The sequence below is a fragment of the Ciconia boyciana genome, chromosome 1, assembly GCF_034638445.1.
Source record: "Ciconia boyciana chromosome 1, ASM3463844v1, whole genome shotgun sequence".
Taxonomy (NCBI): domain Eukaryota; kingdom Metazoa; phylum Chordata; class Aves; order Ciconiiformes; family Ciconiidae; genus Ciconia; species Ciconia boyciana.
Window position 1 is genome coordinate 146,953,023 of NC_132934.1, and position 144,179 is coordinate 147,097,201.

The following is a 144,179-nucleotide window of genomic DNA, read 5'->3' on the forward strand; positions in this document are numbered from 1 at the left end:
AAGAGATTTCAAATGAAATATTTGGAGCCAGTGCAAAAAACCCAAATGTGCTCCTCTTACATTCAAGCAGGTGGAAGGAAAACATTTTCATTTTCTTTTTCTGGAGGAAAAAACAAAAGCCTCACACTTCCAGACTGACACAGTCACACTTCTCGGAGGGCTTTCCGGGTAAAAGCAAAATCTGTCAATGGACAATTTAATTTTCTTGAAATGGCATTTTTCCCTCAATAAATGAATAAACTTACTTCATTTTTTTACCTCAAACTTTCTATTGTTACTCTGTAAAGTGCAGTAATGCTACCTATTCATTTTTTGAGATGTTATGAAAATAAAGCCATGTGAAGCCCTCAGTTGCTATAGTAATTAGCATCACAGGAAAAGTCCAATGAGGTAACAAAGGACGTTGTCTCCAGAACAGGGTTTAAATCATGCATGAACTGTATGTTAACCTTAAGACCCACATAAAACGATGAAGAGGAAAAAAACATACTGAGGCAAAAATCCTGCAAGAATAAATATGCTGTGTGCTGATATAATTAAAGGCTCCACGGCTCACACAGGCACCTTCTCTCTGACATTTCCTGGGAGATTTTTAGGCAACTTGGCAACCAGAAGAATGTTTTTATTAGTTAATGGTTTTTGTGTCAAACTTTATTTGATTTGCCTTGTATGCCTAATTTAGTCTCTCTCCTGGATACTTCAGGAAATTATGAATTTGTCAGTTCTTTTTTCCATGAGACTAGGTACCTCATAAATATATCTAAACCATACCATATATATTTTAAAATACTTAGGATAAAACACTTCAATTTCTGTTCTAACCTTTGTCCACAATCTATTTTTTTGCTCTGGAAGACTTTCTTTTCATCAGCTTTTTCTTCCAGTCCATCTTCAATAAAAAAGAAATGCTTCCTAATCACAAGACATGATGGGTTTGCTTCGTTTTGAAACGGCAGTATGCTTGGGTGCTTAAGAGCATTTGGCTTTGTGCTTTGCATCTAACCAACAACGCACCCAGGTGAGCTGCTATTGGACAGGGACTTAATCCCTGTCATGTTTAATCACTACATTAAAAGATTTAAAGAGTAATGTTAAAGGCCATTCAGTTTGGGCACCATAGACTTAAATGACAGAGTTGGGAAAGCCCCTTGGTTTATCCAGGCAAAACCTGTTCTAAGTCTTTGAGAACAAAAGCCAGGAGAGCTGAGAAGGAAACTCCTTCTTTGCGATTCCCCCTCCCCATGGCTCAGACATCCACCCCCATGCCCTCGGACTTCCTGCGAGTTTCACTTACAAGATGTTACTTGCACCATTTACTTAAATAGCTGCAATAAATGGCTAGCTCTGGCCCACTTCTGTTCTGCTTGACACCAATAAGAAAGCTATTAGGTCAGAGCTGAATTCACTGAAAAATCCCATCCGTTCTCGGTGCGTAACTCTGCAGCGAGGATGACTCATCCATCCCCCAGTGCAGAAGACGTGAGGCAGCCATTTTACATTCCCTCAAGAATTTGACCCCCAAGTGTAAAATCTCCTGCTTGAATCCCACATTATTTCAGGATGTGATTGCTAGCAGCAGTAGCCAGGGCTGTTTCTGCCTGTCCAGTTGGCTAAGGAGTTAGAAGCCTCTCTTAGAGGTGTGGACTTTGCAACTATTCCCCAAGTGCTGTCGCTCTGTGCTTAACTCAGATCTCGGGCAGCTGAGAAATGAGAGCGCGTGGAAGGCAGCTGCACATCCAGGTTTGTCCCCTGGGGCCACACTACTCCCGTGTTGCATAAACTCCGTTGGCTTCCAAATTCAGTTCTCTGGTCCAAATCCAGTACCTTGCTTTGATTTGTCAAATTGCTTATAACTGTAGTCCTCTATGTCTGAAAAAACACTTCTTTGCATTTTCAGCCTAGTAATTCATCAGCCAGAGGACTCTGGTGCTACACACGAACTATGGGGCAAATGCAATGCCTTCTGTACTGTGTCCCAAAGTCTCAGTCCCTCAATATCCAGATGAGGGGACTGATGGAGGCCACCACTCAAGGATTCTTCCTTGAGTTTCTTACAGGTTTTCTTCCAGTGGAAACCAGGGTAGGCAGTGGGGGAGGAGTGATGCGTGCTGTCTCTCTCTCTGACGTGCTGTCAGGGTGCAGGTACCACAGCTCAGAGGCATCCTCATGGTTGCCCAGATAGATGCCTCATGTCTCAGAGGATATACCATTCAAAGTCCCTTTCCCCGGCAAAGACCAAGTTTAATCAACTTCAGAGGACGTTTTGAGGATAATTAGTTGTTTAACCAGACCATTTCCAGAGTGTTATTGAGAAGACCAGACAGCTTGAGGGGTATTTTAGACCTTTAGTTCGTACTTGCTTACATGTTGTGCTAGTTAACTTTGCTGCTCAGTTTCTATCTGTGTTAAGTGTAAGTGTATCTGGAGGTGGTATATAGATGCATCAAATAAAAGAACAAAGTAATAAAATTAATCAGCATATTGATTTTAACCATATTACTACAATATAAATGGAAGCTGAAATTCCAGCTGACATGGACACCTGAGATGTCTTCCATCGAGCAGGGAGAAAATACAACGTTGTAAGACCATCGTAAGGAGATCTACTGAAGATACAAGATCTTTTTAGTTGTATTCATGAATTCATATATGAAAAATCAGGTTTCAGAACTCAAATCACAAGACACTTGAAAGAGAATTTGGGTCTACAGCAAGGTTTCCCCACATCACAATCCCTCTTCTTGCAAAGAACGGTACAAAGGTCTGAACCTGCAAAACCTGCCTCGTATGACTTTCCCTGTGAACAACAGGGGCTGTCCAAAGCCTCTCACATTACTTTCCCAAGTGGGTAAGAAATTAGTATTGTGATAGCAGTGCATATGGTACCTTTATAATTGCTTTATCTACAGATGAAATTTAGTTTTTCACAGACAACCCTACAGTAATCATCACTTTCCAGCTACCAGAACCTGGCACAAACTTCCAGGGAGCAACTCTGTTTCAATAATCAGCTTCTGCCAGCACCCATGGAGCAAAGACATCCCTTCCTGATGCTTTCCCTGCAGCCCTTTTATCTATGCTGCCTTGACTGAAAACATTTTTCACAGCCACAAAGCTAACAATATCACACATCTTTTCAAACATCAACTCTTTCTCATATGGTAAAAAAAAATTGTAAAACAGCAGACTACACAGCAATAACCACTGATGTAGAATCTACATCATATACAGGTCTTATCAGTAAGGTCATTCCTTATGAATGTTCATTTAGATTTAGAATGCCTCTACATAAAAAATTAGCAATTTATTCCATTCATCCCCATTTTATGTTAACAATATGTGGAGTCATTCAAACCATGCAACTTTTTTTCAATTAAAAATAAGCCGCTGTTGTTTTCCTGCCAATTCCTTATCAGGGTAATAAAAATCGTCTTTGTCGTAGTAGGTGTATGATATCCCAATACAGATAGGTTTCAATATCCAAAACAACCTTTTCAAATGTTAGCCTTTATCGTACATTTGCCTTGTCTTCTCATGCATCAGTGTGCACACGCACACACTCACACAGATAAATACAAACAGAAAAGCTAAGGAAAACAAAATACTTTCTAGCCCAACCACTGATAGCAACAGACATTTGAAAATGAGGCAAATCATGATCTCTGTACTCAGGAGAATTATTTGCTCAATTAGGTCAGGGAAGACATGGCCTAGGATGTTGTTTAATGTAAATGTAATGTAAAAAACTTTGCAGTTCGAATATTCCATCATTCACATGACTTGCATATAGTCTGTGGCTTAAACAGCATGGAAAGTAGGCTTCTCTTGTGCTAAGTATATATATATATTTTTTTTTTTTTTTTTAATTTAAGAGAGTGGAAACTGAAATATGAGCAGAAAGGAGTTGTCAATGGGTGTCACTCTCCAGTGGGTGAGGTGGCCTCTCCACTTCTCCCTCACCACAAACACGTGTGTCTGTGGAAGGAAGATAAAGGTTGCATGCCCTCTGTGTCTGTGTTGGGACAGCATGAGAGGTGTTTTCTTCTTCTAAGGAAAGTTCAACATGAAGTATAGAGCTGTTGTTCTTTATGTATTCCTTACACAAATATTTGCATATTTCCACAGTAAGACTGAGGATCAGGACTTCACTTGGTGTTAAACTTCAAAGCTCATATCTAGTCCTGAGTGTTTTGACACGAATTTTGATATTATTTTCAACTACTTTCAGTTCATGATTGTACAGATTTGGCATCACTTTATTCTGGGGGGAAAAAAAAAAAGAAGATTTAGGCATGATTGCTAGTGTTTCGGCTAGTTATGTCTTAATTAGTAATTAAGCGTATGACGCACTTATAACACTGTATGAAAGTACTATTTCCAGTATTACAAGCATTATAGCATTAGAAATCACTCTACAACTCTAATTCCAGTTCATAAATGATTACAAGCACTTACTATGCTATATAACTCTTAGCTGAGGATCCTACATGCTTATAACTAAGCTTTTGAGAAGCCTGGAGCCTTGGCAGAAAAATCAAACCACAGTATTCACTCTCAGGGCAAAAATTTTCTTGTGTAAATCTTGCTTTCAGGTTCAGTAGGACTGTTTTTACGGAGAAGGAAAAAAAGAAGGGGGGGAGCTATTTGCTACATTTAGGAGCTCATTTGTTTAATTGAACAGCGGAGACCATAACGGTGTCTGTAAGCATGGAATTAACTGAAATTATAAGATGAAAACAGAAGGATGTTCCTTCTGGAGCCAGTCTTAGAAACATCAGCATGGATACTTTAAAGAAAAAAACCACCCATCTTACACAATGCATCTTACCACATTTCCCCTCATTCTGAGGGACAGATCCTTCAGTTATTTACAGCTGTTCACTCCAAGCTGGAGATGGTAATTTGTGCCTTGAAGGAAAAGTTCGCATTCCAACATGGAAGTTCGCACTGGTGATTGAGTCTCAAAGATGCAATTCTTATGACTTTGGCTCTAACAGCACACCAATTTAAAATGTACTGTACCTTTTCACCTCCTTTATGGTCATTACAGATAAGAAGTCATAAATAACAGACAAGCATCCAGTCTTGCTCATACAGTGAGAACAAGAAACCTAAACCCAGCAGACTACGCCGTGATGTCCGCTGTTACAGAATCTAGATCGTATCTGGAGTCTTACCCTTGAAGTTATGCCTTGTGAGTGCTCATCCAGCTTTACAATGCCTCTACATCTGTAATGACATCCATTTTTATCAATTTAGAAACGTGCGATGGTATTAATTTTCAATATCCTCTCTAGAACAGTGAGGATACCAGGTGAGGTACTTCTTAAATCAGATGTCACTTGTGAAAGAGCATATAGGCACTCACCCGCTGCTTCCTTTTGCAAAAGCAGTGTCAGTTCAACCTTTCAGGGTTACAGAATAATCCCTGGGCACAGAATCACATCTGCTCTGTGATTTTTTTTAATATTTCTTTCCATAATTGCAAGGCTGTCAGGGAACTTGTAGGCTTACAAAGGAAAACCTGACAAGAAGTCACAATTAAGGTTTATTATATCTGCTTGAATATGATTCTCATGTGCATGAAGAGCACTATATTTCTTCTTCAATGTCTCTAAACAGTGTGAAGTAGCTGGTTTTTATTTTTAAGTGCCTGCAATAAATGATCACTGTAGGTTAGTAAAGAAACTAGTTCAAAGGAGCTTGTCCAGTTTTTAGCAACACAATAATTTGCTTACAAGCTTGGCCTTTTCCATATAAGTAAATTAAAATCAGTATTTCACAGTTCACACAGATTAAATACCAGCCTAGAAAATCAGCACCAAAAGCAATACGCTGTTTCATACCTAAGCAGACTTTCTGAGAGACCAGAGAATGAAGATCCTGTTTTAAGAGATACTTATTTTTAGTTCAAATGAGTTCTGCATCCAGACAGCTCCAGTCGTCATATTTGAAACAGAAAAGCAATGTAAACAAGGAGCTCTAAAGCACCTTGGTAAAACTCCAAGGTCTATTTCCATCCCAAGGTCCAAACTTTTCAGTACTTATTCAGGCAAAACTCCCATGTATTTCAACTGGATTTTTCTCTGTTCTGTAGGATTTCACTTTCTCAGTAAAAATACCTGTGTTTCTTCAGCATACCAGACAGAACGTATTATTTTCTAATATTACAAAATGTAAAATTAAGAAAGCAAAACTGTGAAAGCAAAATCACAAATGCAAAGAAGACCATAGGTCTATATTTGGCCAGTGGTGGATTGATATGTATAGGATAGACATTCAATGCTTTTCCAGACAAACACTTACTGAATGCATTTGCTGGGTACATAATGACCTGGATGATCTCTTCTGCTATACGGGTATTACCAGTCCAGAGTATACTTCAGCTCTGGGGTCAAGAGGTGTGAAGCGGCCACATGCCACATGTCACATGGGGCCAAGATGGAGATTATATAGTAGTTTCCACAGAAAGGCAAGGCAGGCACACGGGTCAGATGCAGCCTGCATCATGCTCTAGCAGGACCCCAAGCATAAAATGACATCCTCCAGCAGATTTCTCTATGGTGTCTCCCATGGGGGTAGTGGCTGTCTGAGGAGACAGACAATGGGTATGGTACTTTTAACCTCGGGGTTCAAACACAATTCATTCCTACCTTGGTAATAAATTAACATTTTCATCCCCTTCTCCTCAGCTACAGTCTTTCAATGGTTGATGCCTCCAGTGTCCTTGTCCCGTTGCCCCCTCCTCTGATGCTCTGTGGAAGTAAGGCAGGGAGCAAGAGCCAAAACACAGGAATTCAATTTCCACCTAAAACCAAAATCAGGCCATTCACTGGGACAAGGCATGTGAGGCAGCTTAAACTCTCCTTCTTCTCCCCCATCCCCTCTTACTTCTGTGTTTTCCTGCAAGGGGCAGCCAGCCAAGCATCTGGTGTTTATATATTGATGAAAAAATGTTGTGACTTGTATATTCTACCTTTCGGATAAGGACATACTGCAGGCTAAGTCCCACTAGCTACAGAAGATTGAACCTGGTATAGCTGTCTCTGCAGCAGCAAGAGCTACAGTAGAATTACTACTGCTGCTGAGGAAAGGAGGGGAGCCGGGCTTCTCTTCTAACATCTTCCAGCAGCTGAGCCAAGAGAAGTTGGAGCTGTGGCTGATGCTTTTTCTTCTCAAGCTAAATTAGGTTTCATCTTCAAGCAGGCACCCCTTGGGAGTGCCCTCCTTTTCAAATTAAAACCTCCCCAGAAAAGAGTATTACTAATGCAGCTGTATAAAAATACTGGGTCTGGAAAGCTGCATATTGTATGCTAATTACTTAAGCCTTCAACTTTTCAATTATTTCATGATGACCTTTTAAAAATCATTTATTGACTGGAAAAAATATGGATAGCTGGTTGGACCTGATTTCACCAAGGTGCTGCTGCAGTGCTAATAACTAAACCACACTTTGTATTCAAGGAACGAGCTGTTTAAATAGGAAAGTAATTATGACATTAAAATGCCAAAGTAAAAAAAATGTAAATTGCATTTGTTGCCCTGTAGTATAACCCAAGGGTAAAGTGAGTTTCTGGCATGACACAAGTTTCTCTTGGAAAAATAAGAGTGTCTCATCTCAAAAGCAATATTACCAATTGGGCATTGTGCGGTCCCTTGTTTTAGGAAAACATGTGCTGTGTTTGTGCTGGGATTGCTTGTCAGATTTTTTTTTTTTTAGCCATGGCAGGTTGACAAATTCAGATGCCTGCACCCTTCCAAGCATTATTAAGCATGTCACATTAATTGCACAAAGTCATTTTGCTCTGCTCAGCAAGTCAGACTTCTATATATATCTTGGAAAAATAATGTAGGCATGTGGTCAGAAAAACAGCTGTCAGTCAGGCTCCTCTTTTACAATCGAAACAGCAGTTAACCCAAACCTGCATAGCTATGTGATGTAAGGCAGTTTCAGCTGCTCTGCGTGCTGCAGAACATACCAAGATGTCCCCGTGAAATCTCTGAGTAAACAAAAGCATTGCTCCTAAGCATCTTTCACAACTACAGCAACTGCTTGAGACTTCTTTCTGAAACCAGACACCACGTCAGGAACCAGGGCCAGGCTATGAATGTGGAAAAGTGTGTGATACAGCACAGCAGAGAGCAAAAAGGCAGAAAAAAAAGGGTTGAAAATCCCTGCAGTGCTGGCATCCTCACGGCACAGAACCAGAAAGAATGCAGAATGGCCAAAAAAAGAGCATTTCCAGTTCATCTGCAGAGGTGACCAAAGGAAATATGGTGGAGACCTGCAGCAAGGCACGAACCCTCACCCCATGGGGAAGAACAGAAATGTCTATATTCTGCTCCTTCAAGAAGACTGAAGGAGGTATGTGCAAGGCTGGCAGAAAGATGGTACACTAGACTCGGAGATGAAGGGTGCACGTGAGCTGCTTCTCCTTTCACCCTTTCTTTCCAGAGGCTGGGCAAAGCATTCAGGGAAACAAGAGTCTCCTCTGATGAGCTTGTTTCAGCAAAACGCAGTGGGAAATCTCCCTCAGCTCGCAGGGAGGAAGCTAAACAACCTCACTCGATCAAGATCAGTCTTCGGGCCAGAAATGGGAACTGCTTCAAGATAACATGAACCTCCACATCGCACCTTAACCAAGAGACCAGTGCGTCTCTTCATGTGGGGAAAGGGGAGAACAAGTATGCTTTTCAGGCCTCAGAAGCATGCACAGCCCTTCAGAAATGCCCATGGAAAAGTTCAGTCCTTCAGGTTAAAATGAAGAACCGGAGGTAAGTCGCTCAGATCCTAGAATGAAATATTGAAAACCGCTCTCGATAGTATGTTCACTGATCACTCATCACCTTTTCCTTCTCCGGTGCGAATTTAAGTTAATTGGAGGCACGCCTGACAAAAGTGAATGTCGAGTTTAGTCAAGGAATGAAATAAACTTTTCTGAGTACTGCTTGCATTTTGCTTCTGTATTTTTCAAACTAATGTTTCTGTCTTGTGAATAAAAGAGCAGTAATTTGGTAGAGTTTAAACATTCTCCTTGCTATTCCTACACACCAAACCAATAACAAAAGCTAAGACCGGTTTCAGACATTAAAAATCAACACTGGCAAAAACCCACACCTGTATAAAAACATATGGGTGGTGGTGGGAATCACATCTGGGCCATCTCCAGAGGACTTTGAAAAGTGAAGTGCCTGTTTCCCTGTTTCTACTTGCTCCACTCATATCTGACTCCACTAAGAGTTTTACCACAGCTCTCAATACAAGGAGGGTCACGTTTACCATAGGTGGCAAAGGGTGGAGTGGCCAGAAGGGGCTGGACAGGTTTTAAGACTTTGGGTGCACGTTACTAACCACTTTAAGTTAGTTAACTCCTCACCATCATGGCAGGAATGAGAGGAGAAAAGGTTAGAAGCAACGCCAACTTCAGTTGTGACCTGCCTTCTCCTACATCCAGAGCTCGAGCTCAAAGCATCTTGCTTGCCTGCCAAGGCCTGGCCATGCAGCTTCCACCACACGTCTTAGCTTCACTGCCTGCTTAAGATAAGGATTATACTGTATTAAGCCAACTGACTTGCAGTCCCCTACAGACAGCCTTAAGAGCTCAAGTCCCCCTGTCTGCATTGAAAATGAGGAGATCTGACTCAAGAGTGTTATCCCCACCTCCAAATTTCTCCCAGGGAAAAAGAGAGGAACAGAAGACAGGACAGACCACCACAGTCCATCACGATCACCCAGTCACTACAGGGATTTTTTATCTCCCCATTGCCCAGACTAAGCTCTAACTCAGAACCTCAGCATTTCATTATATTGCTGATGATCTTTTCTCCTTCCTTACCTTTTTATCTGCAAAGGGAGGCATAAAGGCTTCAGCTATCAGCAAGCCAAAGCATTTGGCTTGGCTCCCAAAGGCTCATAACACTTCAGTGTACTCCTTCTGTCTAAAGAGGATTAACTAAGGTAGATTGTTCACAAAAAGATGCCTATATCTAAGGGGTTACACTTACAGAGCTTCACGATCTAATTTTCACTCACATAATTATTTGAAATCAACACAAAAAAAAGTATTATCAGGTCATTTGTATTGGGGTTTTCACATGAAATGAGAACGGGACACATGCAGCGTCCTGTGTGTGTTTACAAAGACATCTCCAGAGGAAACTATTTTCCACAAAGCTCTGAAGTGAGACATCAACATCTACTGAAATTAATATGCAGCAGACTTGGCTCACGATGGCATTTATCCAGCATCACAAGTAAATGGTGAACGAGGCTTGGGATTCTATTTTTAATGTCCTTTTCCTCCCGCTGGAAACCGCTGCCTATTCCATACAACTTGTGTATGAGGCAAGTTGTATTTGTTCCCCTTCGGTAGTTAAAAAAAGACACTTGTTTCCAAATGTTCAGAAGCTAAGATTAGATTTTCTGCAGGGCTTCTACGTAGCAACCAGGTTATTAGCTGTAATTGTTGATTTTTACTTTTTTACTGAGCATTACTTCAGTCACGTAACTGATGCATCTCAGTGGAGCCTGCCCTGTGGAGGGGATCGCTGCAAAATACAGTCTAACCACTTGTTCTCCTCAGCTGCAGTCCACACCCAGGCACTAGAGCTGCAGTAGGGATTAGCGAGGAAGCAGGGAGGGAGTGGTGGCTTTTCCATAGGGAATTCCAATCAGATTTCTCCAAATTCGGAGTCTGCTCAGCTGGGCAGATCCAGTTGCTTTCCAGCAGCTGGCTATACCAACATAAAGTAGCTGAAAGCACTCAAGGCAGCAAAAGCATTTCTGTACCCTAATATCTGAGCACTTCAGAATATGTAACATACTTAAATGAGGCAGGAAAGTAGAGTTATCCCCTTTGTAACAGAAACAACTTGGGCACACCAACAGCCACAGTTAATCTATGGCAAGTCAAGCTACTTCAGAGTAAAAAAGTTGCAAACACATGATATAAAAACTAAAAGTGATTTAGTACTTCCCGCCAAATAGCAATTTATCCCTAGCAGAATCAAAGTGAAATCCATCACGCAGCTTGGTCATCCGTGCACCACTGCTATAAAGCAATTTGCTCTGAGTATATTCCTTAATGTATCACTCTTCGCATGTCCACAGCCAACATGATCTGTCCCACACCTCCTCAAAACAGAAGGAAGGCAGAGTCTTTTCATACCTGTGTCCTATTCAGAGAAGTCTCCTTCCCATACCTCCGCATCCAGCCAGTGCAATACATAAACCCGAGCATCCACATCAGCTGGACCCATCCTGCATGTTTCCTCTGCCTCTTCCTGCTATCCTCTGCCTCTTCCTCACAATTGCATTGGTTTCTTCAGAGGAAAACGTGTGACATGGATAAGCAATATTACCTCAGAGCAGTGATGGGCCATGAGCTGCCCGTTACTAACCAGGGACAAGATCTCAGGATTGCAATCAATAGTTCCATGGAAAAAAATGCACTTGATGCTCTGCAAGGGCGAAAAACCCCAACTCTGAGATAAGTGTCAGCTACTATTTGGAAAGAAAGAGGGCTAAAAAAACCCAAGATCGTATAAATCCACGGTGTCCCTATCTTGCATATTTTGAGCAGTCCTGGTCCTTCCTGCTATAAGGATGCAAGAAGATGACCAAATGTCCTGATACAAGTTATGGAGACAGCTTCCATGCAATGATTGACTGGGATATATTCCGGGAAGGGCTTTAGGAGCACCACCTAAGCATGCAGGGATAAAATTGTGAAGGTTAAAGCTAGACCGGAGTTGAAACTGGTGAGGGATGTGAAGGACAGTAAGAGCATCTGTAGGTACATCAGCAGCAAAAGGAGGACTAAGGAAATTGTGGCGTTACTGCTTAATGGGGCAGAGCACCTAGTGCCACAGGACATGGAAAAGACTATGTGAGTGCCATCACTACTGGCAAGGTGTAGTCTTGGGGTGCCCAGATCCCTATGGGTAATAGCAAAGCTTGGAGGAGAAAGGTGCTGCTCACAGAAGAGGAGGATGAAGTTATGGACTACTTAGATAAACTGGACGTATGTAAGATCATGGGAGCAGATGGGAAGCAACCAAGCACACTGAGAGCTGGCCAATGTCATTGTGAGGCCACCTTCTGTCATCTCTGAATGATCGTGGTGTTCGTGGGAGGTCCCCAAGGGCCAGAGGCAAGGAGGATCTGGGGAACTTATGGCTGATCAGATTCACCTGAAACTCTGGGAGGTTATTTCCAGACTCAGTAAGAGCAAGACGGTGACTGGGAACAGCCAGCACGGATTTACCAAAAGCAAATTATGCTTGACGAGCCTGAGCACCTCTGTGATGAGAAGACTGGCTCTGCAGGCAAGGGGAGAGCAGAAGATGTTGCTTCATTGGACTTCAGCCTGTGACATGCTTCCCCACAGCATCCTTATAGTCAAGGAGGAGAAAAGGACTGGACACGTGGGCTCTGCAACAGAGCAAGGGAAAAGCAAGGAGAGAGTGCACCTTCCAGATCGTTTTCTCAATATTATTATTTCTGAGGTAACAGGAAAGCTCATGGCATAATAAACTTTGAATCGAATCTGAAATTTTAATACATCAAAGTTGGCAGGTTTTACTACTGTGTGGGAGAGAGCCTCCAGTGCAGAAGTCTGTGTTCATTTCAGTGATTATTTTTAGATGAATACCGATGTCCATCTGAGCACAGCAATGTACCCTGCTTTCAGACCACACTGAAGTATAAGAGTACTTCATTCAGTCTTAATATTTCAATTATACATCTGCCCGCCATATTCTTTGTGAGTACCAGGACTCTCTGCACAATTTATAACGATGTAGTTTAAGTCCACTGGTCTTACCAGCTATTACCCTGTAACATACACGTTAGGTCTTCCAAAAATGTGCTAAAAACTGTAATGTATCCATGTCTTCTTAAAGATCTTAAACACACATTTCCTGGCCCAGGACAAATACTTGGCTTCAGTATCATGCCTTTGAGAATTTATGCTTATGGTTTTAACAGCTTATTCTAACATTTAAGAACTTCTCATGCTTCTAGATTATACTTTTAAGAAAAAAAAAAAGTATACTCTCTGCCAGGGTAGAACCACTTCTATTTAATTCCTTTATTAAGGGATAATGTAAAAAAAATTCAGATCTGTTTTCCTCTTTTCTTTCTACTTATTCCTTCCCCCCCTTCTATGCTTCCAGCTCCACATATTTAATGCCTAAAAAAAGTCAACATCCCAAAAAGTCAGATTTTGCATGCATTGCCCAATTTTGAAATTATTTGATCAACGTGCTTTCAACATTGACCTGCCACAATGCAAAGTTTATTTGTGTTTTTTAAATCCCTCAAAAAGCATACATGCCATACATGGGCCTGGGCATAGGTAGGGGAGAGAAAGAAAAGAAATTACCTGAGAGGCAACAGAAGAATTATTTGTAGGGGCAGATGAGCGAGCCAGGCAGCAGGCAGGGCTGTGCAGGACCAGGGGGTTTCTTGCCCACCCTTAGGGCCGCATGCCCGGGCCTCGCTGCTCCCCGACCCTCCCAGCCCCGCCAGCCAGTTCTGCCCTCTGTGCCCCCTAGGGCTGCGTTTTTTAAATATTTATTGAGATGCATAGACAGCTACAAGTGAAAATCAGTGATTCAAGAGTGAAAACATCGACGGCTTGAATAACATAGGGCTCCTTGGTGACGTAAACCTACAAAGTGGTGGCCCAAACCTACACCGTGGTGGCCCTCGCCATTGTGGGCTGCAATGGCGAGGCCCTCCCTGCACCTCGCTGCAAGCCAGCCGCCCAGCCCTTGCCCTCCCCGTCCTCTCCTCCCTCGCCTGCGGCCGCGGCGGGGCCCAACATGGTTGGAGCAGCCAGGCTGGGCACTGCCTGTCCCCACGTGCCTCGGCCAGCGGCAGCAGCACACAGGCTCCAGCACTGGCTCCCCTCCAAAGGTCAGCGGCCGTTCCCCTTCCTGCGCTCCCTCCCGCTGTCCAGCCCTGGCAGCCCGCCCAGATTAAACTTGATAAACCCTGGGCAGGCTGCCATGGGGCCCACCGGACAGGCCCCGTCACCGCAGCGGGGTTTGGTGGTGACGGGGCTCGGTGGGGACCTCGCCCAGGGGCTCAGAGGTGGTGGCGGCTGCTCTTCTTGCCACAGCACCGACGGCCCCTTGCGTGCCACCGCCGCGGGCCGTGCGTGTGCCTCCATGGCCGCGTGCTCACCTGCCTGCAGCCGGGCACCTGCGCGAGCAGGGGCGTGTGTGCGTGAAGGTACGTACGTACGTGCGCATACGCGTGTGCCTGCACACCCGTTGTGTATCAATGTGCATGCACATGTATGTGTATAACGTGCATACACGTGTGCACGTGCGTATGTGCACGCACGCGGACATGTATGCCCACGCGCACGTCTCCATATAGGTGTATGTGTATGTGTATGTCCCCCTGCATGCGTGTGTGTACATGTGCGTGCCCATCAGCGCACACACGTATATGAGTTGCCTCCGTGTGACACATGTGCGTGTGCGTGTGCGCGTGTGTGCATGCGGACACTGACGTATGCCGCCCCTGGCCGCGTGCCCCCGGCGGCTCCGCGCGCCCTGCCAACGGCGGCACGCCTGCCTCTCCCACCCCGCCCGGGGACCGCCCCCGCCGCCTGCGTCCGCGCATGCGCGACTCGGAGCTCCGCCCCGCCCGGCGCGTCACCACCCCGCGCGCTGGACTGACCGCCGCTCCATAGGGAGGGAGGCCCCGCCCGCACCCCGTCGCCCCTTTGCCCTCTTCCAACATGGCGGCTCCCGCCTCACGCGTGCCTGCACGCAGGCGCCGCCCCAGCTCCCTTCCGCCGGGCGCCGCGGGTGAAAAAGGCAGGAAGGAACCGGCCCGGGAACTCTATGGTTTGGCGCGGTGGGTAGCGTGGCGCAGCCGCCTCGTCCGCCCGCCCCCGCCCGCGTTGCACGCCGGGACACAGTGGGTCCTCCTTCCTGCCCCCCCACCCCCGCCCGCCGCCAGTCCTCCGAGCTTGCGCCGCGCCGATATCCGCGTTGCTCCCAAGATGGTGGCGCGGGGCTCGGGCTGAGAGCGAGCGAGTCCGCGAGAGGAGGCGCACCCGCGGGCCCGGCCCTCCCTCCAGCCCCTGCGCGCCGCGGCCTCGCCAGGCCGCTCGCTTCTGCCTTCCCCGCCCCGCCAGGCCGCGGCCCCGTCTCCTCCGCCCCGGCGCCCCGACGGCTCCACCGGCAGCAGCAGCGGCGGCGCCTCCTCCTCCTCCTCCTTCTCGCCTGCGGCCCGGCCCCGAGCGCGGCGCGGCCCCCGCATGAGCCCGGGCGGCGGCGGCGGGAGTGACCGGGAGCAGCAGGCCGCGGCGCCCAGGTCGGTAGGCGCTGCGCAGCGCCCGGCCCGGGGGAGGGCCGGGAGGGGGGATGGCGCCCGTCTCACGCCGGCCCTGAAGGGGAGGGGGCCGGGAGGCGGCCCTGCCCGCTTCCCTCCGCCGGGGAGATCCCCCACCTCGGGTGGGGAAAGCGGGCGGGAGGCGCCGGCGGCAGGGGTGCGTGGCCTCGGTGGTCCTCTCCCCACTCCCCGTGAGGCACATGGGTGCGGGGCCGCCCCGTCCCTCCCCAGAAGCGGGAAGGCCGGGCGGGCGGGTGGCTCTGGGCTTCAGCCCGCCCCCCCGGGGAGACCGGGCTTGCCGGGCGACCTTGGGTGAACCCAGCCTGCCCCTGCCTCAGTTTCCCGGCTCGGCCGAGCGGCGCAGCGGCGGTGCCAGCTCCGCGGGGCTGCTGTGGGCATGGAGTGCCTCGGTGCCTTCGGCATGGCCGGCTGTGGCAGCTGGGGAGGTACGGGTATGTGAAGTACTGCGGGGGTGCATAACTAGTGTGCAAGGCCTGCTTGACGAAGTAGGTATGTTCACTTGCTCGTGTTACCCTCTATCCAGTCTGAAGAGTTGGATCTGCTAACCTGTGAACAAGCTGCTTTGCTGATGAATGTGACCTGTTACTCCTGGCTGCAGGACTTGCTGGGTTTCAGTTTTAAGTGTACCTGCAGTATTTCTTTCAAAGGAACTCTGTGGGTTGTTATGGTTCACAGTCGATTTGTAAATCATATGCCTAAGATGATGTGACGTGGTCATTCAGAAGTTACTACTGCTTAGGAAACAAAACATGTTCCACAACTCTCCTTTAAGTGGCAAGAACCTGTAGTCTGTAGACTTGTAGTTATGCTTTTTTTCCTCCAGTTAATGGAAATGCTTGTTTATGTTTCCCTCTGTGTAAGCCATGCTCTACTTCTGAGACAAAGCCTGTGTCTTGCACATCACTTCAGGGATGGTCCCTCTGTGTCTGTATGGAAACTTCCCTACATCAGTAGGAGTCTGTGCAAACCTGAGGCTCTGTGAGAATCAACTTGTCAGATTAGTTTTACCATGCTTCTTGCATGTTTACCAAAAAGTTCCTCAGTGGGAAATTGTACCTGATTTTAGCTTTGATTTCCTAAGGAAGTAAGACCTATGTGATTGTATTGTCAGGTTTGGTTTTGGTTTTGTTTTTTTTTGACTGCTTGACTGGTTTGAAAGGGAGAGGTCTAAAAGATAAGATTAAGTTCCTAATTCATGCAAATAGCATCCAGCTAGAGAGAGATTCCCTGCTAAGGGAGAAGCTACACTCGAATAGCTACACATGTTAGATATCTATGAATGGGTGGGAGAATAGTGGAGATGGTGAGAGGTACCTCTCAATAAGAATGAAAACTGCTGGAAAATGGGCTTTACAGTTTTCACAAACTGCTTGGTTTGGGTGGTGGCACTAAATATTCTGCCCTTTCATCCTGGAAACAGTTAAAGGTACTTTTTTAAAAAATTTGAAAATACTTTGACACTCAGCTTAATGAGTGTGTTGAATTGAAAATATGTGCATTACCACATTGCTATAGATATTCGATAGTTTTCCTCACATACATTTGTCTTTTAAAACAGATGCTGTTTTGCAGTGCTTTTGACTTGTCTTCCTAACAGTAATGTTCTGTCAAGTCAATACAGACAAACCTCGGAAGAAAAGCTAGACCACTACTTAGGTTTACAGGGCTGAAAAATACCTTTAATTGAAATTATTTCCGTTCAATATTACGGATATTTCATCTCTCTTTTATGAATACCTTCCATTCCACTCTAAATGTTTGCTATTTAATGTAGCATCTTTCTTACTGGAATTAACATGTTCTTCTTCTGTTTACCAGGGTTGTTTGCTATTTCTCTTCTCTGGAGTATCCTGAGTATCTCCCAAGAACTTAGAAATAAAAGCACCAAGCTAGATGGCAAAATAAATAATTTGATTTGTTTGGGGATTTTAAGGGTATGGTTGTGTGACTGTGGGGGAAAAAACCAAACCCAAATAACAACACCTACTGAAGGAAAGGCAGGCTTGAAAAAGCAGAGGTCTTTAACTTTTTCACAGCAGTGAGTTTCAAAGCCTAGATCTCTCAGTCCAGGTCCTCTTCAGAACTCTAATGTTGTGTGGGTTTGATCTTTTTTCATAACAGCAAACAAAACTTTTAGTCTTTTTTAATTACTGCCGCTGCTTAAAGACATATGCAAATGATGATTCTTTTGTGAATGGAAGTTAAAACTGTGTGTATTTGTTAAATACATCTAGGGATGCTCTCAGATTGTTAGAGTCCCTGTTAGAGGACCTTGAGTTTGTCTCTGTTATAGTCAACTTGAGAAAATAAAACAGGTTCTCTTTATTTTCATTTAACTTCACTTTTTGTAGGAGAAAACCTGCTTTGGAAATATGAAATGATCTATGTATCCCACAGTAAAATCATGCTTACTTCATTATGAATATGTGCTGCTTTGACATGTTCTTCACTAGTTCTCTATGAAATCACAGGTTCTACTTAACCAAATACATAATTGGGGGGGGAAATATCTTTGAGTTAAGTTTTAATAGTCATAAACATGTTTAATTGTGAACATGTTTAAGCATATAACATTTTGTATAAACAATAATTAATGTAGTACATGATATGACACTTATCATGGAACGAATTTAGTGTTTACATTTTTGTAAATATGCATCATCTTAGGTTTTGCTGTGCAGGAAAGTGGGTTTTTTTGTTTTTTGGATTTTTTTTTCCTCTGCTACTTCTGGTTTCAGTTTACTTGGTGAATGTCCAGAGAGAATTCATGCTTTTTTAAACGCAGGAAATGTCTTTCTCCCTTCCCACACCAGTGTATTCATACACTGGAAGGTAAAAGCAACTAATTCTTAAAAATAGAACATGCAATTGAGGGACAAGAGGAGAGAATTCCTGAAGTATGTAGGCATATACCTCATTTTCAGTGTCAATCTTTGTTTCTGGTACTGTGGGCCAGGTCTTCGCTTCACTTCAGTTAATGAATTGATATTGATTTTTAAACAAAGGAGGTATGTTTCACACTTTTTCTGAACTACCCAGTGTATTTAAGGTAGCTATGAGTTTTATAGAGAAGCAGTGTTGAAAAGTTTTCTGTCATTAATCAAATTCTGATTTGTACATGGGAGGAAAGGGGTAATACATTTGCTATCAGGGGTCTGTAACAAATAGTTTAGAATATGATATTTACTTTTTTATAAAAATAACCTCTTCCTCCCCCCCCCCGGGAGAGTGTTGTAAGCTTTGCTAAATAGTTGGTTCCCAGAGACAACAGCAATGAGCAAATCACATGTTTGAAGTGACTTTTGTCACCTTAAATACTTTGACCTTAACATTTACTGCATTAGCTTCCTGTATTTACAGGCAGTGCCTGACAGCCTCGTAAGGCTGTATGCCCATGAATGAAAGTTTGGAAAGAAGCTAGTTCATGTGAATAATAATGTGTGTAATGTATCTGGTTGGTTAGCAGAAAGTCATCAAGTACAGGGCAAAGGTAATATTTTGGAAGGAAGCAATGCTTCAGTAGCTATACCAGCTGGTGAGGCATTTCTTCAGGAAAATAACCTCAAAGGAGAAATACAAAAAAGATAAAATCAAATAATATTGAGATCCAGGATTCATGCTTGGCAATGTAGCATGTGAACAAATAGCGCTTTAAATTGCTATTTTTGAATAGTTCCACCTTCTTGTGGCGAGGAGCGACAGAACTTATTGACAACAAAATAACTTACTGGTTGCAAAATTACATCATAAATTAAATATTACCATAGTGTTCTGTCTCACAAATACTCTTATGAATGAATCTCTTAAAGGAAGCATTAACTACTTCTTACTTTTAATAGGTTGAGCCTGCTTCCCTGTATTATGCAAACTGCTGAATGGAGGAAGGGGGCGGAAGTCAGTCTTTACCGATACTCTTTCTGTTACCATCCTGCATGGTTCTTTACCCATGTTTTACAGGGTGGTGAAGAATTAGGAGAAGCTGCAGTTGTTCAGCTGAGTGGAACTAAATGGGTGGCTTCCCTCTGGACCCTCACTTCACTGTCTTAGGTAAGAGGGGTGACCTGCTTCTTTTGAAGCAACCTGCATTGCCTTAGGACATAGGTATATGTGTTTTAAGAGAAACTTCTAGTTAGCGAAGCGGAGGTTTGGAATTTTTTTTTTTTGTAATCTGGTGGCTTGAAAAGGATATTCACAGTATGTAGCTGTTCAAGACTTTTCTTCAAAAAGCATTACTGTTTGTATCCATCCAAATAGCTTTAAAAACATGCTCTATTCTATATTCACATACTTTACCTTTGAGAATCATGCTTATCTTGTGTAGTATGTCAACATTGGGACTGCACCAGAGGTGAATTAAAGCGGTGATGTTTTCGCACAAACTTGAACTGATGTACCGGTTGGCTGCTTGATATGGAGGGTGCTACTATTTTTCGTGTTCAGTCGTTGTATGACATAATTTCAAAGCTGTGGCCTAAGTAACTAAATAACACAAAATTCAAGTGTCTCAAAAACTGTAAGTTTCTCAGTTTAAAACCCAATGGAAATTTGGTCTTGGAGGGCCTTGCATCAACCGGTGGGATCACAAACAGAAAATCATGGAACCCGTATTTGGGGTTGGTGGTTGTTGCATAATTGTCTGGCAGCAATTAGTCCGTATGGTTTGCTTTTGATTCTGGTGTCCTGTGAGCACTGTGGTAGGACTTCTGGTGTCTTGACCAAGCTAGAGTTCTAGGGTGAAGCTAGTTCTTCACCTCCTCTTCATAGAGGAGACCATGCTCTTACTCCCTTTGGTTGGACCTCTTTTTGGACTTGTTGATACTTCCTTGATAATCACTGCACCAAAGAAATTGGTGAAATGAGGAGATTAGAATGACAAATAAACACCCCCTCTCCCTTACCTTTAGGAGCTGTGTGCAGTGGAGGCACAAGAGCTATCTGTAACACGCTGCCAAGCTTGCATGGCACTGAGAGATGCCAGACTTGTCCAGGCAGCCAGGCTCTGGCACTACTTGTGTACTCCTGCTCTGGTATGCTCTGTGGGACCCAGATTGGAGCAGCTGCAGTTGAGCAGGCTTGGGGTGTTAGAGGGTGGTGGAGTGGCTCTTAAAGGAGCTGAACTTCTAAAGTGGGCTGCAGGTCAAAATACTTGAGGAAATGCTACCATAGATGTAGACGAGTTTTTCTTGTGCATTATAGTTAGTCATGTGTTTGAGCTGATTACTTTAATACTTAAAATATTTTCATTTTACAGTACAGTATTTTTCATTGTCTTAAAAGGTATCAAAAACTTTTACAAAGCTGAAGAGGTCTGTCACTACTTCAGAATTTCTATTTCCATTTTCATCTTTCTTATCTGTACAGACATATTCAGATCATTATTACTTTTTATTTCATAGTGAAATCTCATGTCCAAAGTCTTGGTGATGAATATTGTGGTTTAATATGTGTATATAACCTATTTTATTTTTAGAAGGTCCAAGGTATACTAGTGTACACTGGCTGCAGTAACAGCACCTAGATGTATTTCAGCTGTTGTAGCAAAACTTGCCTATTGTGGGCCATAGAAATATATACTTATAGTTCATACAACCTGCAAGTCCCATGAGAGTTCAAGGACATGGGAGCTCTTAAGTATCACTTCTGTGAAATACTGGTATTTCTTGGTCGCAAAGGTTGAGCCCTTTACATTGTAAGGTGGTGATAAATACTCCATTTGCATGGTTCCTATGACCTGAGTACCTTACTGAAAGAAGGATGTTTGTGAATACTTGTTTTTTATTTGCCTAATGTTGTTATATTAAGAATGTCAGTCATGGAAGAAAATTATTCTTATTTGAACTTAGATTAGAATCTATAATACTAGGTAAAATACCTACCACTTTCTTTGAGGTAGCGCGCTCAGAATTTTTTCTTCTACTCCTGTCTTATGACAGTTATTGTGTAAAAAAAAAAAAGTGGAAAATGTTGTTTAAGCACCTGATAGTGGTGTCTTTCATTAGACCAGACATGAAAGTTGCAAAGTATTTTCTGTAATTTATAATTCATTTCTTAACTATTTTGCGGTTCTGTACGCTACAGTTTGATTAATTCAGTAGCTTACCATTTTTGTTAATATCATTCAGTGTGCCTTGAAGTCTGTTTTTCTTATTGAAAATGTATGATGTAGTTGTAAAAAAGCAGCTCTTTTGGCTCTTGTCATGTGACAGATCAAGAGTTCTTTATGTTGAGTAGAAGCAATAGTGTTAGCCATGGTTTTAGTCACATTTGCCATTTGCATTTTTTTAGGCAGATGTGGCTTAATGCTAATTAATAAGTATACTAAAGGTGAATGTTGAAGCACAGCTGACTTCATGAAATTATTTTCATTCCTTTTAGACAAGCATTACAGATTCCATGTTTAATTTTGTGGTTGTTCATGTAGCCTTTGAGCAAATTTTTTTAGTAGACCGCCAAACTCCTGCTCTGTCTTGGTGGTGGCAGGTGGGGAGAGATTGAAGAAAGAGAACTGGAAGTGCAGGAGCTTCAGTTTTGTGCAACATTGGAATTACTTGCTCTTCTGCTGCTAGCTACATGTTATTAAGCAAATCCCGTCTCCATCTCCTCCACTGTGGTCTTGTTGCTTCTGTAAATTGTACTGTTTTAAACTACATAGCTTCAGTTATGTTCAGAACCTTTGTTTTCTTTTCTCCTATTGCTGGGCAATAATCATAAGATCCCTGATAGATGTATTTGTGATCCTTTTTCATGCTGTACTTTGTGCTCTGCTTGTACTCTGTGCACACTGAAAGTTGGTGCTTTTGTACCTTAGAGGAGAGTGAGTGAATTTTATATAGATGACATTGCTCTGTGTGTGTACATGAACAAATACATACATTGGAGTTTAAGCTCGAAGTCCTGTGATACAAAGTGTTAAAATATTGGTCACATTTGTCAGAATACTTTTAACTGTTTGCCTAATGGTGTCACGGTGAATGAAGAATTATTCTTTAATAGAATATAAGATAGATATTCTGGATTTCTGCTGTTGGTATGGAGTGAAAGTGCCACCTCTGAACAGGAAAATCATCAGTTACTGTCTCATAATGTTCAGATAAACTTATTCTTTTTTCTTCTAAATAGTAGTAAAATTTTTTTGACACAGTTGCATAACATTAACTCATCCTAATTGTACATAAATCCACATAATTATCATAACTGCCTGTTTCATGAAACAGGTAGGTGCCCTATAACTTTTTTCTTTAAATACAAAAGATTGTGTACAAGCTGTTAGTGCTGTAGAGCTTTACTGGCACGACTGTCAGTCCAGGATCACCCCATTTTACATCCCTGATAAAGATTTGGGCCTTTGGTACTGGATAGGTTGTCTGTGGTTTGATATCTTTTAAGACAAACCTGAATGTACTCTTAAGGTAACCAGATCAGGGTTTCCTTCATGGGAACTCTGATCTGTATTGGAGATCAGCCTAAATCAGCTGCATTGGATTTGTTTTTTCTTGATAGAGTTTTAGAACCAAGAAATTAAGTATTAAATCTTCACAGTACTGAAAATCTGATTCTCTGTGCCAAGTAAGTAACTTTTTGGAAAGTAATTACTAGATTTCGTTTGTTACATGCCTATATGCCTGTTTCTGTTGCTTTTTCCCCTGAAATTGGTTGTGCTTTTAGGTGTTTGTTGAAAATGCTTGGAGTATGTTTTAGTCATGCATCCCTTGTTAATTATGGCTTCCCTGAAAATGAACAATTTATAGAAAAGCTTATTAAACTCCAGCAGTTTTGTGCAGCCAGGACAAAGATGTGGTTCTATCTGTGACTTTTTTTGCGTGTTGTGTGTTTTTTCTTATTATAAATACCAATTCTTTAAAAAAAAAAAAGGGGGGGGGGGGCGTGGAGGAGAAACCTTGCAAGAATCTTCCAGAAGAAGGAAATGGATATTTGTAATGAACTGGATGAATGGAATTGTAAAACTCTATTGCATCACGAGAGAGGAAAGAATAGGAAACATTGTGTGTATGGACTTTTTCTGCTTTTGTAGTTTCCCTAACATACTAAGTATTCTGTTGTGGTTTTTATGGGAAGTATGATTCGGTTTGGGAAGTCATATGATTTAGTTATAGGTATTCCTGCAGGGAGTTGGACTTGATGATCCTTATGGGTCCCTTCCAACTTGAGAGATTCTATGTTTCTGTTCTATGATTCTACGTTTCCTTTAGTTGCAAACTCGTGAGTAACGGAATGGCCATTCTTGAATGTATTGTTTTGAAGTTGCATTGAGTTTCAGATTGGTACAGAACATAGTGCAAAAACTGAAATGTAATGTTTTGCATTATAGGTACAAGAACTGTAGAAGTCCACTTTAGAATTTGAAAGAACAAGTTTCTGCAGCTCTGGAAAGATATGGTATGTTTATGTTTTCACTTATGTTGTGTGTGTGCTAATAATCATAATAACAAATACTTATACTTTTGTACCTGGATTTTAAAAAAAAGTTGAAAATAAATTCAGGAAGAAATAAATTCATTTTTCCCATATTTTTTTGACTGATGTCTATTACTTAGGCATAATTCTCTAGAAAACTGAGTTACTTGGGTTTGCTTGGAGAAAATAAATACTGATGATACAATATTGATGAATTCCCTTTTAATTTGTTTTACAAGCTCAGCATCACATTGCTACCATCCATCTATTTCTCCACGGACTGGATAAGAATCAGTGCTGTTTCTGAAAGTTTTTTTCCTTGCTGCTGAGCACATGTATAGTGAGGCTTGTAGTTTTTAGGTATCACTTGCAAAGTAAGTTCAGAACTACTAGAAAACTTAAGCAAACATCAGTGTAAGTCAAATTTGCAAATTGGAATGTTAGGAAATACAGAAATGTAACCTTCAGTAGCAGTGCTAACATGAGCCCATGGCACACGGTATCTCTTTTTGTCTAGGCTCTTAAATTTCCAGCCAGCTTAAAAATTTGTACATGCATTACAGCAAGGTTGGAACCTTAACTTGTAGTTATCTTATTCTGGTGTAGTCCAGTGGAGATACCTGGTAGTACAGAATAACTGCACCACTCTGTAGTGTCTCTTAAGTTCTGTAGTTCTGCAGCTTGGTACACAGAGAATTTTAAAAAATTTTTGCATTGCTGCATTCAGAAAAACAATTATTGTTTAAGTTCATTTTTCTGCCATATTAAATAAGTCTGTTAATGCATGTATAAAATTGTATGTAGTTACTTCAACAACTACTTCTAAACTATGCGTGTACTTTCTTTTTTAACCACTTAAAATGTGGGGAAGAACTCAGTAACTGCGGATACAAGTTTTATGCCCTGCATGTTTATGTCTAGACTTTTCTTTTGAAGACACTTAAGAACACATCTAAAGTTTTGAAATCTCAACCTTGCAGAAGGGTTGTTGGGTGTCTTTTTTTAAAGTTCTATTTCGTAGGAAGCTATAGGCAGGAGCTAAAATGATTAATTCTAAGCTGAAACTTTAAGTATAGTGTGTGCTGATTAAAAAACGAAATCTCTTAAAAAGCCATAATGTTACATTATCACAATCCAGATGTTCCTGAGAGGATTGTATAAATTGGTCCTTTACTCTAGCAGGCATCTGGCAGGTAGTGTATATTCATTTTTGCACCCACAGCACCACTGGGACCACCCACCTGCTTCTTGCTCTCCAGTTTCAATACCAGTTGTGTGTATGATGGCTCTTCTTCAAACCTAAGCTATTTCTTTATTGCCATTATTTCTGCTGGCTGCTTTTTTCTGGATGTTTAACTGCTTGCCACTGTATGTATGCATAGAGTCTTTGTAATGGTATGCGCTTCATGATTTGATGAACAAGAATTCCCCTCTAATCTCCCACAACTTGAGTAATGAATACTAATGGAACATCAGAAAAGCTGAATATTATGCTACAGAATTGCATGATTGTGTGGTCTTGATATGAACTATATATAAACAAACACGCTGGTGACACTGGAGGGACTTGGTGAACAGAAAGGTACTTTACATGGAAGGCTGCGTGGAAGATGGGTGGCAAAAGAAAGCAAAGTAACAAAGCATAAGCAAAAGGACAGATGGAATAAAAGTTTAAATATGAAAGCTGAAGTGAAGCTGTAAAACTTACCTGTTTGGAAAATAACTTAATGTGATACCTAGCCAGTAAAAGGAGAGCTACTAAAGGAAATTTAAACAGGTTATTGGATTTCATCTCCTGATATAGGAGGGGCTTTCCATTCATAACTGTATATCATTTTGGAGGCAGCCTGAAGTAGCAGGCATAACTGAGCTAGAAACAAATGGTTCTGCTGCAAAAAATAAGGGGGGTGTGTGTAGTGGAAGAAAAATCAGCTATGGTCTAAGTGAAAAATGCAGAAGCGAAAGATAATTTCAGGTCTTTCCCTCTTTTACAAAGCTGAATAAATTACATGTATGATCTTGCTGAAATACCAAACCAAAAGCAAATGTTGAAGGGAAAATCTAGTGTCCAGAGTTCCGGGGGCAGTTGTAGAAAATGAGAATAATGCACAGGCCTTTAGCTTTGGGGCAGGGGGAGGGAATGGGAGGGAGCAAACACTAGACCTTTTTCTGTTACTATGTGATTTGTGGAGTATTGATGTCAAGGCAAAGTAAGTATACAGATATTACAGGATGAAGCTTTTATACAAATCTCTAGTTGATCTCTCTATATTGAGATGCACCAAATTCTACCTTTATTAAACTCAGTAAGTTGTGTTTTTACTGATGTGTAAATTCCAGAATGGCACCAGCTTTAATTTGAAGATAGTAGCAAATTCAGATCCCCACCCCAAATAACTTATTCAAGTGTTAATTGTCCTTGCTATCCTGCATGCTTGTGTTCCTACTCTAATTTGAATTTGTTAGCCTTCAGTTTCTAGTCATGTGGGGGTTTTATATGCTTTCTTTTAATTGGAGGATCTTTTTTATGTATTCTTTGAGAGGAACTTAGTTTCTGAGAGGACTTAATTTCTTCCAGTATCTGTATTGATTAGCTTGATTAACTTTAAACTCTTTCCATTATCTAATCACAAGGTGCTTTCTCCTATCTTCATGCTGTCTTTGTGGCTCTTTTCTGCTACTTCTGGAACACTTTTGAAGAATATTGAATAATTGGAGAACTGGGCTCAAGTTTTGAACATGTCTGAAGTACTTTGTGCAGATGAACAGACACCTTTCCAGGAACCCTTCATATCTGTCATTCTAGCTGTAATACTGAGAGCATGTGTGTGTTTGCTCATCAGTTGTGATTGCCTTAGTCACTTTAGGTTGGCATTTTCCAGGATAGACCCCAATTTTTTTGGTCTTCTATGTGATTTTGTGTTTGTGGTGATTAGTTGAATGGTTTGGTTTGCCAGGCAGTGGAAGAAAATTCATATAGATGCCTTATTACTGTTTTTTTGCAGCTCCATTAGGATTTAGGTAATCAGGTTTTATTAGTGGCTGTTTTATTTTACTTTAGGATCACTGATAATTTGGCCTGCTATTAGTTGCATGAAGAAAAATTCTGGCATCTTATGTCTTTTCATGTTTTCTGTGTTGGAAGCAGCATGCAGGCAACAAAAGCAATTGATGTTTCCAACCTTATCAGGAAATTAAGTCTCAAGCAGGCCTATTACTTTTTTTTTTTTTCTCCTGCAAGTGACAGTTAAGATTGAACTTAGGGATTTGGTGAATATTCTACAATTTCCTCCAGGCCACTTGATGAATCAATCTCAAGTTATAAAAGGCCAGTTTGCCTATTAGTTGGCAATTCCTTTTTTGAAGTAGTAAGCTAGCTAGGGTAGTTCTGAGGGCACCTTTTACTGTATAGATGATGACTGTCAGTTTCATCATGGTACTCAAAGTTATTCTGGAAATGTATCAAATTTGAGAAGAGCATTCATTCTTGGGGGATTCAGAGGGATTCTTCAGAAAACATACAAAAGTTGTCTTTAGTTGTATCTTGAGAGATGGTCATTTTTAATTAAGCAACTCAAATTCTGGCACTGGAAGGTGAGGAAGGTCATGGTACTTTTGTACAGGTGAATCACCCCCCATTTTCATTAGATCATCTGTCAAGAAAAGAATCCTAAAAAAATTTTGATCAAAGATTGCTTGAGTGGAAACTTAAATTCTTTTGGAAAGGAAGCTTAAATTCTTAAAAAATGCCACCTCCCAGGGCACCCATCATTCAGTAAGGTCACTAAGAAGTCATAGTTTAAATAAGAAAAGTGTTCCTTCACTTGGGTGTGAGCTGCCAGATAGCTGTGCTGTCACTGACACTGAACACCTGTACATCAAATAACATAGGGAAAGTGATAGGTATAGGAAATCCATGTAAGTCACAACTTTTAATTAAACTCTTTGTAGCTGGAAGTTTTTTGGTTTTATTTTTGATGGCTGACAAGTAGGTACTTATGTTCTCCATGGTGTGGCTTTAGGTTATGTGTTTTGAAACTGGGGGCCTCCTCTTGGCTCATGTTTGTGATTCCAGACTTTCAAGATTAAATGAAATGTGCAAAGAGAAGATCTCATCAGGCTATGTGAAGAAATTGGGTTTTAGCTCCTTTTTATGCACCTGAACTTGGTTTCTGACTTCTTGTTCTTTTTCTGATTTATTATTTATTTCCTCCTTTGTCAGTTGATAGGAACATTCTTTTCAGAAACTCTGCACTTTTGTCACCTTGGAGAAATGGGTGTAGTCTCAAACTACTGCATAAACATTATTTATCCTGTTCCCTCTTGATGAGTGCTACTCCATGCCATACAGGGTTCTTCAGATATATGGTTTGAAGGCATGGCTCTTGTGTATTGTCTTACTAATTATAACAGGGGTTGCAGCAGTCCTGGTTGAATTTACCTCTTGTAAATAGTCACTAAGCAGATGTAGATCACAGAATCGTATAGGTTGGAAAAGACCTTCGAGATCATTGAGTCCAACCATAAACCTAACGCTACCAAGACCACCGCTACACCATGTCCCTAAGCACCTCATCCAAACATCTTCTAAATACTTCCAGGGATGGTGACTCAACCACTTCCCTGGGCAGCCTGTTCCAATGCTTGATAACCCTTTCAGTGAAGTAAAATTTCCTAATATCCAGTCTAAATCTCCCCTGGTGCAACTTGAGGCTGTTTCCTCTCATCCTATCACTTGTTACCTGGGAGAAGAGACCAACCCCCACCTCTCTACAACCTACTTTCAGGTAGTTGTAGAGAGTGATAAGGTCTCCTCTCAGCCTCCTTTTCTCCAGACTAAACAACCCTAGTTCCCTCAGCTGCTCTTCATGAGACTTATGCTCTAGACCCTATGCTCTAGATGTGTCTGTACTGGAGCCTGCCCAGTCCTAAAGAGCCTCTAGCAGCCATCTTGGGTTTCTCAGACATATTCCACAGGCACAAACCGTGTTTGATACCTTCAGCTGCTCTGTGTGTCTGTGAAAGCCTAAACTATAAGCCATGCTAATCATGACAGTGAAGACCAGAGAAATCTGTTTGAGTAACTCTGCTCTTAGAATAAATATTTGTTCTGGGGCTGCTGTTGCAGGGTCCTACCTTCTATGAGGTAAGTTATATCCAGAGATATTTTGTCAAGGAATTCGTATGGCAGAAAAGCAGCTGGTTTAGGTCAGTTTCCTATTCTTCATAATCCCCTTTTCCAAGATGTTAGTCTGTTCATCAGTGAGGTTTCCCTTTCCTGATCAAGTAGTGTCCTTTGACTCTCTTACCATTGTTGTTTTTTTTTTTCTGCCTTGTTTGGATCCAGCAGTCAAAATGTCCTTTGTTCAAACTAGATTCAGAATAAGGGATCTTTGATGGCAGTCTCCTTCACCACCCACCCCATGTTTCAACATGCTGGACTCTTTGCCAGCAGACAGTACTCTGCTGATGCATGAATGAGTAAGGTTTTAGAAAAATGAATTCTTTCGTCCGTGCTAGGGAATCCTTGCCAATCATATTCTGTCCCAAAGGAGTGGCAGGGAGGATAGGTGGAGATGGTAGGACAAGAAGGAGATAGAAGGGAAAATGATTCATTAAGGTTTCTTGCATCTGGATTGTTGAAAAGTAGCATGAGATTTTTAGACCCCAGTACAGTAAATCTAGTTTTAAGGTATCTTGTACCAAATTAGAAATGCTGCAACTACCTGATTCAAAGCTCTGTTCCACAATAAACTCAATTTGTAGATACAAATTTCACTAAAAAACAGATAACTTCAGCTCGGTGAGATTCATGCCATTTTGGATACTGCCTCTCTTCACCGAGCTTCTGTAGATACTATGTTCAGTGGCATGGTAAATCTGACTAACAGAGTTGGATCTGTGTCAGGCCTGGGCACAAACTTGTCTTGGCCGTGACTGTGGAGCTGCCACCTCAGTGCATATTCTTTAACATTCCAAAATCTGATGGTTTTTGAATCCAGCACCAACACTTCATGTGTTCCTTCACTGTTGACAATCGTGTTCATGACTTCTCCCATATGAAACAGCCTCAGGAAAACCCAGTTTTACTAAGGCTGCTGTCAGCCTGTTGTTCTAACATGCTTCCATTTGAATGGAAGACTACTGTAATTAGCTTTTGCCCATGGTCTGGGTGATGCAGGACACAAGTCTAGGTAGAGAGTGATTGATTTGGCACACTCCAGAACATGAGCTGATAATTCCAGTAGTCAGAATGCGAGTTTCCCAACCAACGAGGCGTTACAGATTACACCACTGTGCTGTCCTCTTTGACCACCATGCTAGAAGTTACTTGGGCAAAGAGCTAGAAGGGGTTTTAATTTCTAAATGCATTTTTACAGAGACATTTCACATCAGTTCAGAAAGCAAGAATTTATATTTAACTTTAGAAGAAAGCACTGCCTTACAATAGGCATCTGTTTCTTTAAAGCTAAGGCTTGCCTGAAAGTGGACATTGTCAGGTCTTAAACAATCAGAATGTTATAAGCAGTGGTTTAAGGCTTCTTAGTTTTGCATCGGCATCTTGGATTTTGCTGTTTGCTTTTCTGTACGGCTGATGGTCAGCAAACATTAATTTGGAAGTCTTTACCCTGTTTGTCATTTAATGTTGACAGATGAGGAACCTTTCCAACTGACTCATTCATTGTACTGTGTTCCTGGCATTGACTCAGTTAGACTTTGACAATTTACACCTGTAAAACATAGGTGCTAGAGAACCTCTGTTTTGTTTTGGAGGTTTTTGGTAGCCTGCTTCTTTTTTACTTATGTCAACTGCACTTGTGTTTAGATGAGAAGACTCAAATATTACTGATGTTAAAATAATTAAATGGCACTTTTCCTGCCTCAGGGAATGTACCCGATAAAACTAATAAGCATCATTCCAAGACTAATACAAATTTTGTTCCATTGCAGAGTTTGTAGCAGAATGGCAAATGGTAGTAGACTGGTAAAAGTCAGCAGCTTTTCTGATAAACTTTAGAAAATCATGGGCCTTGCTTACTGATCAGTGATTTCATATCTCTTGACAAGTCAACAGATACAAATCAACATTGAGAATGCTTGATTGCTCATCAAACCTAAGACCTTACTGAAAGACTCTTGTAATAGGTTGGATGGAGGACAAAAGCTTTCTTTACTGAAATGTTTAAAGCTGTCTGATGTGCTCTCTTAGTATTTGCACCATATTGTTATGACTGCGGGTGTTGCAGAGAGCTGCGGGTGTCCCCTCAATAGCTCGCTAGCCTTTGTGCACCTTGCTTCTGTATGAGGCTTCTGCTGCATGGCAACCTACAAATGTGGGGTTTCTTCTGGGTTAGAGCCACAGGACTGAACTTCTCGGATACTGTACAGAGGTCTGTCTTCATAGCTACTGGCTGTTTAGAGAAAGTAAGATCACTTTTTACTTTTTATTTACTAAATACAGTAATAACATTTCAATTTTAATCAAAACTTTATAGTAACAGAAAGTGAATAATGCTATTTGATCTGACTCTCCATCAGAGGCCTTTTTTCTTTACAGTCTTTGTCCAGTGCACCTAGGATTTTGGGTGGGAGAGAGAATGGGGTGAAATGAGTGTTGAAGGTTATGCTTGGAAATATTTTTATCAGTTAACTTTAGTTCAGAGTAGATAATAGCAGTAGGTAAGAGACTAACTGGTTCCTTTTCAGCCATGGAAGTAATCAGCTGGGGTGGTCCCAGGGCGCTCTGGGCACGAGTATTGCTGAGTGATCACTGGCTGCCACCTGCGTGACAAAGTAAAGGACCAACCCTTCAATTTATACCGGTGGAGCCAGATCACAGGAAACAATTGACAGGTAAAATACACTTTTGAAAATCTAAGGGAGAGGAGAGAGTACATGTGGCATAAATGGAGCAAAGAACCTAAAAGACTGGCCACAGGAAGCAAAGGTTGCTCCTCTGAAACTTTTACATAGCTTTAGCTTGCTTCATTTTCGGGAGAGGCACACAGCAAAGCGCAAATTACATGTTGCTCCCTGGGAACAGAGAACCTCATTAGGAACCAATATTAATTGAATTGTAGCAGGGAAACAACTAACATAATTTTATTGTAGTTAGAAATTACAGTTCATATTTACACACGTTTCCAAATCTTTGAATGCTTGTTGTCTTGACGTCAGGTGCTTTACAGTGGTATGAGAGATGGGTTTTGGTTTTTTAGAGAGGCTAAAAATAAGTTGATGAATTTTCAAGTTCACTAGTTGAGTGTACTGTAGTGAGTTACTCCAGAAGTCTTAGAATACCATTCAAAAATGAACTAATTTTTGTGCAGTAGGTCTTAATCTCGCAGATAAAACAATGCTTAGCATCAATATTTTTCTTCTGTTCTATGGTTTTTATTTAGTGGACTGGCTGAAAATAATTTGTAAGGACTTTTAACTAAATTATTTTTACTTATTTAGAGTTGTTAAGCTTATGCTTAGCCCAGCGTGATACAGGACTGGTGTGACAACTCGTTTTTAATCAGTGACTCAGAATTGTGATCACCCTGATGTCACCGAATGGCCACAGCTTGTAAAAGGTAAGCATAAAGTGTATCATGTGTTTCTCAGGATAATTTTTAGTATAATGTTTATTTTTAAAGTATTTCATTTGTATGGCTTGAAGTTAGTTTTATAAATAGTGTTAGGGTATATTGTTTGTTTCAGATAAGTCAGCTGGCAAAGTTGGCTTACCCTCTTGCTTTGAGTGATTTCAAAGCTCGCTCAGCTTGTCCCTGCCTGCTTTTTAAAATATAAGCACTGTGGTGCTCTGTGATATCCCTCTTAAGAGCGATACTATCATTTAAAAGTCTCTGGTGGTTTTTACTGTCATACTGAAATTCTATATAAATTGTTTAGCATACTTATTTAAGCAATTTGTTCAATTTTTTTAAAGTATTTGTCCAGGAGGCTTGGTGTTAACATTTGTAGGCTTGCATACATTTATTTTTCTCTCCTAGGGAGGTACAGTGGAGGTAAAAAGAGTGGCTTGCACAATGGAGAAGTTGCTCCCTGTGTTATTGGAAATGAGCCACCATTTGAATTTGCTAGCTCATACTGCAGTATTCAGATTAGTTGGTGTCTTGTGATCAGTATCTACGATCTAATTCAAAGCCAAAATTTATAAGAGCATTTGCTCTGAGATTTTCTCTGAACAGAACCCTTGTTTCAGATTTTAAGCATGATGAAAGGATATCTTGCCATACTATATACTTCTTTTTCAGTACTGTTGCCTGCTCACAGGAATAACAAGGTATCTTGTTTGTAAACAATTGGGTATTGCAGAATAAATAGCTTCTCAACAAACAACTACAATTCCTGTAATTAGATTGATCTTCCACATTGTTTTAATGAGTACTGAACACTCATTTTATTTGGTGCTTACATTGTTATTTGAAACCTTTTAAAATCCGGTTAAGAAGTGCATTAATAGTTCTGCAAATCGTAGTTATGGTAGGTCTGCTCATGTTATAGAAAACAATAAGCTGAAGGAATTTGATCCCCGTTTTCTGTAGAACCACTTACCTTGGAGGACCAAACCTTTTTTGACTCAGCTAGGTTTTATTTTTTTCTGAACTTTCCTGAAACTTTGTCTTATATTGTTTGTCTTGTAGAAGAAACCTTTTTTTGCAGAATAGGATGTACTGAACTGCACTGTCTGTTCAAAGCTCAGATAAAGATCACACAAATGATAAGGATAGGAAACGATTTTGGATATACTATTAGCTGTGTTTACATGTCTGTACTGCAAATCACCAGGCTACCTTTTTTTACATGCTAAGTTTAGATGCCAATCCGCTCTTTTTCTGCAAGTTTTCATATTGCTGTGTATTTTAAAGGCTCAAAGTGATTAATACTCTTGATGGTTTTAACACCGTTAGTTCACTTGTATTTTCATAGCAACTTAAAGTACTGCTCTTACCCAGAGCTTCATTGTGTTGTATTTCCTATGAGTTGATAGCAACCGCCTCCAACTTCCAAGCTCTTTGCTATCAGTTTCTGAAGTCCTGGGTGTGAATAAAGGAGCCAGCCACTGCTCTCTCTCCACTGCTCCTCAGGGTGTATGGCTTCTAGCACTTACATGCTTAGGTGAATAATTAGAAAAAAATAATTGAGGTTCTTTTCTCTCTGCTAAGAATTTAATGACTTGTTTTGGTCACTGGAGTTGAAGGGAAATGAAATTTTGATTTGGTTTGCTGTTGAGCATTATTTTTGTCAGCAACTATCTCGTCAGTCCTGAACTTTAATGAGTAAGGGAAACATCACTTGGAGGGAATAAATAGAGACCAAATTTTGAGATTGGCCAGTTTTCATGTTATTTCCCAGTTAGAGGGTATTTGCATTTTAAGCATGATATAGTTAGTTGGATAGTAAGTTCAGAATTCCATCGCTAGTGTCAGTTGAATTTTATAACTTAGTGGAATATAAACAAATAACTTCCTGTGTTCTGCATCATCTGTCACTGCATAGTATCCAGCTAGCCTAGGAATTTTAAGTTGTCTGCCAGAAATGCTTTCTAGGCACTGGGTCTGTTAATATGATACAGTTTGGTAAAATCCAGAAAGTTTCTAAGATCTGCTATGTAAGTAAAGGAACTAAGATTTTAGTAGCGAATTCAGAGAACAGTCCAGGCTTTAATAGGAGGTACCATCCAGTAAGGTAGCACAATGAAACACAGGAAAAAAGGAAATGTTTCAGGCTACAGGCAGAGATTTCCACTAGCATTTAGAATAGTATAGATAGTCATATAGTAAATAGAGAAATTCAGAAATTCCATTCCTATAAACAAAGGTTTTCCCAGTAAAGCTATGGCAAAGCCTGCTTAGCTGTGCTAACTGAAGTCCCTTAGCAAACTCTGTTGAAACCTACAAAGTGAGTTCTATTTGCAGACTTTAGCCTTCCTCTGTTTTGAGAAAGCTCTGTCATGAAAGACATTTTTGTTCATGTAAGCTACAGAGTCTTACTGTAATGGTTGTGCTTTATTTCCACTCTTCATGCAATATATCCAGCGTGGCAGTTCTGGTCAACTGTACCAAAATCTATACCCAAGCAAAGATTGGATAATGTTCTTCAGGATATGATTTCAAGGCAGCTTAAGGTGCTTGAACTCAAAACTGCTGCATTTGTACTGCCTTGTCTCCTGGCTCATCTGGCTACAAACTCTCATCTGGCTACAGACTCACTGGGTAGGGAGGAAAAAAATAATCTGTCAAAAAAAACCAAATTAGATGTTAACTTCTTGAACCAGTGCTGGCATAAGGAAGATGGGAATAAGGAGGAGCTAAACAGCTATACTTTAGCCTACTTAAGTTAATATGGAACTATACCCCTTAAATTACTCTGTAAATTAAGTCAAGGGGGTTGGCAAGCTGAACACAGGTGCTGCTTGTGAGTTCAAAAATGCCAGGCAATAACACCTAATTCTGAATATTACTGGCTGACCTGTTGGCTGGAAGGAAGAAACAAAGCTGCCTGTGAGATTATAACCATAACTTCAAGTAGAGGGAGACATGAAATTTGTTTTGAGATTCTGTTGAGACCTGCTTCTGAGCTGCTGCTTTTTAGAGTCCAGCTGTGCAGAGAATCTGTTTGTAACAGTTGATCACTGATAAACTTTGAATATACGTTTTGGTTACAGAAGTGGTTGTGAAGAAGTAGCCCAGAACTGGTGCGCTATGCAACCTGAATATGGAAGTACTGCCAGCAGAACTCTCCTCTAATAGCTGCTGTTATGTAAGCTGTGGGGAAAAAGTGCTGTCCTCCTTAGAGAAATTTGGCTTCATTATATTGTCAGGTTTTATGTTATAAACTGTCTTCTAGAGTTTGATCAAACATATTAAATGTGCAAGTGCATAAAAGTTGATGCTTTTGGTGGCAATAATAATCATCACTTTCCACCTTTCCTAACTCTTTATATTGCAATGATTTAAAATAACAAACAATGCTTAAGGTTTTGTATCTGTATTTGCAGATCACCAGGAGAACCTCACTCTGAAAACATTGAAACTAGCCGAATGTAAGTAAATGAATGGATGAGTTTGGTATATCTTGTTTAAAAATGTTTTGAACATATGTAATGGTTGCTCTTGCACCTGCTTAAAAAAAAGAAGACAAAAGCTGAGTAGAAGTGTGGAATTACCTCAGAAAATTTCAAGTTAGTATTTTGCTATGGAAAAATAATTTTAAGGCTTTATAGAAACTGTGACTTTTTTTTGGGAGAGTGAGTGGGTTGAAGGGAAGGTTCAGAGGTTTAATTTAACGTGAACCAGTAGATGGTAGCATAATACAGTGTCAGAAATCTTCAGGCCTGTATTCAGACTTGACAGTAGGCATGTAATTTCTACCTGCTATTCACTAATATCTTGCATGGGTTTGAAGACACTTCAGTACTAAGGCACAATACCTGCTAATATCTGTTGTGGCAGATGGATTGCTGAACTAAGAAAAGAAAAAAGTGACTTAATTTGGTAAATTTATATACTAGTTATTTCTAGAAACAGAAAATTAGCTTTCTTTCACTGAACAGTATTCATGTAGCATCTTGCTTACAGTTCTGAACCTTGCTTTGGTCTGTCTTCATTAGCCTAGAAGCCAAGATTAACTAGAAGCAAGATTGTGATAGGCTGAAATGTCCATTTTTCAATTTCAAATTCAAAAGGATTGCGGGAATGAGAGGACCTTTTTTAAAAAAGAAAAAAGTTATTTGAGACTATTCTTCTGTGAGTTAGCAAACAAAGATTCTTTTCTAGCTATTGAAACCATCCTGTCATAGAACTCAAATAGGGAAACCACAAACTCTGCTTTTCTGGCTTACAGCACAAGTTCCAAAATAATAGAGGGAGCATAGCCCAGTGGTTAGAGTACTGTCTGAGGCTTCAGAAGATCTGAGTTCATTTCTCTTCTGCCACAAACTTCTTTGCTGACCTTAAACTGTCTCCTCCACACCCTCCCCCCCAAGTGGTCTAGCATTTTACGCACTGTGGGCTGAATGTCAGTTTCAGGATGTTTTGCAGGCTAGGGACATAGTGTGAATTGCTCAAGGACTTCTCTCCTGTAGCTGCCCAGTGTGGGGAGGAGCAAAGCTGAGGCGAGCTCCTCCTCATTGGACTGCATACTTAACGTTAAGAGTGATGAGGAGGAAACAAGGAATGCTTTTCCTGTGTGTTTTTTACCAGTTCACTGTGGTGAAGTCTTTCCTTGCACTAGGAGGAGCTTTTCTCCTGGGATGATGAATTTGCTTTTCCCTCTAATGCCATCTGTTACAGAAGAGCTGTCTAGCTGCTTTCTTAGGAGTATAGGTTGCAGGGATCCAGACCTGAGAGGTGACTGGCTGTTGCTATGTGGACATGCATTAGACACAGAGGTTGCAGGGCAAAAACCCTGCTATGGTCTCTTCTGTTCCAGTAGCAGCCCCTGCTGCATTACATTTTATGGTTGCTGCAGCAAGTTACGTTGTGTTCTTTTGTTTCCCAGGCCTAGCCAAATGGGGGGAATCAGGCTGTAGACTGGCTGTAGTCCACTCTGGATATTGTCAGTTGGACTACTGCTTTTTACACATTGTAAGGAAAGATGTGTCAGAAACAAGGATCTTGACTGGTGTGAAACAAAGACTCTATAAGGACCTGTGATAAATCAGAAGGAAAAAGCAGTACAACTGTGTTTCCTTGTAGCAGTTTGACGATTCTTTTGTGTGTGTGTGTGTGTTATCCTCCTTAAAGCTGAACCTGAGAAAATAATCTACAGTAGCAAGCTTTTTTGTGTGAAAGCTGAAATTTTTTTTTGGTATAGAATGATGATTGGAGTTGCCCTGAGTATGTAGATTGCAGGTATCTGTCCAAAATAGATGTAAGCCAGGCAAGCTGTAGGGATTCACATATTTATTTGAGTAGTAGTTATACAGTATTAATGCATGGTATACTTGTAAAACTAAATTTTTTAAAACTGTATCACAATGTGATGTGTACATCACCTATTACAGAGAATTTCTGCAATCCTGCTGCATAGTTGCTCTTGCTACGTAAGGTGGAATGGCAAGCTGGGTAATACAGTGTGACTTGCAAGCCTACTGTGTAGCTAAAATAGTTACAATGTTATTTACATGCCTATAATTCATTGGTAAATGCAGGGACTTAGGCAGAGCGTTTTGTTATTTGCACAATGAATGGTTAAGTTGTTTTTGCTCTGGTTGGCTGATATAATTGCTTTGTTTCTGTGTTTTGCATTGCAAAGCTTTATACCAAGAGGATAGTCACATATGTTTCACATGTGTGAATTAAAATAAATAAATTTTAAAAATCTACTGACTTTTTCAGACTCTTATGCAGCAAATTCTTCCATGGATAAGTCTTGCTTATCCCAAGGTTTTCAAACTCTGGCACTATACGTGATGAACATCTTGGTGCTAGCTCAGAGTTAGGAGTCTCTTTTCCTTAGCACTCATTCAAGTCTTTGAATTTTTAAGATCAGTATCTTCTTCTGTCTGCTCCTGTCACAGATCTGCATTAATTTTCAGCTTCGATTAGTATAACTTTCTTAAAACCTCTTTAGCACTAAATTACATAATTTTTAATTGTTACTTTAACTTGGCTTATCAGTTTGTATTTTCTCTGTGTATTGTGTGTTGTCACATATCAAGGCAAAGGTTTGAGTATTTTGATACGATGGCTTTCTGTGCATTCATCTTTCCTTCTTTCTGTTTTTAAGGATGGGATGCTTTGCAATTTTGAAACTTCTCCCCCTCCTTTTAAAGTCTTTAAATACCCCTCCATTTAAAGTGTTGTTACAGTTACAGTTGGTGTATAGTCATCTCACATTGGAGTAGATTTGATAGCTGGTTTGTTTCTCTTGAAAGAATAGCAAAATAAAAATTCTGCAGCAGCCTCAATGTGCCAGAGAAACAAATTACAACCATTGCAAATATACAGCAACTGTATTAGTGTTTCATGATACATATTTCAGATGCCTTCCTAGTGCTTTCTAGACATGAATGCTTTAAATTACTTTCCTCATAGCTGAAAACACAGGTGGGTTTGCATAACATAACCATGGGACATGCTGATCATGGCCTTTGTATCAAACCTTGCCACATATACATATTTTTGTGGCATTTGCTGCTTGTTTTATTGCCATTCTTGGAAGGAAAAGATGTAAGAAGTATCTTTATGTACACCTGCAGCCTTGCACTATGTTATACTGTGATCTGTCTAGGATGAATTAAAAAATTTATTCTCGGAGCCTCTTGCAATGTATCATTTAGCCAGGCAGTGATTCCCTTGAGGAAGCTTCATATAAGACTGCATTGACTCTACTCAAGAATTATTACTTTCTTAAATTTAGCAACTACTTAAGTTACAATGAAGTGTGTGTTTTACCTTTGCTTTCAAGAGCAAAAGTGTGCAGTAAGATAAGTTGACTGAATTTTATAATGATTTGAAAGAAAAGGAATTCCAGATTTTGCACTAGGAAATATAACTGAAGCAAATGTATTATAGACCTTAGTTCCCATGGAGCTTGGAGGATGCTGTGAATTTACTAGTTAAAAAATAAAAAATAAAAAAAGCTTAAAGAGGAGATATTTCTCTCTGGAGCTGTGTAATCCACAAATGCTAGAGCGTTCTTAAACTGGAAGCTCAGGTGTTTAAGTCTTATGATCCATGTTATTTGCAATTAATTTCTGTGTGATCATGGTCATCATTCTAGGACAGTGTCATGCAGAATGAAGGTGTAGTAAAAGAATGCTACCATGGAAACCTAACTTAAAAAAAAAAAGTTCTGGAGTTTTTAATAACTTGAAAACAGTTTGTGATTTGTCCCTTTCCTGTACTTGGCGTCTTTTCTTCAAGTTGTACAAGGAGAGTACAAGGTTGATCAGCATTTAGATCTCTTCTCTGCAGGTCGGTCTTACATGTTGCAATGGTCAGTACTCCTCTTATATCAGTATTTTTGTCTGAAATAGTTTGTCTCTTATATCATGCTTTCTACTGAAACACTCCAGTGGTCCAGAAGTAGACAACCAGAATCAGTGTCTCCAAGTTACTGTCTGTATCTTTTGACATCTCACTGCAGTGCTAATATTAATCTCCTTTCTTTGATTGGGCTGCTGATCAGAATACAGTGTATAAATTTTATACATGACAAATTTAAGCTTGTTCAGTAGAGTACAACGTGAAGTTTAATTGTACTTGCTTGAGTGCCAGGACTTCTTTAACCAAGGCAAAACAACATGGAAAATACTCAAGAACATGTATTTTGCTTAATACTTGATAAAACATTCATTATTTGTTTTGTCCTGAATATAAAAGACAGACTGAAGGATTCCTGCAAGTATGTGAAGTTACTGTCACTTCATTTCTTTCCAGTAAAGACAAAACTGGTCTTATTGTTGCCTCACAGCCCGTACAGAGTATTAGAGTTTAGGGCTCCTTACTTGATAATATAAAACAAAATTCGGAGAACTGTTGAAATGTTTTGTGTGGTTAGACATGATTATTCTTTGGAAGTTTAACAGCTGATAATGATTCTGTACTTTTTTCTTTAAAAATATTAAGAATAACAGATTTGTTCAAAGAGAGTAAGATATTCTAAGCTTATGGTCAGTTCTAAACTTAGTAATAAGTTTATTCCAGCAGTAATTCAAGTTACTTTTTCTTTGTAGTTAAATAAATTTATGGGCTTTTTTATGAAGGCTATATTTCTCCCTGCCTTTTCAAAAGGCACTGATTCCATAAATGTGAGCATATTTAAAACAGTCAAGTATGCCTAAAGTAATTACCATTTACATGTGTTGATTGCTTACAATAATTGCCTAAGAATTGTTTCCTCATAATCAATTATTTAATGGCTTCAGGCCTGTGATGTTGGAGGTGGGGGTGGTGATTGGGGATTTTTGTTGAAATTGCTTGGGTTGAAAAGCTAGGGTATAATTGCATTATTCATCTCTCAATTTTTTGGCTAATTGAATGTTGGAGGGATGGCATAGGTGGCAGGGCACTGCATGCCACCTTAAGAAGGACAGATAGGAACCGCAGTATGAAATCAGTTGGTCTGTGGAATGACGTTATCTCTGTAGAGTCCTGGGGCTAATAACCTGAAGAGGAAAGGGCAGTAATGAAGGGTGCTTTTCTAATAGGACTGTAGCAAGGTAATTTGTCTGTGAGACAAGATTAAGAGATATGTGCTGACTGTGTTCTTGACCCCCTCTCTCTAGCTGTCTTTCTGCATTGCTCCATAAAGCCAGGACAACTCTTCTGTTCTCAGGTTCACCCTTCCTGAGGAAGTGCCGTGCCTGACTTTGTCAGCACACAATGTTCCCAGAGACACAGTGGATCTAGAATATGTGGTGGGGAGGGAGGTCCCTTGGGTGAAGTCACTATGGTCCAAGGGAGTTCACAGCCTGCACCCCAACTATCGGGGCCCACCACACTGGAAAGAACAAGGTTTGGAACATGTGAGCTCCATGTGTGTGTGCGTTTGCAGACGTATGTTTGCTGGGGTGCCAGTGGCCAAGGCGGGCAAAAGGTGTTACAACACTGCTGGAACAGAGGGCTCGGCTCCAGCTCTGGGTGGAGCATTTGGTAGCTTGGTGTGCAGGCCACTTCAAAAGGGTCTGTGCAGGCAGTGCTTTTACTGGAAGCTTGTCTTGTCTAGCACTGCTCTTCTTACTCTAAACAGAAAACTGACATGCAAGGGTTGAAACTGAAACTCTCAGAAAGCAGTATTTAACTTCACAAAGTTGTCCATCCATAATCCACACTTGTTTTTAACAGTTTTTGGTCTGCTGGTCATCTTATTTCCACAGTGTAGTATAATTGTTGCGGGTGTGTAAGTATCTTCATGCTCCTGTCTGTTAAGGCATGTACTGAAAGCTGTTTTGCTATTAGTACTAAAAAACTGGTCCCTGTTTTTTTCCTATCCAAAAGACAAACATAAATTTTCTTCTAGTTTCCATGCACATTAATACTTCTGTTGGGTTTTTTTGCATTAAGAAAGAAAACAGCTTATGAGCGTTTTGGCACTTCTGAATTCCTAATAGTTTTGTTAAAACAGGCCATTGTAAATTTCTACTTACTAAAATTGCTCATCTTGGAGCAATGTGAGACTTCTGTGAAGAAATAATTAAAAAGCTGTTGTGTCCCAAGCAGAAACCATTCAGAAATATGTCATTTCACACTGATATTTCCACACAAGTATGAAACCTTCATATGTATTTCTAAAATTTAGGTGACCTTAAAGCAAAAATTATGCATTTATGCAGATATCTTTAACTTCAGGCAAGTTTTGAAACTTGGATGAAAATTCTTTGCTCTGAAGAATTATATGCTTCAGATTTTTCTAAAACTCCTTAAATGTTTAAACATTTGATTTTCTCTGTTGCAAAAGTTTCCTTTATGTAATGTTTCTCTGTATTTAGTTTAAGATATTTGGGAAATCCAAATTAGATGCTGTTACAAAGGAACTTTTGAACCAGTACATTCAACCCCCTGTTTTGTATGTGGTTTAGACATTCAAAAGTTAATTTACAACCCAAAATGCAGCCCAGTGCACCTTTGCCTAAGTATCTAGAAAGGTAGAGGCTCAGTGATGCATGTTTCTAGTGATAGTCCACAGTTTTGGCAGCATTTCAATTACAAATGCAAGGTACTTATTATCTGTCTTTTTATTAGTTAAAGAACAATTAAAAAGTCTAAAGGTGTTCTTTCTTCTTTAAGTACTACAAAAGTCAGTGAATACTCATTTTTTTAAAATGGAAAAATGTGCTTGTGAAGTCGTTGGACTTTGGGGAAGGAAGATGATATCTAATTGAGGTGCCTCTCCCCCTCACTGAAGTAGTGAGTCTTGCTTGAGGAGGTTATACGAGGCCAACTGTGTGGGAAGTTGCCCTTAAGGATATGCCTGTGATATGTCTGTGAAAGGTTTACAACTGCAACCACACCAGTGCAGTTTCATACTCAGATGTGCAACAACAGCGTGAGTCTTTGCAAACATATATGCAAGTCAATCACTGCAGCCTTAGCTACACTAGGTGTCTGTGTGCTAATGTACAGTAAACTAGTCATTGAGTTTATAAGGGACCAGTTACTTTTCACTAGATCCCTGTATAGGAACTTTAAGGGAGCTGCAGTCTTCACTGTATGGCAGGAGCTAAGAATAGAGAGGTGTTTTGTGTTACTTTGCTTGATGAACCAGTTTTAATGCTTCAGGCTAAGAACTCAAGTTTTCTACATACTAAATGAGCAGGGGAATGTAGAAAGAGATCAAGTTTTCACCTCTGGAGAACGGAGAAGGTATGCTACATTTTTTTCTGAATAATATAGAAATGTGGGCTGTTGGCACTGGACAGTGGCAATAATCCTTCAAGTACCCCAGTGGGAATGTGGTATGGAATATCTTACTGTTCTGTAAAATCACACATTGGCTTACTTGGAACTGTGTTCTCTGAAAGTGCATTCATGGGTGGACCTCAGAAAGGGTAGCTGTTGTGGAAGGCTCGGTAAATTCTGTTCTACCTTCTTAGGACTGTATCCTCACTTTAAGTCTCCACCTTTTTTATGTACTTTAAATAATTTATCTGAGGCCATGTCAAAAGTCTGTGGAATAGCTATCAGGGAGAGGTGGGGGGAAATTCTAATACTATTGTATTCTAGTACTGTTGTAGATTGTATTGTTTGCTTCCATAGTTGACTTAAAAAAAACTATATATATATGTATATAAAAATTCTAACTTTCAGTCAAACCTTCTGTCTCTAATAGAATTTCACAGAACTCAAGTCAGTGCGTCTGCAGCCATGAGTCAAAATGAAAATGTTTGTACAAACAGCAGTATTGTAGGCATGGCACAGTTTGAGAAGTAATTGGTAGTTAAAAATTGGAAGCAAAAAAACTTGAGTCCCTCAGAAGTTAACTGTTAAAGACAAGTCTAAGCTTAGCTTTGTCTCCTGGCATCTCGGATATGACCTGATGAAAGTGGAGTGTTGTTTAATATGATAAAATGTGTTGTTAGTATATCAGTGTTCATATATTGAAATAAATTTATTCAAACTAGATGTTATGTAAGCTAGAAAGGTGTGCATGCGTCTTTAAGACTAACAATTTCTCCAGTTTGAAAATGTAAGTTCTCTCTTCTTAGGGAATTGGTCAGCTTTTCACAATATATTTAATCTGAATAACAACTCCAGCTGCTTTAGGTAAATAAATACACCCCCCCACCCCCCCAATATATATACACTTTGAACAGCTGTGAGAAATAATCCATATAACATTCACAGGTGTATTACATAGGTCAGAAACCACCAAAATTATGGCAAAAAACTTGTGATCTACATATAGACTGCCATGGAGAAATAAGAAGGAAGGAAAATGCGATAAGGAAGGATAAAGTTAAAATGATAATGTGTACATGAAATAACTGCCATTTTGTATGTACTGTGGAAAATGTGGTCAGTGAGAGAGGGAGGAAAATTAAAGGAACAGTAAGTTTCAACTTGAGTTGGAAAGAGCTTTCATGAAGGCATCCAGGTAATGCATAGGAGAGACTGCAAGAGGAGTAAATAAGGAGCATGTTGGTGAGACAGGTGGCCATAGCTCAGGTGTAAAAATTCAATATTAACAAAGAAAGGCTTTCACATGATACACTTATCTGCTTACAAATGGCAATATTTCACTCTAAATCTGAAGGTCTAGAATGATTGAAGGTCAAGAATGATCAAAGCATGAAAACTTGGCATTCAGAAACAGATGTCTGAAATCATGTACTGGTCTAAGCTGTATTAAACTGTTGGGTTTTTTAAATCCTCTGTACTAAAAGCTGGAGTATGAAAGACAAGATTAAAAAAAATTATTATACACATATGTGGAGAGAGGCAGGTTTTCCTAAGTCCACATATAAAAATTGGAGAGGCTAGAACTCTTTCCTTGGATCAGAATGCAGCTATTCCCTGTTTATACAGTAGTGATCTTGATGGTATTGCTGGTGCTACTTTACTTTTTTCTATGTTCTTCTACCTCCATCTCAAGGTGCTAGGGAAACGTTTCTCTTCATTTTTTTTTTTGTCTTGGAACTCACTGGGGAATTTGGAAGGTCAGGTAGACATTGAGGTAATGGTTTTCTTTGTAAGAAATATTTTCTTCTCTAGGATCATGAGATCTTGAAGAGTGAAAGGGAAGGAGCAAAGCTGTTATTGCTGAATAATACACCCCTCAATAGTTACTGTCAGAACTTGAGGACATTTTCCTTTCTTAAGCAGCTGTATTGAAACTCTGATACTTAACCAGCTGGTATTAACAGCCAGGTGCAGCAAGTGCTGAGTAGTACCAGTGGGTCTAGCACTTCAGTTCTCAAGTACTTGCTCTATGCAGAATCTGTGTGTGCATCAACATCTGAAGAGGCAACTTTAAGTTAATATCACAATTTCTGATAAATCTTGCTTCCCGTGTTCTAATCTTCATAGTACTGTATCACTAAAGTTAGGTAAAAAGCCTGCATGTTACACCTAATCAAAATGTTTGAAATGTTTCACAGTTGATAATTTTCATTAATAACTCCTTTTCTTAAATGAAGTGAAGGTTTGGGGGTTTCTTTCCAAAATGTGGTGAAATGTGGTGCTCCTGGTGCTGCGTGCAGCTTCTTCTTTCTCAATTACCTGCAGCTTTCTGACAATTTCTTTACCATTTGCATGTTTCTGTAAAAGTCCATGACCTTATTAATTGGCCAGTTAAATTTTCTTCTGTGTGTATGTATAGTACTGAGCACATTGCCTTGTATAGTGATACAGTTGTAATTCTTCAAAATACGTACTTGCCATGTATAATTGCAGGAGAAAGGGGAGGATTTGGCAAATAGCTTTTTTTTTGAGAGAGAGAACTATATACTTTACTAAGCTGAGGAGAGATATTCTGCCTTGAGCTCATCTTTAATCGTGGTTTTGTCATCAGTTTAAGCAAGGAATATTTTTCCTACACATTTAAATAGACTAAATATCAGATGACTTAGTCATGTGGAATCTTGTTTAAAAAAAAGGTTTAAATTTTTAAAGGGTTTATATCCTAGTGGTGTAGTATTGATAGTATTACTAAATAAATGCCTGGATCATTTGTGTTTCATGCCTCTTCCCTTGTCAGTGGCAACCATACCTCAGTACTATACATCGGACTCAATCACCTGTACTAGATCCAGTTCTGTTTCACTTGCAGTCTTGCTTTGCATCTAAATTGCTGTCTTTCAGTGACAATAGAGATTGTTCAGAACTGAACAAGATTGTGTCAACTGTAACACTAGAATGTAAAGCTGAAAACTGTGCATAAACAGGATTTACCTTTCACTTACATAGGACCCACAAATTAAATTGTGTGTTAAATATATTTGCATTTGTCAAGATGAGAATCCTGTATTTAAAAAAATCTCCTGATGTGTCCTCTCTGATACAGAAATCTTGTGTTTCAGTGCCTGACTAATCTCTGCCTTGCTGATGCTTTTTGAATGAGCTTTGTATGTGGAAGCTCCACTAATCCTTGTACTTACTGTTTGAATGTTTGCTACAGGAAGCGAGCAGCTGCAAAGCATCTAATAGAGCGCTACTACCACCAGTTAACTGAGGGCTGTGGAAATGAAGCCTGCACGAATGAATTTTGTGCTTCCTGTCCAACTTTTCTCCGTATGGATAACAATGCAGCAGCCATTAAGGCCCTCGAGCTTTATAAGATTAATGCAAAACTCTGTGATCCTCATCCCTCCAAGAAAGGAACGAGCTCAGCTTACCTAGAAAACAATTCCAAAGGCGCCCATAACAATTCCTGCACTGACAGAAAAATGAACAAGAAGGAAATGCAAGGCCCAAGAGATGACTTTAAAGGTAAGATGTTATTTTAGAATTTTCCTAAATAAAACACATTTAATATGCATGAGTATAACCCTACAGGATTCACTGTGGTGGTATTCTGCTGACTGTGGTGGTGTTCTGCTGACTTCTTAAGTAAAATACAATATTTGGCAGTCAAATATTTTACTATGGATTCTGAAAAATGGCTGGATTAATGCTGAACACTGATTCCAAATCTGGATCTTTACCACATCTCTGTTAAAATCCATATGCATTTGTTGCCTTCTGAGATTACTGGTCTTGCAAATACGGAGAGGGTTTTTTAAGTGTTGTTGTATGACTGTTTTAGTTTTGCTAGTTTCATAACTTTTCTGTAGTTAATGAGTTATACTTCAACTAATTACAGTTTCTGTGTTAAGAAACTTAACAGATGAACAAAAAATGATACAGTGGATGATAGGCAATACATCTACCAAGCTAAAACAAGTTTAAATGAAATACTGTTCTGTATGTCTTTTCTGACTTCTATTTAGCTTTTCAGACTCTCTAGAATAGTAAATACATACTGCAAGAATAATTTTAGTTGTCGTCAAAACCTGTGGTGCAAACAGAAATCACAAGCTAAATGAAATTAAAGCCATTAACCTTTGAGCAGACCTTTTTTAAGTATCGTTGCAGTAAGTGGTATAAACACAGAAGTTCAGATTCATTCATTTTGGCTAAAGAAGGTGAAACTATTTACAGTGAAGAATTAAAAAGGCCTACAGAATCAGCAATAAAACATAGCACTGTTATAAGGGACCTAAGATGCTCCAGTCAGTACCTACATCAGTTTGTTCTTTAGCTGATGCAACGATAAACTTGTCCCCAAATTATGTATGATCTGAGTAAGCAGAGGGGCAAACCGTAGGGAGGGGAGAGGAGGGAAGCCAGTGTGGTGTTAGACAGGCAAGAGACCCATTAGGTCTGTTTTGTGATTTGTCTTAGTTTTGTGTATTTATAATGGAGGTGTGCACATACAGGATTTTCTTCATTCTCCCTGACCCTACCATCTTCTCTACCCAAGATAGATATCTAAGAGTCCTTTCAACCTATCTCAAGACAGTCTGTTGTCTAAATCAATGACTCTTCTGTCTTCCGACTTCATCTGTTGCAGCATCACAAGTATTGACCTGTTTTTGTAGCTGTATGGACAGAGGGCATTAATGCATTCTTAAAGTCCATCTGAGACTCTTAGTTACCTTTGGAATTGGATGTCTAAGGAATCTAGTGCTCTGAAATTTTTTAAGGTCCATCTGCAGCAACAGTTACTGGGAAAACTGCAGTTAAGTTTAAGAAAGCCAAGGAAAAGGATATGCAGCTTGCTTTTATGCTTGACATAGGATTGAAAGTTCTAAATAAATTGAAGGAAATGCCCTTCAGAAAGAATTATTTGAATTACTTTTCTGTAGTGCTAAGCCTTAAGACTATTACCTTTGGGGAAAAATGTATCTGGAGATGATTGTCAGCATCTCAGTAATATCTTAGATAGCAGTCCAAAAAGAGGAAGGAAGGAGAGAAATTGCAAATATGTAAAAAGCATGGGTTACAAATGCAGTCATATATAGAGCGCGCCATTTCAAAATCAGTGTTATAATTACCTGGGAAGCTATTTTCAACTTTGATTACCAGAACATAAAATGGGGAACAGAGAAGGTCAGTGGACAGGCGGTGAGCACACAATCATAACAGATTTTCCGTAAGGGATAATGAAAAGATAATTAATACATTTTCTAATTAGGGAGTGTGGTGTTGGCAATATATAGATCACACGCAGTCTTTTTCACAGTCAAGGACCACTGTTAAAGCTTGACTTCATGTACAGATTTGTCATGGCATATTGCTGAGAACAAAGTCTGAGAGGAGATATGTTTAGTTTGCTGAATCACTTAGTTGCAATAGAAAGGGGGAGAGGAGAAGGCATGTAAAAGCTCAGATACTCAGACACAAGTCAGCTAAAGTTGACTTGAGTTAGAAAAAAGCTTCACTTATGTTTGTTTTTCTCCAGCTGTTCTCACTGCTGTAAAGTAAAAATGGGGCTGATCCTTATGGTAACTCAATTAGAGGATGGTCACAGGGTATGACTTAAAACTGTTATGAAACTGTTGATGGTAATACTAAATATTTTAACTGGAAATGGCACATGGTTTGTTCCTTAAATACTAAACTGTAAAAGAATGACTGGGGAATTCCTGTTGTAAGTATGGAAATCTGAAATGCGTTATATTGTTAAATTGTCAACTTTGCTAATAATTTTTATGCTATGAATAATGTCTGCAATCCAGAGTCAGTGAACTTGAGGCTATGGTCCTCATTTTGAGGAGCTGTGGCATGGAACAGCATCTGTATCAGCAGTTAAATTTATTGTAGGCAAGTTTGCTTCTTGAATATGCACTGTTGCTCTAAGCTTGAATCCTTGCATAATATTTTCAATGCTGTTCTTTTTAACAGGACATTTTAGTTTTGAAGCTTTTTTACTGTCTTCAGATTGGTTGGAAGTCAATCTTGGTAGCATGACATAAGCTTAATCTGTCCTGTGTTACATGTGCTCTAAGAATGGCTTGGGGCTCTACAAAAATCAGTAGGTTGTCTGTCTTTGCATCATTTAGTTTGTATTTTTAATCTAATGAGTGCTTGGAATTAATGTTAGTGTAGGCAATCACATTTCAAAGTACTTTGACATATAACTGTCTTTATTAAAATGATATGCTTCCTTCTTTCTGCAGAGGTAGTTTTTCTAGCATGGTTGGTGAATACAGTGCTGTGATGTGTGATTTTTAGATCTCTAGAGATGCTATTAAACAGATTCAGGTTTAGTTCTAAATTACGTGTCGGTTTAGAAGAATCTGCTTAAACTAGAACATCTTTTCAGGGTCTGATCATGTGGTAATCCTACTCGAAATCATCACCTGATGTGAAAGCACCTGTGGGTTCTGTTTGAGAAGTAGCATACTAAGCTATAAATAATGTTTCCTCCTTCTCTTTTCTAAAGAAAAGGAAGACTTCAAATAACAAATGGACCACCAAATAACTTATTTCATATCAGGGGCTTGGGGGGGAAGGGAGAACAGGCAGGTATTTGGAGCCCATGCAGATGATGTGTGTAAACCAGCTTGTTCATCTGAATAGCATGTTGAGTTGAGTGCTTGAGTATACTCAAGCAACTTGAGTATACTCAAGTTGTTTATCTCAGTGAGGCCTAATGTACAAAGAAATAACCCACGTGCCCAACTGTGTGTGTAATTTAGAAGGCAGCATAAATTTCTGAGCATGTATTGTGGGTTTTTGGGATGATTTTCAGGTATCAGTTCAGTATAAAAACAGTTGCAGAAAGCATTAAAAAAAAATAAGGAATTTTATATTACCATTAATATACAACAAAACAAATTATTGAATCTTTTCTTCAAGATCTGTTTTTAAGGGAGAAAGAGTGTGAAGTCTGTATGCATGTGCTATGTTTGAAAAAAGAGGTTGATACAGTTCAGTTTGTGTATAGTTTAATGACTTACACATTAACTGTGCAGATTTACCAGAAGACTGTATTGTCACACAGTCTTATTCAGTCGTTTAAACATCTTACTGATCTATTTAGTTGCTCTTGTTTAGACGATACAATACTGTTTAAACATCTTACCGATCTATTTAGTTGCTCTTGTTTAGACGATACAATACTGTTAACTATCAAACGTACTTAATTGGCTGCAAAACAGTTTTACCATTGAGCATGTTCTCTGATCGACATCATGAATAAAATATTTCACAAAATCATAGTGAATTAAATCATGTTTCTTCACGCTAATGAAATTATAAAGTATCTGTCTTGAATTTATCTAGCACTGACACTGTTTTTTCCAGTGTTAATGATTATATGATACAGATTTCTTGAGTAGAGCAAGTTAGAAGGATTTTATCTTTTTAATTTTTATCTTAATAAAATTAATATTTTATCTTTTTATAGATGTGACTTTTCTAACAGAAGACAAGATATATGAAATTCTTGAACTATGTCGAGAGAAAGAGGATTATTCCCCTTTAATCCGAGTGATTGGGAGAGTATTTTCTAGTGCTGAAGCATTGGTACAGAGTTTCCGAAAAGCCAAGCAGCACACCAAGGAGGAGCTCAAGTCTCTTCAAGGAAAGGATGAAGACAAAGATGAAGATGAAAAGGAAAAAGCTGCCTGTTCGGCTGCTGCTATGGAAGAAGATTCAGGCGCATCGTCATCATCGTCGTCAAGAATAGGTGATAACACACAAGGAGATAATAACCTCCAAAAACTAGGCCCAGATGAAGTGTCTGTAGATATTGAAGCAGTCAGACGGGTCTATGATAGATTACTTTCTAATGAAAAAATAGAAACTGCCTTTTTAAATGCACTTGTGTACCTGTCACCTAATGTGGAATGTGACTTGACTTACCATAATGTGTACTCTCGGGATCCTAACTATCTGAATTTGTTTATTATCGTTATGGAGAATGGCAATCTTCATAGCCCAGAATATCTGGAAATGGCTCTACCATTGTTTTGCAAAGCAATGAGCAAACTACCCCTTGCAGCTCAAGCAAAACTGGTCAGATTGTGGTCTAAGTACAGAGCAGACCAAATTCGGAGAATGATGGAAACATTTCAGCAGCTTATTACTTACAAAGTCATAAGCAATGAGTTCAATAGTCGTAACCTAGTGAATGATGATGATGCTGTTGTTGCTGCTTCAAAGTGCTTGAAAATGGTTTACTATGCAAATGTAGTAGGAGGGGATGTGGATACAGATCATAATGAAGAGGAAGATGAAGAACCCATCCCAGAATCAAGTGAACTAACTCTTCAAGAGTTGTTGGGTGAGGAAAGAAGAAATAAAAAAGGTCCTCGAGTGGACCCACTGGAAACTGAACTTGGTGTTAAAACTATAGATTGCAGAAAACCACTTATCCCTTTTGAAGAATTTATTAATGAACCACTGAATGATGTTCTAGAAATGGACAAAGACTACACTTTCTTCAAAGTAGAAACAGAAAATAAATTCTCTTTTATGACCTGTCCCTTCATATTGAATGCTGTTACCAAGAACCTGGGTTTGTATTATGACAATAGAATCCGGATGTACAGTGAAAGACGCATAACTGTGCTCTACAGCTTAGTTCAAGGACAGCAGCTCAACCCATATTTGCGACTTAAAGTGAGACGTGATCACATCATAGATGATGCGCTCGTCCGGGTAAGTCATGCAGCAACGTGGAACTTAGGTTTGTTGGTTCTGACTAGTGCAGGCTACATGGGCTTTGACTAACTGAAAAGGACTGCGTGTGAGTGCAGTGTTTTATGTACTAGATTTCCTCTAGAAGAAACTTCAAATAACTTTACCCTATTAAGTTTGAATTATAAGCGTCCTGCTGAAGATTTGTATGTTTGGCAGAACTGCTTCTACTCAGTGACTGTAGACTTAGATTTTTAAAGTGTCAAATAGTTCTTATTCCCCATTAACAGATTCTGTGCTGTTACAATTCTTAATGGTGAGAGTGACCAACTTCTGTTTCAGTACTTTTTCTTTGTTCTCTGGACTGTCTTGGATCATCTTCTGATAGTAGGGTTTTTCAAATGGAAGTTGTAATTCAAGCCTTTCAGTTGTGTATTCTTCTTGTGGACTTCTGAACTTCTAGATACAAAGTGTGTGGAGTGACTGCATAATAAATAGAACTTCTCACTTCTCTCAACGTTGTTGCAATTTGGTGCAAATACCAATACGACTGAGAGAGGAGAAGTAAGACCTGTTAGTACCTGAGGACTGTGAGAGTAGCTTGTTTCTGAATATGTTGACTTCTTAAAGTAAAACTTAAAGCCATTTGTTAACACATTTTTGGAAGATGGTAATTATACAGGATACAAACTATAAAGAATATTGCACAATAAACTTTTTTCATAAATATGTCCTTTAATTTTAGGACTGTTCCTCCCTGTATTTTTTGCTTAAAGCTGTTACTTTTCAGAAGCTCATTTTTCTGTGTTCTGTTACTAAAGCACTCCAGTACCAATAGGAAAAATAAAATTGCAATGCAGAGATGGCTTCTGTCTTTAAACCCAATTATTATATGAGGCAAATGAGAAATATGCTGTTCTAAGTTTAAACCCTACTGTGTACCAGTTTTCTAATTTAAGAATACTCTTTGTAATTTCACTGCCTACCAGTTCTATCCAGTTATGTTTTGTCACATTATTGTAATGGAGTTTATTTCCATTTCCAAAGCTCTGTTCAGTTCTGGGATACACAAATACTAGAAAAAAGGGAGGGACGGTACAATCTCTTTAGGAGAGGATGGGCTAAAAGAGGCTAAGAGGTAGTTTTAAGGAGATGTTCGCTTTAATGTCAGTTCCAGCAGAGAGGAAGCAGACCTTCCTTCTCATACTGATGATGGGCAGGAAGATCTGTAAGTATGAGAAAAGGCATTCTTCCACATGTTGCTTGTTGTGGAAGGAGGTTGAAATCTTCGAGGACAAAAAAATGTTTAGTGTTACTTAGAAAGCTCATGGGCAACATCAAGTTGGTGCAGCTACTTTATCACAATGGGGCCACAGTAGTCATCGCTGTGCACGCTTTTGGTCTGTTGGAAATTTAGGTAGTTTAAATCTAGATTAAGCTCAATCTTAGATTAAGCTCAAACATACTAATTTAAATTGTGATGCACTTGCAGCAGCCCTTGCACAGCCTAGCAGTCTACAAGTACATGCCTGGGCAGTTGCCGTGGATCCTCTTATGGCTGTTAATTTAAGCTGTCAGAATGTGCTAAATTATGGTGATCTGACTCTGTCAAAGCCCCAAGGAGAGTAAGAATTTTAAACTGTTTATTCTGGGACAGAAAATAAAGGAAAAAGATAAAATTGTTCTAAATTCAAGCAGTCTGAGCTGAACTGTAGTGTTAGTCAACGAGAGCAAGTGCAGCTCAGGCATTTCTTGAAAGTGGAAAATAGATTATGTTCAGTAAACTGGAGATGAATGAAGACTCTCCATCCTAGCTGGAGGAAGGGAGCTATATGTGCTGTTTCAAACAGACTCAACAAAATAGCTGTTGTGAGATGATGTGGACTTAGAGAAAATTGTGTTGATAAATATATGTAGTGGGTACGAAGTCGCCTTTTAATTATTGATATGTTTTAACTGATGATATGAAGTAGCAGTGTTCAAGGAAGAGATGTTAAATGTTCCTGAGGAAATGTTAGAAGTTAAGAAAGAAGCCAATGAAACCATGCAATGTCTCTGTTTATTGCGGTGTGCCTATGTTTCTTTTCATTTGTTTCTTCTCATTTTAATATCAAAAAGGATGCAATAGGAATACATGTGGAGAGGTCAGAGAGATTTTAAAGTCCTCTTAATGGTGAAAAAGATGACTGAGAGCACATAAAAGATGGCATGGAGAAGTTGAATGGGAAATACTGGTTTTCTCAACTGGTAGCACCCATTCTTATTATCAGGAAGTAGGCTTAACATAAGCAAAAGGACATATTTTTTCCACACCATGTACCTTAAAATTATGGATGTCATTGCCCAGAACTTGTAGCTCTTTATGAAAGAAAGATCCATCAAAAGCTAATGGGCATTACAGGTATTTTGATGTGACCCACACACAAACCCCAAGAAGTCTCTAAGCTGCAGGTCTGCTGTTAGCTGGAAAACTATCATAAAGAAAATACTGTTCCACACTGTCATCTTGCACTTTCTTCAGTGGGTGTCTGATCTGTTTAAGAATTGCATGCTGTTGTTACACAGGTACTTCCTGTAACAGGTTGAGAAGTGATCCCACCCCCCCTTAAATTTCACAATTTGTTTCCACTTCCTAATTGGCCTCTAATTGGTCTGGATGAAGATCTTCAGTCTTATGTCCTAATCCTTAAAATGACTTCCTCTGTCTCTGATTGTAGTCAAACTTGGAACTGCAGGTCAAGATGAGTATCATGTGGTTCTGTAGTTGCACTGACAGCATCAAACCTAAGTGAAAGCTATGTTGTATGAGTTTGCTTCAGTGATGGTTGCAGTTTTGGGGGCAGTATTGAACTTTGGAAGGGTCTCACTGAAAACTATCAGAAAGATCTTGCCAAGATAATAGTCTTCAGTAGTAAAAGTGTATCCTTAGATCTGTTCATTGACAAAATGTTTCCAAACATGCTTAAATTACAGGTAAGTAATTACAATTTCCAGTATCTTTACCCTTGCATTGCACTTCTTGCTTCTGGGGTTTGAATACTGTTAGACTTGTTTGAATTGTAAGTAGTTATATACTCATGTTACTAGACCTGTGTGTTTACAGAACAACCACTGCAGGCTTTTTTGACTATATATGGAATAACTCTGATAATTTCATGATAAAAGCATTTTCAGAAATATTGATTAAAATTAGGTCAAGATGGTCTTATGCATATTTTCCTTATTGATGCTGGATATCTTTCAAGCAAATATATCGATCAACCTTCATAATTTCTTTTTGAAAATGGACTAAGTACAGGTCTTTCTCTGTTAATTAGTTGAGCTAATTAAGTCATCACCAGGCTGTTTTTCTCTTATCAATATTTAATATTTAAACTTTTAGAATTCATTATGTACATCTTCTCACTTTTTGGACTTCATTAAAACCAATATGAACACTGGTAAGTGATTTTTTTTTTAATTACTGTAGGATTTTTTTTTCTTCTACTGGGAATTGGAAGCAATACCTTTTAAGTACCTTTGAAGCAATAACTTGTTTAAAGCCACTTATTAAGAGAATTGTAGCGCACACTGGAAGAAATATATCTAAGCAAAAAATTTATTTACACATTCATTATTTGATTTCTTTGCATGTATGAAACTTGCATCAGAAACTTTTTTTTATTGAAATGGACTTAATGAAACATGCTTTCTTTGTATTATATACTTATTTGTATGTAAGAAATGTCTGAAAAGTCACTGGCGGGGTGGGGTTGCAAATAGTAAAGCGCTAGTCCTCACTTTTATTAAGGAACCCTTACATTTGGGAGTTGGTAGCTGAGTTTGCAGTTCTTGAAAGCAGTTAACATGCCTTTTTGTGTCTAACAGGTTTCTTTTGAGATATTAACTGTACTCCTGCTGAGTCATGTTACCTGAATGTGGTAGTAATGAAAGGAAGTTTATCCTTAAATCCCCTTTTCTGCCTTTTCGTTCCCCAACAACTATTTCTTTCATCCCCTTCCTCTGAGTTTTACTTTTTTTTTGCACAGATTGTGTGTGGATTTATTCTCAGGTAGCAGTAACTTAAAGGGTGTGAGTTATGACACATGAGTTCTACAAGTGAAAATGCAGCAGATTCCTTCAGCAGAGTCTGGCTGGTACTTGCCTTCAAATTAGAAACTCACTTTGACAAATTTCACATTGAATGTAGACAGCTGGCAGGCAGCAAGCCACTCCTGCTTGTAAATTACTGCTAAATATATTTATGAGCAAAAACTCTCATGTAGCAACTGAAGCCAGTAGGCAGATACTCTCATAGTGTATTAGCAACAAAGTACTCCAGGAGCTTTGAGGTTCTCTTAGACTAAGTCGATGTTTATATGTGTTCAATGGAAAATCTCAGCACTGGTGTGCCTTGGTTGTGTGCAGAATATGTCTGGCTGTGCTGATGTATGCATGAACCATACAGTACAGCTTCAGAGAATGCTTCTTAGTCAATTAAGTATTACTTCACATGCAGTTTTGCAGAAAATGTAGTGACCAACTTATGTCACGATGGGTCACTGGTACTTTCAAACTTTGATTAGTTGTGTTCATGTCATTTTTGCCTTCTAGCATGGAAAGTATTCCTGCCACTGCCTTAAAGAGAACTTATATGTTACATTGCTAGAACTCGAGGGGTTTTTTGATCATTTTTAACTGAATAGAGATTATTTCAATTAGTACCAATATTAAGAAGGTAACCAAACTCTGGTGTTAACGTTAAGCTTTTAAATGGTGTCATATTTCTGTCATCCAGTGGAATATTCCTGTCTCTCAGGAAAGCACAGTGTTCTGTAAGCAAAGTAGATCATACAATGTCTTATGCTGTGGCACAGTATCATGTTTCCGCCAACAAAATACAGATATTCTTTATAATGTCATGTCTCAGCTTTCAGCTTTTCAGTTCATAGATAATCAATTTTTGATGCTACCGCTTCAGACATGCTACACACATGCTTTCTGGGAAGTCCCTGGAAAATGTAATGATGACTTCATCTGTTTGGCCAGTCAAATGATCATGACAGAAAACATTAGCTTCTAAAACTTTGGGAGTTCACACACACATAGATTGGGTTTATCTAGCAGCATCTGTGTTGACACAATTGAGGTAGCTCTGATTATTTTAAAAACAAAAAAAAAAGAACTTTAAACTGAAGTCCATACTTCCTTGCTATAGAAACATTGCTGCAGTTCTGCTAAAATGCAGTGCCTCTCTACTATTGTGACCAATGCTGTGTTTTCCACTGAGTTCCAGTTTTCTTGTGAAGCATCAGTGTTGAGAGACATGAATGTTCAAAAGAGCAGACAAATTCACAACCTTCAGCTAAGCAGCTTAGCAACATTGTCCTGGTTGTAGAAGCTACTTCAGGGAACACTAGGCTTTGACTCAAAATACTGGCTTTTTGGTAATCCTTTATCTGACTCCCTCACAGACATCAGTGCAGCGTTCCAATCTGCCCAGCCAGTATTGCTCAACTAAGAGTGTTTCCTTCCCCTTTTTTTAATACTGCTTTTCTTTTACATCACTTATTGCAGTGTAGTTCTCAGCCAAAAAATAATTTTGAAATAGTTTTTTAAATTGCTTTATATGTATAAATATGAGGACTCTCCTTAATATTAGTGTATTTCTATGACACGAGAGGGCCTTTACACTATGACAAAGGGTTGCTGTCCCAAAAGAAGTGCAGAGGCAATACTTGCTTTCTCAGAACTCATCAAAATTCATAAAACTTGCAAAATAGTAAATTGCTGGTGGTAAATATTACAAATAAAGCCATGACTGGGGAGAAAAAAAAAAAACAACAAAGTATTATTAGTGCTAGTTGTAAGTGGAAGGGATTCAAATAGGGGAACTTCAGTCTGTCAAGCTTGAATATATCACCTGTACTTATGGTCTTAAAATAAATGCTACTTCTCTGTTTTTAAAAAATCTCAGTTGTATTTGGAACATGGCTTAAGCTTCATTGTCCTCCTATTCAGGAACAAAATTTTTTTTACACATCTGTAAGATGCATAATTATAAGATTTACATGAAAGGCAAGATGCAAAACTGCACTGTTATGGGAAGCATGTGATGAGAATACCAATGGGGGTGGAACTGCAGCATGTTTTTGCTGCAGTAGTATTGTTGCTAAAATACAGTGAGTTACAAAGAATAAATGTTATTTGGTCTCCTTAAGGGCAAAAATAGTTCATTGCAAATTATATGAAATAGAATACCAAATGGACAGACTGCTTTAGGTAGTACATAACCAAGTTTTCTGCATAATCTTGTAATTTAACATACATCTTAACCTGCTAATCTGAATTCACTTGTTCTCATTCTTGGGGTCTTCATGGCTTACCTCAATTTTTTTTAACTGAGCTTTATATGCTATGGAGTTACACTCTTTCTCTTCCTGATACTAGTTTTCAATACCAGTTAGTGCAATTCTTTCCCCACATACTCCTTTTGCATGAGGAGCTTCAAAGTCTTCAAATCCATTATGCTAACCACCTTAGCTCTGTCACCCGTCTTCCCCTGCTGTGCTGCTTACAGCATGGCTGGCTGACCCGGTGGTTATTGGGAGAAAATGTATCTTACTGGCGGTGTCATTTTATGAGTTGATGGTGTCATTATTGCTGCCTTTATCCTCTGTTCTGTTCCTGTTTTCCTTTACACTTCTGTAGTAAAATTCTGGGATGTAAACGATGTGTTGGCATGAGTGTGTGGATAAGGTAGGGTAGTGAAATAAATGGTTCGGCATGTTAAGGACACCTGCTGGTAGATACAGTTTGCGCTAGCCCAGATTAGAGGCAAATCTCGCCAGTAATACGGTCTTGGCAGAGGAATGTACAGGTCCATCTGTGCCTTACTTTACTGCTGTTGTTTTCTTTGCCACGTAGGTATGTTTAACATAATCATGCTGCACAGGTTTAACCAATATGTTTATGCTTTTTAAGCAGCATATTTTTTATCAGCTGCAAAATATTGTTGCATAACTTTTGATTTACTGAAAGATTTTTGTTGGAAGAAAGTGAAAGACCTGTAATGGTCTTTATATAGACATGAAACCCTTTCCTATGAAACATCACAACTTCTATTTGACCTTAACTAAATTTTCACTTTTGTGGAAGCAATGCAGTACATCTGTTTAAAGGCACTGAAGAAATAAGAGCAAGAGATTTCTGAGACTTCTTCATTAGGAAAGGACTGTAATATCAGTGTCTCTTTATTTCTGGGGTTTTTTTCCCCCCCCCAGCTCTTTGTTTGTGAGATGCAACTACTAGTCAAAGGCTTGTCTACTGTCTTCTACCATAAATTATCACATGAAGGTTCTGAAAACATGTGTAATCCCTTCACAAAGCCATGTGTTGTCAAACACATAGATCAGATGGCAGTTTCTTTTCATTGTCAGATTAATTTAATTATCTCAGTAATACATATTGTTTTCATACTGTTTTCTGTGAATTTTGTGCAACACGATGCTAACTTATTTTAAATAAGTGCTTGAAAGAATAGAAATGGAGGAGGCTAACAGACGTAATTGGCTAACAGATCGGATCTGTGGTAAGTTTCTTGCTGTGTTAATCCCCAAATTCTAATACATGCTTCGAGTGATTTAGCATTGCTATTGGTTTCTGATATTTTACTTGTTGTGATTTATCACTTGTTGTGATTTATACTTGCTTTCTTCTTAAGTTTGGAGGGTATTTGATTTCATTATTTGATACTTAATTAACTCTTCTAGTAAACAGATTTACTAATGAAATACTTCTATCTGTTCACTCAATAGCTAGAGATGATTGCCATGGAAAATCCTGCAGACTTGAAGAAGCAATTGTATGTTGAATTTGAAGGAGAGCAAGGCGTAGATGAAGGAGGTGTTTCCAAAGAATTTTTTCAGCTGGTTGTGGAAGAAATCTTCAATCCAGATATTGGTATGTGTTCTAATAATTTACTAATTTATCAGATTTTCCCCATGAAAGGTTGGACCAGATGACCCTTCAAGGTCCCTTCCAACCTGTTCTACGTTTATGCAGTGCCTTTCTACATCTGCTGCTGCTTCTCTCTGAAGCCCTCCAGGTTGCTTGGTGATCATGAGAGTACTTGACCCATTGAGGCTCAGTATTTCATCATCAGTCATCCTCCTAAGGAGGAATGATGAAAGGAATAACTGTATAGTTAGTGAAAGCTACCATTGCTTGTTTAGATATAGATCAGTAGTATAGGGTTTCTTTGCAGGGTTCCTTTATTTGTTCTCTCACCTTTCTCCTCGCTTTGCTTTGTGATTAGCTTCTAGAATTAGTAATCAAACCAAAGAGGAAGAGCTTCTGCAATAAAACCAGAGTAGGACTATGGTGAGTTTTTGAGTTATTTCCTCCCCTCCCTCCAGCTTAAAAAGTCTGATAGTCTCAGTTCTTCTGATGATTTAATCTAAAAGAGGTACAGATCCAAAGTGTGGCAGTAATGTCAAATTTGATTGTAGTTAGTTAAGAATCAAGAGTAATTTGATATATCGGAGCCAAAGTTTTATATTTGTGTTTTAACAGTCACATTTCCATCTTACTGTTTTTTCCCTTGCTCCCTGCACCAGTCTCTTATGCGTCTGTTTTTATACATGCAAGGATGTGGTGCTTTTAATATGCAGCTTGTCTGCTGCTCTGAAAAGATTAAAATGTTTTAAAATGGTATGAATACTTTGTGTTAGAATAGAAATGAGACCTACCAGGTTCCTACACTAATTTCATAGTTTATGTGAAATATGATGTCATATTGTAGTTCCTGTAATGGCTTCTATTAAAGAAGCTCAACAGCCTATGGCTCTTAGTTAATTTGGGTTCATTGAACTCTTTTAAAAAAGAAAGCTGTTGTTCTTGGTTTTGTAGCTTAGAAAATTGATGAAGAAACACAGAAATTCATTTTGACCAGGTTAAAGAGGAAGTCCCCAGAATCAGTAACAGAATCTGAACCTTGGCAGTTGCCCTTCCCTGTACACAAGCCAGTTCTTGTAACAAGTGATACAGATCCATAGACAAGTCTTACTCACTCTGAAAACTGCTATTAACTTGGAGACATTTGGAATCTGAATTAGCAAGGTTACTTGGAATAAATTAGAGTATGGCAAAATAAGGAAGTCTTAGTACTTTGACTGACAAAGTTGTATTTACAATGCAAAGTACATTTTTGACCTGAGTTTATCCAAAGAGTTGTGTGGGGTGCCTATATTGAAGTACTCCTGTTTAGTAATTGGAGTCTGATTCAGACAAGATCCAGCCAGTGTATATAGGCTCCCTGTATGTAAAGATGGGTAATAGATTAGATATGCATGCATTTTAAATCTTACTTCTGTATTCAAAATACAAAAAAATATGTACACTTTTTGTATTCGTATCAACTTTGGAAAAAAAAAAAGGCATTTATTGGCTTCTGGTGTAAATGTGTAAAAGCAGAAAATGTAGCTTGCTTTCACAGTCATCTTTTCTTTTGCACCTAGTAATATGCACTGAAGTATAACAGTTTACACACCATATGTACCAACTGTCACTTCTGTTGATTTGTAAATACTTTATTTACCAGAGAAAATGAAGGAAATCCTTTAAATGGAATTTAAAATGTCTGTCCTCTGATAGGTATGTGTGGAGTGATGTTTATTGTTGTAATAGTTTCTTTGCCATTTACATTTCAAGTGTTTTCATATTAAACTACCTTAAAGTTTTACTCAAAGGAGGCAATACCTCAGACAAATTATTAGATTTATGACCAACAGTCACCATGGTAAAAGGGAAGAAGGAATAACTTCATATAATATTCCTAGCAACGCTATACAATTGTTTTCCCTTTATTGCAGCTTCCAGCTTCTTCTGGTGGTTTTTTATTATTTTTATGTACTATAGTCTTAATTTTGGTCAGTGAATAAAATATTGTATTTTGCATTAAAGTGTTTCCAGATGTGGATCTGGGTAAACTGTTAGTCCTTCATTATTAGACATTTGCTGGAGTTGTTTGTTTTGACTGTTTAACTCTTCCGTCATCTTCCAGAAAGTACAAGTCATTGCTTTTATTGCACCAGTAATCCAGAAGTTACTTCAGTCAATTCAGAAAATGGAATGCAGGCTTCTGTTTAATGTTTCTCCTATATATGCTTGTGTTGCTCATCCATTTCTGATTTCCAGTTGCCTTACCTGATGTGTTAGTCTGTGTGCTCCCCTAATAGCTGACCCTGTCGTATTTATCTCAGTGAGGTACTAATCTTCAGTTTTGGGGAATAGCCAGAGTCTTTGAATGAGTTTGCAGTTCATTTTATTACATTGAATGAGAATTCAGGCTTTATCTCTTGGCTGAAGGTGGCATCTTATTTTCAGTCTTAGGAGTCATTTTGCGGCTCTGTTCATGTGGCTTTGTAATGAATTTGTACATCTCCATAGGCTGTAAATAAGCATATCTTTTACGAGCTGACAAGGTAAATCCTTGTGGCAAATGTAGTTCATGTTCTTGACCATATGCATCTAACTTCTGGTGTGTGGGGAGGGAGGAGCCTGGGTGCTATTCCTTAAGTTCTGCCTGGAAATCATGAGACTTAGCCGTACAAGCAACAGGTCACTGGGACTGTATTTGTCCAGGGTGGTCTCTCTCCCTCCCCTTAAGTCTATGGGTTTTGCATTTATCTTGCTTCACTATCTAGTCAGATAAGCAATGGATTTTACCATGGGACTCATTTAAATAGTTTATAGCCTGTACATAAACTCTGGTTTCATAAACAAGAGCTAATGTAGTGGCTTGCTAGAACGAAAAGGGTAAGGAACTCTTTGCCCTTCTCTTGTCTGTACAGTTCTATCTGCTCCCTCCAGCTCCTGGCATGTGCCAGTTCACTTGTTTGTTGAAGCCTTCTGTAAAGGTAGTCAGCTTGTGAACTTGGCAGGAAATTGGTCGCCTGAAATAGTGAGCTGAATCAGAGGGAAGGAATAGGGGAACAAAGCAAAACCTCTCCCTTTCAACAGTTACAAGCTGTTAAAATTGCAACCCCTCCTGTGAAATGACAGTCCCATGTTACATTTTCCCCTCAAACTGGGATGTGTGATAGCTGCAGCAACTTAGCGGACCTTGTTGAGTACCTTCAAACAAAACAAAGTCTGTTGGGCATCTAACTCTAAGTTCATATGTGATGGTTAATCCCTGCTCCATCATCATAGCTTCCAATTCAGGAATAGGGCTGCATCTAGTCCTGATCCTTTGCTGGAACTGGCCTGGAAAAGCCTTTGAGGAAAGGCTATCGCGTTATAGTAATTGGAGTTCTTCAGGGTTATTTCATCCACCTGGCTTTTGATTGTGTTCTTTTCTTGCACTGTTGTATTTATCACAGTTACAATCTATGTTGACAATGTGCTGCTGCTTCCTCAGTAATGGAAGGGGATGAAAGGTTGTGTATGTACAGCTTCAGTGGGCATTGCAGGATGTTGTATCGCAGGTCTCCTGCATGCTTTTAGTGGTAATGTAACAGTGTTTTGAGCAGCTCCAATTACCCTAAGGTAAGTAGCTTCTCTTTGCCATTAAATTCAGTATAATGTTAAGTTAAACATGTTTTAGAGGCATTCTAATGCAAATGGGTTTATAATGGTATGTTTTACATGTCATTTTTATTGAAATGTAACCATAATTGTTCAACATCATTTTTTTACAGGGATGTTCACATATGATGAGTCTACAAAACTGTTTTGGTTTAATCCGTCCTCTTTTGAAACTGAGGGTCAGTTTACACTGATTGGCATAGTACTGGGTCTGGCTATTTACAATAACTGTATACTGGATGTACATTTTCCCATGGTTGTCTACAGGAAGCTAATGGGCAAAAAAGGAACTTTCCGTGATCTGGCAGACTCTCATCCTGTAAGTTCATTATGTTCTTTGAGTTTATTAATGCATTTTCCATGCAATAACTTAATCTAGATTTAAATTAAACACAAGATCACTGTCAGAAGTGGAAAGGAAGTTACTAGTGACTTGTGTGAAGAGTCTGTATCTGTTAAAATAAATTCATAAGCAATAAAACCTCTTACTACATCTGGTTTGGAAGCAGCAGAATTGTCAAGTCAACAAATAGGGCTGGGTATCAATAAAGCTGTGTTCTATTTTTTTACATACTGCCTAAATTGCTTAATATCAGTAAGCACTATTAAGCATAAACTGTTATTAATAGTATCTTCCCAAAGAGACTTCTAAAATTAGGCTGTTTATATCTATTTGTAGAAGTAGGTTTCTACAAAAAAATGTGAAAGTAACAGTAGACATGCAAAGGTGTGATGCTTATATTGGTTTTTGTCTAAAGCAAAAGGCAGATGAGGCAGTTCATGAATATCCCTACAGTTTGGGAGCAGTGATCAGTGTCCATCTTCCCTCACCCCTCCCCAGCCAGTGGCTACACAAAAACACTAAGCCGTGCGCGTGCTCTAGTAGATAGAGCATAGACGCGTGTATGGAGAATATCTTCCCCCTGCTCCATCTTCGATCAAAGATCACTAGTAGCTTTCCCTCATGCTAACTAGTATGAGTTATTAGTATGCTTTATTTCAAGTGGTGGGGCATTTACCTTTTCATAAGCAGTTATGCAAAATCTTCAGCTATTCAAAAAAGATGAGTAAAATGATACTGTGTAAAAAGAACTTGCCTTTTATTTTTGTATAATCAGAAAATGAGGTATGTGTAATCAAAAAAATAGGTTATCCAGTCTGCTTTGGATGGCTACATACAACAGCATGCCAGCTTTGACCAATTTCTCTGTAAAATAATGTTGAGAAATACACAGTGCTCCCAGTTTCCTGTATTTTTTATTACATACTCACAATTTTTTATGACAGAAAAAGTGAATTTATTTCTGTGGAACAAGGCAGGGCATTTCTTAGTTTTTTCTCCCCTACCCTTATGTTTCTCCTTTTTTAAAAGGTTTCTCCTCTACTAAAACAATTATTTTTAAACTCTTTGTATTGTAATATGACTTAAACACTTACTTCAGAGCTTCTCAAACCAAAAATGAAATTCGGAGTAGTCAAGCCTCCCAATGCTTTTTCTAATGCTATAGAGCATGGAGGGTAGGATGTTCACCAGCCCCCACCACCAATGGTTCCAAGTCCAGTCATTTTCAATGCAAGATATTTTTAAAGGTGCTGTGGAACAATCAAAAGGATACAGATAGTGAGAGGATGAGGCTTACATATAAACTTTCAATAATTAAAACATTGAGGGAAAACTGATTACTTTTACTTCACTATAAAAAAAAAAATTGCACTCAGTTGTCGCTTTTACCTTCACTTTTCATTCTTGAGTCCTACACCTCTGTCTCAGCCAAAGAATTGTTCATTTTCTGCATAGCCTTTGGTTTCCAAGAGAGTCTTGGGCTTTTCCTAAGGCATAGCAGGGAAGAAGGCTGGTTGCTCCTTTGCATAGAGCAAACTCTTACAGGTAATTTCAGATTCCACTTGCCAAATTCTGACCGAACTTGTGGGGTTTGGGGGTTTTTTGTGCATAAATGTTTTCTTACTTCAATGACTGCCTCATCTGTGTTGCTGCAAGGTTACTTCTTTGTTTGGGTTTTAAATCACTATGTAGCAGATAAAATTCAGGCAGCAGGCTTTTATCTGATACAAAAGCATTTTCTTTGATTTTAACAATATATGTTCAACTTACTAGTGTAACATGTTCTGGATGCCAAAAGTAAATACAGTTTCAAAAGAGTTAAAAGAAGAAGAGGTAATCAGTGGCTCTTAAGCTACAGATCTGACCATTGCATTTGGGAAGATTCCTGGGCACTGGTAGGCTCTTCTAAGGGAGTTACCACTCATTGCCATGTTTCTTTTTTGTCTTTCCTTAATGTCTGCTATTTGTTGTTTTTACAAACACTGAGCTTAATATACCTTTGTTTGGACTGTTATGGGAGATCTTAGGTGACTTGTGTCATAGAATGTAACAACCCTTTTTGAGGCAGATGATTTCATGTCTTCTGGTATTACTCAGTGAAATCTATTGAAACTTATTTATGACAGACATGTATTTCTTATTCTGTTAGGTTCTTTACCAGAGTTTGAGAGACCTACTAGAGTATGAAGGAAGTGTGGAAGATGATATGATGATAACGTTTCAAATATCTCATACGGATCTCTTTGGCAATCCAATGATGCATGATTTAAAGGAAAACGGTGATAAAATTCCTATTACGAATGAAAATAGAAAGGTACACTCAAATAATTTTTTTAACGTAATCTGTAATTTTTAGATACTCTGTGCAGAAATATATAGGACTCTATAAAGGTTTGGTCTCACTTATAATTTAAGTTTAAAACCCTTTTAAAATTGCCCTAGCACAGTGTAGTTGTAAGCAGAAAAGGCTTCTCTTTTAAAGAAAGCATCAATACATGCATACATCGCTTCTGGGTGTGGTGTTTGACCTGTTTGAGAAATATTTGAGACTTGCTCTTTATTATTGCTGAGTAGAATCTGAGCCCAGATGATCTATGTAGAATTATAGAATTAAATGTATTTCAGGGTCTTACGTTGTTGGGAGATACTTCAAGTGGCATGTGTCGAAGTACTGAGGTTTTTTGGGGAATTGTTTCCTTACAGGAATTTGTCAATCTGTATGCTGACTATATACTCAATAAATCAGTAGAAAAGCAGTTCAAGGCCTTTCGAAGAGGATTCCACATGGTGACCAATGAATCTCCTTTGAAATATTTATTTAGACCGGAGGAAATTGAATTACTTATTTGTGGAAGTAGGGTAAGAATCCTGAATTTACACCAGTAGAAGTGGAGCTTTTTTGATCCTAAGTATATAATTAGTGGTCATTTTTAAAAATGTCATCTTCTTACAGAATTTAGATTTTCAAGCACTAGAAGAAACTACAGAATATGATGGTGGCTATACAAGAGACTCTCTTATTATTAGGTAATTTTTCCTGATTTCTGAAAGGCTAAAAGTACTTTACATGCCTGTTTCTTCATAATGAATTTAATATCATAAGATTTAGTATTTTTGTAGTACTGGAGATGCGAATTTTATGTATAATTTCACTTTACTCAAGCACTGTCATTAGAAAAGAGCAGAATAGTATAACCACTGTCTTTAGCTCCCAGTGAACTTTGGTAAAACTTAAAAGGGATTTTTCCCTAGGTTTTTGTCTTTCTCTTATACCATATAGTTAAATAATCCCCAGCATAAACAGGGCTGTTTCAGTAAATTACCACTGCTCTGTTGTTAAAAAAAAAAAAACCACCACCAAACCCTAGAATTCACAAACACTGAATTGTTTGAATGGGTCACATGTGTAGAACTTTCTTCTCTAATTAGAAATCAAGTAAATTCAATGTTTTTAAGAGGAAAAATGTTTTTAATGTTTTTACCTTCTTGTCCCCTTTAACTAGAGAACTCTGAAGACAAGGGTCAGAGAAGTGTCCATCTTCGGTCCTCTAGACTTTGCCAACTAAACTAGTTCCTGCTAGAGTAGAAAACCTTTTGACAGCAGCTGCATTTGTTTACTGTGGTGTTTAAGAAGGTGGTAGAAATGGACAGTGTAGTGGAACCAGTATAATTCCATAGGAAATAGGAATAATAAAATAAAGGAAGAATATCTGCAGATCACTTATCAGTCAAATTAACATTTAAAAACAGTTAAACTGCAGTGTTTTTTCTGATTTTGTTTTACTTCTGATTCTCAGCGATTGGTAAATGTTACTGTTAGTTTTGTTTTTATGAATGCAACATGTGAACTGGTGCTAAGATTGATTAGTATTACTAAACCTTCAAAGTTCAATGACTTTTGAAAGTCTCATTTATACCAAAGAAAGTTTTCAGTTTGTTTACTTTTTGATTTCTTCCTTGATAGGGAATTCTGGGAAATAGTCCATTCATTTACAGATGAACAGAAAAGACTATTCTTACAGTTTACAACAGGCACAGACAGAGCCCCAGTGGGAGGACTTGGAAAGTTAAAGATGATCATAGCCAAAAATGGCCCAGATACAGAGAGGTAAAAAAAAAAAAAAAAAATCTACATTTTGCTTGTCTGTTTATAAATGGAAGCAAGTTCTATGCTTTTAATTTATTAACTTAATTAAATCTGAAAGTTGAATCTTTCAGCAAAGTAGATTCTCTTTAAATTTGTTATTTTGGATTTGTGAAATAGCAGTGTATTTCTTTGCATGTACTGCATGTTCCCAAATCTGAATTCTTCTTTTTCGTTTTCCCCACAGGTTACCTACATCTCACACATGCTTTAATGTACTTTTGCTTCCGGAGTACTCAAGCAAAGAAAAGCTTAAAGAAAGATTATTGAAGGCCATCACATATGCCAAAGGATTTGGCATGCTGTAATAAATATAAGAAAAGGGATTAAAAAAATAATGGTGATGATGTCCCTGTCCAAAAAGGCCGTAAGATAGTGAGCTACAGTAGTCACCTGTGTTTGTGCCTCCCTTCTTTACTGGGGACATTGGGCTGGAACAGCAGATTTCAGCTGCTTATATGAACAAAATCTTTATTTTTTCTTTTAGCGTGAAAGTGTTACATATTCTTTCACTTGTATGTACAGAGAGGTTTTCCTGAATATTTATTTTAAGGGTTAAATCACTTTTGCTTGTGTTTATTACTGCTTGAAGTTGAGCCTTTTTGAGTATTTACAAGAAAACAAACTGTACTCTCCCAAGGAAAATATTGCCATCATTTGTAGACCATGTAACCTTCAAGTATGTGCTATATTTTTGTCCCTGTATCTAATCAAATCAAGAACTGTACTTTTTGAAGAGTTTGCTTTTGAAACTTGAAGTCTTGGAAAACAGTGTGATGCAATTACTGCTGTTCTAGCCCCCAAAGAGTTTCTGTGCAAAATCTTAAGAATCAATAAAGATGGAAGGGAGAACTTGGAATGTTAAATTGCAGCCTTGAGAACTTTACTTTAGTCACAGCACAATAATTAAAATTCATTTCACTATATGTTGTCTTCACATGTCTTGTAATAAATTGTGTTTTTAATTAGGAAACATTCTTTGCATATGAAAGGGTAGAAATTTTAGGTTTTTTAAAAAGAAGTTTACTGGGGAAAGTGCATTTTCAACTGAACAGCTTTAGAGTAGGGAGTGAAGTGTTTGGAAAAAAGATAGGAAGTTTTTGCTATATTATAAAAAAAGCATGTGGAAGTGCACTTAAAATGAAGTTTTATTCTTAATTGCCTATTATGTTGACATTTTAAATAGACAATCCAAAGTCTTCCCTACATGTTATGTCATCACCATTTATTTAATGAATCGTTCCTACTTATCAAGGCACATGATCAGTGTTGCAACATATTCTAAAGGGATGGCTACTGTATTTTAATCTCATCTAACAATAGCAAAATTGAACAATATTAAACGTAAGGCCTACTTCATGTTGTACACTTCCAACCATTAAATAAACTGTTAGAAAGTAAGTACTAAGGTTATGTTCATCTACTACATAAAGTATTCAGTAGGTTTTTAATTTAACTCTACAAATCATATCAGAAATAAATCCTTTACCTTTCGTAGTCTGTGTTTAATGTTAATTTCTCCTGTTGCAATATATGATAAAGGGATTATGCATTTTTAAGTGAAGATGTAACTGTCATCTCTCTCTTATAATACAAGCTGCAGCGGATGTGCAGAGCTGAGCTTGTGCCTTGACAATTGCTATAACTGACTACTACCAATCAAACCCGTGACTCTGTGGAATTGGCATTAAAAGGCATAGTTTTGAATCATTGGAGAAAGAAAAGATGTCTTTCAGGACTATTTTAATAAATCCTTTCTAGTAATAGAAACAGACAACTGTTATGTAACTATGATGCTGAATAAAGCAGTGACCTTTTTTCACCACGGTTCAGTGAAAAAGAAAATAAGTTACTTCCTTACTTTGATAAATTGGATATTAAATTATTTGATTAGAAAATGTTGTAGTACAGCATAATTTGAGGGTTACAGGTACGTAAAACTCTCTAGAAGTGAACTGTAGTTATGTGGCCTCCAGCGATGTTCCCCTCTCAAATCCAAGCTGATGCAAGATGGCCTGGATGCAGGGACTGAAACTTGCTGGGGAGGGAGAGGTGCTGGCTGTCTTCTGGTCTGTGCTGTCGAGGTGGCACTTAGGGCACGCCTTCTTGAATGTTCACCTCCATTGCATGTCCTTGAAGAGGAAAACACAAGATACCCTACCTCTCAGTAGGGCGGCGGTGCTTGCCGATTCCTTCAGGCTTGGGGCATCTTTTACTGTAGGTGGTGAGAATAAGATTTGCCGAGTGCCTTCAGGTGTTTTGTTACAAGTATGAACCACATCATGATACTGCCATGTGGTATGTACTACGTCAATAGTCTAATCCTGTTAAGCTATGTACCTATAACTTGGTTTATTCTGATGTAGCTATGGATGGTCGTTACGCCCAGCTGACAAGTGTGTAGGATTCATGTTGGGTTTTTGTGTATAGGTCCAAATGCTGGGCAGGCCACGTAATTGGGTAGCAATACAAAGTTTTCTCTCACTGAAGTGTTGATGTTGTAAATATGCTTTTTCTGTCTTCCTTTAGCATTAAGATTAAAATAATACATAATTGTATTGGCCTTTAAAAGCATAAGTTGGTTTTCAAGGAATCATTTTCAGGTAAGATACAAGTACTTTATATTTGACAGATTTTCCTATTTAAATATATACTGCCTCCCCCAAAATGCCTCTGTATTGAAAACTTACCTCCTTAGTAGTGTTATAAATGTCCTAATTGTCCAGCAGCAGCAGCTGAGAAGGTTTAAGATAAATAAGTCGTGAAGTCTTGTAGCTGCAGGCTGCTCTCCTGCCCTACAGAAGTTCCAGTCAGCCTTCTGTTGCTTGAAAGGTTTGTCAAAGTGGGGAAAATGCCATTTAAGTTCTTTTTTCTGGGCTCCAAGCACACACAAAATGTCTTTCAGCAGTGTTTAGTGAATTTTAGGTCTACAAAACTTACCCTGGAAACTTGGGTGTGTTTGTGTCACTCAAATACCTCTCTCGAGTGAGCCAGAAGACTCCTTTTCCAAGGTAGCAGTCTGATGCCAGGATGGTGGTGCTTTCCCCTCAGGGTGTCCTTAATACATTAATGAGGAAATATTTTGGGCATCTCAGTATTGTCTCGTTTGACAAGTGACAAATGCCTCTTTGAGCCTTTCCTTCTGCACCCTAATAGACTGCCAAGATGCTTCCAACCTTGGCACGAAGGGGACATGGGGCTTTTATCTGTATTTTGTAGCATCTTATGCCTCAAAAATGATAGTAATGCAAGATACACTGAAAAGGATCATTGTAAGTACTGAACAAATACAGATTTTTTTCAGATTCCATTAGGAGTGAAGGAATAGTTTTGTTTATTTCTAAAGGTGTGTTAGCACATGGCTCTGCATGAACGGAGCATTACCTTTTAAAAGATGAAAGCTCTTGTTTGTTGCCAAAAAGATTTGGGGAACAGCCATCAGGAGTGAGCACAGTTCAGTTGACTAAGGAATAGTGTTTTGTGAACTTCTGACTGGGCTTATCTTCTGTTCGGCAGGCAGCAGGGGCTGTGACAGCCAAGGAGACCCTCTCCAGCCCTGTGCTTTGAGGAAAGCTAATGCTGGAATGAGCTGGCAATGAGCCCAGGGCTCCAAGCAGCTCGGTGTTACATTAGTCAATCCATACCTTTCATCCTACAGTGGTCTTCACTGCTGAAGCAGGAGCTTCGTACAGTGTGTCATACCACGCAGGTGTGATACACCTGATGGGCTGAGCCTCCAGGTAGCCCATCATGTGGGCTACCCAGATGCTTGCCTGGGTTTCTGCTCCATGGAGCAGGGAGTGGGACACGGGTTTCCACGCTGCTGATGTTCAGCAGGAGGACAACCTCCACAGCATCAGCTTTCAAGTGCTTCCCTGGCACTGTTGTACCAGATTACCTCCAGGTAAATATTTAATCTCACCAGGGGATTAAAATTTCCTGGTTGTCTCAAGAATTTTCAGGAAGAAGATGCTTCAGTTGGGCTGAATGTTTGAGCTGTGCCTTACTTACTGTGCAGACAAACTCCAGCGTTTCAGCATGCAAGGTGGAGCAGGAACTTCTTCCAAGTTTAGCTATGCAAAATCAAGTCTTTCTTGATGAACTTAGTTTATTATGGTTAGTCTCGGAATCACAAGGGTTTGCGATAAGTTACCTACAGTTCCCATTTGTGCTTGTGCACAGCTTTAAGCTTTCAGAATTACTGAAGTGATTGAAGTTGTCACCAAATTGATAATGGACTTGAAATGAATTTTATTAAGAAATTCAATTTTATACCATACCGTAAAAGGGACACTGCTTTGGAAATAGAGTTGATGCTGGCATTTGCCTTTAGACAGGTCACTTATCCAGATGAATTCATTTGGAAAAAAACATTAAATAATGGCATGTGTTTTCTTCCAGTGCTCCACCTAAAGATGTCTTCAGCTGTTGATTTTTATTACTTTTTCATTAACAAAATTGAAAAGGGTGTCTGGCTGCTGGATTTCTCTAATTTTAAAAGTTATTTGCTAGGTGACTTTGGCTGTATGCTGCACAGCTGTAAGGTGTCTGTCTTCATAGCTTTGCTGCCATTAAATCACCAAGTGAGGGGCTGGCCTGCAGTCGGAGGGCTTTCCTGCCACTGACTTTTCGTCCTGATGTACCGCCTTGTCACTGAACGTGGGAATCTCCCTCCTCCCGTTGTCCCAGAAGTTTCCAGTGCATCTTTGGTTGAGTTTCTGGTAAGTGGCATCGTGGCCAAGCCTGAAATGGCACAGCTTGTTCACCGCAACTGCAGACCAGGTGGACCAGGGACTGCCCAGCCTGTTGAAAGCTGCTGTGACAGAATCCATGGTGAGCAGAAAAAGCAGCTTTTTCCTTGATGTATCCATGGATTGTGCCTCCTGCAAGCTTTGCTCTTCCAAGAGTGGAAAGTGGGGTATGGTAGGTGTTGGTTTGGGATCCCACATTCTCCTTGGATGGAAAGAGGGAAGATTGCAAGTAGGAAAGGGCTTGGGACCTTCAAAAGTCACAACCAATTCCTTTTTCCTTTTCTCCCCGCCCCTCCCCCTTCCCCCCTCAGAAAAATGTAGTCTTTCTTTCACTTGGATGAAAATTCCCATTTCTTTGAAACCTACTGTATGAAACATCGGTCCCTCTTTTGCAGTGGCTGGTTTACGGGATGGGTCCTGAGCGGGAGCTGGGCTTGGCTGGAGAAGTCGCTCGTGTTGGCTGGTGGGGGGAGCAAGTGAAAGGGTGAGATGGGAGAGGAGGGGCTGGGTTGGCAGGAAAAGTAACGGTGGGAAAAGAAGCATTTGGGAAACAGATTTTGAGAAAGAGACTAGGAAGGATGAAGGAAGTGGAGGTGTGTTTTGGTAATTTATTTTTTAACTGAAAGGAGGGTTAAGGATCTTGGGAAGATAAGGGATGGTGGGAATGTGGTTTTAATTGCAGATGTGTGTTGCTTTGTAATACGCGAGCGTGGTTTTGTTCTGTTCTGCAGTATTTGCAGGATACAGCCAGAGAGCGGTCCTGATAAGTAATTGAAGTCTACCTAGTATGCTTGTATCTGTTGCTCAATATATATCTTGCTTCAGGATTTCTATGCCGGGAAATGTCTAAGAGACAAGGGCATCAGAGATATAAATAGAGGGCAGGAATCATTTTTCTATTTTAGAATAATAAAATGGCATTAGGAGCTGCTATATTATCTTCCTGGGTAGGTTTGCGCATAGTTTTGAGACCTAAAAATGAAGCCAGAGCTGACTGTGAAAGTCAGAGGTGATCGCTGGAATGGGACTTCTGCCTTTGGAAGGACACACAGCACAACTAAACGGTACAGGACTACGTGTGCAGGGATGCTGCTGCTTACATGGGCCTGGTTGACAACTAGTACTGAGCAATGTTGAGTGAAGATAAAAACTGCAGTAGCTTGAAGATTTGTGACTGAACTGTTGTGATGCACAAAGCTGACGTGAAGTCTGTCTTCTTAAAAATGTCACCGAAAGCTCTGGTGTACGTTTCTGCTGTGCCAGTGGGTTCACGCATGGAGAAAATCCCTTCAATCTATCTTCCCACTACATCCTTTTGCTTTCAGATCTGTATAGTACAGCAGTGCAAGCAATGACGCTCACAAGTAACTGTCTGTAAAATGGCAACTAGTTGAACTAGTTCTAAGTTTTGAGCTGCTGTATGCTATGTGCTGCTACATTTGATTTAGTTATTTCCCATTGCAAGCACTCGGTGTTTGAGCAGCAAGGGGTAAAGATGAGGTAAGCTAATATGATACAGTTAAGGGGGTTTTATTATTTCCTAATATAATTTATTTTAATAAAAAATGGGAAACTCAGCACTGGAATGTTTCCTAGACGAAAGCATGTTTTTGAAAGAACAATCTCCCTCATGCTATGTGCACTGTTTTTTTTTAAAAAAAATTTTTTAATTGTCATCTGCACACGAACTTTGTAGCAAGTCACCTAAAATAAAGCAGGTGACATCTTGGCCTCACCAACACTGATACTTTCTTTTCAAAACACAACACAGACTTCTTTGTGAGCATCTAAGGGTTGCTCTTGGGCCAGTTTTTTTTTTTCCACCAGTCTCTCTGGGGAGGGTCTCGTATTCCCAAACTAAAATCCCCAAGGGGATATGCTTTCTAACAACATTCCTGCCTGGCTGCTTTGGAGTAGGGCTGCAGCCTTTGGGCTCTGCCCTTGCCAGGCTCTGCTTTCTGCCCCGGCTGTACACCCCGCAGCCAGCCCAGGCGAGAGCATCGCTCCTGTGCCAGGAGTCGTTCCAGATGGTGGTCCTCGGGCCTTTCAGAGGCAATCCTGCTCCAGACCTGCAGCCTTTTGGATAAGCAGTTTGACTTTATCATCCAAGCCAGTTTCCTTGCTGGCTTTGCTTCTGGAGAAGAGAGGCCTTCTTGGTGTCTCAGCCCTAGGAAAGGTTTACTGGATCTGGGACCACCCACTGCTGCCGTTGCAACCTTCAGAGGATGGGTTTAGCCCCTTTTCTCTCTTTCGTGCTCTTGGCTTCTCCCAAAGGGACAGCGGGGGGCCTGGAGCCACGTCCTGCTGCTGTGTCTCAGCTGCCTTGTCCTGCTGCAGACCAGTGGTTGCAATGGGGGAAGCTGGAGGTGCAGAAGCAATGGTGATCTGCCTGCTGCCTCTGAGCCTCGCTGCTGCTCTGCTGTGGGTGGTAAAAATGGGCTCTTTCAGCAGTTGCTTCCCAGCATCTGCAAGGTGGGAGCCTCCAGCAGTTGTATTCTGCTGCTTTTCACCTTTCCACTGGGAGTCTCCCATCCCAAGGCTGGTTGCAGCCTCTCGAGTCTCCCAGTGGCTGATGGCAGCATCAGTTGGTCTCATCGTCTTCTGAGTTTCCTCTGCAATTTCACACACACACACACACACACAAAAAGTGAAGCCCTGTAGGATTGAAACCCATACAGCGTAGGTAGCTCTGCTCTGCGTTGCCCATCGGTCTGGCATGGGCTGGTTCTGGCCACCAAAGTTTAAGTGTACATCTGCTGTAGAAAACCGCCTGGGCAATAGAAAGGGGATTCCCTGTCTGCTTTCTCCAGGGCTCCAGGTCGCTGTGTCCTTCCTGTAACAGCCTCTCTTCCCCAGTGGCGATATGCTGAGCCGCTTGGTGCTTCTCCCTTGCATGGGACAGGTCTGTTGCCCCTGCTCTTGGCTGCAGTTTTGAACTGCCACTGCCTGTCCCAAGGTGCTGCATGACTCTTTCCTCACCCCTCTCCTTCCTCCTTGTGCTCATCCTCCTTCAGCCACCAGCGCTTGCAGCTGGTGCAGTTAGGTTAAGACAGGTGAAACCTTTTCAAAGCAGTTGGCCTTGAAACCCTGAACTGAAAGTGTTTTGCTTGGGGCAGCTCCTCTGTCAATCTAGCTGGTAGCCGGGAGCCTCACCCATACTGTCAGTGCTCTGGTCTGAACCATGCACAGAGGAGCTATGCTATGGCTAACGGGATGAATGGGCTGTGGTGGCAACTGATGTGCTTGGAAAGGCATGAGGTGCTTTCCTAGAAAAGCTCTGCAGCTTTTTGTTGCTAGACATAAGCTTTTTTTTTTTTCTGACCTTCATGTAAGTGTAGTCAGAGGCAGCTGTGTTATTGCAAGGAGATGAGGCATTGGGTTTTCAGCAGTCAGGATCCATTAAAAAAAACCCACCTCTGGATCATTTCCTTCACCGTGGAGTTCCCAAAACCGCTGTTGTAAGAGAGGCTTCCTTGTGCCAACCATTGGACAAGTACCGGTGAACAAGCAGCCCTGAGGGCTTGCTTTAAACAGCTTAAATCTACAAATAATTTGAAAATAGAGGGAATCCTACTGAAGCTTATCTGTGGGATTATCTGTGCCATCCTGCAAGTAAAATATTTGTACTTCAGTGGGGAACTGGCAATCGGTTCTCCTAAAAAGAGTAGATCTTTGCAGCGCGGTCGGTTTGATTCATCAGCCCTGGAGGCAAGCTGTGCCAAAAAAAAAAAAATCCCTTTCATGCTTCTCTGTCTCTTCCTCTGGAAAGGCAGGTAGTGCCCATCGGTTTGTGCTGTGCCACCCACCCAGAGGGGCTGCTCAGGTGTGGTGACTGCTGTGGGGTGGCTCCCCTTCCAGGGGGAAGGGGGAAAATAACTTGGCAATAAGAATAGAACATTGGGCTTTTTTCTTGTCAGGAAACTAAAGGAATGACACGTCAAAACAGACAAAAGGCTGAGAAATTAAAAGCTATTCATCAAGCTGCCCATCGGTCTGGAATATAGTTGTGCTTTTCTTATTTTGCATGTTCCTGTTCAGTTGCCCTGCTACAGAAAGGTCAATACCAGCCACTACAACGTTAAGGAAAGAAAAATGGAAAAGCAGCCATTAGTAAATTCCTTTCATGTTTCTGCACTTCTGGGTTTAGTAACCTCCCCCCAGGGTCTCTGTTAAGAGCTGGACGGTGTCCTCCTCGGCCTCGTGGGAGGACAGCCTTTGGCACGGGAGCTGCAGCCATTGGCACTGCGTCCTGCGCTCTCCCCGCAGAAGCTGAGCAGAGGTGGTAAAGCTGATGAAGACAATCTCTTTGTGAGAGCTACTGCTGCTTCTGGAGTAAAGCTAATGTCTGTGTCCATCCTTGAAGCTGAGGACACCCTGCTCTCCTGCTCTTGAGGGTGCAGAAACCGATTTTGCTTAAATAATGCGGGTCTTCCCTTCCCTCCTCACTCTGCTCTTAGGGTGTGGAGCAAGGGGGGATTGCAAACACAGAACAGCAGAATTTTACTTTCCGCAGTGAAGCTGCGAGGGCAGTTGGCAGCGGCAGGCCTCGGTCTTTGAGTTGTGAGCTGGAAGCGGTTGCAAAATCTGAATTTCAGAAACAAAAGGCCCAACTGTTTTTAGACCCAGGGCTTGCATGTGTTTCCCTCCCCTTCCACCCAAGGCAGAGTGGAAGGGAGCAGGGCTTCCCCATCCTCCCTGTAAGGACTCCTTGGGCTCTGGTACTGTGGATGGGGCTGGGGGGAGAGGAGGATTCCCAGATTGATAGCTTCCTTCAGGAAAGCTGCCAGAGCTGAAATCTTGTGCTTTAGCTGCCTGTACAGTGGCCAGATCCATTTAGCGCATAATTCGTTTTGCTGTCAGGGATACACAAAGGGTTTTTATGAATGCTAAATTATGTAAACAAGGGTTTGATTCTTTCTGTCTGTTCCAGGATGGAAACATTAATAGAAGAGCCGAGGGACTCTGAAGCCAAGTACAAATGCTGTCAGCTTACAAATCTCCAGGATAAAGAGCAGCTCTCCTTTAGTCTGCCTGACTGCATTATCTCGTCGGACAACCTGGACTAGGTTTGGCCTGTGAAACCCTCTCTCATCCTTGCTCTCAGCAGTGATACAGAAACACGTGTCTTCCAAACCAGCAAGGTACAGACCAGCTCAGAGAAAGCACTGACGCTTGTGTGGAGGAAAGGAAAATGAACAGTTCATTTCTTAATGTAAAGCAGAGCCCTCTCTGCTTGTAGGTTAATAAATATCTGGCAGGAATAAAACTGTAAAGTAGATGCCTAAGAAAAATAATTAAATGCAGGGTTGTTCCTTCCCCAGGCTGTTTCTGCAGAAAGAGCTGCCCAGTCAAGCTAACCCCAACCCTCGCCTGTACACATACACGTGCTGTTTTGCTGTCACCACCCTTTCTGTTGTCCAATTCAGTCCATTGAATTTTCCAGAGCAGAGCTTTCTACTGTAAAAACTGTTTAAGTAAAATAATAGTAGGGGACAAGAGGAAAAGGATGGGGTGCTGCTACTGCGAGTACGTCGGAGAGCAGCAAGACTCGACTCATTTGCTGTTAGGGAGCAGGGCCCATGACTCGAGGCCCTTTCCCTGGAAAAGCTCCCTCCAAGCAGTACCTGGAGCATGGTGACACTGCTCCACCAGCTTTACTCTCCTTTTGCACCTGCAGCACATGTTCAAACACCTTGGGCCTTGTCCATCGGGTGCCTCGCTCGGCACAGGCAGCTTGCAGCAACCGTACCACCCCGTGGCCACCCACTTTGGCACAGGTTGGCTCCTGTACCTCTGTGGAGTGAGCACTGTGGCCATTAAACCCGTTTGCAGATTCAGGGTGTATGTTCAAATGCTTTGTAAGACCTGACCCATTTCTCACTTTCTCTTGTGGTGGGGTTGAAGGACCAGCCCAGCCCACACCAGGTACTGCCCAATGCTTTGGGGGCAGATTTTTGGTAGGTGACATCTGTGTGCAAGTAGCAGAAAGCTGCAAACACTTTTATTTCTGCTGGACGAGGCACCATCCCCACTGTGCTGCCCTGCATGGAGCCGGGGAAGGGGAGGACAGGAGATGGGTGGCAGCGGCACAAGGAGCCCAGCAAGCTGTGCTCCCCATGAGGCCTGGCACTGCTGGGGAAGTGGGGTGCTCAGGCACTCCTGCCTGTGTGGTACCTGCAAACATGGTGACGGTGACAAAACTGCGCACAGGACCAAAGCCGTATGCCGGCTGCCCCGCGGTGAGGGGAGAACACTGCCATTCCCACTTGATTTTCTGGCACTTTAGATCTCTGTTCCAGCTAATGATTTTCTGGGCCATGTAATATTGGCATTATCAAAGTCTGTCATGAAATGCTAAAATCCAGGGAGATATGGATAAGAAAAAACACGGAGTTGCTTGAACGTTGCTCAAAATATTTTAATGTACATGCTGTAGCCACATTAAAGAAGGGGAAAAAACATATTACAGAGATGAAAGACGTCAAAGGATGTCATTTAATCCTGCCAAAAGCTATATTATTTTGAAGTGACTGAAGCCAATAGCATCAAAATAGCTTTTTTCTGGCATGTGAAAACCAGACCAAGAGGCATGGAAAAGGGAAGAACAAACATGTGTTTAACCAATATATTAAGCTGTCTGATCCATCAGGTAAAGAAGCCTTCTTGTGTTTGTGGGGTTTTTTAACAGGTATAAATTTGGTATAAATAATACTTTAAACAGTTCTATGTGTATATACCTAGTAGGCTGGAACAGCTGTAGTATGTTGGGTAAATAGGTAGATATTTACAGAGAATGATGACTGATGTAGAACATGACGATAAGTATGAAACCCCTACCAGATATGGTGTTTGAATAACACAACGGTGAACGTCAGCCACAGGCGAGTGCGGTACCTGCCTCGGTTACAAGGTGAGAGTTGCAAGTTCAGCAGCTTGTGACCGCACCGTCTGTGCTTACGGTGGTACGCTGCGACTAGCCACCACCCAGCCCCACCTCAACCCCGCCTTCCTCAGCGTGGGAGCGAGGGGACTAGACCCCTGCCAAAAGCAGCCTCTCTTACCTCCCCCATCTGTCTCAAGCCCTTGGAGAAAGGACAAGATTCAGCTGAAGGACCAAAACTCCTGAACTCTGCTGGCCACATATAGGTCTCAGCTACTTTCCAAAGCCCTCGTTACAGTCAGTGGAAATCTTGATAATAGAGGTTAAGCCCAGCCTACAGTAGATACCTATGTCTAGTTGGCTTCTAGGCTGATAATAACAGGAGTTCAGACATGGGCCATGTGTGGACAGCTACTGCCTGGTGGTCCCTTTGCCAGTGTTGCTGGCAAAGCCGCATTCCTTAGTCACTGTCAGATTTGTCTCTCTCACCAGGCTCAAAAGTGTCAATAGGAGGGGGACAGCTGCTTGCCCAGAGATGAGTGCTTACTCTGAGCAGTTCTACGCAGTTTAGCAAAGCAACCACCTCTTTTCATTTCACTCTCCAAGAGCTGACCTGTACTCTCTTCTCAGTGGGTTTCTCACCAATTTTCCAACAGACCATCTACTCCCACATGCTGTAGGGCTCCTAAATCAGGGCTGAGGACAACTAAAAGGCAGAGCGCTGACCATGGTAATACCTAATGCTGCTGGAGGATCCAGCCCCCATGCCATAGATGCTGAACAGCCTCTGTTACTCCAAACTCTTCTTTACTCAGTGAGGTACCCAAGGTTAAAAGTAACACAGGGAAAGCTACACAACACAAAAATACCATACAGAAAAAAAACAAAACTAGTGTCTTGCTAGTGGGAGACTACTAGAGAAATCTCCTCAGTGGGAGGGAGAGAAGCCTGGAAAGAAACTGGAAGCAAAGGGGTGGAGGAGGCTCAGAGGGGTGTGTAAGAGGCAAATCCTGAGGCTGCAGCATGACAGAGCAAGAGACCTTCTCAGCAGCATTCTGCCCTGAATGTCATGGCAGGCTGAGTGGACCAGACCTGTGTATTCACCTCAGAGCCAGACTGCCAGCAGAGACAACTACTCTGCAGCAAGCCGAAAAGCATCCAGCACAACTAGGCTCCTATCAGCAGGACCTGAGCAAATGTGGCCTTCATTCTCCCTAACTAATGGAAACATGGAAACAACTACTTCGGAGAAAAGCGGGCACTAAATAGCGAAAGGAGGTGGAGTAGGCATCATTAAATGAAATAAAGAGGAAGAAAACAGAGGCCTAGTAGCAGGAAAGACTTTGCAACACAGGGCTTGTTCTCCCTGCCTTGCAGAAACCCTGCTGGGGGGACAGGCTGTCCCTGCCTGCCAGCCCATGCAGCTTCTTAGCAGCCTCCCTCTGGGACTCCCCACTTGCTGAGAGGGAATTTACTCAAGACCCTACATACAGGAGCTGCAGGTACCAGGGCCCTCTTTTCTCTTCCCAGGTTTAGTGAAGCCGTATTGCCACAGACGCCTTCTGCCAGTGAGCTTTTGGGGACTCCCTTCCAAGTCAGGCTTTTACCAGTGTGGATGGGGGAAGGGGGATCTCCACTCCCTCCCCAAGCGAAGCGGTTGCAGAGCACCAAAGGCTGTCGCAGACCATACCAGAAAGGACATGAATGAGCACTGCTACTCTGTCAGCATGGTCCTTTGTCCAGAGCCCAGCTCACTGGAAAGAATCAAACTAAAGCATCCGGGTGCACAGCTATTTCATACACGTGCAGGGCTACACCGCATAGGCCAGGTACGTGCTGCTGCTTAGCTGTAGTCCAAATGTTTGCGCAGACGCTCCACTGTGAAAGAATGAAAATTTTTGAGACGCCTGGATGTGTGTCCATGCATTTAATCGGCTACTAAGGTAGCAAGGTAGAGCATGTACCCTATAAGTATTTTTTTAAGCCCTTAAAAAAACCCCAATCTCTCCTACTTTAAGTATAATGCCTTCTTAACGCAACATAAGTGGGACAAGACAATGTATCAAGACCTACACATACCATACAGAATAAACATTCTGAGCACGACTTTTAAGAAACCCACTCCCAGTACAAAAAAGTACCCAAATGCCAGACCAAAATCTCCCCCTAAGAAGGTGACAATGTTCTATTTACACGAAAATACTGCTTCAGTTAAAAATGCTAAAAATCATTCTCTTGAGTTCATATAAAAATAATAATGTCTATGTATGCACATATGTATTTACATACATTTATGGCTCTCATATGTTTCAACCTTCTCCAGTAAATGAGGAAATATAAACACTTCATTACTGCTTTTTCTCCTCCTCAGGTTTTTCACCCTCTGCTTCTCCAACTGATAAGGTGCCACTACCATATTTTTTCACTCGGGTTTCCACTCTGGCAAGTCTCTGCTTCACCTTTTGTTGAGATGAGGTGTATTCTGCCAAGAGCCTAGCAAACCTAGTCTGCAGCGTATCCAGAGCTGTTTCAAGTCTTTCTACTTTTTCTTCCAAGTCTTTCGGGTCAGCTCCTGCTTTTGCTGCTTCCTCATCTATTAAATTGTCTTTCATCAGAATCTGTCGCCCTTTCTCTTCCAGAGCCTTTTTGGCTTCTGGATATTCTGTGAGGGCTTCCATTAAATCATCTTTAGACAAGCAGAACAAATCAGAATAACCAATACTCCTTATGTTGGCTGTCCTCCTGTTGCCAGATTTGCTACCTTTGATGTTTAGGATGCTGATTTCACCAAAGTAGCTGCCATCACTTAGGACTACAAACTGGGTTATGCCATCATCTGCCACCACAGCCAATTTTCCCTCTTTAATAATGTACATTTCTCTCCCAATATCTCCCTTTTTGCAAATGTAGTCCCCAGGACTGAAGACCGTAGGTTTCAGTTTCAGTACCAGCTCAATGAGAAGTCCAGCTTCACAATCCTGGAATATACGCACTTTCTTCAGTGTGTCCAAATGGACATTGATGGCAATTTCAGCCTTCAACTTGTCAGGCAGATTTTTGAGAACTTCCTTCTCATCCACTGTTTTCTTGTTGGTCCAGAGGTAATCAAACCACTTAATAACCCTGGCTTCCAAATCCTTAGTCACTTTTCGGAAATGCATGTACTGTTTAATCGAATCAACCTTGGCCTGGAACTCTGCCCTGGAGGCATTCATGTTGGAAATCATGGAGCCCACGTTACCGACAATGGTAGCGAAGATCAGCACACCCACCAGGAAGTCAATGACCACAAAGAGATACTCTTCATCTTTCACTGGGGGAGGTGTTTCTCCAATGGTTGTCAGCGTGAGCGTTGACCAGTACAGACTGTAAATGTACTTTCTAGACAGGCGCCCGTACTCTGGAATGGATACGTTGGGGTAGACCCAAGTGTCAGTTCCAAATCCGATGAGCTTCGAAATTGCAAAGTATATACACGCGTTCCAGTGGATGATGATAAGAATGTATAAGACAAGATTTCCAATACGAAACATGTTTGGATAATTTGTCCTGGTTTCTGTACGGTCAAAAAACTCAAAAAGCCGAGAAATCCTCAGCAAGCGGTTAAATCGCAGTTCAGGGTAGTTCAAACCAAGCTTCAAATATGCCAGGTCTGTTGGCAGAAGAGACAGCACATCCAGTTTGAACTGCATAGTTTTGGTATAATGATCTCGTAATTTCTTTTCATCCTGAACTAGCAAGCCTTGTTCAAGGAAGCCTTCAAAGAATAAAAATACAAATGTTACTTGTTAGAATAAAAGCACAGTTCACAATTACCATCAACAGTACTGAGTGACTTACATTTCAGATACCTAAGAACATTAAAACTTGTACTGTTATGCATACATTGATACATTTAATGTCATTGATACACTTAATGAAAAATATTTAATTGCAAATTTAAGTATTTCAATGAAGTTTCAAAGCTGATATATAATGATGTAGAGCAATGACTCTATTATTACCACAGTGCCCCCCCAGTTTTCCACTCTCTTCTGGGACAGCTGTATCTTTGTCTTTTAGGTATCTTTGCAAAAAGAAAGGGGAGCTTCGAATGTCTCATTTGTCATGAATCACTGGCATGGGTCATAACTTAGGTTAAGCAAGTGTTAAGTAATTGTGTATAAAATCAGAGTGGAATATTTTCAAATAAATACCAAGAATAAGTACATATAATGCATTCATATAATGCATTGGGGTTTTTCTCAGAACAATATAAATACCCTTGAGATAACAAAATCCATTTTTCCCCCCCGAGCCATGCTTTGTCTCTTGTTAAAAAGATGTTAGAAGTGACAGGATTTTCCTTTTCATTCGGGGATAATGGTTTACACATTTTTTGTGTTTCTAGTGAGAGAGCTACTAAGCAGGATTTTGTACGTTGGAATCTCTTAATTCAAAAGACTTTGGAAAGTATTATATTGTAAGAATTACTAGAAGACATAAACTGTGGTAAGAGACCTTAAAACAAACTGCATCTGTGTAAGAGTTCTCATAGAAAGGCTGCCTGAGCAGTACAGCTGCAGTGCTGTTTTGTACCTCTGAAAGCTCAAGGCATTGAAAACATTCCAGAGGGAACAGCCTATGCACTGCAAAATACTTGCTGCAATTGCAAGTGGAGATGTCCAACTGTCTGCCCACTAGGCCAGTCAGGAGGAAAAGTCCACTGAGAGGAAAACAAAACATTCCCTGTATATCAGGGATTATCACATTTTGCTAATCCCTTAGCAATTGACAAGCAGCAGCTTTCTCAGGGAAGCATCTGCTGAGGAAGACCAAGCTGCATTTCTTTCTGCTCTATACAGCATGGCTTTATTTCTGGAATGCATGCGGATCTGTACAGCTGCCTCATGTATATGTATATGTATGTATGTATCTTCCGGTATCTGCAAACTGATGGTGACTACAAACGGAAGTCGTTCCTGTGCCATGAATGTGTTACCTCCCAGAAAACTGCTGAAAGAGCTAGTCAAATATGCCCTTATTAAGAGAGTTACGCAACTAAACAGAAAAGTTGGCCAGGCAGAAGAATTTCTGACTCACAATTATTAAAAATAATTTTGAAAACACCTTCCTGCTGAAGGGAGATAAAAGCCCCTCAGCTCTTTTTTGTCCCCTCACAGAACTGGAGTCCTACAGTAAAATCTTTTGAAACCATCAAAACACGGGATATGCTAAACATGACCAACTGCTGAGAGACATGAATCTTTTCTGCTTCACAGTACACAGTCACTAAACAGGTGAAATACAGTGAAACAGGCCCTGTGGCTAGACAGTAGTGCGCCACAGAGCAGTTGCCATGGATCATGGTAGCTGTGGGGCTACCTAGGTCCCAGTTGGAAGCCAGTCCCTGCCCTTAGACAGTGGGGGACCACACTCTTTCCCAAAGGCTTCCAGGACCTTTGTCTCCAGGGCAGATGGACCTTGCAGACCTACAGAAGGCAGCAGGCACTAGCGGAGCCAGGAAGGGTTGTTAAGTGAGTTGACAAAGATTTCAACATCTAAAAGATGTGACTCCCATATTTGAATACCTGAAACTGCAGCAGACACCTGCACTGAAGTATTCAGATCTCTGTGGCAATTCTGCAGTTCCAATCCAGGCCTCCAAAGCCAGCCTTCTAACCATGCTTTAACAGCTGTACAATCATTATCAGGACAGCCCTGGGAAGTTTATAACTTGCATTGCCTGTACATGCCAAATTTCCGCTCAGTTCTTTCCCATTACTATAACAGATATAACTGCAGAAGAGAAATTTAGTGGGCATTGGTTGACTTTTTTTAACTACACAAAGAAGATGAAGGACCACCCCCCTCCAAAAAAAAAGTCAGTCTTGTGATTTAGGCTGCTATCTGAAATAGACTTTCCTGTTGAACAAAGTACTTGCTAAGTTTAAGAATTTGGCTTGCTGTGAGTTGTGTGCTTCCAAAGCGACAGCATTTTTAGCCTCTGTCTTGTAATTATGTTTACAACTTGTCACAAGCCATAATTAATGTCAAGCTGTCAGCATGATTTTAAAAAAAAAAGAAGACCATGTAAAAATCAAAGATTTAAAAGAACTCTCATTTTTATAATGATCAGTGCAGTTTTGGACCCTTTCAAGGGACATTTTGGGGCTGTGTCCATACCAGTAATAGAACAAGCGAGGAAATGTTTTCTGGCCCTGAGATCAGCTACCATGACAGCTTCTATTCACATGTAAGTTCTCCCAGCCCCCTCCAAAAGTGACACCATGAACAACACCCAACCGCTGCTGTCCTCCCCACTGTGCCCAGACAATGCTTGAGAGAGTGCTAGCTGGCATAGACCAAAGTGCATGCATCAAAGTACATCAAGGACTATTCTAGCAATTTAATGGTATAGATCACTGTATGTCATTGCTTAGGCCTATATTATGACCTTGTTTAGTTTAAAAAAGATATCCCTTTAAGGCTAGAATCTGTATTAGCTGGGCATGCTCAAACATGAGGCTTTCTCAGCCTGTCTGGACTACAGAAACAGGGATGGGAAGCTGAAGAGAACCAGTTCACGCATGACATGGCATGGTCCTCACATATCCTTTAGGTTCACACCTCCTTCAGGAAGGCAGGACCTAAACAGAGGTGCCTGGGCTAATCCCATACTACCACCCTCCTGGGTTAACCCTACACCACCACCAGGCAGTGGGAGACCCAGCCAGGGCCTCAGAAATGCTGCAGGAAATACAGCTGGTGGCAGAGGGGCAGCACTGCCGGTTCCAGGCAGAAGACTGCAGGCTGGAGGCTGAGGTGGGTGCCAGGTCTTGGGCTTGGCCAACTCAATAATCACTTCTGAGCAGGATGCTGCACAACTTGGCTAAGAAAGCAGCACTTGTGGGGTGCAGTTGGTTTCTTGCCCACTCTAATGAGCACAAGCAATATATCATGCATAGAGCGATCATGACATGCAAAGTGCCTTATTCTCCCTTCTCCACATAGCCTGTTACAGTGGCTATTCAGTCAGCGCCTGGCATGCCTATTAAGCACTGACAGAACTGAATTTAGAGACAAGTGAAGTGCAGGTGTTGGGACATCCAGCCTTAAAACAATCCAAGCTGGTCAGACAATTCATCTTCCCAAAGCCTCCATCGTTGGGTTCTGCTGGAGACGGGATACTACACTGGTCAGACCCCACAGGGGAATTTCTGTTTCCAGCCTTTATATTCATGCTGTATCTGAAAACACTGTAAAACCCCAGAAAGACTCACCTGTCCTGAATCTGACAAACATGTCAAGAACATAGATGATATCAGAGCCATAATCCAAGAACAGCCATAACTTAATATGGTCAAACTGTAGCTCATCAAAGCAGGCTCTAAAGAAACAAAGATAAAAAAAAAAAAAAATTACACCAACTGCGTAAGCAGAGTACTTGCAATGTGTGTCCTAGCAGCATGTTAGTGTACATTACTGGCACTGAAAAATTGAGAGCAGCATATCTCTATGCCTAGACATCCGCACACTAGAGCTATGTCTAAACAGACACTAGGATCTTTCAGAATTCAAAGGTGTTTAGGCCAGGAGCAAAACTCAAACACATATGTGCCACACAAGTGCACTTATGAATACACATATCCCTACAATTAAACATGCATCAGATTTCATGGGTTACACATCTCCATTAAGATAATTCCCAAATAAAAGATTTGTTTCTGAGTGGCAAGCCAGCCTCATGTCTCCCTGCTATCTGACCCAGCCTAAGTGAACCATTTCCACAGCACTCTGTTACTTTGACTCAAACTGATTTCCACATTTTAGGAGGGAAAATAAATACTCGAGTAAAATCCTCCTGCCCCTCAAGCATCTATAGATGCATGATATTAATTTAAGATGACCCAACACTGCCCACACCCCCCCCTTCTGTTCTCTACTGGGTGATTGAAGACCTACCTCTAGCAGTGGTTCCTGAGCCTACAGTGGCCAAGGCACATCTCTGCAGCTAGCCAGTAGGTGGCACACAAAGGCCACAGCCAGCGCTCATGAGGACACTCATCGCAAGTTACAACAAATTGTTTTGAGACAAAAAGATAAAAAGACACATTGGCCATCTATTTCCAGTGCTATGTATATCCCTAAGGGTATATGAACTATAAGTCTTCTAGGTAAGCCACTCAAAAAATACCACAGAGAGATAATTACACAGGAAACATAATACGAGACACTAAATTTGAAACCTAAAATTATTATTAACTTAAATCCATACCTGCACACTAGCATACACCAGTTATAGAACACGGGTGCTGCAATTATGGTCAGCCAGTTGTAATACATATTGCTTGAAGGATCTATCACAAAGATCTCTTTTTTCTTCCTGAAAAGTAAAATGTGCAGATTTACACTGGAAATGTAATGAAGTGACCTGCTGGATCTTCTCTTCAGGAGGCTGCTCATCTCATGATGAACTCACAGTGGCCTAAGAAGAGAAAGTATCCACGCAGGCAGCACCAGATGAGATGCCACATATTAGCTTCATGCCATCTGACATGCTCTATTTATTTGCTTGACCCAACTTTAGAAAAAGTAAGTAAGAGTGGAAAGAAAAACACAGACATGCACGTTGCCCAGGCTGAAAACCGCAGCCTTTCTGCATATGACCCCCACTGAAAAAAAGTAAAATGTTACATGTTTGTTATTATCATTCCAGCTAGAAGGCTATGGTCCATTGCTAGAGAAAGAGCCTTCCTTTCCAGATTAATTTTTATGTTTTTGGCAAATCCTATAATGAAAATGACTGTATGAGCACACATTTAAACAAGTAAAACACATATATATTCAAATACATGTTTACACAAGTAAGAGTCTGTGTGTGCATACATATATAAAGTGCATGCCTAGAACTAAACCATGTATTATTATGTAAAAGCAAATTTCACACATTCACAGTCCTGGCTCCCTAGGCCTCACAACAATGAGAGATGCTAAATAAAGCATACAGGCCTGGAATTTAAAGAACAGCATGGCTAATGGCACATGTAGAGTATGCTCAAAAGTGCCCTTCCCCAGCATGAGAAAGGTTGATATGGAATAGACAGCAATTAGGCATGTTGTATGCAATCAGAGGAAACACATATTAGTGGATTGTGAGGTCCACAGCTGCAGAAGTTATTCCAACAGTAACATGTGATAGTGTGATCCGTGAACTGTATAATAGTGTGGGGAATATGTGGCTGGGCAATGCTTGGATATGTACTTGTGTGACTTCTCCTAATCTCCAAGAATGTAAATATATTAAAATGTAATGATAATTTATTTCATAGTTGTGTGTATTTCTGGCATTATCCCTGCCATCAGCTGAATGTCCAGATGATAATGTTAGTAAAGGAAGCAGCTTTAATCTAAAAAGTATTTACTTTGCCATCTTCACAACAGGTTTTGAGCCATTTCTTCTAAAAACCTGGTCACCACCTCAAAACTGGTGACCATGAAATATGGTCTTCATATGACAGAGTACACTACCTTCTAGACATTAAAACATCTATGTTCTTTGCTGAAATGTTTTAAAACACTTTAGGCTACTGCAAAGCTCTGGCTCTCACTACATAGTAATTGAAGCCAAAAGAGAATCCTTAGAACAAAGGCTTTCTAATCAAACAAAGCTTTGGTTAAGAAAGTAAAGATCTTGAGATCAAGCAGATTCCATTTGGAAGCAATTCCTAACCACATGTCCCCATGCCTACATAGCATATGCCACCATATACATACATACATATAAACTTGCATAACTGTAACATACTCCTTAACTGTGAAGTCCACTCAAATGCATTCTCTTTTTATGTGCTATCATTGTTATTTTTAATGACTGGTAATACTAAATTGTACTATGTTTGGGTCAGCTTCGGGGGAACAAAACAAGAGCAGGATCCATTTCCGTCGAAAGCATTCAAATGATCTCATTTTGTTGCAGAAATCCAGCATCTCCTAATCAGCAGAAGCAAACTTTAATGATCACTAGTAATGAACTGCAGCATATTAAGTAATTAAATATGCTAGTCAGTGTAATAACTAAACTTATTAGTAAATCTGTAATTTTCTACATGTAAGATTTTTGCTCTTTGTCCAAACCAGACTTTTGGTTCATCTGCTCTGAATCATTATGGACATTCTGGAACAATGAAAAGCCTGTGCAAAGCAGGCTGCTATCCTAAAATGCCCTCATAGTAAAAAAGTGATGTTTGACAGCAAATCAAAGTGACCAGAGGTAGCTGAATTCCCTTTTACTGACCTAGGAAGCTGTTCAAGACAGGTCTAAACACAGGTCTTAAAGATGCAACAAGTTTGTTGAGCAGTTGCACCTTTCCAAAAGGGAAAACATATTAAAGATTTGACAGGCTAACGTTCTGCAGCCTACAGAACAATAATTGTCATGGAATTGTCATGATGAAATGCCAATCCATGCTTTGTAGTGTAGGAGGTGTGTTACAAACACGCATTCATTCTTTATACTTACTCTTCTTTTTTTTTATCATCTTTTTTGTCATCTTTTTTGTCATCTTTCTTTTCCTCTTTCTTTTCCTCCTTCTTTTCCTCTTTCTTTTCCTCCTTCTTTTCCTCTTTTTTCTCCTCTTTAACCTCTTTCGTTTCTTCCTTTTTGCTGTACAACATAACGTAAGGCTTAGCAATATTACCGATATTCTAGCAGTTAAGGGAGAGGGTGGATGTTGACGTACAGGAAACTAGACTAGACTCTGGACAGAGTAGGACAGGGATCCAACTGGTAAAAATGGTTTACAGGCTGAGGCCTCTCCAACTGACACCACCACACTATCACATTAGGTAACCAGCTGGCTGATTCTGCGCATTAGTCACCCACACTTTCTTGACCTTTTCAGACATCAGTGTACCAGGCTGATTTTAATTAAATGCTTCCCATTTGTTTCATTCTTTAGAACTCAGACATTTAAAAAGAAATATATCAAATGATAATAGAACTTGAAATGGCTTAACAAACTGTCAACATTCTTTGCATATCCAAAACCTCACAGTGACTGTCTGAAGCTTTAATGGTAATTAAATTAAATGAGGCTGAATTTCCTCTCACAGTTCTTTAAAACCAACATAGCTATAATTAATTAATTACCTCTGGCTTCAACAATTGCCTTGGAGAAGAATCCCAGTCAATGTTTGCACAAAAGCAGCAAATGTAGAGAAAAGAGGTGTGTGTCATTTAACTACATAGTAGTCATTTTATAAATGCTTTGTAGTCAACCTGATTAAGCCAACCTATTTTAGACCTCTACAGTAGAGATCTACTGGATCTACAAGACAGTCCATATCTCATAGTCCATATCTACAAGATGACTTGTGCCCCAAAAGCATTTTTTGATTTCCATCAACTGTAAAGGAAGAATGGATTGCCTAGTTCAGATGCAGGTGTCTATGTGTGATCAGAGGAGCCATGCCCAAGTTGCTCTGCCTGTATTCAATTGCCACTGTATTCAAAGGCTGAGCATTAAGCATGAAGTTCCATCCTTGTTAAAATCAATGGGAATTCTGCCTAGACTTAATGGAATCATGATTGTCCCCATGTTTATTAATTGCTTTTCATGCAATAAACTAAAATATGGACCATTTAACATAAATATATCCTACCATTCCACAGTATCCAGCACAGACCCAAGCTGCAAGATTTAATTCCAGATATGGATTTTCGTACTGTTCAAGTATGTACAGCCTTTAGCTCATTAGAATGTGATAAGCCAGATATAAAGATGGATCTGACTTCCCCCGTTCTTAGGTTTGTCTGAACAGAAGAGTCTTGAGCTGGGTTAACTTATGCAGAAAGGCCCACGCACCCTCTTCAAAACTGCAGAAAGTTTATGTCTTTCCTAAGATTCTGTCAATACTTAATCTTAGAGATAAATTTGCTACATGCATTGGTCAAGAATCATGTAAGCTGAAGAACTGCACTCATTTGCACAAGCAGAAAATCCATCTTCTGAGATCTCTCTGGTTTGTATTTGAAATTTCTTTATACCTTGAAGCAGAAAGTGTCCCTATTGGTTAGATAGAAAAGACTAAATGTTCCTGACACGACAGTGTATGTGGATAATGCATATATAAACATAACTGTCCACACGAGGTCTGGTTTGGATGAAAGCCATGGACTCCTGCTCCCATGAGAGCTACGTGTTCTCCTCTGAACTGCCAAGATTGGGTCTGATTCTCCCTTTGCACTGGTGTCAATAAAGGACAAATTAGTTCAATGACAGCAACATCCCACAGCAAAGACAGAATATGTAATAACAGTTGAAAAAGTGCTGCTTACAGGATTTGAACCAACAGGTATAAAGTTTAGTGAGCTTACTTGTGCTTTTCATGTATACTTAGCTCAATATGAGCAATACATGCTCATATTACTCAGATCAGAAAAAGTCTATGTTGTGAATGGCAGTCCTGTCTATGAATGTGCTTGTTACAGGGAGAAAGAAGCACTCCAAGGGAGAAGACAACAGTCACTAATTTTAAGATAGTAGTAGCTTTCACCTATCAGCAATGAGCACCTGTTCCAATTCTTACCCGTAGACATTTCCATAGTGATGCAGCACCACAGTGTAATTCGGAAAAGCCCAGACTCATTTGCTAAAAAATGCTGATCCTACACTCCTCCATGTCCAGGGAAATACCTACCAAGCTGACCAACACCACTGAAACCTCTAAAACTATACACTGCAAGGGAGCATAACTGGAAGAGAAAAGAACCTTTGGGTTGGCTGATCTTCTATTTATACATGCACCTCAACTCAAAGAAACAGTTTTACATTTACCAAGGCTGATTTCTACACAGCAGTGGGAACTGCCACTCAAGTATTTATTTCTCTGCCACTGACCTCCCTGGACTTTTATGGCTTCTCTTTCAAATCTGCCCCCAAAACTCCTTCCTATTTAAAAAACATGTCGGTTTTCATGATCTCACTGCAGATTTCAGATTTCACTGCACATTACTATGCATGGTGCCTGATCTAAAGGCCAATTCACAGTTGCTGTTGTTAGCATTAACATAGCTCCTCAATACTTCAAATGTCTGGCATTCTTACCAGAAAGGAAGAACTATGAGTAACATAATTTTCAAAGGGTAGGGCCACTGTACATTTGTGGATGTTGTTATGAAGGGAGAAGTAGGTTGAGATAGAGAATCAATCAAAAAGTCTCAGTGGTGGTGAACTTTGGAGGGAATATTTTGACAATTCCAACTTCCTCCTAGGTTTTGTTTTGAAAAAGAGAAAAAAACGTTATTTCACACAGCTTCTAATGCCAATATTTCTTTTTCTCTGGCCTGAGATCTCCTACAAACCCATCTGTCAACTACAGGTATCTTTTGTAAGTGAGATTCTTCCATTTCTGTGGCCTCTGTTCATCTCTCTATTGTGGTAACTCCCAACTTATCATACTCCCACCTACTTGTAGTGTGGGGGTGGAAGTCACTCAGAGGAAAAGGCTGGCCATCATCAAAGACTTGAAAGCATCACCTACAGTTCCCCAAGGGCAGGTACTCTTAGGTCTTTAACATAATGAAAAACCCAAAGCTTCAAAAAGCCCTGCATCTTTTTTTCTTTATCAGTGCTACTGAGTAAACTGGAATCCAGTAACTAATAAAACAGTTTGTGCCTGTCCTCTTTCACAGCAGTACAGTGGCATCCATTCTGTGTTTCCAGCACATTAAAAGGAGCATGCATCTTCAGACTTAGAAAATGTCTTCATCAGCCCCTATAAAAATACTGTCATAGTCTTTGAATGAGTCAAGTATTTGCATTTCTCATCTGTCAAGTACTTTGCAAATCAAGTATGTTTCAGACTGTCAGGCAGGTAGGCAGACAGATGTTGTCTTCATTTAAAAATAATGAAACATTGGAAAGATGAAAGTTTTGCCCAAGGTACATGAGTCATTGTCAGAAACAGAGTAAGGAAGCAGTATTTCCATCCTAATCAGTCCTTTGGGCCCTGACTAGCAGGCTAGGCTCCAGGCTTTCAGCACTTCTTTTATACCAGTCTAAATAAAATTCTGCACATTTCTGTCACTGTTCACTGCACACTGATTTTCCTTTTTAATAAAAGTTATGCAAACCAAACCGAAAAGTTGCTTCAGGAGCAGGAAGACCTCTTGTTCAGGTATGTGCACAAAGGTTTTGCAGCATCATTTAAAATGTAGTTTGAGCTTGCCCGTGATGGAACTATTTGGAAAAAAAACCAAGAGTTTCCTAAAAGTATTTCTGACATAATCAGAAACTGTCCTGATTATTTTTAATTTTTGTTTTCATCTGGAAAGTAATTAACAAAATTAAATATCATCATGCATGAGAACAGATCTGCTGCTGGATACTACAGAGCAGATATGTCCTCAGATAGCTGTGGTCTAAGACATGCAACAAACATTGGTGTTCAGTGATTTTAAGTTACAGGAGCTCTTCACTTTTCAAGATATTTCTTTTTGGTATAGCACTGTGAAATATCTTGTCAAATAATAAAATAGACTCCAAAGGACAGCTTCTGTCAGAGCTTCTGTTGCAATGCAAGCCTTACTATGTTGCCTGTCACTCTGTCTACATCTACACCAACAATATCTGCTGAACTGAAACACACATTTTAAAAAGATGGTTAGTTTTCATTTAGACTGCACAAATGAGTGTTTTCTTGGTACCCTCATCAGTATCCACTTCTCATTTGGCAATCTGAAATTTTTGGGGCACTTGATTTGCAAAAAGCGACTAGTATGTTAAAAGAGGAAAACCACTATAAGAAAATTAATACATGAATCTCATTTAAAAACTGAAGAATTAATAAACCAATTCGCAATGCAGTAAAATCAGCCAGCTGAACTAGAGGAGGTAGGGACTAAACACTTAATCAAATTCACTCCTTGAGAGGTAAGGGTAACTTCAGACAAAAAGAAGTTCACAGGGAGCATGAAGGATGCTTTTCATTCTAAGATAGTTTCATTCAAACTATATTCTTAGGAAAGGCTTAGGAAGAGATAAGGAGTTTATACTACAAATGTTACTAGGCTGAAAAGGGAAAAAGAGAAGGAGCTAGTAGTAGAAAGGTGTTTGGAAATTGTCAGTACTTACTCTTCGTTGGTGTTGTTGCTATAGTTGACATTAAACCTGGCCAAGGGCCAGTGACTGCAGCAAGTTAAATAAAACACATTAAAGAGTGTAAAGACTGTTGGTATTTCATACATGTGTTTACTGACATGACGGACTGACTTACTAGCTTCTCACATATGCACTGATAAGATTAGGAAGGTCAACTTTGACTGCAGTGATAAGCCCTTTTGAATAACTATTTCAAGGCACCGTTTTCTTTTTACCATGTGCTTGGCATACACATTTGTGACCACATTTGATGTCTGAAGCTTGTTCTCAGGCGTATTAGTGTGTGGCAACATGCATCTCACTATTTTTAGCCTTGTACTCATTTGGCTACTATTTTAAGACTTCTTCAATCCTTTTAAGTCTTCTTCACAGATGCAGTGCCAAGGCTTGAGGTTAAGTAACAAGCATACCTACCACTGCTGCAGAATTAAGCCTTCATGATAGAACAACTGGGATTTACATGGCAACAGTGTAAAACTGAGAAGGCAAGGACAGATACTCCCAAATTAACTTCTAATAGCCTTACATAGCTATAAGGATCAATGGTTGGCCCAGGATCAATGTTGTCCTCTCTAATTACTTCGAATCTGCAGTTGCTACTGATCCAGATGTCTGAAAAATCAGACAACAGTCTGGCTAATTCAACAAAATGTGCTTTTGAGCTGAATTTCTAAGGAGTAGATCAAGTGAAGATAGTAAGGCTGTGCTGGACCACAACAAATCAAGGTAACCTGTATCATGCACAGTCCTTCAAAGGTTCTTGCTTTAATCTGAATTACTAGCTGAGATTTTGAAACAAATCAACTTATTACTTGCTCACCTACCAATCTTTAACTATGCAAAAAAATATGGGAGTCTATGCTTCAAAGCATAATGCCAAACAGAAAGTCAACTTTTGTCTTGGGACTTCATTTTCCTCTTTTAGCTGGAGTTAAATTTAAAACACTGTATCATATATTTATAAAGTAATAATAATTCATCAAGTCAAAAGACTGTAAACACATAAATGCCTCTCTTGCAAGCCTCTGTTGTTTTATTAGAAAAAATTTAATATAAGACTGAACCTGCCTTCCATACCAAAGACAGAGTTTGTGCTAATAAGTTGTCAGCAGCCGAAGGATTTTCTCATTTCTGCATCAGAAGCCTTCTGTAATGTTAGCAGCTGAACTGAGTAGGTGTAACAAAGCAATGACACATTTTGCAGAACTGCTTGTTTGGAGTTTCCTAACACTCACAGATAATGTGCATAACATTAATGTCCTGAAAAGCCACAACTAGCAACATCCTAGATTCTTGAAACAGAAATTGCATTCATCCTCAATAGAGAGGAATTTAGCAACATCAAGTTGCACAGGTAGCATATGATAAAATTCCAGTTCTGAGAAACCATTCTGCTTGAAGCAGCATGATCAAAATCCTTTACTTCAAGATCTTTCCCACAGTGCGTTTGAGGAGGAAAGAAAAAGTCTGCTGAAAGCCATAATACATCAGTTATGTGAAGATTCCTGGGCAGCGTCAGATACTCTGTTCATCTCCCATGCTAAGCTCCTTACCCTCTTCTTAAAATAAAACTTACATCCTAATTACCAAGAAAATACCATAACCTCAGTCGTCTTCCTTTAAAGTATAAACACATCTTCTTACCTGTTTACTCCCCCAGGCCGCTCATGGATACCCAGAAAGGAGCGGATGTTACTTTGCCTACTGGACACCTCTATGAGCTCTGGCCCTCGGATACGTTCTAGGAAAGAATCAGGTCTTTGGTCTTCATGGTGCAAATGTCTTGTGGCCCATGACCTCACAGATATGACGAACCGTGACAGCCTGCATGGAACAGACATATAACATTGACTGAACCAGACAAGAACATCAAATGGCTTAAATCATCCCCACAAAGAGTAGCCCAGGAGGATTTTTCTCCACTTCTCCACCTGCCATGAAATTAAACTTGATGGATTAACTGTGTGAACCCAGACACTTCCCACAATTTCATATATCACCTTTTGCAGTGGATCAGGAAAGTATCATCTCACATATCAGTTCCTAGTCCACTGTACCAGCACCGCAGGAGCAACAGAAGAATGTTCTTGCCAAGTGGGGGCAAACCAAGTGGTTGGGGTGGGCCAGTTGACTTCTGACAAACTTCTGACATTATGTGATAATGGGGGAATCCTGGGCTGACAGAATTAGGAGATATTAAATACTCACAGGATGACATGCTCAAGGGCTGGTACACACAGTGGAAACAAAAGCTGAATAGTTGGTGAGGGAGGATGGACTTTGAAGTAAGGAATGATAAAAATTCAGCCACTTTCCCTGTAATTTTAAAGGGTCTGTTTGCAGACATATTAATTGCCTATCATATATAAACCTGTCTACTGCATAGGAAACACTATTTCCTCATCCTAAATTTCTAGCAGAGCACTGAAATGAGATAAGCAAAAAATCATGACAATGTAATTAATTTATCACTGTATCATTATATATCTTTTTCTCTACCCACTAATTCACATTACGAATCCTTACAATGTTTTCTGTCAAAGCTCAAAAGGAAACATGTTTCTTGAAAATTTGAAAATAATGGAGACTGAAATCTAGAAAAGTGATTATATTTATTACCCACACAATATATTGTATTATTTCCTATCAGCAGTCTAGTTTGGACAAAAGTGGTGTTAATTCAGGTTTCCCAAACTTGGCCTCAAAAATAGCATAATGAAACCCTGAACAATGCTTAACTTCTTACAGAGACCTTGGGCTACTCAAGGAAAGCCCTTTACATTCTCTCTGCATCAGCTAGTGTTACATTTGCTCAGAACCACAAAGAGGTTGATATGAACAATTTAAATCTTATGGTAAAGTATATCTGCCTCTTGATTGCAGTTCTCAAGGGCCTAACTACACTTCCTCATAGACCTTGCCCAGGTTCTCTTACCCTGCAATAAAAAGGACAAAAAAGGCAGGAATAATATCACATATCAGAAATTAAAAAAATATATTTCTAGTTCTTTAGCGCTATACCAAGATATCATCATATAAATAATCTACAATTTCCAACAATTAAGAGAATCCAAAGCCTACCAAGAATGCAAAAGAAAAGAAAAGCTCCACATAAAAGTCTGAGATTATTTAATAGATTCCTCACTCTGTTCAAAAAATGCTGCATAAAATTAAGCTACGGAACTTTTCTCTTTGCCTGAGCAGAACTCAGCTTTCACTTAAGGAGTGGTATGGAAAACTAATATGCATGTTCTTACTTACATTAGAAAATAAAGCATTTTTATGAGACCTGTTAGTTAAGGAGCAAACAGATTTTACCAAATAAGACTGAGAGCTTCTCTATTTATTTTCTGATTTCTGCCATGCTATATTATTTTCACATTCTTATCCTTTACATCTCGAAGTAAGATACTCAGTGAAGTCTATCAGACGCTGTTGTCTTAGGTCCTTGAGAACTTGCATTCAAGAGGCATGTTATGTTACCATAATATTCAAATTGCTCAGCATTCATGTTTTCATCACAGGCTTCCTTGTATATTCAGAGCATAAGTAACTGTAGCTACACACATGTGTAATTCAAACTATCCTGAAAAAGGGTAAAGAACAATATAAACAAAGATTTTAAAGGAAGTTCTCAATATGAGTTTATATATTCATGTGCTTTATGTTTACACAAAGCACACACCTCTAAGTGTTTTCTGTCTAAAACCAACTTCTTGCAGACTTTGTAATCTACATGCAGTAGTGTCACTATCTGACAACCAAACAGGGAAATACAAGTTTATTCTGCACCATCCAAAAGGCTGAAGTGTAAACAACACTCTTTAAATGGCTATAGTTTTATAATAATTTTTTTCTTTGCTCTTTGAAACACACTATCCTTAAATTGAGTATGGTCTGTGTTGTGTATAACAATGGTATCTGAAGACAGAGTTCTGGCGTCTCAGCTGGAAATACTTAAAGCAGACACAGTAAGTTTTTGAAGCTCCACTTCAGTTTTATGTCTAAGTCCCGGTAAAGTAAATGACTTAAGCAAATGGTTGACTTGAATTTTGCTGACTAAGGCTCCCAATCCATTATAAACATAACTGGATTCTAAAAACTGAGAGAAACTGTTGCACTCCCAACACAAGGGCCCCTGTCTCCTCCCTTGCCAGAGCCATCTACCAACAAGGGAACGATCATTACATCTAATTTGATAGGAAACAAATATTGTATCAGCTATCAGCCAGAACCAAACACTTATCCATTTACTTTACAGTCTGGCCTTACATTCAATATATTTTCAGATCTGATCATGTAAAAATAATTTAGGGGTTTTTATTCAGACTAATTTGTATGAGTTCATTCAGCATCTCTAGGATTCTAAGGTTTTTATTAGCAATGAGTAAGCGATGAGTTCAGAATCAAGGTCAAAAGCAGCTTCTGTTACTTTTTATAGACTTTCTTCAGCTGGACTCCATCCATTTTCTTTGGAAAGTGATGGTTCTTCTTACTTTGCCTCCAAATTGTGATCAGTCTCTTTCAACAATTTAAACTTAATACTGGAAATGGTATTAGTTAGCACATTACCTTGCCATTGCTCCCCTGCCTGTGAATGAGCTCGTCTGGGATTCCGATGGATGTCTTCCCTCCACAGAAATGACCCTCTGCAGTTCTGAAGACGCATCCTCACACAGTGAATGGGTTCTGCAAAAGCAAATTTTTTTAAGAATTCCATACAGCCTCCAGCAGACTTCCCCCCATCTGATTCTTTCCACCCCTACATCAGGAAACAATGCAGCAAATTGTCCTCTTCCTAGTAATATGACATGCATTTGACAAACACAGAGCTAAGCCTATATTCCTACTTTTCTGGAGCCATCCAACATGAAATGAAGTCAGTGGAGGCTCTGCCATCTATTCCAGCAAGCTCAGAAGCCGATTCCTTACTGGTCAGTACTACTCTGGTGTGCAGATACACAATTATGGGAAGCATGTTTTCTACTCTAACACCTCCTGTAAGGCATCAGCAGCCTTTCTTCAACACAGAGTTCATCCCCAAGGGGCTTTAAAGTGACCGCCCACTGCTTTTTTCAGTGTTGTTCTCCTAGACATTGTTTGGGTTTAACAGTCTGGAATTTCTGCCAGTGCGGTTCCTTTTTATGACTCAAAGCAAATGCGCATCTCTTCTTACTTTCACTCTTGCTTGGAGTGAAAGGGAAAATGGTGATTTTACAGTAGTTAGTCCTGAGCAGCATCACTGCTGTTCTCACCAGCCTGTTGCTGCCGGCTGCACAACTGCAGGCCTAACGCTGCTCGCTTCGTAACTGAAACTTCACCTGTTGCATAGCAAAACAGGCTACAGATCTTCAGGGCTGCCCTGCAGCCATGACACGAGGCACCTCGGGCTATTGCCACACATGGAAAACACTACAACAGCCCAGCTGCACACAACTGCAGATAGTGATTATAACGTTAAGCTACGTGCAGTGTCTGCCGACTCCCATGAGTTCCTGTAATTGTAAGACTACTTATTAGCACTGAAATAATTAGCATTTGAGAAAAATAGATTAAATTTTAGCCTCATATTTCAGTAATGGAGTTTTGAAATTGACTTCACTGGAACCTGGACTTTACCAGGGCTCACTCTGGATTTTTTTATAAGAGTCCTAGGGTTTTCTCTGTGTTTTTCATTCTTTAGTATTCACTTTTACCAGACTTTGTCACATCCATTAAGGATCACTTTTTTCCCCCTTTGTAATGCAAACAAAAAGTCTCACATCAGTCTGTTAATCCGTATTGCCAGGAAAGCACTGACTCTAATGATACTCGCAGTATCTTCCTAAGAACTGGCAACAGCGTTTTGAATGCCCACAAAAGGATAATTAGCAACTCAATTTTGTGTGTACTCACAGCTGAGAAACTGACAAACAGAGAATTAAAACTTTATTATTTCTCCACAAAGAACCGTGCTAAAAAAAGATAGGTCCTGCCACTCCCAGAATTCTCAACTTGTTAACTGTTTTCTTCTTCTCTTCTAATAAGAAGACACCAATAGACACTGCTTACTATTGAAAAACTTTTATAACCTAGTTTATGTTGTGGGTGCTGAGAATATTGTGGATGCCAACATTAACATGGCATCTAGGGGAGAATGAATGAACTCATGGAACAGAAATCCATTACGGATTACCAGATACACAGAGCCTGCATTCAGCTCAAGAAGTCTCCTGAGCTGGATGCTGGGAGAGTATTAGAGGAAAGTATGTTGCAGATACTTGCAATCTGCCCACTTTTTTTCTTTTTCCTGGAGCATCTGCCTACAGACCTGCTGGAGAATGGATACTGGACTAGTCAGTCTTTTAGACTGCACTGCTGTGGCTGTTTTTAAGTCCTTTTATTCAATTTTACAGAAAAATAGACATTTTTGTGTGATCTTAGACAGCAATAAATTCTAATATTGCTACTTCTGTTCTTACTTACCAATTATTACGATTTTTGAGTCCTGAAAATACATTTTTAAAAGAAGATAGTGGGAGTTCTTAGAAAATAATTTTAAGTGTCACAATTCAGATGTGAAAAAAAATTGTATTTTGCAGAAATAGATAGCCTTTCATGGAGGTTTAAACCAGCATCTTTTATTTCACATCTGGATGGATTAGAAGTTTGTGTTCAATCATTGACTCAGATAATGAGTCATATCTCACTACGTTGCAGTAACTCAACTGCTTTTAGTGACTGTACATTAAGTTGTTATATTTGCTCTAAATATAGGTAATTAAATATAAGGGTCACAAAACAAAGTACTCAATAATAATACAGAAAACAAAGTAAACATGGATTAAAATACTTTAGGTATCCGTCCAAGCAGAATTTAAAAAAGAAAACAGATTGTCAGAGTGCATTCTTTATCAGCCTAAGAAAACCCTACATAGGTCAGGCCCAGGAAATCAGGCCCATCAGACTTTTTCTGAAGACTCAGAGGGAGATCTCGTTCAATTTCATTAGCCTCTATAAGCATACCGAAATACAATGAATGAACACCATGTGATGTTCTATTTTGATATAACTGTGCTGGTTTATCAGTAAGAACAAGAGCCAAGCAGGAGTTGAAAACCGCTATCCAAAATGCACTGTTAACTATCGTTCTTATTTCTTTTTTGTAAACTTGTTTTAGTCCCAGTCTCTTTTATTACTGACATTGCTGTGCTTGGGCATCTGCAGACAATAAATAAAAGGCTAAGAATGAAGAACTCAGCTTTATTTTGAGTAAATGCCTAGGAAGGCAATGCAGAATAGTGCAGAGATAGCTGAGTGAGCTCTAAACAAGCTAGGTCAGGTACGAAAAGCAATACTGTCCTACTAGCTCCACTTAATCAGCACAGTCATACTTGCTAAGTACATCATCTGTTAAGTGCTTCGTGTGCATAATCATCACCTCCATACTTCTCAGCAGTGTGGAAAGCTGCACTCCACTGTCCCTACACAGGCTCGTTGTATTTTGTGTATTTTGTGTATTTTTGTAACATTGAAAGTTTTACCAACTGTCTGTCCTCTTGCTAGCAGTAGCTACGGAGCACTTAATGGCACCCTCTAAAACCCAGTGTTTTCAATCCAGGGTATGGCTTTTGGTGTCTGAAGCCAGAAGTATGTTGAAGAAATGTTTTAATCTAGGTGAAAGAAAATGGCATGCTTTATGTGACCTGACCTGAACACCTTCCAATATGATCCAGAGTCCCATAAAACAAATTTCAAATTTCAAATTATTTAAATTACTCTCTGATCAGATTCTTACCAATAAGTGAACAGACACACTCACTGAAAAATGTATATTCTGTAGGAAAAAAAAGGCAAAACTCTCAGACTCAACTGCTGGAATCAAATTGGGTGGATTATGGACTCCACTCGTGAAATTTTGAAGTCTAGATTTTTACTCTGGTTGCTTGACTGTTTTTAAAAAACAATTTTCTGATTACTCTATACGTGCATCAAGAATTTCTATAACTAGGTTTATGTTATAACTAAATATAACAATTTGTAAATAAACTCAGGTTTACCTTACAAAAAAGTTATAGATATAACGTGTAGGCAACTCAGGAAAATCAAAATAATTTTGTGGAAACAGGACTAACGTGCTTGCATGGCACTTTTACAAATACAGCTTATATATATCTGCAACAGGATCAGACAACAATACACAAAGGGCTCCGCCAGGCAACTCTTATGAAAGCACCTGTCCAATATTACACAGCAATCACAAACATATTCCACTTTAATTGACACAAATGCAAATCAAAAAGTAAACCTAAAATGAAATCTTCCTTCCATTATTATAACTCCCTATTATAAAACTCATATACTCATTCTCGACTTCCCTCAACCCTGTTCAGGTAATACAAGAGGCCTTATTTGTCAGCTGGCTTTATATTGATGCAGATCAATATAGGGGGCTATATTATATTATATATATATATCCCCAGTTACAGATGGGGCTTTTGAGGCAACACCTTCGATGCATGTGGCATAGTTTTTACTTTATTTTTACAAAGACGGACTCATCTCCATCTGGACTCCATAAGCTTGTTTGGTATTTGCAGCAAAACAGTAACTGCTAGCATTACTATCCGCGGGTGTTACATGGTCTGAAATCAACATGAGAAGAGGATACACAGTGTGCCAAGAAATAAAGAGCAGATTACACAGCAGAAACATCGGCAGATTATTGTGCCTCCTCGGCTTATGCTGAAAAATATTTTATTTCCACGGAGGCAGCACTGTCACTGTATCTTAGAGAAAACGCACTGACACTGAGGTTTCTGCTCCATGCCTCTTCAGCTCTCTAAAGGCCAATTTATTCCCATGCTTTCGAGGTATGTAGTGGAGTAAGCTCTGGGAAGGATATTTACATCAGCACCTGCTCTGTACCTGTCCCTTGCCTTGCCTTAATTTGGCTCTAAATTTGCACAAAGATCTTCAAGCAAACCCTAGAAGACCATTTTCACCTAAAATGTATGCAAATAAGCCAGAATTTTCATTTAGTAGTAACTGTTTTGAAGTTTTGATCAGTTAAACAGGAATTGCTGAAGCCCTTTTCAGTAATGACTGCGAGCCAGACTTCAAGGGCGGGATTTGGCTCCAGATGGCAGTGACCTAAATTAGGGTTTCTAATATACGCTGAGTATCTAAGTTCCCATTATAGTCAATTGCCATCTTAGGGCTTGATTCAGTTGCCTCAATATAGGAGTCTAGTACCATTTGGAATACCTCAAAATACTTTATCTGACCTCTCCAGAGCACACAGGTCTCACCTCATATCCACTAGCCCCAGCTAAATGCTCCAGATACTCTATGGTATCTCAAATAGCTTTAGATGCCTATTTAAGGCAACTAAATACCTTTCATAATTGACACAGCCAAACAAGCCTGAAGAGCTATTCAACTTCAGGGTAAGCTGAACAGTTCCCTAGGCTCCACTGACTATTAGTACTGACTGCATCTCCACTGATGACAGCGGGAACTTAGACACCTACTCACATACAGACACTGAAATCCAGATGTCTACAAGGCACAGCTGAATCCTACTTCCAACTTTTAGATAACCAACCTGTGTCTATAAGCTAATGTGCTGCCTGTCCTATTTGAGCTGTTTCTATACAGCAGCTGGATTTTAAAAATGAAGACTCATTTGTTATTTTTTATTTTGTTGATTTTTGTTTTAACAAAATGTTTTAACAACTTTATAGCACACTACACTGTAACAACATGGGCACATGAATCACCTACTCCAGCATAATTGAGAATGACCGTTTAAAGATCACCAGCAGCTTTCTGTTAACTGTTTCAGTGAACGCTTTTCCTTGATAACACCTCGTTCCACAGCAGAAAAGCACTTAAGCACATCCTTAGAATTAAGCATAAATTTAACACCCACTGACTTTAATGAGAACTAAGTAATGTGCTTAATTGCTTTGCTGAACTATAGCCAACAGGAGTTGGAGAAAGATAAAGGCAAAGGAGAAATGCTGCTACTCTAGAAAACCTGTTTTTTTTTCCAATGTCTATAGTTGTGTATTTTGCTACAAGACAAAGAAGAGCTAAAATTTAGGATGGGATTTATCTTTTGGTACAGACATATTTTAAAACAAATCTGAATCAAAAAAATGTGTATCAGAATTCTTTGGGTGGTATTACAAAGGTATTGTATATACTTACTAGCAATCACTTCAGCAATCCAAAAACCTTAAATATGAGATCTCTTTTACAGAGTGAGATTGTATCTTTTTACTCATCTGTGAACTCCCACAATTAATGCTTATAACAGCAAACTTTCTTTTAAATAAATGGCTCTTCGAGACCATCATCATCGTGATAAAGTGCAATTCATATTTCAGTCCCTCTGTCACAAGCAAGTCATTGCCTCTTAAACTGCAGATGACTGCAGTGATTTAATTCTACATTTAAGCCTTTATAACCACACTCTCACATCCCTGCCAGTAATTCCATTCTGTGAGCTGCCAATCACTGATATCCTCTACAAAAAGGAGGTTAAAAAAAGGGAAGGAAGAGGCTCATTTCTATCTGTGTATTCCCTGTTTCTGAGTTATAAATTGAAACGGAGACAAAGGGACATGGCTCTTGCAAATCTCCCTAAGGAGACCATAGGGTAGTATAAGTAAGTCAAGCAAGCCATACTGTGCAGAATAAAAGCAGCTCCATTTTCACTAGTGTAGGTACGCCTACGTGACAGAAAGCATCATGTAAGCAAAGCAGAAAGAAAAAAAGGACTAATTCAGACAGGACAGGGATCACATCCATACTAGATGCTAGGGGCATGCAATCCAAAATTATCATAACGCAGGCAGTCCCATCAGCCCAGCAGGACTTTGAGTGCTCTAGTCTGGGTACACATTTGAACAGCGAAAGACAGTCTGACAAGGTCCACATAGCTGACGTGGTTGACTGTAACAAGCCAGAAGCAGAACACTTTTTCCAGTCTGTACAGGTGCTGTGGATCATCAGACACTTTCCTGCAGGCCCAGCAGGGTTTGCCCAGACTAGACAAATGACTGGTACTGTGTAAAGTGTAAATGCAAGCTCACTGGCACATTTTAAGCAGACACTTTAAAACTATCAAAACAGAGAAAAGTGAACATAAAGAAACCGTTACAGGTCCACTGTACAGTGAGAGGCTGTGAAAAGCCAGTACTTTGAGTAAATATTCAATTCAAAAAAAAGTCAATATTCTTTATACACTACAAATGTTCCCTTCACAGGAACTAGGTGATTTGCAGAGGCTATTTTTAAAAAAAACTTCCTGAAGCTTTTCACTGCATGGCATTGGGAGGATCCCTTTTTCTCCAAATCCCACAGACTGGGGGAAGCATAGACCCTGCTATCTGCATGGTGACCTGAGAAAGAGGTTTCTCCTTGATGAGTTGGTGTAATTCCCACTGATGTGAAAATGGGGTTTATTCCTGAGGTAATACAGATTCTGGTTCCAAAACTGCAAGGCATGACAACCTTCCTGTTGCTGCCTCTTCTGCACTTTGGATATACATCGTTAAGTCAGTTAAGTGCACTGGGTCAACAATATCATGATATAACACTCCCATAATGCAGAGCTAGAGGAGTGTCACAAATTATGCAACAATCTGTCCTCTTGACTGTGATGAAAGGAATATATTACCTTATACAGCCATTTTCAATCCTTTCAATATCTTCATCAGTAGTTCTGACAGACAGCCTGTGCATACCAGGGTAGGAGTGCTGGGTGTTGATTTTTGCCATTTTGCTTTACATATCAACATCTAAATGACAGCTGAAACAGAGGAAAAAAAAAACATTTTGTGAAGGTTGCAAAAGAAATGTGCTCAGTACTTAAAAAGAGTGATTTCTTAAAACAATGGAACAGCAAAAAGCAAATTCAACCATTTAAAGAATACCCAGTGATATTTACACACACAATATGATACCTGTGTCTTGATTTATTTGCACTAGACAGAAAAAAGTGCTAGTAAAAGTGTAACAAAGAAAATTCATCATGACCAAAGAAAAGGGTTACATGACAGTATATTATTTTTAGTCTCTGGGTTTTCTGAATCCCTACACTGTCATACCTATTGTCCATAGTGAAATTGCATTTAAAATCTCCTTAAAAGAAGATACAGTTAGAAAGCCAACCAAAAAAAGCTAGGAAATACATGTGCTAGGACAACCCATTCCACTTTAAGTTGATTCCCTTGTGCTAATTTTATCTATTTTATTATGCAGTTTTTTATTTTGAAAATGCATATTAACCAAGCAGATAATTAATGAAATTATTTTAGTTATTAATGAAATAATTAATATCAGCTTAATATATGCTATGCATTAATTCTGTATTATCTAAACTCTGCACTAAACACATACTAGGTTTTTTCCCATTTATTTCCAGATGTAATTTTTGTTATAATGCTTCAAGACAAGCTCTGCTAAGATATTTAGCAGCCCAGCTCCTACAAGATTTAGGAAATTCACCTAAATTCCTTTCCAAATTAGGCCTTCAATGCCTTAGCAATATTAGTAAGTCAAATTCATATCACATCTATCCCTGCTAAACAAGTTTTAAGACCCAAGACAAGTGTCTCTCAAAATGAGGGACTGAAAGACTGTCAGTAAAAGTTTTGAATTTTGAATTTTTTTTTTTAAGTTTTGAAACTCATTCAGGAACCTTTTTTGTTTGACATATGACTAGAATGAAATTCTCTTGGGATCATTCAACTACCTCAGACCATCTACTGTCCCTTTTTCACCGTAATCCTCTGTCTCACTGACCACACAACATTCAGCTTTAGCAGCAAATGAAATACAGATCTTACCGAAACTAACAATTCTGCCCTGAATTATTCCTGAAGCGAAGCTCACAATCCATGGTTAGGTCTATGTTATGCATCCAGTTTCTTAAAATCCAGATACTTGATTTATCCTCCACTTAATTCCCAGAGAACTAAAGGGAATCATATATAACTTTTTAAATTACTTAATATATTTCAAAATATAAGATAGATTAACTTAATTTTTGCATCCAGAAATAATGAAATTATTCTAGAAATAGCCCTAGGGCATCATTTAACACCTGGAAATCTGGTTAGTACTTCCCATTTCAAATTTTACCTCAGTGCAAGTCAATTGATGTATAACTGTCTCATCTTAAACTGAGCCCTGTACATACTGGTTAACTTAAGCTTTACTGAAAAAATAGGCATTTCTATGACACATTGATATAAAAAAATAAAATAAGGTCTTTCAACCCACTGTCAGATTTGAATGTTCACTCAGAAGAATTAATTCCTAAAGTGCAGATAATTTATGCTAAAAACATGACATAAAATGGAAATCAATGAATACTGGTGAAAAGCACGTAAACTACTACCTTATATGCTTCCAAATTAAACGTATGCTCTCAGAAAAGGAACCTGAACGCTATATATGTACAGCTCAGTGAAATGCCTTGGTCAGTGCAGGACAGGCTTGCTGACACGATAGCTAACGATTTATACATGGAAAGTGTTAATGACACAAAGAATACTAAAACTGCTCCATGAAACAACAGTGCAGGCTTATCTGGAACACTATTAGCTCTTCTCTTAAACAGAAAGACACTACAGAATAAAAGCATGGCAAGAATGATCAAGGACATAGAAATGGGAGAGAAAGAAAAGCGGGGCTTGCTCAACCTAGAAAGGCAAAGGATAAGAAGCTATAAAATAAAAATATCTAGGCAAAATTTAAGCTCATTTGAGAGCCCTCTCAATGATTTCAGCTGTAAAATCCAAATTCAATATACAGTGTGGTCTGAACTCTTATTCTGCACTAGACTGGAGGAAAGGGGGAGGGAAAAATTTCACAGAAATACTATTAAGCAATAAAATACATTAATATATTTTTTGAAGGAGGTAGGGAGAGTGGATGAAGGTTCATTATTAAATTGTGCCATGCATGCCCAGCTGTGATAGAGCACGACAGAACACAGGACTGGTAGAAATAAATAATGCAGTAATTTGGGTACAGCGCAGGTGGTGAGACCTCCTGAAGCAACATGGTTTGGCCCTGCATGAAGCACATAAAATTCTGACAAATTACTGGCTAGCTGATAAAGGAGAAATATTTGCTCCTTCTAGGCCTCCAAGGTTCCTAATGATAAATGTGTTTAACGGTCTACGGGGGAGATCAGCATTTCAAAATGGGATCCAAAACCTGGCAAGCGACTGACCAGGGAGCAGCTGAAAATGAGCATGGAGCTATCAGGAGCCAGCCACCAGGAAAACGCTGCAGAGGCGTAAGACTCCGCAAACGCCTTTTGCAGGGCCGCAGAGAGACAGCTCCAGCTAGCTGGGATCTACAATCCTAAAACCGCCACTAAAAGCTGGTGCTTACAAGACATTTTTAAGAACTGAGTTCAGCTTTATATTTAAAAACACGGTTGTTACAGTAGTGTGGTGGGTTGGCCTTGGCTGGCTGCCAGACACCCACCCAACCAGCCGCTCTCTCACTCCCCCTCCTCAGCAGCCCAGGAGGAGAAAGTAAGATGAGAAAACTCATGGGTCAAGATAAGGACAGGAAGATCACTTACCAATTATCATCACAGGCAAAACAGACTCGAATTGGGGAAAATTAATTAAATTTATTGCCAATTAAAATAGAGTTGGATAGTGAGAAACAAAGACAAAATCACACCCCCCCTCCTTTTTTCCCCAGATTCAACTTCACTCCTACATTCCCAACTCCTCCACCTTCTCCACCTTGCTCAGCAGCGCAGGGGGTGGGCAATGGGGGGTTGCAGTCAGTCCATAATGGTTCCTCTCTGCAGCTCCTTCCTCCTCACAACGTTCCCCTGCTCCAGCGTGGGTCCTTCCCACAGGCTGCAGTCCTTCACAAACTGCTCCAGTGTGGATCCACTCCACAGGCTGCAGTCCTTCAGGATAAAGCTGCTCCAGGGTGGGTCCTCCACGGGCCACAGTTCCTGTTGGGAGAACCTGTTCCTGCATGGGCTTCTCTCCACTGGCTGCAGTTTCCTTCAGGAAATATCTACTTGCTCCACCGTGGGGTCCTCCACAGTGGATATCTGCTCCAGCATGGTCTTCTCCACGGGCTGCAGGGGAATTTCTGCCCCAGCACCTGGAACAACACCTCCCCTCCTTCTCCTCTGACCTTGGTGTCTGCAGAGCTGTTTCTCACACTTTTTTTTTTCCTCACTCCTCACACACTGCCTGTGCGGCATTTTACCCTTTCTTAAGTACATCTTCCCTGGGGTGCCACCATCGTGGCTGCAGGGCTCAGCCGTGCCCTGCGGTGGGGCCGCTGGAGCCGGCTGGAACCGGCTGTGTCCGGCACAGGCAGCCTCGGCCGCTCCTCACAGAGGGCCCTGCAGCTGCCCTGCCAGCGCCTGGGCACCTGCACCCAATGCAGGAGCTATCTGCCTTTTATAAATCTCTGTTATCTTTGAAGTACGCTGTCTGCTCTGAATATTTAAAGCTAGTAATTACACTGAGGGTAAAACGTGATTACCTAAAGGCTGACAAGTCTGATAAATCCATGTTAGGCACTTAAAACAGGTATTTAGCTCACAAGCAAATTAACGAGAGAGAGAGAGAGAGAGAGACAGATAGATAGTCCTCTGAGCCTGCATCTAGTTACCAGTTTTAGGCAACCAAATTGGAGAACCGGACCCTTAAAGTGTCTTTGTAATTTTTAATTTTCCAGAACTCAGTGACTTATCTTTAAGCACACCAAGTCAAACTATGGAAAACAAAAACTGCCTCAGGTTGAAGAATTTTCCCGTGTCAGACAGCAAAATGAAACTTACCTATCATCTGAAACAATCCTAGCTCTTAAAAGAGTGACATCTTTACCAATGACTTCGGCAGAATTTTAACATACTTTCTCACTTAGTATTTCTTTCCCTGCTACCAATTGTACTAACCTGAAAGAGATGAATAATAACTCCACACTCAAGAATATTGCTTTTCAATGCATAAATCATTGAGACTGAAACTAGAGCTAAATGAGAAAGATGTACTATCCTACTAAAAATACAACAAATTATGCATTAGTGATAGCTCTCCCTACTCCAAATGCAAATAGTTCATGTACGCTTTTATCCTCTTCCTTTTGGATTCAATAGCAACTGATGTTTTGTGTCAGATTATTTTATATGCACTGTCTGGTATAAAAGACCTGTTTTATCAGGACAGCCAGTTGTTTGACAACAAATACGAGTTCAAGTAACATATGAAAAATTCAGATTCACATAAGCATTTACTGATTTTGAAAATCAGGTTCTACTTATCTCTTTATAACTATAACATTAAAGACTTAGAACTAGAGGTACAAAGGCTGCAGTATCTAAATTTTAGGAGCTCTACCATCCGGTGGATTTCCTACAGAAGTCACGCAGAAAATCAGGTACAGAAAATCAGGAATCAGATGCTGAGAAGGAAGCTACGTATGCTAGCCAATACGAAATGACTGAAGCTAAAACGGGAGACTGAAAATAACTGGGCATCTAACTCCAGGCCAAAAGGAGGTGGCGGCCAGTTCACAGCCATAACTCCCCCCTTTCTCAAGTCTATTCACCCATTTCCAGCAAATTGAATTGTGCTTAGGAGCTGGACCTCAAAAATGAGAAACTTTTCAAGTCTGCTTCAAATTAAGCAAGCCAAAAACAGTTCTCCCCCTTTCTCCAGAGTCTCCTGCCAATAGATTATGGGATACACTGACACATACTTTCTCATGGGTTAGCAGTGCTCTGAGAACACAGAGCAGAGCAGGAATACCCGTTTTCAGCACCCATTGCAATCTGGACACAGCCAAGGCCTCTGAGCAGATTTGTGGCCTGGGTTTCAGACAATCTTGCACATGCTCTGTAGCAAAAAATACCCCAGCACACAGGCACACATTTAAATATTACAAATTATATCAAATTTAGGAAGCTGCTGGCTACCAGCTAAGCCACCGAAATGAACTGTGTCGCCTGTCAAAACTGTCCAATAATGCATATTAGTTTAAACATCTGTGAAAGAAGTTTGAATTACTATAGTCTCCCTCTCAAGAGTATTGAGTTCACATTTGGGCTACTCTAGCAGTTCCCCTTTTGGGCAGAATATGTTAATCACCCTAACTTAATTCAAAATTATTAACCAAACAAATATTAATACTTCTGATATGAAGTAAATGTACTTGTTTATTAAGTAATGATGGCAGATCAAGTTGTTTATACCACCACTTCATATTCTTAAAGATTATTTATTTAGATTAAAAGGACTGCAGACAGAAAATATGGCAGAATTCAAAAAACAGCTTTTCAAGGTGAAATATGTATCACTGTCACAAAGTACAAGGTGACTTTACAAATGATTTTATAATGGATCTTATGTATTTGTGTAGTTGGTAATATATTGTTGCTCTTGAGGCTTTCAACAACATTTTACTTACTGCTATGGAAGCAGTGATAAGCTGCATAGGATCACTTACATCATTTTAGTTAAGACACGTTCCAAATCCTCATACAGCCTCTCAGGTTCAACCCTGGTAAATCTTTGGGATTTATTTTGGGATTTGACCTCCACCTACATGATCCTTGTTACATCACTTCGTAACAGTTGTAGTTCAGCTGTATGTTGTGTATGTTATGTGTGACAGTCTGCAGTTCCAATGTATCAACCAGCACAGGCAACAAATGGACTTCAAAATCTGGATGCTGGACCTTTAAGCAACTATGTGATTTGAAGACAAGGTGCAACTTTTTTCCTCAATGATTTGGAGGTCTGTAAATTAACCTGCAGATTTAACTCTGGCACGCTCTCATGGAAATCAGCTTTGTATAACGGTGATTTATACAACCAAGCCCAAGGGGTTGAAAAAATAATAAGCAGGCTGCAGCACCTTACCCTCATGAATCATTATGCATAACAGTTTAAATCAACAATTCTTATATCCCATGACCTCTTTTAAAAGTACAGTTTTCAAATTTTATTACTCTCTGCTACATGATATTGCATTTTCCATAGTCTGTGTGCACTGATATCTCCTGAAAATGCACATAGTTTATATGCATAGCCTAGTAACCTCAGTACTAAAGATCTGTCAAAGAAATATACTACCTCTCACAGGTACTCCAGGAGGTGCATATACTACACACAACATTGCATATTCATATATGTATAATTTATCGTTTTAGAATGAAATGCATATGATTATCCTTGATCCATTTGATGATTGAGTCCCTGCCACCCTGTAGTACCAAAATAATCTTTTAAATAAATTGAATTATTGGACTGAGTTTCCCTTCTATATCTATGAATTATTAGTAATACAGTTCAATTTTCTAAGACTTACTAAATTTTTTTGCAGACCATTTTCTATGAATGCATTATTTTTTAGACCAGAAACTGTTCAGGAGAAACTAGCCATGTATATTGAACATAACATGGTAAATTAAAACACAGTAAGTTACAAATCATAGTTGACTGGACAACCAAGTCACATTGTGTTGTTTCTGTTGCTAGTATGGGTTAGAATGATGCAGGTATCCATGTTTCTATACAGAAAATGAGCTCCGTGCAAGGCTTCTGTAACCACTGTCTAAAATTTACCAGTTCTGCCAACATCTCTGTCCGTGCATTCATTTGCTGAGGTAACTCTTAAAAGTGAACGTATCAAGGGTATCAACACGGGTAAAACACAGTAGGTTTATTTACACTTCCAAACGAGTATCTATAATATATATATATGTTTACGTGTGTGCACGTGCATGCACGTGAATGTTACCCATTCAAAGTCACTCTGTGTAAACGATCACAGCCATCCCATTTGGCTAGGGAAGGAAGACACGAGCAGCAATTTGTGTCACGTTTCACATGCAGTAACAAGGCATTTGACAGAAGAGGATTTAAGAGATGCTAATGAAAAGAGATGGCAACATTGGAGAAGGCTGCAGGATAACGTGCTGAACCGAAATGACAGAGCCTGGGTGCAAACTGGATGACAAAGGCTGGGATGCGCAGAGGTATACAGAAGGCTGAGCTGAGAGACGCTGACATGGAAGGATGGTGTATAATTTTTTAAAGCTGATGTGCTCTTTCCTCCAGTCGTTCACTGCTTGTTTACCATGATTACCCTTGCTGATTAGACATCCTGACAGCCCCATTATCATCGGCACCGTGTATTTTTCTAATCAGATGGTTTTAGCATGCATACTCAAAGAAAACAACATAAAAAATATCAGAGAAAAAAATAACTGTGCCAACGGAAGGCAAAGTTATGCTATTTCAAAAACTGTAACATCTGAAACTACAATTTACTCAGCTGTAACAATGAAATTTACAGATTATAAATACAACAGTCCTCTTACTATTTGCTTTGAAGGTAACAACTCTGAATCTGGACAACAAAATATAGTAAAAAGTGTCCACTACTAACCAGTACCAACATTTACATTTAACATTTCTTCAGAGATTTAAAGTCACGTTCACGTAATTTTTCCTTGTCTTCTTTTGGCTTTTTCCTCTTAGCAAGTGAGTGGACCACGCATTAGAGAAAGACACTGATTATAGTCATTATTGTATCTTGCACATTCTTAGGTTTACACTATGCAAGTTTTGCAAAAGTTGTCATATTGCTAAAAACAAGGTCAATTTAGTGGGAGCACCAGGAATCCCAGGAAAGTGATTTCCTTTCACTGCGCTTGTAGTATTTGCTAGCGTTTTCTTTATACAGGGTTTGACAACCTCATGCTTGTGCCACAGGCACTGGACAGCAGAGAAGTGGGAGACACATGGATCAAACTGGTAAAGCTGAGCCTCAGTCAACAGGAGTGGGGTAATTCCCCCCGGCCCCACTTCTGTACGGATTTGTGTCCTGAATCCAATTTAACTGTGGACACACGGATCTTTGTGTCAATTAATCAAATTCACACTTTTCTTTAAAACAAACAAACAAACAAAAAAAAGAGGTTGTTATCTACGTTTCCATTTCAAGCTTTTGAGTCAAGGTTTAGAACTGAAGTCAGATGCAGGACACGATCCCACTCTCACGGGCATACCAGAAACGGAGGCTGACTGCCTCCTCTTCCAGACTCACCTTTCCGCGCTTTGCTCCGCAGTATCCGAGTTCAGAAACTCTGTCTGTCTGTCTGTCTGAATGCGGGCGCTTCGGGGCCGTTATCCTTGAGCAACACTAACAGGCAGCGCTGCCCTTCCCCGACGCGGTTTCGGCCCGGACCCCGCTCCCGGCCCGCGGCGCCGGGAAGCCCCGGCAGCGGCAGCCCTCCCCGGCGGGGCGGCCCGGCCCGGCCCGGCGGGGGCGGCGGGGCAGGGCCCGCCGCGGCCGCCCCTCCGCGCGGCGCGGGAGGATTACCGCCAAAGCCCGCGCGCCTAAGCCCGGCTCACCGGGAAAAGCCGCTCGAAGGGCTTTGCGATCCTGTTAAGTTCTCGGAGAGGATCAAGACGTCAAAGCAGCTCGGCGGCGCCCAGCACATTTCTTGCCACGCCGAGGAAAGTTGGGAGCCCGCCGCGGGCAGGGCACGGCCGGCTCGGGGCCGCTGGCGGGGCGCGGACCCGCAGCCCCGGGGCGCCGACGCCGTCCCCCACACGAAAAGCGACGTGGCCCTGCGAGGCGGCTCCCCCCGGCCCCGCGGCGGCCCCCGGCAGCGACACACGTCCCGGCCCCCCAGGCACTCGCTACCTGCGGGGCGGAGCCGCGCCCGGGCGGGCGCACATCCCCTCCCACCTGCGGGGGTGGCGGGGTCAGAGCCGGCGCGCAACCCGTCTCAGCCTCAGTCCCTCCCGGCCGGGCGGCGACCCGTCGCCGATGCCATCCGCCTCCCGGCCGCGCTCACCGCTCCCGCCGCTGCCTCCTTGGCTGCCTCAGCCGCCGCCCCGCGGAGAGGCCGGGCGGAGGGGGCAGGCTCCGCGGCGTCCCCAGAGGGGCCGGCTGCCGCTCGAGAGGAGGGCTCCGTGCAGCCAGAGACAGCCGGCTCCCCGCCGCCCTCCCCCGCCTCCGCGTCCCCGCACACGCCGCCCCCGCACACGCCGCCCCCTGCGCCTTCATCTGCCGCCAGCGGCGGGCGCGGAGGGGCCGAGCTCGGCGGGCTGCCCGCCGCGCCATCCCCCAACCGCCGCCTCGCGCGCCGGGCCGTCCGTTGAGGGCGGCGGGGCAGAGGGGGGCGGCGGCGGCGGCGGCGGCGGCAGCGGCAGCGGCGGCGGCGGGAGCGGGTTTGGGCGGGCGGGGAGCGGGGCCGCGTCAGGGAGGCGGGTGGGGGACGTGCCCCTGCCAGCTGGAAGCGAATCCCCCCGGCAGCCGTCAGGGAGCGGATTTTCCTGGGAAGGCGGCTGGTCTCTGCCCCGCCGTCCCGGCACATCCTGCCTGAGGGGCAGCGTGAGGAGGTGACAGCCCACAGCCGGTCACAGCACTACTGTTGGGACCGAGACCACCTCCTTGATGAGGAGGCGTTTCTCCTCAGTGTACCGCTGAATATGTTTCTTCTTCAATACTTTGGCCCTCTCTCCCTGACCCCCTGGAGGGGGCTAACCTTCATGCTGACTCTCAGCCTGCGCCAGGCAGCCTGCTTCCCTCAGCTTGTTGTACCGAAGATCCCTCAAGGCTTTTTCCCACTCCCCTGAACTTCACCTGTTCAGTCCTGATTCTGCTTTTCGCAGGGTCCAGAAAAGCTGGACGCAAAGACTGTATGTGAAAGCTCCACAAAATGGTTCTTCAGCTAGAAAGAGTCAGCAGAAGCCATCTCGTTTGTAACTGAGAGGCCGCTGCCCTTTTCTGCACAATGTCAGTTCAGATAGATTGAACACAACGTGACACTAGAAATGCCTTTAAGTGCTCGGGTTTATGGAGAGGCAGAGTTACTCACTGCTCTCCCCTCGCTAGGAATTATTTTACATATGAGAAATGAACCACATCACACAGCAAGCACTAATCGGAGGAAAAGGCCACGCCTAAAACTCTTAAAACCCCACCAGAAACTCAAGGTCTCTTTCTCACACAGCTATCACATCGGTCTTCAGAGTAACAGTTTTGTTGGGGGATCAAAACAGAAAAGCCTGGGAAGGCAGAAAGCGTTTGAAGAGCATGCTTTTTCTCTTCCTTTTCTGCTGGATTTCCCCCCCCCGGGAGAACTCCGGGCAGTGTCCTGGAAGCGCTGGTAGGGGAGCTAGCTGATCAGGCATGCACCACGTCCCTCAAAAGGCCCAAGCACTGGTTTCACTTTCCAGGTGCTACGTGTAGATACGCACCTTTTGCAGGTCCTGGCTTCCTACTACGACAAGGTCTAGTTGTACACCTTGTCCCTATGTTCTGGTTGCTACGTGAAGGAAGCCTGGGAAGGGAATCCAGGAAAAAGCTGTGGAGATTTCCAAAAGGTCCCAGATCTGGACAATAAGGAGATGGGGCTGGATCAACAAAAATGAATGTCCACATCTAGAATGCATCACTTTCTGAAGTCTGTCATAGCATTCAGTGGTGTTGGTGTAAGAAAATTTAGAGAAAATACTATGTTAAAGTTATAATACATCTTCACAATACCTCAATTTACCTACCTTAATCAAAGTTAAGTCTCTTCAAATCTTTTATATCATAGAATTAAATCTCTGAGAGAAAAAATGTTTCATAAAGGAAAAAAAATTAACTAAATTTATCTAAGCATTTATCATAACATGCACATTTGCTTAAAAATACTATTTTCTATTCAAGAAAATAATGCATTTTCAATATAACGACTTCTTTTTTAAAAAAATACAGAATTATTTCTCAATTTTTAGGTGAAGCTGAATTACATACATTTTAGAATAGGTAGTGGATTTCTCAGTGTATAAGTATGCAGCCTGCACTGATTGTTTTCCTTTCTCTCTCCTGGGTTCTTCCTGGAGTCATCATTCTCTGTAGAAATACCAAACCTACACTTACAGTTCTGTAGCACGGTAGAAGCCTTAATTAAAGCCTAAAATTCCAACACCAATAGTCTCCATTTTATGTAGGCTGTTAAAATATATACTGAAGCCATAAGCAATATTAAGCTTTCATGTTGCATTAGAACAAACAGCCCTTTCCACACTAAAAGCTTTTGCATAGCAAATACAATAAAATAAAAAAAAAAACCTGGAAAAATATAATTTGTAGTAGTACCAGGGAAAACAATACCCACTCCAAATTCGTGTGAAGCTCTTTTGTCCTCTTCATTGAAGTTGTGTTCGCTGAGAGACACTGCATGTTTCTTCCTTCAGACAGGGCACTACCTGGGACGACAGAGCTGTTATTGGTGCCAAATCACAGCCACTGGTTCCCCATCTGCCCCCCCGCCCCATCCCCATAGCATGTAACTGTCTTAGCCAGCTCCTGCTTCCAGCTACGTGTTCCTTGTTGTCAAAAAAGCCGGAGGTCCTCCAGTCACAGATTCCATGTCAACTTTTCCTATTGATTGTAATCGCAGAAGAGAGAGACTTGGTTAAGCTCTCAATAGCTCACTGACTTTTTATCAGCCAGTGACTATCTGCTACCACATGCACCCGAATGACTGGGGAGCGTTTAAATGCTCCCCTGGGGAATCGGGTATGTCTTCACAGAGCACTAAATAATGCTGAGAGAGTCCAACACTCTCCAACTGAAGTGACAATTTGGGATGAGAAGCTGCTCAGAACAATTACTGTTGCTAGCACAGGATAGCTGGGACAGGGTGCTCCATACCACCTCCCAGAAAAATATGCCATAAAACCATCTGATGTCCAAATAGCAAGGCATGCCTCACTAAAGCAGCACAACAATAAGAGAGGTGAACATGGAGCAAAATGGGCCACGAAGCTGTTGGAGAGAGTAAGGAATGGTGAGGAAGAGAAGGGCAAGAAAATCAGGGAAGGTGGGAATAGTTGGGAGGCTATGAAGAGAAGGACGAAGTGGTAGCAAAGCTCCTTACAGCAAGAAACAGAACCACTGTTATAAAAGATGCAGGCATCATTCAGGCATTGAAAACCCCCCAAAAAAGGGCAACAGAAGGTTTAAACTTGCTGCTATTTTAAGAAGGCTTATTATACATGCGCTCATTATATGTCAAGTCAAAGAGCCCGTTTCCACCATACATACAAAGCGTGAGGTGGGGACATACACAAGGCGAGGGGGGACCAAAATGTCTCCAGCAATCTCCGTGCTCTGGCATGGTGTGGTCAGCGTACGGTGGGGAGCTGCTGAAGCAACTGCCCCTCCTTCTGATCCTCTGGCATCGTTTGCTTCTGAGGCACAGGTGCTGCTGAGGGCTTTGTCCAACCCCTAAGCACCACAATGTTCAGCTAATTCACTAAAGATGCTGGAACAGGCTTGTAGTTGGCAGAAGTTTACCCATATGAAAATCCGGTTTGCTAAATATAACGCTTTTCTAAATATCGGTGACTGTTCCAAACATTGGTATCGGGACTCTACCTCTTCAAAGGCAGCCTCAGTGATGTGGCTGGTAATTATATTTGAAATTATGTCCAAAATGAAATGTAACTAGTTGCAAAGCTCACAGATTTAATTCTGCTAAATAATCCCCCAAAGAGATTAAACAAACACATTTAAAACGTAGAGCTACACAGACAAAATGAAGAGAAGTGTTGATATGGAACCACTAACACTCTAAACAGACTTGGCTAATGGCGTGAAGTACGCACAGCAAACTGACAAAAATGTTTAATTGCTGTTTACAGTCATCAGTCATTGACAAAGTAGTAGGCACTAAGAGGCAGAAAACCATCCTGAGTGCTGTAGCTAAATTTGGCAACATTTTCCAGTTCTCATATTCATTCCTATTCGCTAATTATGTTCTTATTCAAACCTACTTACTAGCAGGTTCCAACCTACGAGGGGCAGAGTTTGGACAGTTGTCCAGGTATTGAAGATGACAGGAAAAAAGAAATACCTTTTCACTTTTCCATTTTCTGAATTGTTAGATATAAGTGAAAACATTCTTATTCAGGGAACAAATATTCCTTCTTTCCAACATTTTCCTAATTTCTATGACATTTTCTTTCCAAGTTTAGCTCGTGCTTCATTTGTACAATCATTAAACCAGTCCTCTGAGAGCCATCAACAAGTAGGTTCAACATGCTGACAGCTGCAAGACATAGAATCACAGAATCACAGAATCGTATAGGTTGGAAAAGACCTTTAAGATCATTGAGTCCAACCGTAAACCTAACACTACCAAGTCCACCGCTACACCATGTCCCTAAGCACCTCATCCAAATGTCTTTTAAATACCTCCAGGGATGGCGACTCAACCACTTCCCTGGGCAGCCTGTTCCAATGCTTGATAACCCTTTCAGTGAAGTAAAATTTCCTAATATCCAGTCTAAACCTCCACTGGCGCAACTTGAGGCCATTTCCTCTCATCCTATCACTTGTTACCTGGGAGAAGAGACCGACCCCCACCTCTCTACAACCTCCTTTCAGGTAGCTGTAGAGAGCGATAAGGTCTCCCCTCAGCCTCCTTTTCTCCAGGCTAAACAACCCCAGTTCCCTCAGCCGCTCCTCATCAGCCTTGTGCTCCAGACCCTTCACCAGCTTCGTTGCCCTTCTCTGGACACGCTCCAGCACCTCCATGTCTCTCTTGTAGTGAGGGGCCCAAAACTGAACACAGTATTCGAGGTGCGGCCTCACCAGTGCTGAGCACAGGGGGACGATCACTTCCCTAGTCCTGCTGGCCACACTATTTTTGATACAAAGCAGGATGCCATTGGCTTTCTTGGCCACCTGGGCACACTGCTGGCTCATATTCAACCATCCAGACATTCAGCTGGCTCATATTCAGCTGGCTCATACATCATCCATCCAAATAGTTAGGTACAGCAAGGCACTACTGATGATTTAACTCAGTGACCTAAAATTATTGGTCTCTGATAGACACCTCTTGAAGACACAACCATGAATTACCATGTCTAATTTCGACAAAGTATTTTGTAGTTTTACATGCAAATTAAATATCAATTTTGTTTCACTCCGTCTGCAATTAAGCAAAGCATCATTGATAGTTTGCAGCTGGAAATTATAATTAATAAGAAAGGGAAAATCTGGAGTTCCAGCACCTCAAAATAGAAAAGAGAGGAAAAAAAAGAAAGAAAAAGCAACCCCTTATGTTACAGTTTTTCACGCCTCAGTCCTCAGCTACCTGGTTATTAAACACAGTCTTCTCTCTCATAGCTTGCTTTCTCATTTTATTCTTTCCAGCTTATTTACAGCTTGCAAGTGAAACTCCTCAGCTGTCAGTCCACTATCCAAATTCTTCCTCTTGTTTTCTTTCATCTTTCATGTCATGAACTTCTCATACTTACCCCCAAGGCCCTGTACAGCTGTGCCTGCCTACTTCCCTCTTTCACGTTCTCTTGTTCTGTTACTGTGCCAAGAATTCTGTTTTCTAGATTTCTAGTCTGTCTTCATTGTATATTTAGTTTTATCTTCACTTTCATAAAATTAGTACATAGCTGCCAATACCCACTTTAAGACTTTCCTAATTTATTTTGAAGTCCAGGAAAATACTAACATTTAAGTAATACTTAATCAGTACCTTTCTATCTAGAAACTTGTTTTATTAGACACTAGGCCTCTGCCACTGATGCCCGCTGCCATTCAGGGTTTGCTTCCTAGATACCTTGGAGGAAGAAGAGACTTTTGAGTAAGGCACCAGCTGGACCACAGAAGATCTGAATTCTGGCTCTCTGCTTTTTCACAAATCTTTCTGTGCCTCAGTTACTGTTTTTCAAGAGAGAATTTCATTTGCCACCTTAGAAATATTACCAGAATAGCTCTAGTAATGTCTAGCAGTTGTTAGGAATAACACTTCAGCTACTGAGCACAGGCAGCAACATAGCCCAGTGGTTAGGTGCACACTTTGCTCCCAAGAGAAATGGCTTTAGTTTCTTCCTCTGTGAGAAAATTCTTGTGACTTGTGGCAAATCACTCAGGTCTGTCTCCACAATCAAATAGGCGGGCATTGAACTCCTGTGGAAATCAAATACCTCTGTCGCTCTAACCCGCTAACCCTTAAGTACCCATGGGAGACATCAGTTAAGAAGGGCGTTCCTTCATAGAGACAACTCATTTCTACCACACCATTAAGTCATCCCTTCTTCCCTTCCTTGCCCTGTTATTAACATTTCAAGTCTCTTTGCTCCACTCAGAGTTGTTACCTTCAGCCACACTTCTTCTGCGATCTCACATACGCTGCCTGCCCTCTGCCTACCACCCAGGACCAGCAGAAAAAATCCTTGATACTTTTTAACTTGGAATTTGTACTGTTCCAGGCAATTTGAGGCAGGGCTTAAATTTCAATGCGACTGACTTTATAAATTTATCTGGGCAGAAGAAGAAGTTAACAGAATCAGACTAGGCAACAAAGTTGTAAAGCATCACTCCCGCAGCTCGGACTGTGACTATACAGGATGGAAAAGAAATTCTGTTCCACATCCATAATTGAAGTATAAAAGTTCAGTTAAATAGTAGCATATCTGGTAGCAGAAGAGATAAGAGGCGGGAAAATCATAGCACTTGGATTGCTGTTAAAAAAGCAGGTGAAGAAATGAGCTTGCTGCACAAGAGAAAAACAAAACAGAAAATATCTGAGAGTTAAACAGCCAGGTTAGTAAAATGAAGAAAAATAGCTCATGTGCATTAATGCATACCACCAGTAATAAGATTACCTTCCACAAGGATCCACAAATTACTGAACACAGATATAGTAGACTGAGAAGATCAGGCATCCAGCTGTTACCAGGAAGGCAGTATCAGACACCTGCTCCCTACTAAACCTGACTGGCATCAAAGAGTTTTCTGTTGCATGCAGGATTCCTCAGCAGTCCACCTCAAAACCAAGCACTTCTCAGTCTTATGCAGCAGAGACTTGAGGAGCATGAGGCTAGCAATGGCTCCCTCAGGAGTGGCAGGCCTCCCGCGTCCCTGAGTGTCAGTGCAGTCCAATAACTTCTTAATTCGTTGTTATTTCATCCACTTTTCAGACCAGTTGGCTGTTGAGTTGGAGAACTGAGGAGATTTTCCTCCGACTGCACATATATTTCTACAAATAACTACAATATCAGTCCATGCGTCCTGAAAACAGGGCCTTTCCTCACTAGCAACCTCTGGTCAAAAGACCTTGCTAAGGTGAAATGTTCTTACCCTCTTGCCAATCAGCAAAGCAGATGCTGCGGGAACATTCTGCACCAACCCGAGGGATATGGTGAAGGGTGCACATTCCTTTGGCTTCCCCTGAAAAGATTTGCTTCTTAGAGCTCTTCCATTCTAGTTTTGCAGTGTCCCTTTCTTCCTTCTGAGCATAACACACACAAGTACAGTGTCTCCAATGCCAATTCAGAGTGAATATCTGTGCTTTAAAAATCCTATAACTGCTAGAAAATGGCTGGTGAGCTGAGGTGATATGTCTCAAAATATTTTCTATTAATCTTTTTTTCAAACAATACATTTTAGGAAACCTTTGTCTTCAGTAAGTTAGTTGTGGTGCATGGCTTAGACTATTTTCAGGAGAGAAAATGGGGAAATAGCCTTCCCCCTTCTTCTGTGTTTTGTGACACTGCCTGTCTTGTTATTTGCCTTTACTTGCATATAATGAAATTGCCTCTCATATCATGCTGTGGTCTTTAAATAGGTCCATTTTATTGTATTCATTAGATGCCTGTGAGTTAGAGAAATTCTGCCAATAATGCAACGGCTAAATGACCATAAAAATTACACATAATCTTGAGCTATTTTCTTTAAATTGAAAAAAGAAACATAATGGGAAAAATTCACAATTATTGAGTCCATAAATTGCACTTTTTTATAACACGTACTTTGACAATCTTCTGAGAAAGAAAAAATTTGCACAGATATCTTTCTCCAGCTGCTTTCCATTTCTCCAGAGTTAGTCTGTCAAGCTGAAGCTCCCTTTAACCATAGGACCAGCTGGCTTGTGAGTTTTCAGGTTAATCAGCAGCAGCTTCTGAGAAATAAAGAAAAAAAAGACAGGTGATGCAGCAGTAACTTCTCCCAAATGCACCAGAAAAGTAGGGGTTAATTGCAACAGGAGTTTTCAGAACCTTGACTTAGTCCATCATAGAATGAAACCATGAGCCCATGATAGACTGGAAGAATTCAAAACTCATCACTTGCTGGAAGGTACACTGCAGTGTCCTGCATCCAACAGCAGGACAGCATTTTGGGGAACGTCTAATCTCTGAGGCAAAAAGTAGAGCTGAGAAGAGGATTAAGCCAGCTGACAGTGGTGACCTTAGTTCTGTGAATCTGCCCTGCTCTCTGCTAGCCTGGGCTCAGAGTGTTGATGAGGAGTCCAGGCTTGACTTTGTTCAGCTGGATAATAACGTGCTCTGCCCTGTTCACGTCTTCTTTGCCTAGAGAGCAGGAACAGGAGCTTGGGTTCGCTCTCGTGTGACCAGCATGCCCACTGGTTTCCCTCTGTGGAGTTGCAGAGCTTGGGACAAGTTCACACCAAGCGCATGCTGCTCTGCAAGCCAAGGGGAGCTTGAATTAATGAGTGCTCTCAAACTCATAAGTAATTGGCAGTGTGCACATCTGATATCTGTTCAGTTAGCAGTCACATGTATCTATATTTTTGTGGGGGAAAAAGGAAAAAAAGTCTTAAAACTGAGAAACTACCTAGATGAGCACTTCAAAGAAGTATGCTGCTGTTTTCCAGGGATGGGTAATGGGAAGGAGTAACCACATATCTGGAGGTTTTAACATCAGTATTGTGAGATGTTCACACTTGCACCTCTTAACATCATGTGTAATCTTTATTCAAAGAGAGACATTTTTATCAGTTCCATATGGGAGCTGCTGGCAGGAAGAAATATTGTAACTTCATAAAAATGCCAAAAAACTACAATACCCTAATACCTGCTGGTGAGAGTTAAGTTTCCAAAGCTGTTTGTATCACAATCCTTTATGTACTGATTTGCATGTGTTTTGCAGTTCCCTGCCCGCGGAAGTTTCAAAATCTTGAACTCTGTCTAAAGATAATGCCATGTAAGATATTTCAGTGTAAGATGTGGACAAAATCAGCTTTGTTTATGTATAGAATTATTGGAGGCTCTTTCCTTTTTAAAAGAGGAACAGAGAAAATCGCTAAGAATATAAGATGCAGGTTGGCACGCAGTACTACTTCTCCGGGGCGTGTGGAAAGTGGTTTCATATGAACTAATCACCTGGCTGCACTGGATTGCTGAGATCTCATCACTCCATTTATACACTATAAAATGTTATCAATAAAAGGTAATTACTGAACTCTTCCAGTGCTTGGCATAAAAAAAGGAAGTTGAAATAATATTTCTTCAAACTCCCCTGACTCAAGGAGAAACAGTTGCAAGTGTAGAAACAACTTGACAAAATGAATTAATCCAAGGCTACCACAAATAACACCTTACGCAGAAGCATACACTTACATGACTTGCTGAAAAGAGAATCATTCCTAGCCAAATGACTGTTATTTTTCTGTATATATATAAAATACATTCCAATACATACCTGTGAATCATTTGTGTATTGCTTCTTGGGGAAAACAGATACACTTTCTGCAGAGCTCCATTCTCCATGAAATCTTAATGGAACCTTAACTTCAGATTAGCTCCATCAGAAGTGATTTGTTGATTCAAGTCTGCCGCTGTTGAGCCTCAATCCTACATCAGCTAGACTCAATATTGTAAAACAGGATTTCTCCCAGGAACTTTCACTGGTTTCACTGAGTTGAATCAGGCCCCGAGCTGGAAGCAGACATTATGTCGGAGCTGTCCTTCCACATCATGAGGCCAGTTTCTGGCATTAGCCATCTCAGCATAATCCCCAGTTGTTCAGTCAGCTGAGGCAGTACACCTCACAGACCATGCGTTCTTGTAATGAACCAAAACGCGGGGAGAGTCAGGCCCTATGGGGAAGACAGTCAACAGCCAAAGTAGAAATTCTGGTACATAAATCTTCCTTTGTTATCAAAAAGGAGTAAGTGTTTAGTGGCAATTAGCGCTGCTAGAAGTCTCCTTTGGAATCTGTTAGATGACTAATGATATCATGTGTAATGATATTACCCCAGAAGTGACACCTCATCCTTTTATGATAGCCTTGTAACTCACTCCACTGAACTTCAAGTTCTCAGCTGCTCTAAACTGGTGTAGGTCCAGGGCAATCAACAGAGCTGGGCTTGTTTACAGTACCTGAGGCTTTGGCTACGTGGTTCTGCCATGAGGGGCATTGACATTATTCTAATAGTTCTCTCAAGACTGCTATGGTCCGCAATAAAGCACCATCAGGATGCATGACAGAAGAATAAGGCTCTTTAAATAAATAAATACATTTTAAAATCTCATTTTCTTCAAGCTGAGAAATCATCATTTACTGCTTGCACTGTAGTTCTGACCTGTTTCTTCTGATTGTTCCACTTCAGAGGAATTAAATGAACAAAGATCTGTGAAATAATTGGACTGAATTGCAAACCTGAGGAAAGCTCATTTGGTTTCGTTCCCAAGAGAAGCACTGATTAGATACGCCTTAAAAAGCCACTCGCATTTAAAGAGCTTGAGTTATCATTTGGAGCCAAGCTACAGAGTGGGAGTTCAGTTGAACAAAACCGTGCAGTTCACACGTGCAAACGCAAAACAAAAAGATTCAAAAGACAGAAAAAACAGAAACAAGGAATAGAAACATTCGAATGGTGCATGTGAAATCCACAACATGGTATTTTCACGGTTCTGAAACAGCCTAATCCTGTGAGGAACTGACTACTGCAGAAAACTGATCATGGCCCAGCTCTTTTCAGAAACTAGCCCCGCTAGAGCGAGAGATGCCCTGATAAATAAAAGCAAAAGGCCGCACATACCTGTTTAGTGTTCTGCCCTGTAATCACCATGTTGTCCTGATTATAAGTGAATAAACTCCATTTATTTTACCTTAATCTGCACCATGGGGGGAGAGGTACAGTAAGAGGGAAGGATAGGACTGTGTGCAATTCTTTTTTACCCAAAGTGAATGAGCTTTTCCTTGGTTTGCATAAAAATAAATGCTGAATACACAGCAGTTGGCACTGTGTCCCGCTGAAATCAATGGAAACCATCCCACACAGCTGGGTGTAACAGGATTGGATCCTTGATATATAAATGAAAGCCTTAGCATCCACCTAAAGGCAGTCATTTTTACAAGCAAAATCACAATACAAGCTATTACAGGCTAAACTTTCCAAAGAATGAAGAGGAAGCCTCTAATATTGTTTCATGTTCGGCGAATAGAGGCGTTTGCATAAGAGTAGACCAATGCATAGATGGATAAGGAGCCTTCCTGCCTCTTGCCAGAGCGAGCGCTCGGCTGTATCATTTCTGTAGCACAGCCAGTTTACAGAGCATTTCACAGAAAAGCAAGCGCCTGCCCGTGCCCGGGTCTCTGCCAGAAGAGAGCCCTGATGGGGAGCACGTGGTCGCTGACCAGCAGGGACATTACGCGTGGCCTAAGAGAGGTGTGGAAATTCCTGCTGACGGCAAGCCTACTGCGAATTCACTTCTGAGCTTGTGTGAGTCAAACTGCCTGAAGACACAGGCTGGGCGAACCATGCAGAAGCACTACAGATGCTCAGGGAGCTGTGGAGATTTTTCTGTGAATTTTCATGCTGCTCTGTTTAAACATACATGATTGCAAATGCAGCCTTGTTAATGTTTCCCAGGTGACTAGCTTGGGATAATAATTATACAGAAGTACACTTATTTTTTATGTTGCTTCTCAGGACAATGCTATCTCTTAGTGAAAATAAAACTAACCTTCTCTCCCTAGGGGAATTTCAGCAAAATGCTAGTCAGGCCTGAGGCACTGCTAGGGATACAGCCCAACTCCTCCAAACAGAATAAATTGGCATTTTCAGTCACATCATGGTGGTCCATTAGCAGCAAGCACAAGGAAAGAGAGACACTTATGTGAAATATAAAGCAGGGCTTAAAAGCTTTTCTCATCATGCTTTATGGAGCCAGTTGCTGTCATTGCTGGGCCTCACTAATGAGTTGGAGGAAACTCGGTTGACAGTCTGCAGCCAAATGTTGGTAATCACAGATTAAAGATGTCTCTTTCATGAACTCATACATATCTTTACTTGGATCTAACAACAGTCTGCCCAGACTCTGAGGTGGACTGTGTGCTGAGATACATGAGACAAATGATGAGTGGTAGGTCTCTAACTGCTTTCTGTAAGTGCTGTGCCAAGTTGTAAACTTAGAACTAAAGAAACTAAAGAACTCAAGAAAATGTTTGGGAAAGCTACCAGGGGCTAACACCTCCAAGTGTCCATGTGCTGACCCTCATCTCAACAGCACTTCGAGCTATCGGAAAGCAGTGACTTACCTCAACCACTGAGCAAAGAGGAGAAGAAAAAATCCTGCCCTCTTTATTTTGCTTTGGAGTTATTTTAGCCAACACCATTTATTTCCATTTACTGTATACAAGGCTCAAGGCGTAAAGTATGCCTCACTAATACTTGTGTTAATAATAGCCATAAAAAGCAAGCATTTGAAAATGCGACAGAAAGTTCAATATTTCAGTAAAGAGTGCTGAGTCCTGATGAATCTTCATTTATCTGGCACTGTTAAATGTCTTTACATGACTTCCCGCGGACCAGAGAGTAAAGCGGGGCAGGAGCGTTCCAACATGGTTCCATATGAACAACCCACAGCCAGCCCTGCAGTACTGAGACTACGGTATCACTGGCAGATATGGTCAGCCCCAGCTCACGCAAATTAGATGAGGCAAAAGCTGAAGTCCTGAAGAAAGTAAGAAATGCTTTTAAAGAGCAAATATCACTGGTTGGGGCAGGTGGGAATTGTTGTATTATGATATCAAGATGACCACAGACAGCAAAGGCAAAGACACCAGAAATCTTTGCCAATGAGAACATACTGTATGCAAGCTTTGCATAAACAAACGAGCTGTCTGAGAGCTCAGGTCAGTGATTAATGTACTCCCTCCCCGATTTACCTGAACTGAGCGAGTTACTGGCTCTCACTGCTCTCTTGATGGGAGAGACAGGCTCTTGTTAGATCTTCTTTTGTAGTGTGAGTGCTAGGCTGCCTATGCCCTAACTCCTTTTAACTTACACACACACACACACACACGCTTAAGGCATGATAACTTATCATGGACTGGCATAGCCTATCATAGCTTATCAGGATGCATATATTCATCAAGACAAGTGAAATCATCCTAGTTTGGGCGCAGCTTGTCCTAGTTCCATACCAAGAGGAGTTTTATTTCAGCAAACTAATAACATGCTTAAAAATCCTATATAATGGCCAAAGACCCTCTATAGCAGTAACTATCAGCAAAACATAAGTTTGAAAGTTGATGCTGCCCATGCATTAGGAATGAGGAGGGCTGTGCATCACGCTGTGCCTCGGCCTGAGTAGGTCTATGGAATTGCCTTGGGGGCGTTACATCTATTTCGGTGGTACCCGAGGCAGGGGTATCAACATATCTTTGCTAATTTCACTGTAGCACCTATCAACACTATTCTGTTTATTGTCTACTTAATGTCATATTCAGAGGGACAGCAAGGCACTGTAATACAGCCCCCTGGATTAGCAGCCTGCAAAGAGATTGCAGCTAATCTTCTGATGCCTCTTGGAAAGTCAAATGAGAAATGGCAGCACAGCTGCCACAGGGAAAAGGGATTTCCCAGGATGGTGCCTCTTTTTTCATCACAGAGGAAACTCAGGGAAAACTTTGGGTGGTCAGCAAACCTGAGGGCTAGAGACAGACCCCAGAGAGTTTTTGGAAATAGCTTCAGAGGCTGGCAGTAAGACAGAAGAGCTCATGAGATTAATCCTGCTAAAATCCAGTATGGCTGATAAGAATTAACCGTGCTTGCACCTGCCTATGCACAGAACAACAAATACTGGCTGATTTGATGCTGGTAATGGTGAGAGGGGAAGGAATGTTTTGGCAGACTATACTCCTAAAGGTTAGCTCCCCATTTATTGCCTTACATAGCACTGAAGGACAAGTTTCATGCCCCTAGAAAATAGTATTCCTGAATTTAGGTTATCCTTAAACCCTTTCCTTGCTAAGGGAGATGGGGATTGCCAGAAAGAATGATGTGGTAGGTGTTCTTATGCAGAAAAAAGGAGACTGAAACTGAGCTTCAGACACCTGTGTCATGCTACTGAGAGCTACTGAGAGACTGGGGAGGAAAGCTCAGCTGTTTCTCCTGCCTCTTCCCCTGCCATGTAGCAGAGAGAAAATAAGCTCTTTTGGTTTTAGCACCCTTCTTCCAGTGAGAAATAATATTTTTTTCTAGGGATATTTCATTTACCTTGACCTTATCCTTAAAGCATGGGCTGATCAGTCTGGCGACACTACTGCATAAAGAGCTGGTGAATGGCGTGTGCCTGTAATTCAGAGTTAGGCACGCCAGATGTCTGTTTTACATGGTAATTCAGAGTCTGATACTTCATTCACATGGATTCTTTAAACACAGAAAAGGAGTGTCTTCTCCAAAATCAAAACTTCTGAAATGTGAGGAATCACCATTCACAACGAAACTCCATTCAACTTTCACAACTACATCAAATAAAAATATAGCATAAAAAATAAGAAAATCAACTTCACAAACTTCCGATTGCTAAACTAAGGCCCCAACATTCAACAGCATCAAAGTGTGATCAGGCCATTCTTGGCACTACAGGAATCGCAGATATTTTCAAAAATAAATCCCAAAGTTGTACACTACATCAAAACTATTGAAAAGTGCTGCATGTTAGGTCAAGTGACTAAGTCACTGCACGGTAGGTCAGGTGACTAAATCACTGCTATACTGTTTTCAAAGAATTAAAAAAAAATCAGGACAGTCCTCAGGAAATCACAGTGTAACTCAGAAGTCAGTAGTCTTAATTGTTTATGTATACATTTTGTTTATGTATAATATGCAGGAGTGAACAGTAGAGGGTGTTAGCTTAAAGGAAAACTTGAGTGCACTGTATGGAATATGTCCTGTTTGCTACAATTTGCAACAAAAAAATCAGGCGCTGGGAAAGCACAGCTGTGCCTTAGCGTAAATGGCACTGGGGAACGTGTCTGTCACCTCTTCTTCAAGACCAAAATAAAGGAAAAAAACAATCGCAAACAACTCCCTCTTCCCACCTCAAATCTTGCTCCACAAATTCTTTGTGTCCAAAGAGAGTCCAGCTAGGGTGGCTGGAGTTTTTTGTCCCCTCACAACATAACGATTCAGCAGGGCAAGCTCAGGCTTCAGCCGGGCTTGGGCAGGCAGCGCGGTCCTTGTGGCCTCGCCGCCGGGAAGGGCTTTGCCCAGTGGGGCCTGACCGGAGCTCGGGGCTGGATCCTGCCTGGTGCCAGGCACTGCGCAGATGGTGTCAGCACCCTCAAGTCACATAACCTTGGAAGGAGCCCTGGGCCAGAGTTTTAGGGTTACTTACACATTTTGTGGGCTCTTCAGGAGCATCATCCACTTAAATCAGCAAGAAATAAGTATTTTTGAATGTCTCTGTAAGTGCCTGTCTCTTTAGGCACCTCGATGCACCCCAGGTCATGCAATTGCACTGCCTCTGAGCCACAGCATGGGAGCATTTGGCCCCTGGCAGGGCTGAGCTCCGAGCAAACAGCCCCAGTGCTCTCATATAAGAGAGAGGAGCTCCCTCTCTCATTTGCTTTGCCACGCTGATAGGAGAAAAGAGCCATGGGGGCTGCTTTCTTCCACTAGTGAAGTACTGTTTGAACAAACACAAAGAGCAAATGCGTTGAGTACAAAAGCAGGCCGGCAAGGGAGAATGGCACTGACAGGGCCTGAAACTCCCAGCACAGCTGAACCCACCTGTAGGCTGCAACAGGTTAAAAAAGGTGCTATTTCCTCAGCCAGGAAGCCTTTCTCTCTGTTGTCCAGCTAGAAGACTGGGCTTTGCCATCAGCAAGTTTCAGGATGGTAGTTACGTTAATGTTTTTATGTCATTTATGACTAATTTTAGACTTGAATGATTTTTCAATGTACCTTGCAGAATGGATAAATGTTCTTTTGACGACTTTCTGGGCAGCAGCTCAGAAAATTATTTTAGTGACATTTTTCATGGCATGCCTTGATATCAGTAGGTGTGCCTTTGTTTTCTAAAGCTTTCTAAGGGGAAAATTATTTCTTTCACTCTTCACATAATCAAGCAGATATAAACGGTAATGGATACAAACAGACAAACCTAAGCCTCTCCTGCAGTATTCACCAGAGGGAATGACTTCACTGACAGGGCTCAGTGCTGTTTTAGGTGCTGTGGGTTATCTCACCCAGCATCTAGCAGCCAGACCAAATGAGCCTTCCATAAGTCTTATGTCATATATGCCAGCTTGAACCAGATGTCTTGGAGACCCTTGAGTATCTCAGATAGCACTGGACAGATGTGTCTAGGCAATGGGAGTTCATCCTATTCATTTCAATTCTGTGTGTCTGAAGAGAAAAAAAAATAGAGCTTTTTAAAGTTCCTTAATTTATTTAGACTTCCTCAGGAAGCATATTTGTTGCTACAGTATTCATGAGCATCACGTCTACATCCTGAATCACTGGATTTTCCTCTAGCTCAGCTCAGTTAGATGGTAATCGGTATCCTGGACACACACGTACTCCTCACCAAGTGCCTGCATTTAGATTTCAACTCTCAGATGAAAATTGTCAAGTGTGGGTCTTACCACCGACTTGACTAACTTTCTTTTGTACATTTTAGTTCATAAAAAAACATTTAGGTGAAAATGAGACACATTTTTAAAGTATTATATAGTAAAAAGTACCAGGTGAATATTATGGCAATTCACTGAAGTCATGTACATTGGTGTCTAGAGTGCCTGTAACAACAACCCCTTAAAGTTATCTGCAGCCACTGCTGGAAAGATTAAAACTGCAGTGCCATTGAGCTCAGTATTATATAGCTTATAGGAAGACCTAAGCCCTTGTAGAAGTACTCATAATCTAATTCAAGAAAAAAAAAGGCAAAACAGCAATATATGTGCATGTAGACATGATGCATAATAAAAGAAAACTTTCTTTTTGATTACCTACTCCACCTGAGCTACTACATAACTATTCTCACATTTGTCTTTGCCAGCTTCTGTGAAGGAGTGGACCTGACTTCTCAGCTTCTCCCTGACTTCTTTGACGTTAAAAAGTGCTTGCCACAGCATGTACAAACCACATACATACAAGTTCACATATGTACAGGAACAAAAGTTTCAGCGGGAGACACAGGCGATAGTGGGAGGTGACGAATATTGTGTTCAGGGCTTTGGCATGCTGTGAACTTCAAGGCTTTTTCAGTCAAATTGTACAGGTTGTGGTTAAAACTGGTCGGACTGGTCATTTGAATGCATTGATCTCTTTTTAAGCAATACAGGGTGGGTAGGCTTGGAAAAGGGAGAAAAATGGACCACGAGTTACTAGTCAGCCACCCGCTTGTCACTAGGAAAGTGCCTCTCAGTGGACCAGGCTACCCTGCACAGTGTCACACATTTACAGGAGAAAGGATGCCCAAAATGCCCACCAACTACAGAAAATGATGGGGCTTTGCTCTTTTGTGCCATTTAAAAAGCACGTCTCTTAAGCTTTTCCCTTTAGCGTAACCCATTTCTCTGTGGCAGTAAAATACGCAATCTCCTGCTGCTCTTACAGCCAGAATTAAACAGAAGATCCATGGTACGAAAAGGAGAAAGAAGAGGCAAAGAAAATTAATTTTGTCAAGGAAGACATGAAGGAAGTCTATGTGTAGCTTTTGTGCTTGGGATGAAAGCACACGGTGACAGCATGTAGCTGCTCTTTGACCACGAGGGCTGGCAGAGCTGCATGGGACTAGCAAGCACAGCACCACTTGTCCCAGCCAACGCTAATGTGGCTAAATGCATTTAACCGTATAATTAAGAGAACAAACAGACCAAGACTCAGCTGCCAGCACTGCAGGCATACTCACAATGTAATTGTCTGAAAACATATTTTTAAATCCATGTGCCAAAAAATATTTAAGCACTCAATACCAAGCTGTTAAGTTGAAGTGCTGCCTCTTGTTTGGCAAGGAAGGGTCTGAGTTTCCTTTGTCTGTAAAGCAGCTGCTTAAGAGAAGGGTTGATGGTAAACCTTGGCAGGAACTTTCTTGTGAAAGATGTTTTTCTCCGGTGATAAACCTCTTATAATATCTCCACAGGCAAATTACATATAGGACCCATGTGACCCATCTTGACGTGAATGGAAAACTGGCCAGTAAGTACCCAGATATGCTTCTGCTCAGGAAACAATTGATACCAAAATAAATATTGAAAGGTATAACACATCCTGCCTTGGAATCTAGTCTGCCACCATTCTAAGAGTTATCTATTCAGTCCAACAGCATCTTGCCTTTTTATGGGCAACTCAGATTCAGTATCCATGACCTCCTACAACAGCAATCCCTACAAAAACTTGCCTAGCCCCTGTATTTTGTATGCTTATTTTTATGTTTATATTTTTTAATACTTTGCATGCCTGGCAAGGGCAAAGCTCTTTCAGTTCAAGGTGACTCTCATGTTAGAGCAATGAAAACAACAGGAAAGAATAAACAGGCAGCATCTGTGGGTGGTAAATGAAGGCAGTATGTGTGAAAAGACTTTCAGAACAAAGCCAGGCTCTGCAGACAGGCAGAGAAGATGAAAAACATGAAGAATAGTGGAAAGAAAACAAAACCTTTTCAGCTATATTCCCTATTTGTATTCACCGCATTACCTGAATTCACTCCCTACACACACCTCATTGCTGTCTACAGCTTCCTGAGGGGGGGAAGTGGAGAGGCAGGTGCTGATCTCTTATTGTTGGTATCCAGTGACAGGACATGTGGGAATGGTTCAAAGCTGCACCAGGGGAGGTTCAGATTGGACACTAGGAAGCATTTCTTTACCAAGAGGGTGGTCAAACCCTGCAACAGGCTTCCTAGAGAGGTGGTTGATGCCCCAAGCCTGTCAGTGTTTAAGAGGCATTTGGACAATGCCCTTAATACCATGCTTTAACTTGGTCAGCCCTGAAGTGGTCAGGCAGCTGGACTAGATGATCGTTGTAGGTCCTTTCCAACTGAAATAGTCTGGTCTGGTCTATTCTATTCTATTCTATTTCTTGGTAAAAGGTTTGGTTTTCCATTTTAGCCATGAAAAGGGAGTAGATTCACAGTATGTTGTATCAGAAAGGGCATGGGGAGATGGTATTTCTACGAATTGCTGGTACGTAAGGAGACTATCCCCCCACAGAAATCCCTCCTCATGTTCCTAGCAAACACAGTCCCACTTCATCTCAGCAACAGGGAGACTAACGGCCCAAAGACCGAAGGGCCCCGTACTGCAGAGCGAGACCCTGCAATAGCTCTGCCCAGCGCAGTACCTGGAGCGCAGGTGCGGTAGTGGCACTGTTGCACCATGTACTGCACCAGCTGCATCTTCAAGTAGATGCTAACAGGACAATCCAAGGAGGACATAATGTTAGTGATTTAATCTGATGAGAATGCTGAGCTTGAAAAGTCAGCATCCACAAGTATTTATGACTTACTGCTGACCCAGATTTTGTTTTCAAGTACAAGCAACCAAGCTCTGCTTTAACTCTGAGCCTACTAGCAGCTGTATAGCTCTAGCAGTGCAGGGTGGATCCCAAACCGATGCAGGCTGCTTGTCGCCAGGGCTGATCAATGCAGGCTCAGTGCTGCAATAGCCGCCTTCATGTGGTTTCTGGTTGACTTAGGGCACTGGCAAAGCTGTTTCCAGAAGAAGTCTGCCTGGAAAAGTTAAAAAGGATAAGCGAGAGAGGCAAAAAAATTGTAAGCTATGTGTGAAGTCAGCTGTGCCATGCTGTGAACTCAAAATACATTCCAGGATTAGGGAGAGCTTGGCTGGACCTTGTGAGTTCCTGGGAACAAAGCTTGGTGTAGGTTTGAATAAGTCTGGTCTGTTCTGTAGCTTTACAGCAAAACCAGGGAAGATCTGCCAGACCCTTCACGTTAGCCTTGAGTTTTACAGCTCTGCTGATCCTGAAACTCACAGCTTACCTTGGGGGAACTAAAGGTGTTGGAATTAGCCACAGTCATAAAATCAAAAGCCTTCCAGCTAATCCTGCCTTAACCACTCCTGTGATATTCAATGACAGTAATTTTTTTTTTAAACTACTGAAACGGAGGACAATAGTCCCAGTGCAATGTCACAGGAGAACCACTCAGATGCTGGGGAATAAATGTATCAATGAGATCAAAGGCAAGCTCTCGGAAGAAAAAAAAGACCACCTTGGCAAATGAGGCCCTTTAATACATCACCATACTTCTTTTTATGCTGAACCATAAAATGGTTGCCTGGAAAACCTTGTACACCTGTCCATACCCCTTTCTCTCCAGATGAAAGGCTATTTCCAGAGGAAAAATACATGAGCAGATGGAGGAAAAGTTCTAAAATACCCCTGTCTCATCAGCTTCCCTGAAAACTATGGCATCTCATGTCCTAAATCTTCATCCCTCTTTGACCTTCTTTCGTCTCTGCTGGAGACACACAACATAAAACAAAGACGAGGTGTGCAGCAATCTCATGTCTCCTCATCACTGTCTGACACAGAGAAAAGTCAGCTTACGATCACAAAACTGGGCTCAAGACCAGTGCATGCAGGTAGCTGTGACTACCTGTCACAGCCTGTGTCCTGAATTTCCCTACACCCTGTCCACAAAAGCCTCAGGCAGCTAAAGATCATGTGGAAAACAGGGAGGCAGAGAGGCAGCTGCACAGGTGCTGCAATGCTCAGCTCTGAGTTACCTGTGGAGGAAACGGTCTGGAGCAGGGAATGCCACTGCAGATGGATGATTACCTCTTCTAAACCTGCTAAGGACTGAGACATGGGGCAACTCTCAGAGGAAGGGGTGGCACTGTCCGTGCTGATTAAGAGCTGGTTGGGGTGGAAGAAGTGGGCAAAAAGAGCTGGTGTTCAGTTTAGGCCACGGATGTGTTTGTATTTGTTTGCTTCTAACCTTTTCTTACAGCCCTGTAATTAGAAGACCGAGCTTACGATGTGCTGAAATCAACCCTCACACAGTTTTGCCCTTCAGCATGTTTTCTATTAAATTGGAACCTGGGTACTACTGAGCCGGTTTGAGGTGTGTCTCTCCAGAAGCAGCAAGGCTTCATCAGCAAACCTCATCTTGTGACTTGGTTAGGGACAGCACTTACTTAGTGCTGTTGGCCTGGCTCCGGGGCCAGTGTGGGGAGGACTGGCATTGCTAATTGCTCAGTTTTCAAGAGCAGTCAGCGTAAGCCTGCACCCTTTTCTGCCAAGCACCCCCTCCTCCCAGGAGAAGCACCTCACAGCTGGGGGAAAACCTCAGGTTTGATGCTAACACCCTCATTTTATCAACAGGAGGTGGTTACAGGCGGCCCCAGATCCACTTGGAGCAGTGTGGATGTGTAGTTAAGAGCAGCTATGTGATCTCTCACAGTGTCGTTTATCAAAGGACTGAGCCCTTTGGAGCTCAGCTGTATTTATGCAGCAGTCAAGCTAGCAGTGTTCTCACTAGGCAAGGAAAGAAATAGCCATGGAGGAAAAGGTCCTTTGCATACCTGTTCACCTCGAGTCAAAGGTTGCCATACAAACTTCTTCCATGAAGCTGCCCTTTTTCTTGGAAGGTAGGCCATTGATCTGATTTCATGGTTTCACAACTGAGTAGGAGGTCACTGATGACTTTCTAAAGGAACTCAATCTGAAAAGCGTTTCCACTTCCTCCAGTTCTATCAGCTGGTCTCATAAAAACCTTTACGTTCATTTCCCCTTTTATCCTTACTCCCCTTAGACCTCGGGGTTTTCATGCTTACACTACCAATATGACAGCTAACTGGCAGGTGTTCTCTTCCTACACCTTTCATTTGCTCAAGCGAGCAGTCCAGTAGGAAGCATTACTTTTTTACGTTCTTGCACAGCACCAATGAATGCATGTAATGCTGAATGCCAGGGGCTGAGTCCCAACCCCTGGGGTCCAGAGTTTGATCCAAAAAGACAAATACAGGTGGGGGTGAATATTACTTTTTTCTTGTTTTGTTTTGTAGACTATCTTTCTTTAGCAAAAAGAAATGGGGGGGGGGTGGGGGGAGGGAGGGGAGTGAATAGGAAAAGTACCATCTTAGTAGTTGGAAAAGAATCACAAAGAAGTCATCTGAGCACAGCCTGGGCCAGACAGGCAAACCAACCCCCCCCCACTGCCAACTTTGTACGAGGCAGCGTAAGGAACCAGCAACCTGGATTTTCGATGATCTGGTTATGCTCTATTGACAGAACCTGAAATTAGGCTGTCCTGGTCAAGCTCAGCCATCTGGCAAATCTAATTGGAAAATTCATCTTGCTGACAGACCACCATAATACTACTTGCCTCTTTAAAACAGATCAGCGTAAAGAAGCAAGCATATGAAAACATAACCTCCTGTGCATCTGCAGCACGGTGTGGAACTTGGGATAGAGCTCGCGTTGTGCGAACAGACCAACAGGAATGTTCGAATTAAAAGAATAAATCATCCTGACAATTCCCAGGCTTAATACAAAGCAATGCAACAAAACATTTAACCAAACTCAGGCATGAGAAAAGTCTTGCAGGCAGCAGTAGGGAAAATTAATAAATGTTACCTCATGACAGGTGCTTCTTGAGGTCACACTGCACACTCAGAAAGGAACATTGAAATGGATCCTTAATAACAAACGAAAAGGGAACTCATCCATCACCATCCATATTTCTATAATAAATCAGTCTTTAAATATAGCTTGTCTAAAGAACCAACAGTGATTGATGATCTCCCTTTACGCAGAAGAATAATTCACCATTCAGACTACCTGTGCTGCCAGTTTTGATCCTGCGCTTGGTTAACATTCCTGTTTGTATTTCTCACTAATTTGTATTGCACCCTGTGGAATACTAAGGTAAGTTTTCTTCAGCCATTTTTTCAAGAGGATCCCAGTCTCCATCACTGTGGGGTGGCATATAATCCATCTGCACATACTTGAACAATATGTACTTGCAAAATTGGCCCACACTCCATTTTGTTCATGTCATTGCACATGTTCAGCCTCAAATACACAGTAATCACAAGAGACACAGGGGAGATGATCATGTCAATGTTGAATTAGTCTGACTGAGACGTATCTTCTTCTGCTAAAAATGTGAACTGGTAGATTCCAAAGTCCATGTGATTGAAAGCCATCCTTGGGGGAAAAGTAGGTTTTCTGTTCAACAAACTTTTAATTGAGATATCTTTTCTACCAAAATTTATAGGGTTCTTCCATTCATTGGTAGTGCCATTTCCTCCAGAAAACCAAAGTGTTCATGTCCACAGTAGAAATGTGTCTTCCCAGCTATCCTGGCCTAAGATTTCATGGATGCTGTGGTATAGTGATATCACTTCCAATTTTTCCTCTGGGTAGAACAGATCCCCAGTGACTCCCTATAACCAGGGACTCCATGTGTGTGCCAGCTCCATTCTCCAAGAGAAAACTCCAGGACATCATGGAGTAAGTAAGGAGCTGGAGCTGCAGAACAGAAGGTAACATGAACTATCCAAACTGCAACTTCCAGGATAGACCATTTCAGAATTACAGTTTTTCCCAGGTTTGAGTCTTCCCTGAATCAAGATAGGCAGAAATTTCAATAATTTCTCTCACATCCCACTGAAGTACCCTGGCTGCAAGGTCATTCTGGCTACACAAACTCCATAATTCTCCTTTACTAAATAAAAATATCTGTGTGCTTCTTTTGCTTCACACTGAGACAGAAAGAGGTATCAAAACCTCAAAATTTTCCCAAAACTGATAGCTCAGTGTTCTCCTGGGAAATACCTGCACAGACGGTGGGTAGGATTTTCCTGGCCAAGTGTACACCTGAACTAGCTGCCTAGAGTAGGCACTTGTAATATGCCTAAAGGAAGCGCCCAAGAGGAGATGTCTAAAATATACCCTCAAAGACTCTGTTTGCCTCCACTGACTATAGAAATATATATTTTTTTATACTGTCTCCTAAATGATGGCATCAGGCTATTCTCATTTCATATTGATGGCGGTTAAAAATGTGAGGCACAGATAGAGTGGGGCTTGAGATTTTCAGTGTGCTTATAGCACACTGAATATATAGAAGCAACGCCAGTAGATCGAGCCCAAGAGAAGCAGGGTATTAAGATGGTACTTTTAGTTCTCCTACAGCAGGGGACACCCATTCATCTGAAAATAATGTGGCACCTTCTCCTCCTCTGAGTGGCTCCTTGAGATTTGGTAAGAAGCACCACGAGCAGCCCTAGAGGTGTTGTCTCCACACTGGCCTCAAGGGAGACTCTACCAGATTTGCCATAAACCAAAAGTGACCCTCCTGCACCTGTAAAATCAAAACAGAATATTTCACCCACTCCATTGTACTGGGAATTTACCTCACAAGAGCAAGGCACTAGCAACACAGAAAGACCTTTGGTGGGAGCTGAGCATTTCACAGTGTTTGGGATGTCTTCTGCTCATTGCTCTGTTTCTTTTAGATTTCAGGGCCAAAAAGTCAAGGTTCTCGCCATGCTACCTTGGTTACATTGTGCTAAGTGAAATATTTAGTGCTCGGAAGAAGTGTGCTGCATGAAATAGAGATCCCTTGCTCAAAGAAGGCGCTTCCTCACTATTCTAAACAGACACAAACACACAGAAAGACCATAAGAGAAGCCATATGATAAAATGCCCGGGCTCCAGCCAACCCCAACTTAGAATAACCTTTCTTGAGCAGAGAAAATGTCTTCTGTATCGCTGTCCCACTCATTTTGCCACTGATGGAAATTATTTCCTCACATATCTATGCAAAAGCCTCCCTAACAACATGCAGAAATCTATGCTCAGCTGCAGGGATGTCTTTGGCTCCCCGTCTCACTGGGCTCTGTCAGGGCCCTAGAGCCCCTGGGTACAGCTAGCACAGCACCCCTGTCACTGCCATTTGAAATCTGCAGTAACGATGTTACACTCTAGGCATCCAGAAGAGCCAGGACGGCCAGACGCCATCTTATAAAGTGAAATTGTCTCTATTACTCTTTGTTTAATCAAGCAGCAATCTTTAATATTTGCTAATTCATTCAGAAAGATATGTGGAATATAATAATAATGCAATATTAATCTAAGAATAGTCTTCATCTGAGAAAGACATTTAAAAAGAGAAAAATTGAAGTGCAGAAGAGGTAATAAAATAAAAGACAAGACCTGAGATATTACTGGTACATCAAAGCAGAAGAATATCCTAGCAGTCAAATCCAGTTATAAATGTGTAATTTATCTGAAACACAAAAAAGGTCTGTGATTAAATTGGCTACCATAAAAGCTGGAATGCACCAAATATAAATGTACCACTGGATTACAATGTATACATGTGTATACATTAATTGGCCACCTTCTGTTTCTATTTGGTTACGTGTATCTTTTCAACTCCACTTTACTTCAAATGTAAAGATGGATACATACATCTGCCTGGAAATTGCACAAGTATCTAAAGTCAAGCTTGCAAGAATCTTTAATGTCCATTCCCCTTGATATGCCAAAAATATTAAGAATCAGTCTTCACCTTCTTAACAGAAAGCCCTAGACAAGCATACAGTTGTGTCACTACATCCACAAGTCATACTTTGGTTGAGGTGAGGATCTTCAGTGCTAAACACACTACATCCCCCCAGTGGTGTGCCATTTCAACTGTCATGTCTTAGACAGTGAATATCATGTTACGTTTGTTAGATAGAGAAAATGAATCTTTATTTGGATTTTTTTTACTGGGTTCAGTCACCTATCCATTATTTGGGAGCTAAGAGTAGAGATGCTCCTAAATGTGTCTAGGTGCAATTCTTGCTTTCATTTATAATGCTGTAACACTGAAGCAATTCCTCTGCCTTCAGCGTAGCACTGGCTTTATATCAAATGTCATAGAGAAGAATTCAGTGCTTGGTCTAAGTCTGTGTTACCAAGAGGTTAGTCTTTGAGGGCAAAGCACCTCATCTGTGTTCTCATGGGACAGTCCCCATCAGTGGAAAAGCTTTAGGACAGATACATGTAAAAGTCAGCACCAGTGGAAAACTGGGAAGGTCCTTGCAACAGGTCTTCCCAGATGCCTTACAGACTGAGCTTGTGAAAAAGGAGTTTTGGAAAAAGGCATTTCATAAGAAAGACCTGCAGTTAATAAATCAAATAGGTGTACTGCAAACAAAGGATACTCAGACAAATACAATTTTCCATTCTCTCTTCTTACATTGATACTTTTCAGCAGCACAGCTGAACCTCTGACACTGTTTCTCTTTCATACCTCCAAAGTCATTCTGCAAAATCATACATAATTTAGCATTAACTAGTGTCGTGCTTTAGCCCCAGCCGGCAACTAAGCACCACGCAGCCGCTCGCTCACTCCCCCCCGGTGGGATGGGGGAGAGAATCAGAAGAGTAAAAGTCAGAAAACTCGTGGGTTGAGATAAAGACAGTTTAATAGGTAAAGCAAAAGCTGCACACACAAGCAAAGCAAAGCAAGGAATTCCTTCACTACTTCCCATGGGCAGGCAGGTGTTCAGCCGTCTCCAGGAAAGCAGGGCTCCATCACGCATAACGGTTACTTGGGAAGACAAACACCATCACTCCAAATGTCCCCCCTTCCTTCTTCTTCCCCCAGCTTTATATACTGAGCATGACGTCATGTGGTATGGAATAGCCCTTTGGTCAGTTTGGATCAACTATCCTGGCTGTGTCCCCTCCCAGCTTCTTCTGCACCTGTCAGAATACGGGAAGCTGAAAAGTCCTTGACTAGTGCAGCAACAACTAAAACATCTCTGTATTATCAACACTGTTTTCAGCACAAATCCAAAACACAGCCCCACACCAGCCACTATAAAGAAAATTAACTCTATCTCAGCTGAAACCAGGACAACTAGTCAGTTTATTTTTGATTCAAGGAATAAAATTTCACAGTTAGAGGTGCTAAAAATCTTTCCTATCTGCAGCCTCATCCATTCCTCACAAGCTCCTTCACCATGCACCCTTAACATGGCTTCCTTTGCTCTGTGCAGTGGTGCTGAGGCTGTCTTGACAATCCTTGCAGCTCCATGTTGACTCTAATAATTCTGGTGATGTTGCTTTTGCCAGGCTCCAGAGACTTTTCTACAGCAGGACTGTGCAAACAACAGGGATGCTTTGGTGAGCTGCGAGTTGAAGCGCTCGGCAGACACAGAGTTTGACGCCTTGATGAATGCCAGGATGATGAAATGGAGAATGAAGATGCTAGGAGAGAACAGGTACTCCTTATTGAGAGAAAATATTGACCCACCATGAGCTTGGATATAACAGCTCAACACCCCCCTCAACACACCCCCTCAAATTTATCATGGAACAAATGATTCCATGACTACAGTAACAGAGCAATAGTCTTGTGTAAAGAGGCTTTGCATTGCTTTCCTTTTTGCTTTCATCCTCACAAGTTCAAACCAGTCTGCTTTTTAAGTGCTCTCACTTTCTAAGCTTGTAGCTGTTGTTATTCACATGCCAACCGTTGTTCTTACTCTTCCTCAGAAATCGTCTTCTAGCCACTGCTGGGGACAGGGTCTGGGCTACATGGACCTTTGTCTGATCCAGTATGACCATGCTTATCTTCTCTGGTTTGCTATTAATAATGATGTGTCACTGAAAAGTCACTTTTTACAATTGTATCAAATCAGACCACCAACTACTAGGCACCCTCCTGGCACAAAACTATGACAATCGTAATGAATGAATGGCAAAAGACTAGAAGCAGGAGGAACAATGAAAGAGAATAAAATAGGAAGAAATAAAGTACATAATCGCATGCTCTATTTTGCTTCATATACTTCTTTAGGGGGAATTTTGGGGTTTTAAATCATCGTATAATAAAGACTCATGTAGCAGAAAACAAAACCGTGGGAGGCATCTGAAGAATAAAGTTATGATACACAGGGTGGGGAAGCAACAGCACAGATTGAGTATGTAGAGAGTACAAGACATGAGTATGATTAGTTTTAGGAATGCTGATCATCCATAGCTACCACTGAAAACCCTGAAGCTGAGGGTTTGAAAATCAAAAGCATGCCTTTGGAAATTCTTATACACAATGCACAACATCAGCACATAGATATACAAAAGGAACATTCTGAATCTTCTTGGGCAACCTAAGAGACAGGAATCTGGAGTTCACCTGTGTGAGGTTCAGGAAATTTCTTGACTGTATCCTATAAGCTGACAGTATCTGTCTGCAGTACAAAAACATTACTGGACTAAAATACTGAAAGGTATTTCAGCCATGCTGCTGCCTTGCATAAAAGGAAAGATGCAGTTAAATGAGTGTTCCTATCACACAGAATTCACAAACTGTTTCTTTTCTTTAGCCAGTGCATGTGCTCTCTATGTACCTTCCCAAGATGTTGAAAGAAACCTTGCTCC

The 144,179-nt window shown here is 40.8% G+C and overlaps 2 protein-coding genes across 5 annotated transcripts; one reads left to right on the plus strand and one right to left on the minus strand.

Moving 5' to 3' along the window:
* Nucleotides 1-14,847: 14,847 nt before the first annotated feature.
* UBE3A (ubiquitin protein ligase E3A) lies at nt 14,848-70,411 on the plus strand. 4 transcript variants are annotated; one of them, XM_072849637.1, is made up of 15 exons: nt 14,848-15,337; nt 19,334-19,423; nt 23,706-23,773; nt 31,499-31,645; nt 32,252-32,370; nt 35,802-35,846; nt 46,367-46,677; nt 50,642-51,897; nt 59,673-59,817; nt 63,558-63,763; nt 65,937-66,101; nt 66,491-66,646; nt 66,741-66,814; nt 67,752-67,895; nt 68,119-70,411. In XM_072849637.1, exons 5-15 carry the CDS (start codon nt 32,351-32,353, stop codon nt 68,237-68,239), a joined length of 2,643 nt encoding a protein of 880 aa, XP_072705738.1. In that variant the 5' UTR covers nt 14,848-15,337; nt 19,334-19,423; nt 23,706-23,773; nt 31,499-31,645; nt 32,252-32,350; the 3' UTR covers nt 68,240-70,411. The 4 variants fall into 4 exon arrangements, with proteins under 4 accessions (XP_072705738.1, XP_072705739.1, XP_072705736.1 ...); XM_072849638.1 differs by lacking the exon at nt 31,499-31,645; XM_072849635.1 differs by lacking the exon at nt 19,334-19,423.
* Nucleotides 70,412-81,802: 11,391 nt separating this feature from the next.
* On the minus strand, nt 81,803-114,907 carry CNGA3 (cyclic nucleotide gated channel subunit alpha 3). Its single transcript, XM_072853253.1, has 7 exons — nt 114,806-114,907; nt 106,374-106,505; nt 99,278-99,394; nt 96,350-96,529; nt 87,820-87,927; nt 86,825-86,931; nt 81,803-83,319 (listed from the first exon to the last, which is right to left on the minus strand). Exons 2-7 carry the CDS (start codon nt 106,472-106,474, stop codon nt 81,911-81,913), a joined length of 2,022 nt encoding a protein of 673 aa, XP_072709354.1. The 5' UTR covers nt 106,475-106,505; nt 114,806-114,907; the 3' UTR covers nt 81,803-81,910.
* Nucleotides 114,908-144,179: the final 29,272 nt, after the last annotated feature.

Coding starts and splice junctions, on each gene's coding strand:
- CNGA3 (XM_072853253.1), bottom strand. CDS start 106,474: ATGGCAAAAATCAACACCCAGCACTCCTACCCTGGTATGCACAGGCTG. Junction 87,928..96,349: donor CGGCCTGGGGGAGTAAACAG/GTAAGAAGATGT, acceptor TTTACTTTTCAG/GAAGAAAAAAGAGATCTTTG. Junction 86,932..87,819: donor TGGTGTATGCTAGTGTGCAG/GTATGGATTTAA, acceptor TTGTTTCTTTAG/AGCCTGCTTTGATGAGCTAC.
- UBE3A (XM_072849637.1), top strand. CDS start 32,351: ATGGCCACAGCTTGTAAAAG. Junction 32,371..35,801: donor ATGGCCACAGCTTGTAAAAG/GTAAGCATAAAG, acceptor CTGTATTTGCAG/ATCACCAGGAGAACCTCACT. Junction 63,764..65,936: donor ATCTGGCAGACTCTCATCCT/GTAAGTTCATTA, acceptor TTATTCTGTTAG/GTTCTTTACCAGAGTTTGAG.